At 42.0% G+C, this 144,179-nt stretch overlaps 4 protein-coding genes across 9 annotated transcripts in view; 2 read left to right on the forward strand and 2 right to left on the reverse strand.

Annotated features, from left to right (window-relative positions):
- Window positions 1-54,587: 54,587 nt before the first annotated feature.
- On the forward strand, window positions 54,588-90,051 carry LOC135541537 (beta-1 adrenergic receptor-like). Of its 5 annotated transcripts, none has more exons than XM_064967857.1 (2): window positions 54,588-56,559; window positions 89,310-90,051. In XM_064967857.1, exon 1 carries the CDS (start codon window positions 55,205-55,207, stop codon window positions 56,555-56,557), a length of 1,353 nt encoding a protein of 450 aa, XP_064823929.1. In that variant the 5' UTR covers window positions 54,588-55,204; the 3' UTR covers window positions 56,558-56,559; window positions 89,310-90,051. The 5 variants fall into 5 exon arrangements, with proteins under 5 accessions (XP_064823929.1, XP_064823941.1, XP_064823918.1 ...); XM_064967869.1 differs by lacking the exon at window positions 89,310-90,051 and adding an exon at window positions 74,482-74,498; XM_064967846.1 differs by lacking the exon at window positions 89,310-90,051 and adding an exon at window positions 71,320-74,073.
- On the forward strand, window positions 80,534-112,472 carry LOC135541571 (prolactin-releasing peptide receptor-like). Its single transcript, XM_064967879.1, has 4 exons — window positions 80,534-83,939; window positions 84,148-84,248; window positions 110,636-111,141; window positions 111,632-112,472. Exons 3-4 carry the CDS (start codon window positions 110,681-110,683, stop codon window positions 112,266-112,268), a joined length of 1,098 nt encoding a protein of 365 aa, XP_064823951.1. The 5' UTR covers window positions 80,534-83,939; window positions 84,148-84,248; window positions 110,636-110,680; the 3' UTR covers window positions 112,269-112,472.
- Window positions 112,473-119,449: 6,977 nt separating this feature from the next.
- Window positions 119,450-135,555, reverse strand: LOC135541578 (rab11 family-interacting protein 2-like). 2 transcript variants are annotated; one of them, XM_064967892.1, is made up of 5 exons: window positions 134,694-135,554; window positions 127,818-128,257; window positions 126,780-127,716; window positions 121,655-121,760; window positions 119,450-121,567 (listed from the first exon to the last, which is right to left on the reverse strand). In XM_064967892.1, exons 1-5 carry the CDS (start codon window positions 135,041-135,043, stop codon window positions 121,361-121,363), a joined length of 2,040 nt encoding a protein of 679 aa, XP_064823964.1. In that variant the 5' UTR covers window positions 135,044-135,554; the 3' UTR covers window positions 119,450-121,360. The 2 variants fall into 2 exon arrangements, with proteins under 2 accessions (XP_064823964.1, XP_064823957.1); XM_064967885.1 differs by lacking the exons at window positions 119,450-121,567; window positions 121,655-121,760 and adding an exon at window positions 123,974-125,190 and having other exon boundaries at window positions 134,694-135,555.
- Window positions 135,556-136,109: 554 nt separating this feature from the next.
- The window catches only part of LOC135541592 (adhesion G protein-coupled receptor A2-like), a 65,366-nt gene continuing 57,296 nt past the window's right edge, over window positions 136,110-144,179 (reverse strand). The window contains 8 exon segments of the mRNA XM_064967904.1: window positions 136,110-141,212; window positions 141,377-141,466; window positions 142,366-142,514; window positions 142,595-142,718; window positions 142,812-142,939; window positions 143,093-143,304; window positions 143,445-143,634; window positions 143,968-144,168. Of these exon segments, the coding sequence (XP_064823976.1) occupies window positions 139,793-141,212; window positions 141,377-141,466; window positions 142,366-142,514; window positions 142,595-142,718; window positions 142,812-142,939; window positions 143,093-143,304; window positions 143,445-143,634; window positions 143,968-144,168 (2,514 nt within the window). The 3' untranslated portion in view covers window positions 136,110-139,792.

Below are 144,179 nucleotides of genomic sequence, written 5' to 3' on the forward strand. Positions count from 1 at the left end.
CCTGCCCCCGACTCTTAATCGAAGCCACCGTGCGATCCATTCGGAATATGGAGCCTTCTGGTTGAATAGCAGAGTCGAATGTATTGTCCTTAAGCCATGTCTCAGTAAACACAAAGACACAGCATTCCCTGATGTCCCTCTGCGATTGAAGCCTTGCTCTGAGTTCAAAGTTTATCTGAGTTCACAAAGTTTACAATGGAAACTGATGCAACCCTGCTGGCTATGTGGTTAGCTACATGACCAGTGGTGCCAGTGAGGTCCATATGAGATTCAAGGCTCTAATAAGTGCCATCATGCAGAAATAGCAAAGAAAATAATGTTTGATGAGCTAGCTAAGTTAGCTAGCAAGGTATACCGGTTAACAAAGAGGATGCTAGCTAGCTTAATTAGAATGCATGGCAGAACCAGTTTTGTCAAAGATAGATGGTAGACCGTATTTGGTGTTGTGTCAACATTCAACCAGGATGATCTGTTGGCAAAAACACCGGCACATACACATATGTAGTGCTCATGCAATGCAATGATCTTTTATTATCTGTAGTTAGTAGTTAGTACACAGTCAGTACACAAACTCACATAGCTATGAGCGAGGATGTTGAAAACAGTAAATTAGCTAGCTATATGTGTTATCATCTCCATTAGCTATACATCTTGCATTTGCATAAAAAATGCATACGACAAAATACACTATATGTCCAAAGGTATGCGGACACCCTTTCAAATTAGTAGATTTGGCTATTTCAGACAGAAACATGTATAAAATCGAGCATACAGCCATGCAATCGCCATAGACAAACATTGGTAGCAAAATGACCTTACCCGAAATGCTCAGTGACTTTCAGCGTGGCACCGTCATAGGATGCCACCTTTCCAGTAAGTCAGTACTTCAAATTTCTGCCCAACATAGCTGCCCCGGTCAACTGTAAGGGCTGTTATTGTGAAGTGTAGGCCATACAAACTCACAGAACAGGACTTCAGAGTGCTAAAGTACGTAGCGAGCAAAACATTGTTTGCAACACTCAGTTGTAACTCTCCCTACCGAGTTCCAAACGTCCTCTAGAAGCAAAATCAGCACAAGGACTGTTCGCTGGGAGCTTCATGAAATGGGTTTCCATGGCCGAGCAGCCGCACACAAGCCTAAGATCACCATGCGCAATGTCAAGCGTCGGCTGGAGTGGTGTAAAGCTTGCCGCCATTGGACTCTGGAGCAGTGGAAAGGCATTCTCTGGAGTGATCAATCTTCACCATCTGGCAGTCTGATGGATGAATTTGGGTTTGGCAAATGCCAGGAGAACGCTACCTGCCCGAATGCATATTGCCAACTGTAAAGTTTGTTGGAGGAGGAATAATGATCTGGTTCTGTTTTTCATGGTTCGGGCTAGGCCCCTTAGTTCCAGTGAAGGGAAATCTTAACGCTACAGCATACAATGGCATTCTAGACGATTAATTGTAGGATCAATTGTAACGCCGACTACGAGCTAGGCCGAATTGCCAAACACCAGTGCCCTACCTCACTAATGCTCTTGTGGCCGAATGGAAGTAAGTCCCCACAGCAATGCTGTTCCAAAATCTAGTGGAAAGCCTTCCCAGAAGAGTCGACACTGTTATAGCAACAAAGTAGGGACCAACTCCATATTAATGCCCATGATTTTGGAATGAGATGTTCAACGAGCAAGTGTCCACATACTTTTGGTCATATAGTGTATCTCTCAATACATTGCGTATTAGTCCACAACATCTCTGACATTTGGCTCGTAGTTCTTGCACAGGAAAGAAGTGGAGACCGTTTTCAGGGACCTACCAAATCACAATAAACAGTGAACAGCGAGGGGATGGTTTGGGAGATGGTTTGGGAGAAACAACCATACGATCGACCACTAGGTGTCATTGAATACCCACAGATCAAATCAAATTGATTTCAACAGTACTCGATAGTCCACTAGTTTTCTACACTGGTGTAAAATGTCACTATTGCATATCATTTGTATATTAACATATCTGGGACATTTTGGAGAACACTTATGGATCTATTAGACACATACATGCATACATCTATCTATTTTCTCTGTCAACTGATTTGCATTTCTGGATTGAGGTGGGGTTAACTAAATGAGAAATGGCAATCCAGGGGAAATGGAAATACAACATACATTGTGATATCAAATACCTTCTTACATTTTAAGATGGGGGACGCAACCAAGCCCACGTGAAACCATTCATGAAAACAAATGATCTGAAGTACTTAGGCCCTTACCAGCTGACTATAAGAAACAACAATTATTATAGATACCCCAAAATAGATTGAATGGGCTTGTCATTCACACAGTGTTGATGAAATACCAAGTGCGTTTTTATCTAAATATGGGTTTACGAGGACATCTTGTGGTCATAGGGTTTTCCTCAGTCACTAGCTATCATAAAAGTGTATTTACTTTGCAACATGTATTTTCATTGAGTAGATCGAACAAATATGACTGTACTGTTTTTGTACCCCTCTACTAGCTAGCTACTGTAGATGGGTCAGTCCAGTCCCAGAGGCAGTCCGTTCTGCATGCCTTCGTGACTTCAATACAATGTGTCGTCATGCATTTATGCATGCAGACTGCTGATAACTGTCATAGCTACCTTGCTAGCTAATTTAGCTAGCTCATCAACCAGTATTTTATTTGCTATTTCTGTACGATGGCACTTATTAGAGCCTTAGAGCACCACTGGTCATCTAGCTAGCCGTTAGCCAGCAGGTTTATCGGTTTCCATTGGACTAGGAGAACATTTGACATGCTGTAATGGTGCGATGACATGCCCTCAGTTGATGAGATCATAAAAAATGTCCCTCTTAAGTACCCCTCAAAAACCCTAATTTAATTACAGCTAAGTGGTCAACACAGTTCCGTCTGTTATCTTAGCTAGCTAGCTAATGCCGATACACCATAGTCGTGGGTCTGCAAAATCAAGCAAATAGTATAGTACGGAACTCATGACAAAATCATGTTTTGACATTATAGTGGCTATTGAGGTTTTGCTTGTTTTGCTTGTACTTTGCGAATAGCATTTTTGGGATATTTAACTCTGCTGTAGTGAAGTCCCAATTTCCCTCAAGAATTTGCGCACTCACGGCTACGAAGCCTCAGAAATAAAAGATCCAGTCACGGATTAGGAGCCACTCCCATTTTTAAAATGTGAAATTAGATTACTATTGTTTGTGAACAGATTACTGGGTGGTTGTTGAGTTGTTTTGTAACAGTTGTTTGCTATCACGTTTTAAGGTATGACCCAGGTGCAGACAGTGTTGAAGAAACCAAAGTTGATTCTTTAAACAGGGACAGGCAAACAACAGGTCAAGGTAGGCAGGGGCCAATAATCCAGAGAGGGTGTAAGGCACCGGAACAGCAGGCGGGCTCAGGGTCAGGCAGAGGTCGGTAATCCAGGGCGGGCTCAGGGTCAGGGCCGGCAGAACGGTCAGAACCCAGAAACTAGAAAACAGGAGCAAGGAACAGGCCAGAGCAGGGAAACAAAACGCTGGTAGGTTCTACAAACAAAACGAACTGGCAACAGACAAACAGAGAACACAGGTATAAATACACAGAGGTAATGGGGAAGATTGGATACCACGAAATTGGGGAGAAACTGAACTGTGTTGTACACTTACATTAGGTTTTTTGAGGGGATTTTATCAACTTGGAGCAAATAATCCTCAGTAGTCAAAACAAGCTACTTCCTCAGTTTTCCTCTGTTCCTCCGTGTGCTAATCCCATGTTTGGACACTAGAATTTACACATTATTTCAGCTGTTTCCTTTACAGCAGAGTAGGCCTGTCTTCAGTTTTCTGCTGTGCCACCAGAGACTCTGGGTTCGAGCCCAGGCTCTGTCGCAGCTGGCCGCGACCGGGAGGTCCATGGCGCGACGCACAATTGGCCTAGCGTCGTCCGGGTTAGGGAGGGTTTAGCCGGTAGGGATATCCTTGTCTCATCACGCACTAGCGACTCCTGTGGCGGGCCGGGTTCAGTGCACGCTGACCAGGTCTCTAGGTGCACTGTGCTTCCTCCTCCATTGGTGCGGCTGGCTTCCGGGTTGGATGTGCGCTGTGTTAAAGAAGCAGTGCGGTTTAGTTGGGCTGTGTTTCGGAGGACGCATGGCTCTCGACCTTCGTCTCTTCCGAGCCGTACGGGAGTTGTAGCGATGAGACAAGATAGTAACTACTAACAATTGGATACCACGAAATTGGGGAGAAAAAGGGGGTAAAATTCAAAAAAGAAATAAAAAGAAAGACCATGATGTTTAAGTATTCTGTTCTGCATACTTTAAATAATCCTCAGTAGTCAACACAAGCTCATTCCTCAGTTTTCCTCTGTTCCTCCGAGTGCTAATCCCAAAGAAATTACATGTTAGGACATGTTTACACATTATTTCAGCTGTTTTCCTTTACAGCAGAGTAGGCCTGTCTTCAGTTTTCTGGCCTAATGTAAAGAAACAGCAAGGTGCATAAGGGAATACACTGCACTCAAAAATAGATGTACAGCTCTGTGCTTGCACAAATATTTATACTCTGAGTTGTGGTTTATATATTTGTGTAATAATTTTATATGTGAATGGAATATGTCAGTGCATGTTTATTGGTCCAAGCAATGGGATGTGCTCTCTGTCACAGGAGTCCAGTAAAAACTGGAGTCAAGTTGTTAGACCCACACAATGCTTCCTCAACTGGTGGGCTGCTTCTGACAGCATTGACTAGGAAAGTGACGGTGTAGATGGGCTCTGTGACAAAGCCAGCACAGGTGACGAGAACAGCGATTCTATCTATTGTAAGCACTTATAGCAGCCATTTCATTTAGATACTTCTTCCTGGTAGAATTGATTGGATATCCCTGATAACACTATTCAATTTCTTTATCAATGCTGATGCAATAACCTCTCATTTATAATATAGACAGATTATTTTGGTGCATTAATTCATTGTGGCTTACTTCAGAACAGTGTACCGTTGGTTCACACCATTACTGTATGTGTGCAGGCCAGGCCAGGGGTCTCCTCGACTCATTCTCTTATCAGCCCACAACAATCAGCACAAATCTGAAAGGGTGGACAGGAAGAGAGAGGGAAGAAGGGAAGAGTAAACTTCCTTTGGAATGTGCCTCTCCTCAAGCACAGGGTGGGGCGCTCTGAACAGACTGCCCACAGAAGGAGAGGCAACCGAGTGTAAAATAATGACCTCTTTTCCACAGGACTGTTGAGCTCATAATGTAACCTCATGTCTCCACCTGAGCCTTCAGAAACTTTGGATATAGACACCAGCATGTAGCCTTCAGTAAGACAGTGAGGTGAGGAGCTCTCAAATCGGCCTATACCAAGATGATCTGCATTCGATTGTCATCAGCCATGCACAGAGAACAAATAGAGCCAGTGCCCTGGTTTTCCATCTGCAGCCCAACCACAGGTTCTGTTAGTGATTAATATGTAGACCACCCCTGGCCCCCCAGCTCCACTCCACAATCACAGCTGCCTACCTAGCTGCTGATTAATATCAGCCCTGGCTCACATAACAAAGCCCTTTTTAGTCTTTGTTAGGTTGCAATCACATGCACAGATAACAAAGGCTTTCCACTCTGAGCCAACATCGTGAGGGTCAGATCTTGTCCCATTCGAGAGCAGCCTCATTAGAAAATGTCTATGTTTGGTGAAATCGCTACATAAATGGAAGCAAAGATTTTAGATGCGGTTTAAGGTACTGTAGATAGAATTAAACTTTGCAAGCACCAGACTGCAAGTTCCTAAAAATGCAAAAAAAAGCGGCACAATCGCTAACCGTAAAAATAAAACCTAATTAATTGCACATCACCCTAACCTTAAAGATATAAATGAATTTGCACATCATTCCGAACTGTTAAAAAACAAGTTAATTGCACATCATCCATATCTCTAACAAAATACAACCTGATCAACAGTAGCAGCAACACAAGGAGGCAAAGGGACAGTGGAGTGTTTTCACTTAGTTGACAACCTCATCCAAATGAATAACTTTGCATGCTTTTTAAAGCTGTTTCTATTATTCATTTGCTTGATCTCTGAAGGGAGGCTATTCCATAGACAAATGGATGTATAGAAACATGTGCTCCTCGCAGTACTGTTTACGCTTGAAATTTTACAGGACATCACTAACTCTGGTATGATAAGAAATTACATTATCATTATGGAGAAAATCAAGATTACAAAAGATTAGTCTCACAAACGTGTTTTGATTAATAGCAGTCACTTGAATTGATAAAGGAGTGAAATGATAGAAAGACTTACTATTAAAAATAAACTATTTTCAGAACTTAACCATATCATAGCCTTTCTAGTAAGCACATACACAGCTCACGTCCTATAAACAATTATAATCACTTAGCTGGATGGGGATTGATTTTTCTTGTTTGTCTATGTCTGTTTGAAGATGGATCAGAAGGAGATTTAGAGTAAACAGCAGAGGAAACTGAAGTTTAGGTGATAGCAGATTGTTTCAAAGATGACCTCGACAACAGAGCCCCTTTGGGATCATGGTCAAGGCTCAGAGTGTAATAGAGATTAATACAGATTATTAATGCCTTGCTTACACAATTATCAAATCAAATTTTATTTGTCACATGCGCCAAATACAACAACCTTACCATTAAATGTTTACCTGCCCTTAACCAACAATGCAGTTTTAAGAAAATAGAGTTATGAAAATATTTACTAAATAAACGAAAGTTTAAAAAAAACACAACACAATAAAATAAAATAACAATAATAGTGGGTACCCGTACCGAGTCAATGAGTGGCGGTACAGGTTAGCCGAGGTAATTTGTACATGTAGGTAAGGGTAAAGTGATTATGCATAGATAATAAACAGTGAGTAGCAGCAGTGTAAAAACAAAGGGGGGTGGGGGGGGTTGTGGTCAATGCAAATAGTCCGGGTGACCATTTGATAAATTGTTCAGCAGTCTTATGGCTTGGGAGTAGAAGCTGTTAAGGAGCCTATGGAGTCTATGACTTGGGTGACTGGAGTCTGACAATTTTTGGGGCCTTCCTCGGACACTGCCTAGTATATAGGTCCTGGATGTCAGGTGATGCAACTGGTCAGGATGCTCTCAATGGTGCAGCTGTAGAACTTTTTCAGGATCTGGGGTCCCATGCCAAATCTTGAGGGGAAAAGGTGTTGTCGTGCCCTCTTCACGACTTTCTGTAGCAATGGGTGTGTTTAGATCATGATAGTTTGTTGGTGATGTGGACACCTACTCCACTGCAGCCCCTCTGATGTGAATGGGGGTGTGTTCGGCCCTCCTTTTCCTGTAGTTCCCGATCTTCCCCCCAGTCTTGCTCACGTTGAGGGAGAGGTTGTTGTCCTGGCACCACACTGCCAGGTCTTTAACCTCTTCCCTATAGGCTGTCTCATCATTGTTGGTGATCAGGCCTACCACCGTTGTGTCATCAGCAAACTTAAAGATGGTGTTGGAGTCGTGCTTGGCCATGCAGTCGTGAGTGAACAGGGAGTACAGGACGGGACTAAGCACATACCCCTGAGGGGCCCCATTTCAGGATCAGCGAGGCAGATGTGTTGTTGCCTACTCTTACTATCTGGGGGCAGCCTGTCAGGAAGTCCAAGATCCAGTTACAGAGGGGAGGTGTTTAGTCCCAGGTTTCTTAGCTTAGTGATGAGCTTTGTGGGCACTATGGTGTTGAATGCTGAGCTGTCGTCAATGAACAGCATTCTTACATCAAATCAAATCCAATTTATTTATATAGCCCTTCTTACATCAGCTGATATCTCAAAGTGCTGTACAGAAACCCAGCCTAAAACCCCAAACAGCAAGCAATGCAGGTGTAGAAGCACAGTGGCTAGGAAAAACTCCCTAGAAAGGCCAAATAGGTGTTCCTTTTGACCAGGTGGGAAAGAGCAGTGTGTGGTGCGATTGAGATTGCATCATCTGGGCCTCCTGGGTGGCGCAGTGGTCTAAGGCATTGCAGTGCTAGCTGTGCCACCAGAGATTCTGGGTTCGAGTCCAGTCTCTGTTGCAGCCGGCCGTGACCGGGAGGCCCATGGGGCAGCGCACATTTGTTTCAGCGTCGTCCGGTTGTTTCAGCGTCGTCCGGTGAACATGGTACCTTCGGGCGTTTGGAAATTGCTCCCAAGGATGAGCCAGACTTGTGGAGGTCTACATTTTCTTTTCTGAGGTCTTGGCTGATTTCTTTTGATTTTACCATGATGTCAAGCAAAGAGGCACTGAGTTTGAAGGTAAGGCCTTGAAATACATCCACAGGTACACCTCCAATTGACTCAAATGATGGCAATTAGCCTATCAGAAGCTTCTAAAGCCATGACATAATTTTCTGGAATTTTTCAAGCTGTTTAAAGGCACAGCCAACATCATGTATGTAAACCTCTGATTCACTGGAATTGTGATTAAGTGAAATAATCTGTCTGTAAACAATTGTTAGAAGATTTACTTGTGTCATGCACAATGCAGATGTCCTAACAGACTTGCCAACACTATAGTTTGTTAACAAGACATTTCTGGAGTGGTTGAAACACTTTGGTTGGAGTCAATAAATCTTGTTTATGTAAATTTTCGACATCAACTGTACATAGACACACAGGCTTTACTCAGAGCCAGTGGCAGGTCATTAGTAAAGATTGAAAAAGTAAGTGCCCTAGACAGCTGCCCTGGGGAATGCCTGACTCGAGCTGGATTATGTTGGAGAGGCTTCCATTAAAGAACACACTCTTTGTTCTGTTTGACAGGTGACTCTCAATCAAAAAATATAGCAGAGAATGTAAAGTCATAACACATACGTTTTTCCAGCAACGTTTTTCCAGTACACCTGACTCAAAGTATGTCAATTAGCCTATTAGAAGCTTCTAAAGCCATGGCAAAATTTTCTGGAATTTTCCAAGCTGTTTAAAGGCACAGTCAACTTAGTGTATGTAAACTTCTGACCCACTGGAACTGTGATACAGTGAATTATAAGTTAAATAATCTGTCTGTAAACAATTGTTGAAAAATTGCCTGCATCATGCACAAAGTAGATTTCCTAACCGACTTGCCAAAACTATAGTTTGTTAACAAGAAGATTGTGGAGTGGTTGAAAAACGAGTATTAATGACTCCAACCTAAGCTTATGTACATTTCTGACTTCAACTGTATATAGCAATTTCGAAGTATTCAACATTTATTGTTTCAATTCAACCAAAGATTCAACTAAAAATAGACAATACACATAGGCCTAAGGTTTCAAGCTTTGGTTGATTTAAAATGTAATTTACAAGTTAATAATTAATATGTTGGATTCACATGTCAATCTCAACCAAAAATCTAAGTTAAAGAATAGGACTAAATCCAACATATCAATTATAATTTGTAGACTGGAATTAAAGACAGATTAAGTCAGTGGCACAGAGGGAACTATCCAAGCAGAAGATTAATCTCCTTTAAATTTTGATATTTGGTTGAGTTGACAACAAAACACAATTCAATATCACTTTTGCAATAGAGTAAATAGCCTGTTAACTTGTCGACAAGTTAACAAATTATATGTTGGATTCATATCTCCAACAAAACCAAAAAAAATGTAAATTCAATAAGAACGAGTGGCTCAGATTAAACTATCCAAGCAGTAGATACAGTGCCTTCAGAATTGTTCATAACCCTGGACTTATTATTACACATTTTGTTGTGTTACAGCCTGAATTCAAAAAGTATTAAATATATATTTTTTCTCACTCATCTACACACAATACACCATAATGAATTGAAAATATGTTTTAGATTTTTTTGCAAATGTCTTGAAAATGAAATACAGAAATATCTAATTTACATAAGTATTCACACTCCTGAGTCAATACTCGCTAGAATCACCGTTGGAAGTAATTACAACTGTGAGTCTTTTTGGGTAAGGAGCTTTGCATACATGGATTGTACAATATTTGCACATTATTCAAGCTCTGTCAAGTTGGTTGTTGATCATTGCTAGACCGCCATTTTCAAGTCTTATCATAGAATTTTAAGCCGATTTGTGTATACTTGGCCTTGTGTTTTTAGGTAATTGGCCTTCTGAAAGGTGAATTTGTCTCCCAGTGTCTGTTGGAAAGGAGAACCAGGTGAACCAGATTTTCCTCTAGGATATTGCCTGCGCTTATCCTATTGTGTTTATTTTATCCTGAAAAAAACTCTATTCCTTGCCGATGAGAAGTATACCCAGAACATAATGCAGCATCCACCATGCTTGAAAATATGAAGTGATGTGTTGTGTTGGATTTGCCACAAACATAACGCTTTTTGTATTCAGGACATAAAGTGAGTTTATCTGCCCAATTCTTTTTGCAGTTTTACTTTAGTATTTTACTGCAATCAGGATGCATGTTTTGGAATAATTGTATTCTGTTTTCACTCTGTCATTTGGGTAAGTATTGTGGAGTAACTATAATGTTGTTGATCCATCCTCAGTTTTCTCCCATCACAGCCATTAAACTCTGTAACTGTTTTAAAGTCACCATTGGCCTCATGGTGAAATCCCTGAGTGGTTTCCTTCCTCTCTGGCACCTGAGTTAGGAAGGATGCCTGTATCTTTGTAGTGACTGGGTGTATTGATACCAGGCTCAAAGGGATATTTAATGTCTTTTTTTTTTTTTTTTTTACACATCTACCAATAGGCACCCTTCTTTGTGAGGCAAACCTCCCTGGTCTTTGTGGTTGAATCTGTGTTCGAAATTCACCGCTCGTCTGAGTGACCTTACAGATAATTGAATGTGTGTGGTACAGAGATGAGATAGTAATTAAAAAAACATGTTAAATGTCTATATTTGATTGCATTGTCAACCAAATATTCCATATTACTTTTGTAATACAGTAAATGGCCAAAAGAGTAACACATCCATTGCCACATTTTTGAGGTTACTGTAACTATAACGTCCTCTTATGTAATCATAGAAAGCGTGCATGTTCAAGATAGCATTCAAAGGTTGCAGATATCAAATCAATCACTTCCCAACAATGCAGAATACATTTAAAAAAATAATAATAGAAAAGTCTGTGGAGATCTTCACAATTGCTAAAATAAAGAATCTCAAACCGCATTGATCACTTTCACTATGCATACAGTAGTGTACCTACTTTTTATGCAATATCAACTGCAATCAAGGTAATTTGGCTGTGCTCTTGATAACACAATACATTGTATAAACAAAATATGTGACATTGTATTCCCATTTGAACTGTGTTTTGCTTGTACATGTGAAGATGCTGGAGGAAACAGGTACAAAAGTATCTATATCTACAGTAAAACGAGTCCTATATCGACATAACCTGAAAGGCCACTCAGCAAGGAAGAAGCCACTGCTCCAAAACCACCATAAAAAAAGACAGACTGAGGTTTGCAAGTGCACATGGGGACTAAGATCGTACTTTTTGGAGAAATGTTCTCTGGTCTGATGAAACAACAATAGAACTGTTTGGCCATAATGACCATCGTTATGTTTGGAGGAAAAAGGGGGAGGCTTGAAAGCCGAAGAACACCATCCCAATCGTGAAGCACAGGGATGGCAGCATCATGTTGTGGGGGTGCTTTGCTGCAGGATGGACTGCTGCACTTCAAAAATTGATGGTGGCATGAGGATGGACATTTATGTGGATATATTGAAGCAACATCTCAAGACATCAGTCAGGAAGTTAAAGCTTGGTCGCAAATGGGTCTTCCAAATGGACAATGACCCCAAGCATATTTCCAAAGTTGTGTCAAAATGGCTTCAATCCTATACTTCGATCCTATACTTCAATCCTATAGAAAATGTGTGGGCAGAACTGAAAAAGCGTGTGCGAGGAAGGAGGCCTAAAAACCTGACTCAGTTACACTAGCTCTGTCAGGAGGAATGAGCCAATATTCACCCAACATATTGTGGGAAGCTTGTGGGAGGCTTCCCAAAACGTTTGACCCAAGTTAAATAATTTAAAGGCAATGCTACCAAATACTAATTGAGTGTATGTAAACTTCTGACCCACTGGGAATGTGATGAAAGAAATAAAAGCTGAAATAAATTATTCTCTCGACTATTATTCTGACATTACACATTCTTAAAATAAAGTTGTGATCTTAACTGACCTAAGACAGGGAATTTTTACTCGGATTAAATGTCAGGAATTGTGAAAAAACTGAGTTTAAATGTATTTGGCTAAGGTGTATGTAAACTTCCGACATCAACTGTAGCTTAAAATGTTGCTGATGGAGCTAGCAAATTTGATTATTTTCTATAGATCATTTTGTTTGTCAAGGAGGGCGGTCACGTGTATTTGCAATCAGATGACCACTGGTTCGAGCCCGGTATGGGACATGGACAAAAAGTTTACACTCTACTTAGAGTAAAGCTGCCTGTACCCCTGTGTGATTTATACAGATATCCCTGCTGCTTTCATTCCATCATTTGGCATGTCACCAAATATACATCAACCTCAGTGGACCCTAATACCACAGTATTGTGTGGAGCAGGAAAGACCCCGGATGGATCTTACTAGTGGCTCCCTCGGGGCTGGAGAGCAGCATAAACCGGGACATGATGAGCTGACATGACCACAACGGATGGCTTCATTAAGTACATGGTTACAAGCCTCTCCAAAGAAATCAACTAGAATAGGCTAGCAATAAAATACTGTGGAAACCAGCATTGTTGATATTCATCTGTGTAGTTTTATCAACAGTTATGTGATTTTATCCTAATCCCATGTGTCTAAGTAATGTTCAGAGTAGCAACAGATCCGGTTTACGAGCCCCTTGTGGGTTACATAAACATCTTTCCCCAGAATTAAATGAGTCACACCTGTGTCCCACAGCTAGAGTGGAATAGAATGTAGTCTATAGAGGCACAGGAAGTAACCTAATACTCAAGCAGGCTGTTAACCATGTGGATAAGTCCTTCATGAGAATCCTCACCTCTAGAGGTCACAGACGAAGCATAAACTTCTCTCATCACAAAAGAAGAGGCAAAGAGGTTCATGGAGGGCGTCCAACTGCACAGAGGCACCATGAATGCATGCAGGAACACACTGTATGCCTGGCTGAGGACATACGTTGACAAACACAAATGACCAGCTACTGCAAAATGAGCAGAGAAGTGTGAACTAAAGAAGCCATTAGAAGGGGTGTCATACATGTCGGCACTGCGGCTCCTACACTGTGAGCCCAGCAACTTAGAACTTCATTAATTGTACGCACAAAAATAACACAAAAGATACTGGCAGACAAAACAGAGCTCCGACTTCAAATAACAAGCTGTAGGAGGTTGTGCTTTCTCCCTCTGATTCTATTTCAGATTGACTGTGCCTTCTTTCTCCAGATCATTAGTCATATAGAACCTTTTCATTGCACATTGTGCACAATACATTTCAAGCTCAGTGCTTTTTTATGGCAGTATCTGTCAATCATGTGTGTGACCCCAAGATGGAAGAAGTGCTAAAATCTTCCTGTATTCCTATAAAGCTAAAACACTATTTTCTTTCTGTTCTTCCCATCTGTCTCGTATTGTCTGTCCCACACACCTTAGAAACAATTAAACTCGTTCAAGGGTATAATAAAAATGCTTCTTCACGTTCACACTATGTGCATTTGCCTAATAGCCTACTAATTAAAAACCTTTTTAGCACCATTCTTAACACTTAATATTGTGCACAAAACACATTCAGATTTTAATATTTTATTGACTGATTAAGTCTGTGTGTTCAGTGACGTGGTGAGATTAATTTCCCTCATGCCTATTTTATTTTAATTTGTTGCTTTCTGATCGAAATACAATTTGAAAAGGTAATATTGTTTTTGTTGCTCAGGGCCAGTATTACATTTGATGCATTAGAGGAGGGGTCTTTTTCCATTATGTTTTTTGTTTTCCTTGAACTGAGGAAGAGTTCAATACCAACATCAAGCTTTGAGTGTTTTTGACAATCTGAATACTTGCATACTGAATACTGTTCAGCATGTGTAGGAATCGTATCTTACACTATAATCATATTTTAGATTATAGTTTCTATCATTTGAAACCACTGATGGCTGAATTTACAGCCATTGGCCCTTGGCCTCAGGGAGGTCACCTAGGATACTAGGTTCTGCTTTATGATGATGCTTAACCTCTTGGAACTCACTCAGGGGCTGAGTTCAGATTTTAGGGTGCCAAGAATTTAGATCTTAATAATGTGCACGCTGTGTCAGTATTTGCAGTATACTTCAAGAGCAGGGCCAGATGTTGACCATCATTCCTATCCCAGTGCCTAATCCCATTAGACATTCCTGGACCAAATGGCAGCTGATTTATGATCTATTACATTGTTATGATTGTCTTTTAGGAACAGTCAGTCACCTACCAATTGTGTCCTGTAGACAGGAGTCGGGTCTACTGACCCTAGATCTGATCTCTAGACCATAGGATTCAGCTGAGCTGCCCAGAGATGAGTAATGAGCCTCAGATTCACTCCCTGGCAGTGTGTCCCAATCAGCAGAGCCAGCCTCTGAAATACTACTGGCTGACTATCTGACTCAAAGGCTAAACCTGGTCTGCACGAGCCCCAGACGGTAAAAGGATCATTTCTATGCTATATTGGCGATTTTACTCAGACCGTGTCTTGTATGTTTCCTTCCACACATAAAGCTGATCAAATTGTAAGGAAGTGGCCAGGCATGTCTAGAAATTTCTATGATAAAGCTCTGGGCCCAGACTAGTACAAATTATGTTAATCTAAGGTCTTGTGCTTTTGAGGAAAATTGGACCAGGTTTACAAATGGTTTACAATTGGACCAGGTTTATGTAGAGTCGTACAACAAACCAACCTGTAGATCATAATGCCTTGTCATTGTGTCAAAGTCTGACTGGGCAGTGTCAGCATAGAGAGGCGGCAGGGTAGCCTAGTGGTTAGAGCGTTGGACTAGTAACCGGAAGGTTGCAAGTTCAAACCCCCGAGCTGACGAGGTACAAATCTGTCATTCTGCCCCTGAACAGGCAGTTAACTCACTGTTCCTAGGCCGTCATTGAAAATAAGAATTTGTTCTTAACTGACTTGCCTGGTTAAATAAAGGTAAAATAAAAAATTTAAAAAAGAGAGTTACTACTAAAGTATTGGTTACTAAAGAGAAAGGAAACAAATTATTGTGTCCTAATGAGATTAATGTAGGGCATGAACTGGAGAAGTTATTATCTATCTCCACCATACTGGCTCTTATATGACACTAATTCCTAGGGATGATATATGGTTTTGTCAGCCAGCCTGTGTCTCCAAGCTTTGGTGGAGATATTTGCCAATGATCTCCTCTTCCTTTTCAGGGAAGATGGGTATGATTCAGGAGAGATATGGATTACAAGCATTGGCTCTGATCAATAGATAGAGGGAGAGGTGATTTTTCAGATACTTCTTACAGGTGGGAAAGGGATATGTGATTTTGTTAGTGTCTCTGTCAGTCAATGCAATGAAAGACTGAATCAAACAATCAACACATTTTGGCCGAATTGAGTTATTATTTGGGCGTTAATTAGTCAACAAGGTACTCTAAACTTAACTGCATGGAAGACATTTCCCTGTGCTTTTCTTTGGTTCTGGTGGATTATTAATCACAATTCTGCTCAGATGGGTGAGTGGTGATTGTTTGAAATTACCCTCCCAATTCATAGTGGGCAGTGGCAGGCTGGGAAAGGATTAAAGAGGTATGAGATTGGGCAGTGGGCCCAAGGTTATTGCCCCTGGCTCCCTATCACACAGCCCCGCAGTTGTCCAGACACCAAGGAAACTCCAGTGAAACATCTCTCCCTCTGCTTCACTCCATCCTCTAGTCTCGAATATCAATGGGAGACAAAGAGTCATAATTAGCATTTATGGATTTATAATCTTATAGACAGCTCTAGTCAAACTTTTTATGACTTTAACTTGACAAAGTTCATTAAAAGAGTATCTGATGCGTCTGGGTCAAAAGAACGGCAGCAACAGTCACTATTAAATGTACCTATCTAATCACAAAGCCTTCATGATGCTTTAACCAAAACAGAAAGTTTACATATTGCTCAGTCTACATTTAGCAATCCTGATGGCAACGGCATGAGTGTGATCACAGAGCATTTTTAAAATGCCTCAAATAAGCGACTGCCAGTACAGAACGTCTAAATGTCTAGTAATTACCATAATTAGAATGGGGAAGTGCTAGCCCCTGGGAGCGGAGAACAGAGAAGTACTAGGGCCAAGATAATGGCACAGAGCATTATGTAATCACATTATCTTTGCTGATAATGGCACAGAGCATTATGTAATCCCAGGGAGTTTTCCGCTTGGCCCACAAGTTTGTGCAACACTATAAAATGAAAATAAGAAAATATTGTATTGAGTATGTACTGTATATAGCTACAGCATGATGCACAGCAAGTAATATTGGTATGCAAAATGATACTTTCACTGACCAGTATAATTCGTCACAGACACGATTTTTATCAAATTTCTGCAGTTGTCTGATCAGAAGAAACAGTATGGTCACTTTGGTGGATTTGTTGTGAAGTGCTTGACAGTTGCCTGTTATTGCCAGATCAAACTGACATCAGATTGTGATATACTGTGTTACCTTTCACTTGACTTGCATTGAGTATTTGTGGTATTTGGTTAGGAAACAGTCATTACAGTACAATGAAGAGCTAATTTTATATCAATTTAAAAAAAAAAAAAAATATATATATATATATATATATATATATATATATAGACTTAGCACACAGAGAGTAACACCTGCCTGTTCAATTACACATTTGACATGAGGTAGCACCTGCTCATCCTCACAGCATGCAATTTGACCTGGGGAGGCACAGTGCCTTCGGAAAGTATTCATACCCCTTGATTTATTCCTCATTTTGTTGTGCTTCAGCCTGAATTCAAAATGGATTTTAAAATAATAATAATTTTCACCCATGAACACACAACACACACATATTGACAATGTGAAAACATGTTTTTAGAAATATGTGAATTTTGTTTTAAATGCAATACATAAATATCTAATTTACATAAGTATTCACACCACTGAGTCGATACTTTGTAGAAGCGCCTTTGGCAGCGCCTTTGGCCATTTTCAGGTCTTGACAAAAAAATCTGAATTTAATCAATTTTATATTCCGGCTGTAACATACAAAATGTGGGAAAAGTCACAGGGTTTGACAGTACTTTCTGAAGGCACTGTAGTTCTAGTTTCAAGCTGTATTGTCACGAGTACAGTGAAATCTCTTTCTTGCAAACTCTTTTCCAAACAATGCAGTAATCAATATCAATATATAGTGCTGTAAAATAAGGTAAAGTAGAACAATAACACACAAGAAATCTCTGATCCACACTGTTCCTCTGCTTGCAAGGTACTCATCTATTCCTTATTTGTGTGACTAGTGCAGAACTGCTCAGCGGCTGAGACCTCTCAAATTCTCCAACAACTGGCTCCAATTCCTTTAAGTTGGTTCAGTACTCAGTGTATTTGAATTGGATTCAACTGTGCCTTGTTCTGTGGCAGGAGCAGACCCATAGGGACACAGTGGGGGGACTAGATGCAGGGCCTGAGAAAAGAATGGAATGTCTGTCCCAATACGATTACACTAGTGATGTATACTGCACAGTTGAGCCCAAAATATATAAGCACAGGAATTATAAATAATTGTATAGGTTTAAGTCAAATATCTAATTTTTCAGTTTAGAAACCATAACTTGTATCTCTCAAGAGAATGGGGCCTTTTAACTTGAATCACACACTCATACAGACATCTCCTATTGGCTAGGACCAGGTTCCCACAGGCTGCCATTGGTCACGGCCGCACATGGCCGCAATCATGTTGACAAAATGAAACCCAGACCTCTCCAAGTTCACAATTGCCTCATGCATCCCCACCCCCACTTCCCATTGTCTCCTCTAATAAAAACAGCATGTGATATCTCTTGAATTGCTGATAATGCTAGAGGAATACTTGCAGTATTGTTTGTTCAGCCATTATGAACTGATACAGCCTGCCTGGGCTTGTATTCTTTTGTTTTTTGCTAGCTTTTGGGAATGCGTGGCAAATGTCAGAAATAGGCATAGACGTGATTTTCTTTATTGGCATTGCTGCCAAGGCGCTAGTAGATTCAGGCGCAGCTGGGAACTTTATTGACCGCTCCTTGGCACATAGATTAGGGATTCCTATTGTTCCTGTTGATGTTCACTTCCCTGTACATGCCTTAGATAGTCGTCCTTTGGGGTCGGGGCTAATTAGGGAGGTCAGAACAGAAATGTATGCCAGAGGGTTAAATAAGGAACATGATATGAGAATTGAAACCAGGTGTGTGTAATACAGACAAAACAAAACGAAAATGCAACATGGATTGGTGGTGACTAGAAAGCCGGTGACGTCGACCGCCGAACACCACCCGAACAAGGAGAGGGGCCGACTTCGGTGGAAGTCGTGACATTATGAATTGTCCATGTTTGTAAAGCGGTGCAGTAGCCTGTATTATTGCATCAAGACAGCCGTGCGTGGCTGCAAATACAATGTGTGTAATTCTACTATTAATTATTATCCATCGTGTGGTGTCAGCAAGCGAAGATAGTTGTGCCCCCGTAGTCATTTCTGATGCCCCCTTGCGGAGTTAATCCTGCCGCCGGGCCTGGATGCAGCTACTTGTCCATTTCCTGAATATAGAAATATTGTATTTGTGATCATTTAAAGTATTTCAAAGCCACTTAAGACCGTGTTTATCTTTGCACAACTACAATAACGGTTTGTTTGCGTCCTGTTCAAACGGCCGTTAAAATGATTTTTCTATACATTGAAAAATTAATCACCCAAAAAATAAAAGCTCTCTAAAAAGCAACCAGGTACAGTGCACAACATGACCAATGCTTAAATTGTGAGGTATGTGGAAGGGAGACGACCCCCAATATATGATTGGATCAACTGTCACAAACACACCTGTAGAACAATGTAAAACATGCTGGCGTCAGCAGACAGACAGAAAGTCAAGGTGAAGTCAGCAACAGCCTGACTCACAGTCCAGCCGTGGCCTGATGTCCTGATGGCTTAAATTCCTCACATGACTGATAGATAGACCTGGAGCTCCAGACATGCTGATGACCATCATACACGCTTCTCCAAGCCCAGAGCCAGTCCATTAATCATAGTCTCTAGAGAGCTCTTCCTGACAGACATTGGATTATACACCCACTACTGTTAGCACCCAGATAGTGGGAAACCACTGTAGTTCTTCTATGATTGAATGCTGGATAACATTAAACCCTATCTGCACCACCTCATGGCTGCAGCCCAAGCCTGGACCTGTTGTACCTGGCAGAGGAGAGGGGGCTGGGATTGGGCCATGCAGGATAAGGGAATGCTGGAAAAGGCCAAACACTAAGTTTCCAGGAGCCTCCGGGAGGCAGCAGAAGCAGGAAGTGTGATTATGTATTCAGATAAAAGAGAAATCCAATTAAGGGACAGTGAGAGGGGCATTGACAGAGACTGATAGCACAACCGGCCCAGCACTGAACCAAAATAGCAAAGAGCAACACGATCATTCGACAAGAGCCAAAAAGATAACATGACCTCCTGCCAAAAGGAACCCACACAATAAATGCTAAGCTGTGTTAAAAGACAACAAACCTGACTCTATGGTCATGACTTACCACCACATTCTCCCAGGCTCGACTGGAGACAAGGCCTGCAGGGGAAAAGTGATCAATTCAGAGACAATTACTTCACACATGATGGTACCCTGCGTGAGATGAGCTACGTTTCCTGTACAGTCCTCCCATGTCATTGCAGACATACAGTATGAATATGTCCCTTCATTAAGGGGGTGTATAATATAAGTCTAGCATTGGCACTGTGTTCTAGCCTGTAACTGAGACCCCACTTCAACAGATCTCATAACACTGAACTAAGATTTCAGTATGCATGGTTGTTGGCTAGATCTTTTTTCTAACGTATGTGGGAATGTTCTGTTCATGTTGAGGAATTCATAAGGTGAAGTGTCCCTCACTACTCTTAAGTTTAGGAAACTGTAAAAGAGTTACATTTACATAATTGTGTTATCGATGAAATGATAATTACATGCAGCTGCAGCGAGACAAAGGGATTTGGCATTTAAATCAAATCTCATTTTATTTGTCACATGCTTCATAAACAACAGGTGTAGACTAACATTGAAATGCTTAAGGGCCTTTTCCAACAATTCAGAGCGATTTAAAAAAAAAATATAATAACACAAGGACTAAATACACAATGAGTAACAATAACTTGGCTATATGCACGTTGTAGTCAATATGCGCTCAATGGTACAGCTGTAGAACATTTTGAGGATCTGACGGCCCATTCTAAATCTATTCAGCCTCCTGAGAGGGAAGAGACGTTGTCGTGCCTTCTTCACAACTGTGTTGGTGTGTGGACCATTTTAATTCCTTAGTGATGTGGACACCGAGGAACTTGCCGCTCTCAACCCGCTCCACTACAGCCCCTTTGATGTGGATGGGGCATGGTTGGCCCTCCGTTTCCTGTAGTCCATCATCACACTGCCAGGTCACTGACCTCCTCTCTATAGGCAATCTCATTGTTGTTGGTGATCAGGCCTACCACCGTCGTGTTGACAGCAAACTTAATGATGGCGTGGAGTCTTGCGCAGCCACGGAGTCATGAGTGAACAGGGAGTACAGGATATGACTAAGAACACACCCCTGATGGGCCCCTGTGTTGAGGGTCAGTGTGGCAGATGTGTTGTTGCCTACCATCACCACTTGGGGGCAGCTTGTCAGGAAGTCCAGGATCCAGTTGCAGAGGGAGGTGTTCAGTCCCAGTGTCCTGAGCTTAGTGATGAGCTTGGAGGGCACTATGGTGTTGAATGCTGAGCTGTAGTCAATGAACAGTATTCTCATATACTCCTGGGCTCTCGAGTGGCGCAGCGGTCTAAGGCACTGCATCTCAGTGTAAGAGGCGTTACTACAGTCCCTGGTTCGAATCCAGGCTGTATCACATCCGGCCTTGATTGGGAGTCCCATAAGGCGGCGCACAATTGGCCCAGCGTCGTCCGGGGTAGGCAGTCATTGTAAATAAGAATTTGTTCTTAACTGACTTGCCAGGTTAAATAAATAAAACATAATTTTAAAAAACGCTGAAATGCTTACTTATGGGCCCTCCCCAACAATGCAGAGAGAAAAATAGAGAAATAACATAGGAATAAATTCAAAATAAGTAACAAGACCCTTTACTCTGTACTTTGAAGCACCTTTGACAGCGATTACATCCCCGTGTCTTCTTGGGTATGATGCTACAAGCTTGGCACACCTGTATTCTCCCAATCTTCTCTGCAGTTCCTCTCAAGCTCAGGATGGATGGGGAGTGTCGCTGCACAGCTATTTTCCGGTCTCTCCAGAGATGTTCGATAGGATTCAAGTCCGGGCTCTGGCTGGGCCACTCAAGGACATTCAGACGACTTCTTTCCCGAAGCCACTCCGACTTTGCCTTGGCTGTGTGCTTAGGGTCATTGTCCTGTTGGAAGGTGAACCTTCGCCCCAGTCTGAGGTCCTGAGTGCTCTGAAGCAGGTTTTCATAAAGGATCTATGTACTTTGCTCCGTTCATCTTCCCCTCAATCCTGACTAGTCTCTCAGTCTCTGCCACTGAAAAACATCCCCACAGCATGATGCTGCCACCACAATGCTTCACCATAGGGATGTTGACCCTCATTTTGTCTGTCATAGTTGAAGTGTACCTATGATGAAAATTACAGGCCTCTCTCATATTTTTAAGTGGGAGAACTTGCACAATTGGTGGCTGACTAAATACTTTTTTGCCCCAATGTATATACTGTATATATATATATATATATATATATATATATATATATATATATATATATATATATATATATATATATATATATATATATATGATGCTGTCTATAGCATTTTAACATGGGTCAGACTGATAAAGAGCTGTGTGTAACAACATGTTAACCTGCAAGCACGGAAGAATCTGGCCTGGCCAGTTAATGCTTGAGTTGGACCGAGGAGACAGAGAGAGTAAAATGGAGACAGAGGAGGGTGTCATAAGGTTGGGTTGTCTGGGGGTGGGGAGTTTTCAGGCATGGCAGAGGAGAAAGAGACAGCCAGGTTTATAGCCTACTGTGTGTTGAGACAGGAGGGGGTGAGAGAGAGGGGAGCGAAAACATGAGATCTTGGCCTGTGATAGCATCTCTGCAGCCCGCTTCCCTTTGCTTTGGAACATTACTCACATTGCTAATGGTATATAAAGGCTGGCGGCGAGCTCAGACCTGTTCTTCTGACTTCTAAAATAGAACAGCTAGTCTCTGCGCCTGTGCTTGGCCCAGCCCTTATAGAGGCTAGTAAAGCAGAGCAGACAGCATGCCAGCCCAAAAATACAAACAGGACATCTCAGTGCAGCACAGGGGAAAGTTTCTCATTATCTGGAAACAACAACAGCACTAGAGAAACATGCCACTCCATTCATCAGTCATTACTACATACAGTACAGAGAGGTCCACTGAACCACAAAGAATAGAAAGTGACCATTTCTAAAAAGAAACCTTAATAAATAGAGAGTATTTCCTTCAGAATACAGAGTGACACAGAAGCAGTGAGCTGGTCCTCTATGCAGATCAAGTCCAAATTCCAGCCGGGAAAGAATGGGGTTGGAATCCCAAGGTTGAATTGCCAGTAATCACATTTCAGGATGAGTTGATTTGATTGATTCCCTGACATTGTTCTGTCATTCAGACCCTCATATGCAGATTGAGGAAACAATATGTAATTTGTTTAGCTAAACAATTTTCCTTCCTATCCAATTGGGGTGACGCAAGTGATGACATTGGAGTCCGGCACAAATTGGTGCACTGGGATTTGGAACTGGCTTCATGGAACAATCTAGGATTACCCAATGTTCATTAGGGGTAAGAACACCAATGGTTGCAGAGTAGTAATTCAATTATATGTCACTAAAACCTTTATCACTTTGTCTAATCAAGGTCTTATCAGCAGCAGACTAATGACAATGCAGACAGGTGGGCTTAATACAGGTCAGCTGGTAGCCTAGGGTATTGAATGAACCAGAGATGGAAATGTGAGTGCTCATAACATGTACCAAGATAAGGGTCTTACCATTATGTCCTCTCATTACCAAGTGAGAAGAAACATTCGTACACAGCTCCTTTTTGTAATGCTGTCGACCTACATTATCCTTAATCTTTGTCATACTAGCTGTGGCATACAATCAGACAGAGAGAGTGTCAGAAATCTTTAGCAGACTGTTTTTTTCTCATGGCTCCATCCTCTGTGGGCTTGATGCCCAATCAGTCCTTCTGTCTGTATGCTGCAGCCATTTCCCATTGCTGCACCGGTTGTGTGATGATAGATTACACAGAGGGTCACCAGGAAGCTGGTCCCTTTAAATGCATATCGTAATGATGCCAAATAGCACAGAAAAATTGAATGGGTTCATTGGAGCCAAGGGGAAGTTGTTCATTGAGATACGAGAGCAATTGCTTTTACTTTTGCCAGTCTGACAACTCCCGCTGTGTTCTTTACGCTTATCAGTCTGCAGTAGAAGTTTTACTGTAAAAAGGGTCTCCCGCTTTGACGCCACAAAAATAGAAGTGTGGTAAGAATTTGATAGTCTAAGTGATACAGTATGTTTATGATGTTGGCAATTTCCCATTCCTGTGATGTGGGCCTTGTCTTGTTTTGCCTGATATACAGTTATTGTTATTGTTTTTGTTGCATGCCATCAGAAAAATGTTTTGGTTCCACGGTTGGCCGTTGAAAATAGACACAACAGGCTGCTCAATACATCCACTCGATTAGATCTATTCAGGCAATCTGAAAGAGCTGGAATGACTCACCAGAGTTACCTGAAACTTTAGATTGAGTTTGGTGCTTTCCCATGTCCATCTCACTCACCTTGTTCTGGCCTGTTTACGCGCTACCAGGGAAGAGTGGTAGGAAATTCAACATGTGGAATTTAACTGTGGGGTTTCTGCTTCTGGCCAGTTGAGATTGGACATTTGCACAGTTTCCTTTCACACTTGACATATGGGCTTGAACAGCTCATTTAGGGTAATATATAACGCTGCATTCTGGTCAGGGCTTAAACTCACCTTCTTGGCCTCAGCCGGACATAAGAGTGCAACCATGCACGTGGGTCTGTATCTGTGTGTACATGTGTGAGTATGCATAGGTGTGTGTGCTAAAAGCCACATCTGCAGAATTGGTTTTGTAGTGAGGACTTATGCAGTGTGATTTCATGTGTGTGGAGGTGGACAAAGTGTGGGATACAAGCATAGAAAGTGAAAACCAATATTTGTCCACTGGCCACTTTTCCATCTTCAGTTACAGTTGCCTAGCCATGAATTGGAAAACTTGAGACGTGCATGGAGATGAGGAGGAAGAGGGAGTGAGGGAGCGATTGGGAGGTATGTCTCTGGGTCTAATCTCCAGGTTTAGTATGCCATTGTGTGAGTTTCCAAGCCAATACCTCCCACCCAGGAACAGAGGCACTGCAGATTAAATTAAAATGATTCTATTATGCTGCACTTTTGTTGTAGACCACTAACTACAATGAGGTGATGAGACCAGTGCACCAACCATTACAGTGTACTGAAGGAGCCCAGCTAGCACATTTGGTTCCTTAGAAGTTGTGGGAATGTATGTTTTTGGTTTCCCATTAGTTCTGAGAACGTTTTACTATGGTTCCCTGAAAGTTTTCCTGGGAAAATTCTAGGTTCTAGGTTATTTGAAGGTAATTAAATAATGTTCTGAGAACTTTTAATAACACTGCTGGGAGCTTAGGTTAACTGTTTTTTTAAACTCCAACCACAAATAGGACACATGGAAATTAATTTGCTTAGGCATTAATCACATGAAACTATTTTTGTGTGTGTGACACGTCATCAGTTAGATTCAAACCTATAATCTTCTGATTCTGTTCTCTATCCATCAAATTAGTCCAATGCGCCACCAGGATGGAGCTAGAATGCCATGTATTTTTTACTCATAAAAAGATGTTCATTTTAGTCTTTTCAAACAAACCCAATTTCAAAGGAAACAAGCACTCATTAAGATGTGTAGCCATTTACTCGGCGCGACCAACACACTTGAACACTCTTAACAAGATAGAGGATAGAAAGTGTTTTGTTGATACTGAGAACAGAATGTATATATTTTTAAATAACATTCATAGAATGTTCTTTGGACTTTACTAATGTTTTATTGTGTTTTTTATGGAAAGTTTTCTTAACGTTCTCAGAACAATTTGAGAACATGACTTTAAATAGAACTATTAAGAAACCTGTAGTAAACATTATGCTGAAGTACTGAAGTTCCCACTGAAGAACTTTGTTTCTTAACGTTCTCTGAACTATTTGAGAATATTACATTTTAATTAAATGTAACCATGTTTGAACTTTAAGGAAACGTTCTGTTAAAAGTAATGAAATACCAAGAAAATAATGTTTTTTTGTCATGTCCTTAAATGTCCTGAGAATGTTCCAAAGTCAAGCAACTGTCCTGCACCATTCCCAGAACATTGTGGGAAGGTTGTATGCAAAAAAAACAACATAGGACAACCACGATCTCACCAGGCTCTAAAAAACACAAGGTTCTCAGAACGTTACGTGTTAGCTGGGAGGATATTGTCTTGGGAGTTTGGCTGCAGGAGACTGGCATCATGATGGCTCAGGAGACAAACTGTTCTTGTTGTTCAAGGCAAATAAGTCAAAATCAGAACTAAAATACCTACCAGACAAACAGAAAAATAACTATGTGAAAAATTGAGGAGAGCTAATTGATCAAATATCAATATCACAACATCTAGCAATTGAATGTCAATCTTTTCATGTTTTAGGTTTGTATAGTTTTTGTGGACTGTAATATTATATACTTAAAGTTGAACTGACAGGGTTTTAACTACTTTGCGGATATAAAACAGACAATATCAGTCAAAATAGAAAATTCCCAGTTTATGCTTCAAAACCAACTTTATAAAGAGGTTTTAAAAATAGGTTATATTTTACTCAAATTTCCATGAAGTAACATTAAGACATTGTTGCCAGAATCAATGGATGCAGTTCAATGCATGATTAATATAATTCATCAATACATTTCTTGGTGGTCCCAAAACTATTGCTATCAGGTTGTATGTAAATCACAGCTGGCCTGGTACATTGTTTGCTGCCTCCACCCATTCCGGATGCATTGTTTCAGTTTCTATGACTCAATATTTTGAAAGAAACAGATGACTATAACTAAGGCTGGGAATGTCAATACAATCAAACTAGCAAGGGCAATGATCACAAGTCAGTCATAACGTGGCTAATAGGCTAGCCTACATGTGTCAAACACAAGGCCCGTGGGCTGAATAGGATACACAAGCGAGTATAAATGAGTCACCAGTTGAGTCAGCTACTTTATGACATTACAGCTTGATGCGTTCACATTGGTGAATTCAACTTCAATTGCGCTGCTTTCGTGTGTCCCGTTTACAGCACGCAGCGGAGGGAAAGTGTACTGACACAGTCCTAGATAGGCTACTAAAATGTTGCAGTCTGGCTTCGGTTTTTAAAGCTTGACAATGAATAACCAAAACAACTAAACCTGCAACAAAACACTGTGCAAAGGAGAAACATGTAGGCCTATTACAGCAGAGTGGCTACTAAACTACAATACATTTTGAGTGCACCATACAGCAATGCTGCATTCAACCGCAACGGTGATCCGTATAGTGCAAAAAAAAAACATGTTTTAAGTTTGTTACAACAAACCTATAGCTACGTTTTTGTTATTTGGAGTTATTAAATACTTTTTGATTAGGGTCACAGCATATTATGCACATCTGCAAGCATAGCAGCAAAGGCTGGACAAATATTATTTAGCTCTTTTTTTTGTTTTAATATGTTAAGAAGGTGAGTATGTTCAGGGACTTGCGTGTAGTGAAAGCATTCAGCAACAAAAGAAGGCAGATGTCTGGAAGTCTTCCAGCCCTTCTCCTCTCCCGTTATCTCTAAGCCCTCCTTGGATCACCATGAGTACCACCAGAGGCATTGTTGCTGTGAGAGGAGAGGCCTGACAGTGTCTCAGACAGCCTGATAATCCGAGTGCACACAGTGTGGAGAGATAAGGCCCCCTCCGAGCCCCTTCCTAGCCACATGGCCTCAAGTTCTATTACAGCAGAAACATACAGCATCAGTAAAGGACATTTTGAACAACAACCCAAGTGTTACCTGTAGTAATAATATGCAAACATTTGTAGCATTCTTATGAAGACAGCCTGTAAAAGGGTTTTCACTATAGTACATACAAAGGACACATATCAATCAAATGTATTTACAAAGCCCTTTTTTACATCGGCAGATGTCACAAAGTGCTTATACACTGTAAAAAATATTGTGCTAGTTCCACTTCAAAAAATTGAGGCAACTATTTGCTTCAGTTTTTGGGGTATTTCCAACATGATGTATTTTTACTTATAATATACTTGACATGTAGTGTTTCACAAACACTAATATATTAAGTCCAGCTTAAAAACATTTCTATACATGGCTTTATTTATTTCATCTCTTGACATTTTGATCCACTTTAGCAGGAATTGTTGAACACGGTGCTCATTTCACTAGCAAGAACTGGAGATAAAGCTGCAAGCATTGTAGCTTGATGTATTTGTCTCTGTCAAGAGTGCGCGCATGATCCTACTAATGGTGAAAATGGCTGGTCTCATTGAACGTCAATTTGCCTGACAGTTTTGCTATTTGTATTTATTATGGATCCCCATTAGCTGCTGCCGAGGCAGCAAAATTAAGGCAGTTATACATTTTTAAAACATTACAATACATTCATAATGGATTTCACAACATATTAAGTGCGTGCCCTCAGGCCACAACTCTACTACCACTTAATCTATAACACAACATCCATGTGTATAGTGCGTATGTTATCGTGTGTTTGTGTGCATGTGTCCATGTTTGTGTTGCTTCACAGTCCCCGCTGTTCCATAAGGTGTGTTTTTATCTGTTTTTTAAATCTTATTTTACTTGGTGTGGAATAGAGTTCCATGTAGTCATGGCACTATATGTAGTACTGTGCACTTCCCATAGTCTGTTCTGGACTTGGGGACTGTGAAGAGACCTCTGGTGGCATGTCTTGTGGGGTATGCGTGGGTGTCCCAGCTGTGTGCCGGTAGTTCAAACAGCCAGCTCGGTGTATTCAACATGTCAATACCGCCAGGAGAGATTGACATGCATATCATTAATGTTAGCTCTCTGTGTACATTCAAGGGCCAGCTGTGCTGCCCTGTTCTGACACACTGGCTTTACTCAGAGCCAGTGGCATGTTCTTTTATTCATTTATTTCACCTTTATTTAACCAGGTAGGCCAGTTGAGAACAAGTTCTCATTTACAACTGCGACCTGGCCAAAATAAAGCAAAGCAGTGCAACAAAAACAAGAACACACAGTTACACATGGGATGAACAAATGCACAGTCAATAACACAATAGAGAATCTGTATACAGTGTGTGCAAATGAAGTAAGGAGGAAAGGCAATAAATAGGCCAATAGTGGCGAAGTAATTACAATTTAGCAATTAACACTGGAGTGTGCAGATGATGATATGCAAGTAGAAATACTGGTGTGCAAAAGAGCTGAAAAACAAAAACAAATATGGGGATGAGGTGGTAGTTGGTTGGATGGGCTATGTACAGATGGGCTGTGTACAGCTACAGCGATCGGTAAACTGCTCTGACAGCTGATGATTAAAGTTAGTGAGGGAGATATAGGTCTCAAACTTCAGTGATTTTTGCGATTTGTTCCAGTCATTGGCAGCAGAGAACTGGAAGGAAAGTCGGTCAAAGGAGACGTTGGCTTTGGGGGTGACCAGTGAAATATACCTGCTGGAGCGCGTGCTACGGGTGGGTGTTGCGATGGTGAACAGTGAGCTGAGATAAGGCAGAGCTTTACCTAGCAAAGACTTATTTATGACCTGAAGCCAGTGGGTTTGGCGACGAATATGTAGCGAGGAACAGCCAACGAGAGCATACAAGTCGCAGTGGTGGGTAGTACATGGGGCTTTGGTGACAAAACGGATTGCACACTGCATCCAATTTGCTGATTAGAGTGTTGGGAGGTTATTTTGTAAATGACATCGCCAAAGTCAAGGATCGGTAGGATAGTCAGTTTTACGAGGGTATGTTTGGCAGAATGAGTGAAGGAGGTTTTGTTGCGAAATAGGAAGCCGATTCTAGATTTAATTTGGGATTGGAGATGTTTAATATGAGTCTGGAAGGAGAGTTTACAGTCTAACTAGACACCTAGGTATTTATAGTTGTCCACATATTCTAAGTCAGAACCAGAGTAGTGATGTTAGTCGGGCTGGCGGGTGCGGGCAGCAATCTGTTGAAGAGCATGCATTTCGTTTTACTAGCATTTAAGAGCAGTTGGAGGCCATGGAAGGAGTGTTGTATGGCACTGAAGCTCGTTTGGAGGTTTATTAACACAGTGTCCAAAGAAGGGCCAGATGTATACAGAATGGTGTTGTCAGCGTAGAGGTAGATCAAAGAATCCCCCACAGCAAGAGCAACATTGAGCGACATACATCATTGATATATACAGAAAAAAGAGTCGGCCCGAGAATTGGACCCTGTGGCACCCCCATAGAGACTGCCAGATGTCCGGACAACAGGCCCTCCGATTTGACACACTGAACTCTATCTGAGTCATTAGAGAAGCCAAGACTGTTGAGTCTGCCCATAAGAATACGGTGATTGACAGAGTCGAAAGCCTTGGCCAGGTCGATAAAGATGGCAGCACAGTACTGTCTTTTGTCGATGGCAGTTATGATATTGTTTAGGACCTTGAGCATGGCTGAGGTGCACCCGTGACCAGCTCGGAAACCAGATTGCATAGCGGAGAAGGTACAGTGGGATTCGTAATGGTCTGTGATTTGTTTGTTCACTTGGCTTTTGAAGACTTTAGAAAGGCAGGGCAGGATGAATATAGGTCTGTAACAGTCTGGGGGCATGTCTCCCCCTTTGAAGAGGGGGATGACCGCTGCCGCTTTCCATTCTTTGGGAATCTCAGACGATACGAAAGAGACGTTGAACAGACTAGTAATAGGGGTTGCAACAATGGCGGTGGATAATTTTAGGAAGAAAGGGTCCAGATTGTCTAGCCCAGTTGATTTGTAGAGATCCAGATTTTGCAGTTCAATCAGAACATCAGCTGTCTGGATTTGGGTGAAGGAGAAGCTGGGGCTTGGGCCAGGGGGGCTTGGGCCAGTTACTGTGGGGGTGCAGAGCTGTTGGTCGGGGTTGGGGTAGCCAGATGGAAAGCATGGCCAGCCGTAGAGAAATGCTTCTTGAAATTCTTGATTATTGTGGATTTATTGGCGGTGACAGTGTCTCCTAGCCTCAAGTGCAGTGGGCAGCTGGGAGGTGGTGCTATTTTTCTCCATGGACTTTACAGTGTCCCAAAACTTTTTGGAATTAGTGCTGCAGGATGCAAATGTCTGTTTGAAAAAGTTAGCCTTTGCTTTCCTAACTGACTGTGTATACTGGTTCCTGACTTCCCTGAAAAGTTGCAAATGGCGGGGACTATTCGAAGCTAGTGTAGTACGCCACAGGATGTTTTTGTGCTGGCCAAGGGCAGTCAAGTCTAGAGTGAACCAAGGGCTATATCTGTTCTTTGTTCTACATTTTTTGAAAGGGGCATGCTTATTTAAGATGGTGAGGAAAGCACTTTTAAAGAACAACCAGACATCCTCTACTGACGGGATGAGGTCATATCCTTCCAAGATACCCGAGCCAGGTCAATTAGAAAGGCCTGCTCGCAGAAGTGTTTTAGGGAGCATTTGACAGTGATGAGGGGTGGTCGTTTGACCGCGGAACCATAACGAACACAGGCAATGAGGCAGAGGGCAAGATGGTCAGGATGATATCTAAGAGTGTGCCCATGTTTACAGATTTGGGGTTGTTCCTGGTTGGTTCCTTGATAATTTGTGTGAGATTGAGGTTATCTCGTTTGGATTGTAGGACAGCCGGGGTGTTAAGAATATCCCAGTTTAGGTCACCTAACAATACGAACTCTGAAGATAGATGGAGGGCGATCAATTCACATATGGTGTCCAGGGCACAGCTGGGAGCTGACTTATTTCTGGAGAGATGGATTTTTAAAAGTAGAAGCTCATACTGTTTGGGCATAGACCTGAATACTATGACAGAACTCTGCAGGCTATATTTACAGTAGATTACAACTTCGCCCCCTTTAGCAGATCTATCTCGACGGAAAATGTTGTTGGTTTTGGGGATGGAAATTTCTGAATTTTTGGTGGCTTTTCTATGCCAGGATTCAGACATGGCTAGGACATCAGTGTTGGCAGAGTGTGCTAAAGCAGTGAATAAAGCAAACTTAGGGAGGTGGCTTCTGATGTTAACATGCATGAACCAAAGGCTTTTACGGTTTACGGTTCAATCTTGTAAATATTGAAAAAAGTAAGGGGCCTTAATTAACAGCTGCCCTGGGAAATTCCTGATTCTACTCTGATTTTTTAAAAGATGCTACCATTAAAGAACACCCTCTGTTCAGTTAGACAGTAAAGCCATATAACATATGTTTTTCCAGCAAAAGCCTATGATCTATAATGTCACACTGAAGTCTAACAAAACAGTCCCCACAATCTTTTTATCATCAATTTCTCTCAGCCAGTCATTTGTGTAAGTGCTGTGCTTGTTGAACGTCTTCCCTATAAGCATGCTGGAAGTCTGTTGTCATTTAGTTTACTGTAAAATAGCATTGTATCTGGTCAAACACAAATTTTCCCGGAAGTTTACTAAAGGGTTGGTAACAGGTTGATTGGTCAGCTATTTGAGCCAGTTAATGGGACTTTAGTATTCTTAGGTAGGGGATAACTTTTGCTTCCCTTCAGGCCTGAGCGCACACACTTTTTAGTTGGCTTAAATTGAAGATATGGCAAATAGGAGTGGCAATATCATCTGCTATTATCCTCAGTAATTTTCCATCCAAGTTGTCAGACCCCGGTGGCTGGTCATTGTTGGTAGACAATAATTCACCTCTTCACAGAATAAAAAATTACAATGCTTGTCTTTCCTAATTTGGTCAGGTATACTTGGATGTGTAGTATCAAGTTTGCCAATGAAAAATATTTAAAGTAACAGCGTGTTTTGTGATGAATGAGCCATCTGTTTCAATTAATGATGGAACTGAGTTTGCCTTTTCGCCCAAAAATTTAAGTTAAGGTGTTCCAAAGCGTTTTACTATTATTCTTTGGGTAATTTATCTTTGTTTCATAGTGTAGTCTCTACTTTAAATTCAGTTTATTGCAGTATGTTTGCTAATCGGTTGTACAGCCAGACCTATTTGCCATTCCTTTTGCCTCATCCCTCTCAACCATAACATTTTTCAATTCCTCATCAATCCATGGGGACTTAACAGTTGTTACAGTCATTTTCTTAACCTTTCTGGGAAGGGGGTTCCACTAGCGGAACGCCTTGCCTACAGCCAGTGAAATTGCAGGGCACCAAATTCAAACAACAGAAATCTCATTATTAAAATTCCTCAAACATACAAGTATTATACACCATTTCAAAGATAAACTTCTTGTCATGTGCTCCTTGTCAGTTACAACCATATCATCAACATTAAGGGACATGGGCAGCTGTGAGGAGGAGGGTTTATTCTCCAGGTCTTTAACCGCTTTCCAGAACTTCTTGGGGTTAGAGAGAACTGCTCCTTAAAGTAACTAACTTTGACGTTCCGGATAGCTTGAGTGCACTTATTTCTCATTTGCCTGAACGAGAACCACCTTGAGGTGGAGTAACTCTGCCAGATTACGGTCGAACCAGGGGCTGAACCTCTTTTTATTTCAAATTTTCTTTATGGGCATGTATTTATGGGCACAGCCATTATGAACACAGGCTGTAAAACAGTGATCACTAAGGTCATTACAGAAAACACCAGACTAATACCTATCAGGAATATTTATGAGGATAACATAATGATGTTTATGGTATTCTCTTTTGTATGCAGTCTGGTTTCCACTCAGGTTATGGATGTGTCACTGCAACCTTAAATTATGGCACTATTACCCTTGATTCTAAGAAATGTTGTGCTGCTATTTTTATTGACTTGAGGTAGTGACCTCATACAAGTACTTGGGAGTATGGTTTGATGGCACACTGTCCTTCTCTCAGCTTCAGACTAAGGTTAAACCAAGACTTGGTTTCCATTATCGTAATCGCTCCTCTTTCACCCCAGCTGCCAAACTAACCCTGATTCAGATGACCATCCTACCCATGCCAGATTATGGATATGTAATTTATAGATCTGCAGGTAAGGGTTCTCACGTGCCACTAGATGTTTTTACCATTCGGCCATCGGTTTTGTCAACAATGCTCCTAATAGGACACATCACTGCACTCTATACTCCTCTGTAAAATCTCTGTATACCCGTCGCAAGACCAGCTGGTTGATACTTATAAAACCCTCTTAGGTCTCACTCCTCTGTATCTTAGATACCTACTGCAGCCCTCATCCTCCACATACAACACCCGTTCTGCCAGTCACATTCTGTTAAGGTCCCCAAAGCACACACATCCCTGGTTCGCTCCAGCTAGCGGCTGGAATGAGCTGTAAAAAATCTCAAACTGGACAGTTTTATCTCCATCTCTTCATTCAAAGACTCAATCATGGACACTCTTATTGACAGTTGTGGCTGCTTCGCGTGATGTATTGTTGTCTCTACCTTCCTGCCCTTTGTGCTGTTGTCTGTGCCCAATAATGTTTGTACTATGTTTTGTGCTGCTACCATGTTGTGCTGCTGCCATGTTGTGTTGCTACAATCCTGTGTTGCTACCATGCTGTGTTGTTATCTGAGGTTATCTGCCATCCTTTCGTAGTGTTGTGGTCTCTCTCGCCGTGATGTGTGTTTTGTCTTATATTTTTAATCCCAGCCCCCGTCCCCCAGAGGCCTTTTGCCTCGCTAGCCTGGTAGCCCCAGGATGACAAAAAAATACATGTGTTTACTATATGACAGTGATGGACTGTTTCGTTAACATGAAATCGAGGAGGATGGCATTGGCGTTTCTCTACAAGTACAACATTTTCTACTTGCACGAACGCGCATGCAAACGCACACAGAAATCAGAACCATGGACAGCCACATTTTTTATTTTTTTATTTCACCTTTATTTAACCAGGTAGGCTAGTTGAGAACAAGTTCTCATTTGCAACTGCGACCTGGCCAAGATAAAGCATAGCAGTGTGAACAGACAACACAGAGTTACACATGGAGTAAACAATTAACAAGTCAATAACACAGTAGAAAAAAAGGGGAGTCTATATACATTGTGTGCAAAAGGCATGAGGTGGTAGGCGAATAATTACAATTTTGCAGATTAACACTGGGGTGATAAATGATCAGATGGTCATGTACAGGTAGAGACATTGGTGTGCAAAAGAGCAGAAAAGTAAATAAATAAAAACAGTATGGGGATGAGGTAGGTGAAAATGGGTGGGCTATTTACCAATAGACCATGTACAGCTGCAGCGATCGGTTAGCTGCTCAGATAGCAGATGTTTGAAGTTGGTGAGGGAGATAAAAGTCTCCAACTTCAGGGATTTTTGCAATTCGTTCCAGTCACAGGCAGCAGAGTATTGGAACGAAAGGCGGCCAAATGAGGTGTTGGCTTTAGGGATGATCAGTGAGATACACCTGCTGGAGCGCGTGCTACGGATGGGTGTTGCCATCGTGACCAGTGAACTGAGATAAGGCGGAGCTTTACCTAGCAGTGCTTTACCTAGCAGCCAGTGGGTCTGGCGACGAATATGTAGCGAGGGCCAGCCGACTAGAGCATACAAGTCGCAGTGGTGGGTGGTATAAGGTGCTTTAGTGACAAAACGGATGGCACTGTGATAAACTGCATCCAGTTTGCTGAGTAGAGTGTTGGAAGCAATTTTGTAGATGACATCGCTGAAGTCGAGGATCGGTAGGATAGTCAGTTTTACTAGGGTAAGTTTGGCGGCGTGAGTGAAGGAGGCTTTGTTGCGGAATAGAAAGCTGACTCTTGATTTGATTTTCGATTTGAGATGTTTGATATGAGTCTGGAAAGAGAGTTTACAGTCTAGCCAGACACCTAGGTACTTATAGATGTCCACATATTCAAGGTTGGAACCATCCAGGGTGGTGATGCTAGTCGGGCATGCGGGTGCAGGCAGCGATCGGTTGAAAAGCATGCATTTGGTTTTACTAGCGTTTAAGAGCAGTTGGAGGCCACGGAAGGAGTGTTGTATGGCATTGAAGCTCAATTGGAGGTTAGATAGCACAGTGTCCAAGGACGGGCCGGAGGTATATAGAATGGTGTCGTCTGCGTAGAGGTGGATCAGGAAATCGCCCGCAGTAAGAGCAACATCATTGATATATACAGAGAAAAGAGTCGGCCCGAGAATTGAACCCTGTGGCACCCCCATAGAGACTGCCAGAGGACCGGACAGCATGCCCTCCGATTTGACACACTGAACTCTGTCTGCAAAGTAATTGGTGAACCAGGCAAGGCAGTCATCCGAAAAACCGAGGCTACTGAGTCTGCCGATAAGAATATGGTGATTGACAGAGTCGAAAGCCTTGGCAAGGTCGATGAAGACGGCTGCACAGTACTGTCTTTTATCGATGGCGGTTATGATATCGCTTAGTACCTTGAGTGTGGCTGAGGTGCACCCGTGATCGGCTCGGAAACCAGATTGCACAGCGGAGAAGGTACGGTGGGATTCGAAATGGTCAGTGACCTGTTTGTTGACTTGGCTTTCGAAGACCTTAGATAGGCAGGGCAGGATGGATATAGGTCTGTAACAGTTTGGGTCCAGGGTGTCTCCCCCTTTGAAGAGGGGGATGACTGCGGCAGCTTTCCAATCCTTGGGGATCTCAGACGATTTGAAAGAGAGGTTGAACAGGCTGGTAATAGGGGTTGCGACAATGGCGGCGGATAGTTTCAGAAATAGAGGGTCCAGATTGTCAAGCCCAGCTGATTTGTACGGGTCCAGATTTTGCAGCTCTTTCAGAACATCTGCTATCTGGATTTGGGTAAAGGAGAGCCTGGAGAGGCATGGGCGAGGAGCGGGGGGGGGCGTTGAGAAATGCTTGTTGGAGTTTTCGATAATCATGGATTTATCGGTGGTGACCGTGTTACCTAGCCTCAGTGCAGTGGGCAGCTGTGGGAGGTGCTCTTGTTCTCCATGGACTTCACAGTGTCCCAGAACTTTTTGGAGTTGGAGCTACAGGATGCAAACTTCTGCCTGAAGAAGCTGGCCTTAGCTTTCCTGACTGACTGCGTGTATTGGTTCCTGACTTCCCTGAACAGTTGCATATCGCGGGGACTATTCGATGCTATTGCAGTCCGCCACAGGATGTTTTTGTGCTGGTCGAGGGCAGTCAGGTCTGGAGTGAACCAAGGGCTGTATCTGTTCTTAGTTCTGCATTTTTTGAACGGAGCATGCTTATCTAAAATGGTGAGGAAGTTACTTTTAAAGAATAACCAGGCATCCTCAACTGACGGGATGAGGTCAATGTCCTTCCAGGATACCCGGGCCAGGTCGATTAGAAAAGCCTGCTCACAAAAGTGTTTTAGGGAGTGTTTGACATTGATGAGGGGTGGTCGTTTGACTGCGGCTCCGTAGCGGATACAGGCAATGAGGCAGTGATTGCTGAGATCCTGGTTGAAGACAGCGGAGGTGTATCTGGAGGGCCAGTTGGTCAGGATGACATCTATGAGGGTGCCCTTGTTTACAGAGTTAGGGTTATACCTGGTGGGTTCCTTGATGATTTGTGTGAGATTGAGGGCATCTAGCTTAGATTGTAGGACTGCCGGGGTGTTAAAGCATATCCCAGTTTAGGTCACCTAACAGAACAAACTCTGAAGCTAGATGGGGGGCGATCAGTTCACAAATGGTGTCCAGGGCACAGCTGGGAGCTGAGGGGGGTCGGTAGCAGGCGGCAACAGTGAGAGACTTATTTCTGGAGAGAGTAATTTTCAAAATTAGTCGTTCGAACTGTTTGGGTATGGACCTGGAAAGTATGACATTACTTTGCAGGCTATCTCTGCAGTAGACTGCAACTCCTCCCCCTTTGGCAGTTCTATCTTGACGGAAGATGTTATAGTTGGGTATGGAAATCTCAGAATTTTTGGTGGCCTTCCTGAGCCAGGATTCAGACACGGCAAGGACATCAGGGTTAGCAGAGTGTGCTAAAGCAGTGAGTAAAACAAACTTAGGGAGGAGGCTTCTGATGTTGACATGCATGAAACCAAGGCTTTTTCGATCACAGAAGTCAACAAATGAGGGTGCCTGGGGACATGCAGGGCCTGGGTTTACCTCCACATCACCCGCGGCACAGAGAAGGACTAGTATGAGGGTGCGGCTAAAGGCTATCAAAACTGGTCGCCTAGAGCATTGGGGACAGAGAATAAGAGGAGCAGGTTTCTGGGCATGGTAGAATATATTCAGGGCATAATGCGCAGACAGGGGTATGGTGGGGTGCGGGTACAGCGGAGGTAAGCCCAGGCACTGGGTGATGATGAGAGAGGTTGTAACTCTGGACATGCTGGTTGTAATGGGTGAGGTCACCGCATGTGTGGGTGGTGGGACAAAGGAGGAATCAGGGGTATGAAGAGTGGAACTAGGGGCTCCATTGTGAACTAAAACAATGATAACTAACCTGAACAACAGTATACAAGGCATATTGACATTTGAGAGAGACATGCAGCGAGGCATACAGTAATCACAGGTGTTGAATTGGGAAAGCTAGCTAAAACAGTAGGTGAGACAACAACAGCTCATCAGCTAGCACAACAGCAGCAGGTAAAATGGCGTTGACTAGGCAACGGGGCCAACAGATAAAACATAAACAAGCAGAATGGAGTACCGTGATTAATGGATTAATGGACAGTCCAGCGTGCATCAGCTATGTAGCCAAGTGATCAGTGTCCAGGGGGCAGCGGTGGATGGGGCAGGGAAGCTGGACTGGCGAGTGTTATCCAGGTTAAAAAAATAAAAATAAATTATATCATCATATTTAGCTGGTTGATTGGACTAAATTGTTTTGTTATCTTTTAGTTGTCACTGTATTAGAATAAGCAGAGGTGGTTTGATGATGTTGAAATGTTGCTGGAATAGTAAAGGCAGCTCCTGTTTTCTTTGTGACTTGAGGTAACTCTCCGTGGTTCTAAATCAATAGTTATTTAGTGGGGGACACTGTTCAATGACAAGGCCAACCAGGCAGGATATAACCCCACCCACTTTGCCAAAACACAGCCTCCACACCACTAGATGGGTATATCAACAAACCACCAACTTACTACCGTATAGCCCACAAAGATGTCCTCAACCGCATGAGCCCGAGGGGGTGAAAAACAGGACAGGAAGATTACGTCAGTGACTCAACCCGCTCAAGTTGAGTATAGCTAAAAAAGCCTGGCACGACGTGACGCACTCCTCCTAGGGAAGAGCACTAGTAAGCCAGTGACTCAGGGTCAGAGGTCACGCCAGAGCCTTATCCAGTATCTCCATATCTGATACACATAACTACTACGCAACCCACAAACTATATACACCTCACACAAACACATCCACACACTACCTACACCCAGTCTCACAGAAACTATGTCGTAAACACACACTATTGACTGTCTGAACTAGTTTTTGTGAGAAGCCGCCCTGTGAATTTCCTATCCCTGGAGTGGTATGAGCCCACGGGGGCAGACAGAGACAGGGCATTCAGGAAGGCTCTGGCGTAGCGATGGAGAGGTAGATAAGACCTGGTGGGTGGAGGAGGCTGACTAAGGACAAGCATGCTCCACTGGCTGGACAGGGTTTATTGCCAGATTTGGGTTACAGGCGGTTAAGAATGGTGCCCAGATGAGGTACACAGTGGTTATACTACGCTAGTTACTTATCTCCACCACAATATCTATATCAATACATAGAGATCTGTGCTGTGGTTAATTAATTTTACCTGCTGTCAGGTTAACCTATGTAGAACTGTAATTCATATGACTATGTATATAGAACAAGTGTGAGTTATATGACTCTTACATAGAGTCCCTGTATCAACCACATATGATCTCTCCTTTCATATGACATTGCATTAGCAGGGTTAGGGTTAGCCCTGGCATCCCATCTGAGTTGGTTATTTGAAGTTACTCTGCATTGGCCTCTTTAAATACAATGATTATAAATAACTTGCTAGGTCACTTAATGGGGGAGGTGTGTTGCTATGCTGGGTAAAGAAACTATAATGCCCCACCTTGGTGATCCCCATGACATGCATGCAGGGTAGGGGAGTAACTGATTACATGTAATCGCTTATATGTACTCGAATTACCAAAAAACTGTAATCAATTACGTTACCAGCAAAAATATTGTAACCAGATTATAGATACTTTTGAAAGACTACATGATTACTTCTTGGATTACTTTTACATTTAGAAAGAAAAAATAAATACATTATGACATCTTTTTGTTTTCTCAATAACATTCAATTCAACGTTGAAAAAAGGTGCAGGTTTAAGTTTGTTCAACCTGAGAGAGTCTGACCATAAGTCAGAGACCACTATGATGACACACCAAATGTGTTTGATGGATCCTTTTTGTCTTCTTCTAATAACTCTTAAGGGGAAAGTAATCCAAAAGTAACTGAAAGTAATCTGATCTACACAATTACGGTTGTTGTTTACACAGTCCAAAAACAGTCCATTACACAGTAAATCACGATCTGGATCAGGTGGACATAATTTGAATGCCAACATGACAAGACAAAATTATAAAATACGATCTTACTATGTTAATATTTCACTAGGCAATTCAGAGAAAATAGATCATTTTGGTGCGCATAGAATGGAGTCTTGAGTGCATTTAGATGCGTGGTCAGCTGCAATGTTTTTTCACAATACAACACAAATCGTCTAATTCTATTCAGGACAACCCAGGGTATAACGCCATGTCATTTTGGAACTGTACATCAAACAGTGATTATAAACGTTGACACTGTATATTACATGTGTTTGATGATATGGAAATGTGATGTACACATTTGGACTCACTGGTGTTTGGCTTGCATGTATGACATCAAAGCGGTATATATTATAATCCTCAACGTCTCATCTTCCAAAATACATAGAGTCCTCGTAATTGACAGCATTTCCCTCACTCAGACAACAAAAAATGAAAAGTTTCCCAGTCAGCCGGCGGGATGGGGGCAGCTTCTTGTCATGCGTGGTACTCAAGTTCAGAACGGCTGTCAGTCAAAACCCATACAGCGCTGTAAAGAAGCGGCCCAGACATCATATATTAACATGTTACTGTACAGCTACTGTGTTCCAATTTAAGCTCTTATCAGTGTCCAAATTTGCCATTTTCAACCCAAATACGGGTACAAGTGTAAAGGGGTATGGGTTGCCCTATTGCCTGGGGCAACAGAACTAGGCAGCCGGGCCTGCTCTGTGGTTGTCCAATTGGACAGGGGATTAAAAAATACTGAAAACAACCAAACTACAAAGAATTCCAGTGCTGTGTCAAATGAGTGCTCGCCACACGTTTGTCGGCAGCCCTGACACACAGACATACACACAACCCTGGAGAGTATGGTCAATAAGGACCGAGGCCAGTTAAAAGGATCTTTGTAGGCTTGAATAAAGGGACTTTGTTGCTGTTGTATAAACATCTAGGGGCTTCCCACATATTACTTCAGCTGAAAGTGAAGGGGGGGGGTCATTGAAACAGGAGGGAGTGGGGGTGGATTTAAAGGTGTGGCCAGTCTTAATAGGAATCAGTGAATAATTGTGATTTCAGACTGTAATGTACTGTAGGCTTTGACTATATTGAGGACTGACATTGGACAGGAAAATACATTATGTCTAAGTCTCTCTCATTGCATTTTGTAGAGGGGCATGTCAACACATATTTCATTTTTAGAGAGCTAGAAATACATGAATTGGGTGTGATTCCCTGCTTAAGTCACTAAAACATTGAACTGGTCTAGAACCGAACCGCATGATAGAGTAAGATACACACCTGATAATGAACAACTGCAGTTGAACACAATATGACGGCTATCTGGAGATCTGGAACACTGGAGGAGGAAGAATGAAGTGTTTACAAGACAATTCCTAGAACTTTCCACTTATCTGGACATCTTGAACATGTCTGTTTGAACCTGTCTAAGATTCTTAAACTGACACTCCACTGCTCTGGCATATCTGCATATCTGATCACTTTGTGACTAAATACCTTATGGATTGATCATCTCAGTTCAATGGATTTACAGATGTGTTCTAAGAGGAAAACCATTTCAACTGCTACAGTATAGGGAAGTAGCTATTTGTGAACTAGGGCACTGTAGTGATGTTTTGAGCAAACTGGACAAAATCCATTCCACCCTTCTCATGCAAGAGCCAGAAAATCCTCAAGATCCCCCGAGTTTCCTTTCAGTGACCACTGTGTTAAACAATAAACCAAGTTGGATCTCATGTAGAAGAGAACACTGAGCTTTCTCTTCTGCAATACATTGGATTCTCAATACTGTAACCTTAACTGAACCCAACTAACCTCTTCATAGTCTTGATCACATCAACTGTCTGTTACACCAGTGAGTTGTGAAATACTGTTGAAAACAACACTGACATTGTACGTTAACTCCCATCATACGTTAACTCCCACATACAACACTGCCAGCATTACTTTAATGCCATTATTGTTGCCTATTTTAGGCTATTCCCCGCTCAATTAAAAATGTTTTTCTTCAGCTCAGCCCCTCCTGTTGACATTAGAATTCTCCTCACGTGTACATTGCAGTCATCTTGTGTCATGATAACTTCATTTTCCAAACTGACATTTTTACTTGCTTTATTAGGTTGTCATCTTCCCCTGATGCAAATGTATTGCTCCTGGATCTCACCTTGACTCAGATTGCTTGCCATAATTCAGCTTGATCATGGATGATAATAAGCAATTACAATGATGAACGTGTACTAAAGTCAGTGTGACTGCAGCTGGTCAGCAGGGTACTGACACTATCCCCACTGATCTATCCCAGAGGACACAATGATGAACTGAAGCACCTCTTTTTCTCTTGCTTCTCTGCTTCTCCAGAACAAACAAACCCTGGCCTCTTAGCCTGTCCTCTGTTCTATGACACATTCACGTGTTCAGCAGAAGTGCAGGGGGGACATGACTCTCTTAAAGTGCTGGTGCTATATCCCACCTTTGAGCCAGCTTTTCTACTGCCTTCAACCAGGCACTAAAATAGATAAGAACAAAAAAAAATATTTACTGTACAGGTGATTTACAATCAGGGGTGAAAGCAAGCCAGTACAGTCCGGTATGGAGTACTGGCAAAATAAATAGTGGGGGTACGCCTTACCGGTAAAACATGAGCCGGGTGGTACATGTACAATTGGCCCAGCGTTGTCCGGGTTAGGGGAGGGTTTGGCCAGGGTAGGCCGTCATTGTAAATAAGTATTTGTTCTTAACTGACTTGCCTAGTTAAATAAAGGTGAAATAAAAATTTCTCTAAATTGCAGTGTGGTTCGATGTGAACACTGACATTTTTTTATTAATTGTTTTTGTGAAGCTTGCATTCCTTTGCCACTCCCTGTTCCACGCAACAAGCTTCCATTCCCCTGTCACAAAGGGAATTATGGCTGATTTAAGAGGAAATCTCGTCAACCCTGTTACTTTATTTGTCACTTACTACAGTATTTAAAATATATACATATTAACCTCTTGAGATGGGAAAACATGTTTATGAAGTTGAGCATGTGCTCTTTTTGACAGAATATGAATTACAGTTGAAGTCGGATGTTTACATACACTTAGGTTGGAGTCATTAAAACTCGTTTTTCAACCACTCCACACATTTCTTGTAAACAAACTATAGTTTTGGCAAGTCAGTTAGGACATCTACTTTGTGCATGACACAAGTCATTTTTCCAACAATTGTTTTTTCCAACAAATTGTTTTCATACAACTATTTTTTTTTTACTTTTATTTAATTTTCTTTGAGATTGTTGTGGAGATTCTTACACAGGGCCACTCAAAGTCAATCTTAAATTAATCATTGTTTATTGTCAGCGCACTGGATATGTTCCAACAAACTTGATGCACCATAGTGAACGTCTGTCAGGAGCCCTCACGGGGCAGTCCACTTAGTTCTCATAAACATCATGGTGGGTTTGTGCCCATAGGCGACGTTGTTGTCGGTGATGTCTGGTGAGGACCTGCCTTACAACAGGCCTACAAGCCTTCAGGACAGCCTCTCTCAGCCTATTGCGGACAGTCTGAGCACCGATGGAGGGATTGTGCGTTCCTGGTGTATGTCGGGTAGTTGTTGTTGCCATCCTGTACCTGTCCCGCAGGTGTGATGTTCAGATGTACCGATCCTGTGCAGGTGTTGTTACATGTGGTCTGCCACTGCAAGGACATTCAGCTGTCCGTCGTGTCTCCCTGTAGCACTGTCTTAAGCGTCTCACAGTACGGACATTACAATGTATTGCCCTGGCCACATCTGCAGTCCTCATGCCTCCTTGCAGCATGCGTAAGGCACATTCACACAGATGAGCAGGGACCCTGGGCATCTTTCTTTTGGTGTTTTTCAAAGTCAGTAGAAAAGTCTCTTTAGTGTCCTAAGTTTTCATAACTGTGACCTTAATTGCCTACCGTCTGTAAGCTGTTAGTGTCTAAACAACCGTTCCACAGGCGCATGTTCATTATTGTTTATGGTTCATTGAACAAGCAGGGAAACAGTGTTTAAACCCTTTACAATGAAGATCTGTTAAGTTATTTGGATTTTTATGAATCATCTTTGAAAGACAGGGACCTGAAAAAGGAACATTTCTTTTTTTGCTGAGTTTACATTGCCGACAAGTCATATTTGCATGATTTAGCTTATTTAAAATTATTGAATCATTCACGTTTGCTTCATTCATGTGACCAACCTATACTGGATCATGCATGTGACAGACCAGTACCTCACAAGGCTTCTTCTCTCTAAACTGAGACCTTGAAACGGAGATATCTTTCATTCTCAAAACAAGGGTCTGGGCATACTGACAAATTGCAGATACTGATAGTGAGGGTTTGTTCAATCAGTCACTTGCATGAACACAGCAAACAGTTATTAGAAAAGCACTAACATAGAATGCCAGAATTGGTAAATAGAAAAGCACCAACACAACACTTATTATTACTGGGAATAATGAACTCTACGTTCAAGGGTAAGTTTACAGTATAACATTTTAATAACCACAGTTAACGGTAGTATCTTTGCAGTTTTATCGACTATAGCCTTTGAAGCTGTCCTTGAGTTAGTTTTGGGGTAAATGCTTGTATTGGATGGGTGAAATTAAAACATGTAGCACATACATATCAATAGATTATATCACAGTGCATTACAGGTCAATGTTGCATTGTTTGCCAAATAATACTGCCCACATTGGGTGTTTTTAATGACATGTGGCAATGAGTTTTCTTTTGAAACTAGAGTAGAAGCATTCTCTTATTTCCTCCTGATGATGACTGTGTTTACTGGCTCTATGTCTAATATGCACTGCCCATGGGCCTCTTTTGGACTTGGAAGCTGTGGAAGCCTGTCATACCTTGTTACTCCCAACAAAAATATAAGCTCAGCTCCCCACGTATTATAGATCTAATTACAAGGTAAGGGAGTCAAACTGTGGAGGAGGGCTTTCTAGAGTTGATTACAACTTGATTGACAGCAACTTCCCAGCTCATTAGCAGGTGGTTAGCCCTCCTCCACATACATACTGTGCAGAAGTATGCAGTCCATGCATGCACATATATACATGCATGCACAGAAACACACATGCACAGTCCAACACAAGCATACACTGTGGTCAACTGATGTTTTTCTTATTTGATTCTTCTTTAAAATAACAGGAACACCCTACTTCAACATGTAATTGGATCACTCTTTTGTTACTGAGAATTTTCCTGCACAGCAGGAAATACAAACTTGTAACACATTTGAGTTTATAATTTACACTTTGAAATTTTAGACCTGATTTGCTCTAACAAAACATTTATCGACCCCTACAAAATGTTCATGAATTATAATCTACGTAATAATTCACATTTCCTGTTGCAGTAGGATGATTTTCCTACTGTAGCAAACTGTCTCAACTAAGGTCCTACACCTGTATGATCCAGAGAGAAACTAGGGCTCTCGGATGGCGCTGCAGTATAAGGCACTGCATCTCAGTGCTAGAGGCGTCACTACAGACCCTGCTTGATTCCAGGCTGTATCACAACCGGCTGTGATTGGGAGTCCCATTGGGCGGCTCACAATTGGCCAAGCGTCGTCCGGGTTAGGGTTTGGCCAGGGTAGGCCGCCATTGTAAATAAGAATTTGTTCTTAACTGACTTACCTAGTTAAATAAAGAATAAATAAACATGAAAACATATGTATGCATTTTGGTGGTTATCAGAACTCCATGGTCCAATGAACCCAACAATAACCATACTGTTCAAATCTAAGTTACGTAAGTAGTCAGCATTTATGAAACATTTTCTTCCCAGAATCGTCAGGTTAAACGTCAGGTTAAACGGGACCATACAGACATATGTCACAGAGAATTATTGTTGTATCTCTGTTGGTGGTGCAAAGACCGTGTTATTATGCTCTGATCATGGCAGATAAATGGTGAGGCCTCCGATGTGGTAGTCAGATCAGGGTGGGAGGGTCAGACTGTTTTGCAGTAGCAGTTTCCTCTTTCCCCCCTGTTGTCTTGATTAGCTTCTCATGCTAATGGAGAATTTCCTGTTAAGAAAAAAACAATCAAACAAACTTGTAAACTTCAGATAAACAGCAAAGTCACGACATTCGAGAATTGCGGAAGGATTGTCCTGGATAAATCAAGCCTGTCTTTGAACCAATGGGAATCCCTATAGTCAAGCAGAGGTGGGAATTCCAGTCCTCGAGGGCCTGGTTGGTGTCACAGTTTTGCCCCAGCCCCAGCTAATACACCTGACTCCAATAATCACCTAATCATGATCTTCAGTTTAGAATGTAATTTGATTAATCAGCTGTGTTTGCTAGGGATGGAGAAAAAGTGTGACACCAATCAGGTCCTCGAGGACTGGACTTGCCCAACCCTGCTAGTGGGATTACATGAATCCCTACAATGGGATTACTTTTTAATTTACGATGAACTGATGGAATTTGATATAATAAATTGACCAATTTGTTCATACTGAATCCGTTATATGACGTGATTTCAATTTCATTTTTGTTTGACTGAGTTAAAGCCTAAAGCCTCCCTGTAGGCCTTTGGGGTGGTGTCTCCTTGAGAAATAAGCACAACTGGAAACATCAGTTTCATGTTTTAGGACACCTGCATTGCCTGATATACACCCCAGAATACCATAACTACATTTACATCAGATTTTACATGTATGACTTCTCCAGCTGTATGACGAAATATCCTTTTCAGTAAAAGACAACAACATGCTGACAAGCACATGTCTTGTTAATCCAGTTGCAACATAAGACTCACTCAAACTTGAGTCAAGCACATGGAAGCCTAGAAAATGTCATATTCATGAATTCATGAAAATCTCTTTTCTTCCCAGGTTTCTAATCTGCTTTACAATATTTTTTATCCATTGCCATTGGCCACTTTAGTAAGTCATCTAAGAACAGACACACACCAGTTGTGTGAGACCACTAACTAATTTGATCATGGTAAATGTTTCCATAGTAATGAAGAAAACATTCCCATGACGTGGGCAGGGTGTGTGATGAACAGGCTCTCTAACGCTCTGCGACAGTTCCCATGATTTACTGGCTGACACACTGTATTGAGCAGTTCCTGCAGAGCCTCTGAATTATGTAAACTGGGTTTCCTTCCTATGAAATATGGAGTTGCTGCTCTTAAACCTCTCAAAGGATGCAGTGTGTTCATCATAAAGGGTACAGTAAAAGTGAAATAATACTGAACAGATATGGATCTGTGTAGTGAGAGCACTTTGATTTCACCTTTATTTATAAAGGTAAGTCAATTTAAGAACAAATTATTATTTACAATGATGACCTGTAAAGCATCAATAAACAGCACATCAATTAACAACAATTACACTATACATACAGTGCCTTCAGGAAGTATTTACAACCTTTACCACATCTTGTTGTGTTACAGTTTGCATTTAAAATTGATTACATTTATGACTACCTCATCTCTCTACTCCACACCAGTGGCGACCCATCATTCAGGGCAATTTTTGCTGATTTGCATGTTATTTTGACATTAATACGTGTCACATATCAGTTTGCTAACAATGTAAAAATAAATCTACAAAATTCTTTGTAGAATAAAGCCGCATACAAACATGGCCTATTATTTGCTTTCTTGATTAAGGCAGCTCCAAAATGCAGGTGTTTCAGCCTAGCTCAGTGCTTTCTGTGGTGGTGGGGCAGCCAGCGAAAAATGTAGCGGTTGGTAATGTTCTCTAGTTGCGCCGTGATTGGCTCAGTGTTTTGTCACTCATGGGGATGCAACGTCACTGCCAAATCTAAGGGAAGAGCTCTAAAATTCAAGACCCTTGGGTGCTGCCATAGAGTTACATTAGAAGTGCCCATCCAAGAAGGCTCAAGGTCATTGGACACAGATAAAATTACATCTAATCACATTATATATACACTAGCTTTGATCAACATCATACTTTCTAAATCTTAGCAGCAGTCATCATCATGAATCAAGTCAACAATCTACTGGCAAATCCTTGTCATAAGAAGAGACATAATGAAGAGAAATTATAGATAAAACGTATCGTGCTCATTCGCCATAAACATTACACAACCAGTTGGAAATCGCAAATTCAACAATGAGTGGATTGGAACGAATCAATGGCTAACTGCAAGCATCACAAAGCAATCACTAGCTTGCTATTCAGTGGAGTGGGTGTGTGGTCCCAATTCTTGGTTTAAGAGTCTCTTTTCCAAGCTTAAAATGATAAACATTTGACATAGGCCATGCTGTCATTCCAGTATGATTTCTGCCGCGCTCAAAACAACTGTTAACTCCGAACTGGGAAATCTGACTTTAGTGAGTTCAAGACAACTGGGAACTTGGGAAAAAAAGATCTCAGACTGGGAAAATATGCTTTGAACGATCATCCAACTCGCAATTCTAAGTTGGGAACTCGGGCCTCTTTCTAGAGATACGACGTGAAGATCACTGACGTCATCATGATTCAAACTTGTTTTTATCCGAGCTCTCAGTTGTCTTGAAACCATCATAAATCCAGAGAATGTCAGACTTTGATGACCAAGTTGGATGACAAAATTTGCCCATGGAGGACTGTCGCGCCACCTTCCTGTTCAAGTGAGCACAGCACAGCTAGGTGAGTCCAAAAATGTCTTGTACGCTGCAGCTGCATAATGATGTAATATTCCAGGGATATGTACAGTATACTGTAGCTGTGAAAGTAAAATTAAGTGTATGTTGTGTAGTAAGCTGTTATTAGCCCATTTTCCTCACCCTAATAATTAGGTATATTTTCCCCTCTTAATTCCGCCAACTGTTCTGACTTGGTGGTGCACATTTAGCCTATAACCTGTTTTAGAGAAATGTCATCATCAAATATTGTAAGAGCTTTCACTGTCTGCTTATATGCTCCCTTTATTTATCCTACAGTTCTGACTTGGTGTACAGAGAGAATTCCTTAAGAATGGCCCATGTTCTGAATTCTGTCGCTGTACATTTCAAAAGTGCTTAACAAATAGTTATATTGACTACGCCCGTCCTAGCTCGCTCACAGATTGCCTCTTATGCGCTTGTCGTCCCCTTATACTATATTTTGTACATCTCAATTATCAGCTATGTTTTTTTAAAGGCAGTAAATGAGGCTGAATTAACTGTTTCACTTCCAGACAAGGCTCCTCTGATAGCCAGGTGTAGCAGGGGTAAGGTGTTGAGACTGCTGTACGCCCTAACAGTTTGTGGACACCGTTTGTCACCGTTATAGTGCAAAAATGTATTGTTTAGTGTTGTGTTGTGTAGTGTAGTGTCTTTGCTCGTATGCATCCCCAACATTTTTTTTGTTTGTTTGCCCCACCAAGATTTACATTCTAAAATCGTCACTGCTCCACCCATACAATTATCTGTAAGGTCCCTCAGTCGAGCAGTGAATTTCAAATACAGATTCAACCTCAAAGACCAGCGAGGTTTTTCAATGCCCCATGAGGCCAATAGTGACTTTAAAACAGTTACAGAGTTTAATGGCTATAATAGGAGAAAACTCCACAATACTAACCTAATTGACAGATTTAAAAGAAGGAAACCTGTACAGAATACAAATATTCCAAAACATGCAACCTGTTTGCAACAAGGCACTAAAGTAATGCAAAAATGTGGCAAAGCAATTAACGTTTTGTCCTGAACAAAGTGTTATGTCTGGAGCAAATCCAATACAAAACATTACCGAGTACCACTCTCCATATTTTCAAGCATAGTGGTCACTGCATCATGTTATGGGTATGCTTGCAATCGTTAAGGACAGAGGAGTTTTTCAGGATTAAAAATAAATGGAATGGAGCTAAGCACAGGCAAAATCCCAGAGGAAAACCTGGTTCCCGTCTGCTTTCCACTAGACACTGGGAGAAGAATTCACCTTTCAGCAGGACAATAACCTAAAACTCAAGGACAAATCTACACTGGAGTTGCGTACCAAGAAGACAGTGAATGTTCCTTGGTGGCCGAGTTACAGTTTTACTTAAATCTACTTGAAAATCTATGCAAGACCTGAAAATGGTTGTCTAGCAATGATCAACAACCAATTTGACAGAGCTTGAAGAATTTTGAAAAGCTCTTAGAGAAAAGCTCTTAGCTCTTAGATACTTACCCAGAAAGACTCACAGCTGTAATTGCTGCAAAAGCTGCTTCTACAAAGTATTGATTCAGGGGGGTGAATACTTAAGTAAATAAGATATTTCTGAATTTAATTTTCAATAAATTTGCCAACATTTCTAAAAACATGTTTTCCCTTTGTCAATATGGGGTATTGTGTGTAGATGGATGAGGGCAAAAAGTATTTGGTCCATTTTGAACTCAGGCTGTAACACAAAATGTGGAATAAGTCAAGGGATATGAATATTTTCTGAAGGCACTGTACAGTATATACACAAAAATTATACCATACATGAAAGCAAACACGAAAAGCAAAACACGATCATATGATCCCATGTGGTTCAGTTGGGAGATCGTGGCACTTGCAACACCAGGGTTGTGGTTTTGATACCCACAGTGGACCAGTACAAATTAAAATGTATGCCCTAGCTACTGTAAGTCACTCTGGATAAGATGACAGTAAAATAAAATATGAAACAAACACATTATTCAGTAAAAAAGGCTTGAACAATATGTTACTAGTTGGTTGGAAAGGTTATGTTTATGTGAAGGCCTTAATTCAGAATAATGACTCTGGAATTACCCAATTAAAAATAAGTCCACTGCAAAGAGGGGGGAGGTCAACACAATAAAACAGATACATTTAAGTAATTTATGTTCCGTTATTTATCTTTGGCTTAGGCTACATGCCACAAGTTGCCCAAGTGGCATTTGTTTGAAATGCATCACAGCCATGATAGGGGCATGCAGACTCCAGAAATGTAAACAGCCTGTCCAGTGTGGAAGAGTGAGAAAGCTGTACCCATATCAGGCCCATTCCTCAATCAACACCTCAGACTGTGCCAGTCACCATGCCCCACTGGACGAGCACCAGCTCTGGATTCATCCATGGCATATTCTCACGCAAAGACAAACGAGTGGCTGTCAAGCTGTCATCTCGGTGTCACTGAGTCTCTCCCCTGATGCCTTTGAAACCGGCCTCTCTGCCAAAACCAAGGTTAAGCACTGTGTTCAGTGCTCTGTCTCCTCTTGCCTTTGCACCTCGGCCCTCCCGACTACCCTGCTTCCTCTCTGAGCCGTACAGCACCACAGAGCCTTGGACAAAGAATTACATTAGAGGGAACAGGGGAAGAGGGACTCACTCCTGAGAGGGCACTGAGAGAGTTAGTGGTAATGCATCATGGTGTCAGGGAGCAGTACATGCTTTAACTACAATTCAATTACCGGTAAGCATCTCAAACAGTGGTCACCAACCGGTCGATCATGATCTCCAAGCCATTCCTAGTCGATCACCAAACATTTCTGTAAAAAACCCAATGATTAAGCCTTGCATTCCAATTTTTTTCATTTGTTTTTATTTGTTTTTAGCACCAGGAAGGCAAAGTGTTCCCATTTTTAACCATTTCCTGTGTCTGAAGCTAGAACGCTGACCTGGCGGGCCCAGAGAGCAAATCAAGTGCACCTATAGGTCTACCGGTGGCCAATCAAATGGCACAGATCACCGTGTCTGCACAGTTTCCTGGTGTCATAGACTGTAAAAAGAAACCTTGAACACACAGCAAAATTGATAATGTAAGATTTCAAAACTTTTAAAGTCATGACTAGAGAGAGACTCAACAAATACAGCAAAGAGTTGCTGTTTATGAGTAAGTTCATGTTTAAATTGTTATTCAGCACTGTCAACTCTTTGTTCAACAGTTTTATAAACCATAAAATGCACATTCGCTACTTCCACTCACGCTACAACCAGCACTGCAGCTGCAATGAATGTATAGAAAAGTGTTTCGATAAACTTATGTTGTCATTTTTGCAGCTTGTGTCTTTGTTAATATAAAGGAATGTTTCACTTTCTCTGGTTATAGGAGTAACAACATGAATTGGTGCATGAGTCAGAAATAATGCAGTGAACCTTAAGTGAAGTTTTGCCAATCAGCTGGAAGACATCGTCCCCTTTTCTTTTCGGAGGGCGGGAGAGAGGAGGGACGGTGAGTCGGGTGAGAGGCAGCCTCACCGCTGTTCCCTTCCTCCCCTCAGACTGATCAGATGCAGGCATCAATCCAGTAAAAAAAATCCTATTATTATGCTCACTCAGCTGTGCTTCACAAGTAATACAACAAATGATCTATTACCAGTGCCAAAATGTCTCTCCGTCAACCCTGTGTCACCTCTAGGAAGATTATAATCCATTTAACCCCCTTAATTTCTCCAAGTTTGAACTTCATTGTAAAATTCATTGTAAAATGTATTTATTTTGTTGCTCTGACAAAGTCATTCCTGAAGATTGTTTATTTCAAGAGATTCGTGATTCATTTACTTCTGACCCTCATTTTAAGGTCAACCCTGTTACGTGAACTGAATTTTCATTTTAATATGGTGAAATTATTCCTTTTTAAATATTTATTTCTAAATTAACATTGAACATTTACAGTCAAATCACAGTATAAAAGCATATGAGCTGGTTGTACTGTTTTTGGCCATTTTCTGGTGTTTTGTGGTGGAAAACTGAGCAGGTCGAGCATAATACCTTAACCCTGTTGCCCAGAGACAGGCTAAAAATGTTTTAACAATAAAAACAATTTTGCACTCCCTGTTGCACACAAAAAGCTTCCATTCCCCCTGTCACAAGGGGATTTATGGCTGATTTAAGCTTAAATGGTCATTGACCATTGACCCTATTACGGTCAATCCTGTTACTTTATTTGGCCCTTAATAAACACTTAATATATAAACATGTTTTTTATGAAGTTGAACCCGTGCTCTTCATGACAGAATGTTGAAATTAGGTCAAATCAAAAAGCCACACTTCTCAAAAGGCACCAAATTGGTGGAATGACCCTAATGGAACATTTACTTTAGAGAGAGCATTTATTACCCATAAACAAATGAGTACAAATGCAGACAGCCATACACTGTACAAATCTAATTCACCTTTTTTTTTCTTAAACTATGGTTAATAGAGGCAAATCAATAAACATACAGTACTGTTATACTGGAATGGACTAAAGGACCCAAAGAAGAGATGCCAGTCAATCTGATCTCTGGTTTGACACAGCTTCTATTTAAATGATCCCTGCAGCCAGTAAAGGAGTTACTGCATCAGCAACGGATCGATACTACAGCCATGTCCTTGACCAAGGTACCTAAACTAAGCTGCTGCGTCAATGAAGATCGTGATCTATGAAAGTCTTAGGTAAATAGTTCATGTTTCTTATCATTATTAATGACCATTTTAGCAGAGGAGTCCCTCATGTTCTGTTTTGTATTCCTCTGAACGTTTGAATAATTCAAACATAAATCAAAATGTTTATCCAAGATAAATAAGAGTCAGAAGCCGGTTTTCATTTCCTAGAAATACGTTTCTAATTAGCAATGGATTTATGTAAACATTATTATGTTTTGGAGTACAAAAAGGCAAGGCACAGTACTGTTCTCATCCCAATTGAATTAGAGAAACAGAAATGACATTATCATTGTGACAGATACACACTGAGTTCGTAAAAGGCATTTTGAAACTTCTGTTAGTGAACTGTCCATAGAAGGAACTACGATGACAACACCCCATAGCACCCCCACGGCTATCTGAGGTGGATGGCATGCCAGGCATTTGCTTGATTGTTCTTCCTCAATGTACTAGCTGGCGTGAGTCATGTCAAGATAACAATCTATTATTTTTAGTGCTGGTGTACTAAGTCAGAAGGAGGGCACTGGTTTCCTTTTCAGCTGGGGGTGTCCTGACTTGCGGTCTACACTTGTTCGAGAAACGTTACCACAAATTGTGTTAGTGTGTCAACAAATAACTGAAGCACATGCCCAGTCAAGAAACCTATCAATTTTCCTCATGGATTAGAATTGATGGTATAAATTTTCCAGCGAATGAGGAAGGACTGAAAGTGTGACAAACAATATGAACTTTTGTACGTTTTTTGGGTAATTCCAATACCATCTGTAACAATATATAGAACAACTCAAAAAGGTCTGTGCAGCATGCAAGTGACAGTGATTCATCGGTTACATAATTGAAAGGCCACAGAATTAAAGGGAGCTGTCTATCTTAATGGGGCCAGCAACGAACGAGCCTGTCAAGTCGTGGGCACTATCAGGTGATGTCAGCAAAGTCATGGGTTAACCTACAGTAAAATCACGTAACCTCCGGCAATGCTCCATCAAGACTAAAAAGAAACACCAGTAGCTGCAGCACTTGATCACACTGAAGAAAACCTTACCTCATACAAGAATTGGTCTACTAACTAATAGTTACCTGCTAGGCTTTGAAAGTGAGTATCTTAGAGTGTTTTCCAGGCATGAATCGCCTGTGATTGGTTTAATTCAAATTCTACCCACTGGGCACAGGCGTCAATTCAACATCTATTTCACATTGGTTCAACGTTATTTCATTGAAATGACGTGGAAACAATGTTGATTCAACCGGTGTGTTCCCAGTGGGGATTGAGTATGTGGTCGTGACTGTACAGTATGAGCAGATTGCTCCCTGACTAGCAGTGTCTCAGTACACACAGGCAGGCACGCTTCACAGCTCCTCCCTCAGCTAGGGTGTGATTAAAGCCAGTGCACACACAGAGAGAGAGAGAGAGAGAGAGAGAGAGCGAGAGAGAGAAGGGTGGAGAGATAGGGAGGGAGAAACACTCAAAGAAGGAGGGGCAGCTACTTGGTGGACTTTTGTGGTTCTTGCAGCAGCGTCACAGCTACTTACTCTCGACAGTGTGGCATCACTCTCATATTACACACAGCGAAAAGCTCTCCAGCCAAATACCACAGTATGTATGATTGGATTTATTTCACAGGTATAAGGCTTGGCCTTCTTTTTGAAATGTTTTTCTTTACTTCTTGAATTGGTTGTTTGTTTCACTATCCTCTCCATGGATGTATAAAACTAAGGCAAAATAAGCAAAAAGGATTGTAAAGTATTTTTTATTTTAATTTGTACATTTTGGATGCATTGCACTGACAAGACAACATGTTGTTGTCAGCGACATTAGAGGAACTTCTCACCTATCTTTTTTGTCTTTGGAGACAGACATCCATAAACCACTGGTAGTGTTTAGAGGATCTGGACACTGGCCAGTGATACATGAAAGCTGTTTTACGTTTGCTTTGAATGAATAGAAGCGAGAGGATGTGACATAGAGAGACCAAGTTCTTGTGAGTTTGACTTTAAAAATGCTAGTACAAAATTTATTTTTTTACCCGTAATACATGAAAAATATATTTTCACTTTGTGTATCTCTCTGCTTATGAAGATGGATTTCAACTTGAGTAGCACAGTGCTCTATGCGGTCAACAGCACTGTGACCCCCTTCCTCAACAATACAGGACCCTACCATCCTGCAGCGGGACCCTGGAGTTTATTGCTGCTGGTGATCATCATCATGACCATCGTGGTGGGCAACCTGCTGGTCATCATCGCTATAGCACGCACATCCCAGTTACAGACTATAACTAACATCTTCATCATGTCCCTGGCCTGTGCTGACCTCATCATGGGGGTCCTGGTGGTCCCTCTGGGGGCCACCATAGTGCTGACGGGGAACTGGCAGCTGAGTGACACCTCTTGTGAGCTTTGGACCTCCGTAGACATGCTCTGTGTCACGGCTAGCATTGAGACTCTTTGCGTGATTGCAGTGGACCGCTATATTGCTATTACAAGGCCCCTCAGGCACAAGGTTCTGCTTAATAAGTGGCGTGCCCGGTTAATAGTGTGTGTGGTTTGGATTGTGTCTGCTCTGATATCCTTTGTGCCCATCATGAACCAGTATTGGCGAGCAGAGGATGACCCGGAGGCCTTGCTGTGCTATCAGGACCCTGCCTGCTGTGACTTTTTGATCAACCGGACCTTTGCCATTATATCCTCTGTAGTGTCATTCTACATCCCTTTGCTCATAATGATATTTGTCTATGCCAAAGTTTTCCTTATAGCCACACGACAGGTACAGCTCATAGACAAGATCCGTCTGCGCTTCCAGAGTGAGTGCCCAGTCCCCCAGACGCAACAGCTGAGCCACCACAGTAACAACATCCTGCCCTTGGGCTATGGAGGCTCCTGCAGCAGAAGCAGCACCAGCTCAGCTCGCAAGAGGAGCTCCAGGCGAAGGCCTTCACGGCTAACGGTTATTAAGGAGCAGAAGGCCCTCAAGACATTGGGCATTATCATGGGCACCTTCACCCTCTGCTGGCTGCCTTTCTTTGTGGCTAACATAATCAACGTGTTTGACAGGAATGTGCCCCCTGGAGAGATCTTCCGCCTGCTCAACTGGCTGGGCTACATCAATTCCGGCCTCAACCCCATCATCTACTGCAGGAGCCCTGAGTTCCGCACTGCTTTCAAGAACCTACTGGGCTGTCCCTGGTTTTCCACCCCACGATTTAACATCTTCTACAAGGAGCTGCGGACTCGATGCCCCTGCTTCCTGGGTTTGGCTGAGGCAGGGGCGGCCTCTTTTCAGAAGCCCCCTGCTGCTGCCACGCCTGAGGGTGATGAGAGCATGGCCAGCAGTCAGAGCAGCTATAAGAGTTTGGAACCTTCCCCAGGACCCCCACACTCCAACGGCATCTCACAGTTCAGTGACTTCTCAGAACCAGAAAATTAATTGTAAGTTTCTTCTTGTTATGATTTCAAATTTTGCACACTACATTTTCTCATTCCATGCAGTAAAATACTATAAACAATGCATTTAAAAAAAAATTGCACAGATAACTGGGTCTTTCCACCAATTCAGTGGCTTTTGAGATACAGTGCCTTCAGAAAGTATTCACACCCTTTGACTAGTTTTTGTATCACTATACCTACACACAATACCCCATGATGTCAAAGAGGAATGACGTTTAGAAATGTTTACAAATTAATAAAAATGAAAAGCTTAAATGCCAATAAGTATTAAACCCCTTTGTTACGGCAAGCCTAAATAAGTTCAGGAGTAAATATTTGCTTAACAAGTAGCACATAATAAGTTGCATGGACTCACTCTGTGTGCAATAATAGTGTTTAACATGATTTTTTGAATGACTAACTCATCTCTGTACCACACACATACAATTATCTGTAAGGTCCCTTAGTCGAACAGTGAATTTCAAACACATATTCAACCACAAAGACCAGGCACGTTTTCCAATGCCTCACGAAGAAGGGCACTTACAGTATTGGTAGATGGATAAAAACAAAGAAAATAAGACATTGAATATCCCTTTGAGCCTGGTGAAGTTATTCATTAGACTTGGAAGGAAACTGCTCAGGAACTTCACCATGAGGCCAACGGTGACTTTAAAACAGTTACAGAGTTTAATGGCTGTGACGGGAGAAAACTGAGGATGGATCAACAACACTGTATTTAATCCACAATACTAACTTAATTGACTGAGTGAAAAGCAGGGGTGTAAAGTACTTAAGTAGAAATACTTAGTACAATTTAAGTAGTTTTTGGGGGGTTTTGTATTTTACTTTACTATTTATATTTTTGACAACTTTTACTTTTACTTCCCTACATTCCTATAAAAACATGTACTTCTTACTCCCTACATTTTCCTTGATGCCCAAAAGTACTCGTTCCATTTTAAATGATTAGCAGGACAGGAAAATGGTCCAATTCACACACTTATCAAGAGAATAAGTGGTCATCCCTACTGCCTCTGATCTGACACACTCACTAAACACAAATGCATCGTTTGTTAATGATGTCTGAGTGATGGAGTGTGCCCCTGGCTATCCGTACATTTTAAAAACAATTAAATGGTGCCGTCTGCTTTGCTTAATATAAGGAATTTGAAAAGATGTACACATTTTACTGTTGATACTTAAGTATACTTAGAACCAAATACTTTTAGACTTTTACTGAAATATTATTTTACTCTGTAACTTTCACTTTTACTTGAGCAACTTTCGATTAAGGTATCTATACTTTTACTCAAGTTTGACAATTGAGTACTTTTTCCACTATTGGTGAAAAGAAGGAAGCCTGTATAAAATACAAATATTCCAAAACATGCAACCTGTTTGCAATAAGGCACTAAAGTAACACTGCAAAAAAATGTGGCAAAGTAATTACTGTTTTGTCCTGAACACAAAGTGTTATGTTTGGTGCAAATCCAATACAACACATTACTGAGCGCCAATCTTCAAACAGCCCTCACACTAAATTCCAACCTCAGTGTGGAAATATAACAAATCTAGTTTTTGATTGTACTGGGTCTTTAAAGGGAACTTTAGTCAATATACAATTCAATATTGGTGCACAATGTCTGCTTAAAAGATCAAAGGGATGCAAAAGTCCCTCATTTTGTGGAACGACCCAACTCACATTTTCACGTTTCAGCATTTGCGCTATTAGATTTGGTCATGATAATCTTGAGAAGACACTATGGTCCATGTCTACATGTGCTTACGTCATGTAAGGTGCTCAGTGTGTTCAAAATGAAGTGCTTGTGCACATTTTAGCTCTGATGAAAGTTTTAGTCTATTGCCCACAGGACAGCTCAGGCACAGTTAAGACAGGCAGTATGTTTGGGAATCTGTGTAAATGTGTAATGTCTGTGGTAGTAGAAGAAAATATTGTATCAGTGGTCTGACATGTTAGCATTAAATTGTTTTCTGAAACTTTAGGGCTCCTCTTATCTTTAGCGGTCTACAGCTGTGAAGAATGATCTGAGAAGTCACAACAGATCTTTTGTTAAGTAGGACACTCTGAACTTCAAATATCCCTATTTCTCTCTTAATACCATCAAATACTGCCAGAGGAACCTTTTTAATGTTTAGAAATCCCAAAACTGTGAAAGACAAGCTTTTTGTTGTCATGCAAGGCGACTAATTCTCAACCCTCCCGTATCAAAATGAGAAAAAAAAGTTGAGTGACATAATATTATTTCAGTTAAGTATTAATGAGAAAACCACTTTAAAAGTGAATTAAAGATGACAGTTTTATGACAAAAAAAATGCAAGCATACTGTAAACCAACGCAAGCTCTGAACTGAAAAGTTTTGCTTGTAAAATAAAGACAGACCAAATAGTATGGGAAATGAAATGAAATCAACCAAAGTACAGGAATATAAATTATGTAGATGCTATACATTTTCAGTTTAGTCCTAATTGTCTTTTCAATGTAGGCCTATTGATATTTGATATTTTCCTGTAATATTGTTGCAATACACTACAATAAGTTAAATAAGCATTTTACAAGTGTTTACAAGTTTTGTGTTTGTGTTTGTGTGTGTGTGTGTGTGTACTGTCAATCATTCAATACATCTCTATTTAAGAATGAAAATACAAATGGAAGAATACAATCACATCAGGGGGGTGTTGAACTGCTGCAATCCAGAGGGCATGTTTAGGATCGTATCTGTAGTTTAGCGGTATACCTTTGGGAAACGGGAAATGTTTTGGTAATCAAACAATCTCTTGAATCTTTCCCTCACATGTTTCATGGAGCTCACTGGGCATGCATGTTGAATATCAGGGAGAATCCATATTTGGATATGTTCTGAATACATCAAGGTGCTGTGTCCGACTAAAATAGATTTGGCAGAACCAGGTACAATAAATAAATACACTCAATGCTTACATATTCAAAGATAAGCTGATGTGGGAATATAACATTGGAACATAATGTGAAATGTAATATGCGTATTTCCATTATCTTGATCCATAAATATCAAAGTAGTTTGTTTAAACACGGTAGATTAACTAGTTGCTGGTACCATATTATGTTACCTGTAATCCATCTTTGAATCCAGCTCATGTTAACCTTATACAAATTACTATCAGATGTCCACGGTTTTTCTCTAAGAAACAAATATCAAATCCACATCAGTAATATTGTGCTTCTGTAGCTGTATATGTAGCTGTATATGTAGCTGTATATGTAGCTGTATATGTAGTCGTATATGTAAATGTATACTGTATGTAACTGTATATGTAGCTGTATATGTAACTGTATATGTAACTGTATATGTAGCTGTATATGTAGTCGTATATGTAGTCATATATGTAGCCGTATATGTAACTGTATACTGTATGTAACTGTATATGTAGCTGTATATGTAACTGTATAATGTATGTAACTGTATATGTAGCTATGTGTAACTGTATACTGTATGCAACTGTATATGTAGCTGTATGTGTAACTGTATACTGTATGTAACTGTATATGTAGCTGTATATGTAACTGTATATGTAGCTGTATATGTAAGTGTATATGTAGCCGTGTTTATCCAATGACATTGAAGAGTATATCACCTCAGACATCGGCTTCATAAATAATTGCACCGACGACATAGTCCCCACAGTGACCGTACATATCCCAACCAGAAGCCATGTATTTCAGCCAACATCTGCATCAAGCTAAAGGCCAGAGCTGCCTCTTTTAAGAAGAGGGACACTAATCCGGACACATAAGAAATCCCGCTATGCCCTCAGACGAACCATCAAACAAGCAAAATCAATACAGGATTAACATTGAATCCTACTACACCGGCTCTGATACTCGTCGGATGTGGCAGGGCTCGAAAACTATTATGGAATACAAACTAAAACCCAGACGCGAGCTGCCTAGTGACACAAGCCTACCAGACGAGCTAAATGCCTTTTATGCTCGTTTCGAGGCAAGCAACACTGAAGCCTGCACAAGAGCATCAGCTGTTCTGGATGACTGTGTGATAACGCTCTCAGTAGCCGATGTGAGCAAGACCTTTAAACAGGTCAACATTCACAAAGCCACGGGGCCAGACGGATTACCAGGACGTGTACTGAAAGCATGTGCGGACCAACTGGCAAGTGTCTTCACTGACATTTTCAACCTCTCCCTGACCAAGTCTGTAATACCTACATGTTTCAAGCAGACCACCATAGTCCCTGTGCCCAAGTAAGCGAAGGTAACCTGCCTAAATGATTACCGCCCTGTAGCATGTCAGTAGCCATGAAGTGCTTTGAAAGGCTAGTCATGGCTCACATCAACAGCATCCTCCCGGATACCCTAGACCCACTCCAATTCGCATACCACCCCGACAGATCCACAGATGACACAATCTCAATCGCACTCCACACTGCCCTTTCCCACCTGGACAAAACACCTATGTGAGAATGCTGTTCATTGACTACAGCTCAGCGTTCAACACCATAATGCCCTCGAAGCTCATCACTAAGCTAAGGGCCCCGGGACTAAACACCTCCCTCTGCAACTGGATCCTGGACTTCCTGAATGGCCGCCCCCAGGTGGTAAGGGTAGCAACAACATGTCTGCCATGCTGATCCTAAACAATGGGGCCCCTCGGGGGGTTGTACTTAGTCCCTTCCTGTACTCCCTGTTCACCCACGACTGCGTGGCTAAAACATGACATTAAGTTTGCTGACGACAACAGTGGTAGGCCTGATCAGTGACAATGATGAGACAGCCTATAGGGAGGAGGTCAGAGAACTGGCAGTGTGGTGCCAGGACAACAACCTCTCCCTCAATGCAAAACAAAGGAGCTGATCGTGGACTACAGGAAAAGGAGGGCGAAACAGGCCCCCATTCTCATTGACGGGGCTGTAGTGGAGCGGGTCGAGAGTTTCAAGTTCCTTGGTGTCCACATCACCAACAAACTATCATGGTCCAAACACCAAGACAGTCCTGAAGAGGGCACAACAAAACCTATTCCCCCTCAGGAGACTGAAAAGATTTGGCATGGGTCCCCAGATCCTCAAAACGTTCTACAGCTGCACCATCAAGAGCATCCTAACCGGTTGCATCACCGCCTGGTATGGCAACTGCTAGGCATCTGACCGTAAGGCACTACAGAGGGTAGTGCGTATGACCTAGTGCATCACTGTGGTCAAACTTCCTGCCATCCAGGACCTATATAATAGGCGGTGTCAGAGGAATGCCCATAAAATTGTCAGAGACTCCAGTCACCCAAGTCACAGACTGTTTACTCTGCTACCACATGGCAAGTGGTACCAGAGTACCAAGTCTAGGACCAAAAGGTCCCTTAACAGCTTCTACCCCCAAGCCATAAGACTGCTGAACAATTAATCAAATGGCCACCGAACTATTTACATTGACACTGCTGCTACTCGCTAATTATTATCTATGTCACTTCACCACTACCTACATGTACAAATTACCTCAACTAACCTGTACCCCTGCACACTGACTCTGTACCGGTACCACCTGTATATAGCCTCGTTGTTGTTATTTTGTGTTACTTTTGATTACTCTTTACTTTATTTGGTAAATATTTTCTTCTTGAACTGCACTGTTGGTTAAGGGCTTGTAAGTAAGCATTTCATGATAAGGTCTACACTTGTTGGCGCATGTGACAAATAAGATTTGTATATGTAGCTGTACGCTACCATGCTCTTTAACACCAGATCTTACTGTGTTGTGGGACCTTAACTACCAGTTGATTATCAATTTAGAACCTGAAGGTTAATACAGCCAAGAAAACATGAATATAACATCTTTGATGAAAAAGGACTGCATTATAAAAATACACGACAGTAAAGTATGGCCAAACTTTACCAAATTAAAGTGTGAATGTCTCATGCAGAGCAACATGAGCTGATCAATGTTTAGCCTGTATAGAGAAGCTTCCCAATAGTTTAGAGGTTTTTATGTCTCTGCTGGGGCCCCTCTGCAGCCTGTCCAACACCACCCGCAGCTGATAAAGCTTTATCACTGGGCCACAAGACTTCCACTCACTGGGAGACGCTATTTACAAGACAAATAGGCGAAGGGAGCACACGGTTTGGTTACAGTTGGACTGCTAAACATGTCTTACCAAACCAAACCAATTTGCAGAGTCACTCCATACACTATACAGATGCTGGGATCAGGTTTCCTTTTTAATGACTACCAATTCCCTCTAACAACTTCAACCATATGTCACAACCTGGCTCTTAGATGGTGACAAGCAAGGGAGTCCACACATTGGCAATTGAATAACAAAAAACATTTATTAAATAACAAAGTATAAAACTACAAAGGAAAACTAACCTGTGAAGTGTGAAAGTAGGCATGTGAGGGATGTAATAGAGATGCATGGATGAAGGTAAAATGTGTGTAATCTTGAAGGGTGCACCTAATCCAAAATCATAATCAACCAGATCACAAAACAAAATGGTGCTTATGGAGGGAGGGAGGGAGAGAGAGAGATAGCCAAGACTGGGCACCAGGAACTTTTATCTCCTAGTTGATCCCAAACCCAGGTGCAACTTGTCACCTTAACGACCCAATCAGCTCCACCTGTCCCCAATCTGAAAATAAAAGCACAAACACAGAGAGTGAGGCAGGGAGAGTGAGGCACTCACGGCTGTCTGCATCAGTTGAAGGGTAGTGGGCTATGTTATCTTTACTGATCTCCAGCGAGGGTTTGGGGGCAGTTTGGACTCGTTATGAATGCACTTTCTTCTCACACATGCACTATTGGATCTAAAGATTACTTCAAAAGCTACAGAGCTGACGATTGTCTACTAATATGTATAGGCTGGTGACATGAAATTACAATTTTATTTATCCCAACAGTTCATTTGTATCGTCACATTTGTTTCTAGATACATGTTATTTAGCAGACGCTTTTTTTTATGCTGCTATCTCTGAGGTCTTTTACAGATAGAGCCAATCAATTGGGCAGGAACATGGGAGACATTTTAAGAGCATATAAAGTATTCCTTAAAAGTAGCAGAGCCTGTCCAGTTCAACCTGAGAAAGAAGGCTATAGCTCAGTGTAATACTACTCACACCGGCACTGCAATGCTTTGAGATAGATTTGATAATGTCAGGAAGATCAATGTGTCTCAGACAAACTGGGCCGTGGCTTTGACAGTATATCGAATGTGGATGATAAAGCGTGTGCACCATATTACCTCGGCAGGCAGGGCGGCTAGGCTAAGACACGGCATGAATCAGGGATCTGTGGTTAGGCTAGGACAGTGATTCCCAACCGGGGTACTAGAACCCCTGAGGGTACCTGTCCTATCCACAGGGGGTACTTGAGAAGACTCATGAGACCATAGGCCGACTGATAAAATGCACATGAGGGGTACTTCACTGTCTCATAATGGTTGAGAGGTCTTTGAAACGTCAGTGGGACAATACTAACAATTAATAACTATTCTTATTAGAGTGCATGACAAACAGCCCTAAATAGGGAATAGTCTGAGCTTTGTACAAATGACTGCTTATACATTGTTCTCGACAAAGTCGATGCCACATGGGCAATTCATGGTAATTATTTGTTCTCTCAAATGTGATACTGATAGTGCTGAGCATGGGGTAGAGAAAGATAAGCACCCAACACAGAGCAACAGATAGCAGTGCAGCGTTGTGTAGGTTAGCTGTCATCAACAGATGTTTTATTTACGTGACAGACCTCTAGGCACGCAATCGGCTGCCCATATAAGTAGGCACAGTGGCTTACTTTGAGTTTCTGTCACGTATGCACCATGTTGTCTGGGTGGATGTTTTCTACATTTTCCGTTAGGCTTACCCCATTTCATTAATTCCATTTACTGTATGAATAGGACATGTAGTATATGAATAGGACATGTATGGAATAGGACATGTGGAATAGGAATAGGACATGTAGTACAGGAATAGGACATGTAGTATAGGAATAGGAAATGTAGTATATTAATCGAACATGTATGGAATAGGACATGTGGAAATAGGAATAGGACATGTAGTATAGGAATAGGACATGTAAGATATATGAATAAGACATGTACGGTATAAGACATGTAGTGTATGAATAGTACATGTAGTATATGAATAGGACATGTAGTATAGGAATAGGACATGTACAGAATAGGAATAGGACATGTAGTATAGGAATAAGACATGTAATATAGGAATAGGACATGTAGTATAGGAATAAGACATGTAATATAGGAATAGGACATGTAGTATAGGAATATGACATGTAGTATAGGAATATGACATGTATTATAGGAATAGGACATGTACAGAATAGGAATAGGACATGTAGTATAGGAATAGGACATGTAATATAGGAATAGGACATGTAGTATAGGAATAGGACATTTGCGGAATAGGACATGGAAATTGTTAATTCCATACGGTAGTCTTTTAAATAGCACGCATAGCAGCAAAATAAACAAATGGGTTTATGTCCTCAGAATTTCTCATAACAAACAGTAATGTTTTTTGGAGATCTATAGAGTGACAGCTGCTACTGCATTAGTCCTCATGATGCGGCAGCACTACATACAGCCTCTTGTAATAGTTATCACACACTGATTCTCTTTCATAAGCAGTGGCCTGCAGTGGCCTGCTCAGTATGGGTCAGGGGGAAGGTGATAAGACTGTAATGAGAAAGGAAAACACTTAGTGATAGAACACACATTCCTATGTGTCAATCTTATCTTTAAGCACGGCAGTGGGGTATTTGTTTTCAGAAAAAAATAATGATTAATTTTGAGTCAACACTTCTCCCAACATACAGATTATTAAAAAGCAACATAGGCTGTGTTTACATAGGCAGCCCAATGCTGATCTTTTGCCCAATGATTGACAAAAGATGTGATCTGATTTGTCAAAAGACCAATTATTGGCAAAAGATGTGATCTGATTTGTCAAAAGACCAATTAGTGGCAAAAGATGTGATCTGATTTGTCAAAAGACCAATGATTGGCAAAAGATGTGATCTGATTTGTCAAAAGACCAATTAGAGGCAAAAGAACAGAATTGGGCTGCAGGTGTAAATGCAGCCATAGTTGTCAACTCCTGGAAGCTAAATGCCATGAAGAACTTTAGAATTCTAGAGCAGGGTTTGATTTTATTTATATTTGAGAAAAGGCTTAGGCCTAAAAAATAAAGATACGGCCTCTCGGGTGGTGCAGTGGTTAAGGGCCACCAGAGACTCTGGGTTCACGCCAAGGCTCTGACGTAACCGGCCGGGACGGGGAGGTCCGTGGGGTGACGCACAATTGGCACAGCGTCGGAGGGATTGGCCGGTAGGGATATCCTTGTCTCATCGCGCACCAGCGACTCATGTGGCGGGCTGGGCGCAGTGCGCGCTAACCAAGGTTGCCAGGTGCACGGTGTTTCTGGTGTTTCTGGCGGCTGGCTTCCGGGTTGGATGCGCGCTGTGTTAAGAAGAAGTGCGGCTTGGTTGGGTTGTGTATCGGAGGATGCATGACTTTCAACCTTCGTCTCTCCCGAGCCCGTACGAGAGTTGTAGCGATGAGACAAGATAGTAGCTACTAAACAATTGGATACCACGAAATTGGGGAGAAAAAAGGGGAGTAAAATTTAAAAAATAAAATAAAAATGTATTGTTGTATTGTTTGATTATACAAGGCCAACACAATCAATATTGCAAGTTTGATTTCTGGAGCACCATTTCATTGTTATCTTCAATTGAACCATTCAGCAAAGAGTGCATAGCTGTTTTGTTAACACTGGAGCCAAACTGAGATAGAATAGTTCAGTTCAGTCATGGGACAAAAGGAGGAAGACTGTATAATAGAAAGACGCCGTTATCACAAAAAATGTCATGTTTGATTATCATACTAATTAAGCATTAAAAATTCAGAGCCTCAATGTTAGAAGAGAGGTTGGTTTTATAATGGCTTTGCAATCATTAGCTAAGTGGCACGGACTTTTGTGTTTGCCCAGGCACTAAAAGGTTATGGCTTAAATTGCCATCTGACAGAGTCATACCAGGGCTTTAAAAAGGGGAACCTATTGCAGCTTTCTGTGGAAATACTTTGTGGGCTGTGTCTGGAACAGTAATGTCCATCTGATGGCTGATGGAGTAAACTCTCTTTCTGTATGCTACCAAGCAACTGAGACTGAGGCATAATCCAAACACCACGTCCCTCAAAAGAAACATGTAGTGTGTCAGGCATGGTTATCAAATCCCCCTCCCAAAATACAGCAGATGAAAGATTCCTAGAACTCACATCGCATGGATATCACATGAAATCCACAGAAATCCTAGGTTAAGAAGTTTCTGTGCAGCACCTATATTCAGTTCAGTAATTGCTTTTGTGAAATAGCACTCAGGAGGCATCACAACAAGTAATGAAGGCCAACATGTTGTGGCAGTGTGAACTCAACTCTCAAATGCTTATGTTCAAAGCAAATTGAATTGCTCAGACACATTACACTTTTCCCCCTCTGAACTTTCAGCTTCCATTTGTTTGGCATGGCAACTATATCAGGCAAGAAATAGCTTTTGGATAGAATCCACCAAGCGTAGAGGCGGTGGAAATATGTCCATCTGCAGGCCTGCCTAATATACTGAGTGACTCAGAGCACCTGCCAAAATTGGCTTATTACTCCAAGTGACTGAGTAAAACATTTATACACACTTTAGGTGCCACCAGAACTATTTTTAACAGACATTGGTGATGCCTGAGTCCTTTAATAGAACTGCATGCTGAGTGTGTAATGCCACACAGCTAAGTGTGAAATCTACATCCCTGCTCCTGTAGACTGGAATGCAGCGCTGTATTGATATGAATAAACAAATACATTGTACTCTGTTTTAGATCATTTGTCAGGTAAACAGCATTATCAACTGTAAAATGCCATTGTAAGTACAGTCAATGTTTAGATAGGCTAGTCATAACAGTTAATATATTAATTGATTTTTCTCATGACAGGATCAATGCTGCATTAAATACACTACACATACATTCCAGTTATACTATAGGTATGCAGGATGACGGGTATTGTATATCAAAAGTATGGTCAGGATTCCATACAAAGAACAACTGCAAAATGTTAATGTCGTTCTCAGAGAGGCCATTGCAAAATAACTCTTTATATGTGCAGACGACCATGACAGACCAAGCATTACCCTTTGTACATGTGACAACAATAACTGAGACCTGCACAATATCGATTAGGAGTCTTTTGTTGGATTAGGATGGGATCAAACCTCAGAGAACATAAAACGAGGAACAGGATAAGAGGAGCATGGTAATGTGAGTATCTGATCAAATCCTACATCTAAAGCATCAAGAAGAAAATGGTGGGAGTTGAGTAAGCAGTTCACTATGGGACAAATCCAAATGTTAAGCCAAAGTTTTACTTCGCTGTCTACAGCTGAGTAAAGTTTAAAGAAATTGGCAAGTAACTTAAATCAACTTTATCTCATCGATTGTTTCTTTCATACTTACTGTACCATTGATAGTAATGACTGGAGAGAAAGATCTACGCGTTCGAAGGTTCTTAATTTTAAGGAACCATATGTGCTCCAGGTGGTTCTTAAGAAACTGCAAACAACTTGATTGAAATATTTTAATGCCATCAATCATTGGAATCAACATATTTTTACAACATAATCCCTTTGGCCCCAAACCTCCCAAGGGCCATACCTCACTTTCTGACCACAAAGTAAAAAAGTACTGTAAAAGAAAGTACACTTTACCCTGTTGACAGGTACTGTAAAAGAAAGTACACTTTACCCTGTTGACAGGTACTGTAAAATAAAATACACTTTACCCTGTTGACAGGTACTGTAAAAGAAAGTACACTTTACCCTGTTGACAGATACTGTAAAAGAAAGTACACTTTACCCTGTTGACAGGTACTGTAAAAGAAAATACACTTTACCCTGTTGACAGGTACTGTAAAAGAAAATACACTTTACTCAAATGATGGATGTCTCTCTGCATGAGACTTTGGGATGGAGCGAAAGCTACATTTTGAACAAAGTTTTAAACTGCACAGGCATTTCTTTCCCTCAGAAGTCCACGTGAAAGTACAATACTTGCTGTATAAGGGATGAGGGTACTTCTCTAGATTTCTCCAACAAAGTAATGGTGGGCATTGTTTATATTTTCCTGTGTAGACATGTACTGTACAGTTGATAGGATCAGAATCTCTGGCATTTTGAAAAAAGTATTGGTTGAGCAGGGAGTATGTTTGTGGGAAAGAGAAACCTTAGAGGACACACTACCATGAAGTGATTATTGGGAATAGGAAGGACATTAATCAATCAGGATAGACACATTCAAAAGCTCAAAATCAAATAAGCAGTAAAATGAACTGTTATTGTTCCCCAGTCTGAAGTGAACCCAAATCACATAATGTTCAATATGGTAATGTGGGTTACACATTTCAACCTCCTTCCACCATGTTAGAGTCATCTCTCCCAATGTGCATTTGCCAAGTCAAACAAACACATCATCTCCTGATGAGACAGTTAGTTGGCCTTCTTGTCTAGATGCTTTAATAGTAAAGAACATGTGCTTGGGATTTCATGGGAAGATGAAATAAACAACAAGTCTGATATTGCAAAGTAAATTTAAATCACAAGTGACACAATCACATAAGACAATTGGATCGATTTCAGCGTTGGATCTCAATGTTATGATTTCCAATTCCATTATTTAAAAAATATATATATATATACATTTCCCAAAAAGTTATGTCATATCAATGTAAAAATGTTTTCATCTTCCCCAAGGCAGGGAAAACAAAACCAATTGTATTATTTTAGGGGGTCAGTGTAAATCAAATAAAACTTTGAAATGTAATTTATTTGTAATGTATTTTTGGAGGTATAGTCAATATTTCACCATTGCTTACAAGAACCACTTTCTGATGGTTCTGAATTGCTCTTTTTTATAACCATTACAGTAAATTGTGCTTAGTACAGTGAGGGGAAAAAGTATTTGATTCCATGCTGATTTTGTACGTTTGCCCACTGACATAGAAATGATCCGTCTATAATTTTAATGGTAGGTTTATTTGAACAGTGAGAGACAGAATAACAACAACAAAATCCAGAAAAACGCATGACAAAAATGTTATATATTGATTTACATTTTAATGAGGGAAATATGTATTTGACCCCCTCTCAATCAGAAAGATTTCTGGCTCCCAGGTGTCTTTTATACAGGTAACGAGCTGAGATTAGGAGCACACTCTTATAGGGAGTGATACCTATATAAAAGACACCTGTCCACAGAAGCAATCAATCAATCAGATTCCAAACTCTCCACCATGGCCAAGACCAAAGAGCTCTCCAAGGATGTCAGGGACAAGATTGTAGACCTACACAAGGCTGGAATGGGCTACATGACCATCGCCAAGCAGCTTGGTGAGAAGGTGACAACAGTTGGTGCGATTATTCGCAAATGGAAGAAACACAAAATAACTGTCAATCTCCCTCGGCCTGGGGCTCCATGCAAGGTCTCACCTCGAGGAGTTGCAATGATCATGAGAACGGTGAGGAATCAGCCCAGAACTACACGGGAGGATCTTGTCAATGATATCAAGGCAGCAGGGACCATAGTCACCAAGAAAACAATTGGTAACACACTACACCGTGAAGGACTGAAATCCTGGAGCGCCCGCAAAGTCCCCCTGCTCAAGAAAGCACATATACATGCCCATCTGAAGTTTGCCAATGAACATCTGAATGATTCAGAGGACAACTGGGTGAAAGTGTTGTGGTCAGATGAGACCAAAATGGAGCTCTTTGGCATTAACTCAACTCGCCGTGTTTGGAGGAGGAGGAATGCTGCCTATAACCCCAAGAATATCATCCCCACCGTCAAACATGGAGGTGGAAACATTATGCTTTGGGGGTGTTTTTCTGCTACGGGGACAGGACATCTTCACCACATCACAGGGACATTGGACGGGCCATGTACTGTTAAATCTTGGGTGAGAACCTCCTCTCAACCAGGGCATTGAAAATGGGTCGTGGATGGGTATTCCAGCATGACAATGACCCAAAACACACGGCCAAAGCAACAAATGAGTGGCTCAAGAAGAAGCACATTAAGTTCCTGGAGTGGCCTAGCCAGTCTCCAGACCTTAATCCCATAGAAAATCTGTGGAGGGAGCTGAAGGTTTGAGTTGCCAAACGTCAGCCTCGAAACCTTAATGACTTGGAGAAGATCTGCAAAGTGGGACAAAATCCCTCCTGAGATGTGAGCAAACCTGTTGGCCAACTACAATGTCTGACCTCTGTCATTGCCAACAAGGGTTTTGCCACCAAGTACTAAGTAATGTTTTGCAGAGGGGTCAAATACTTATTTCCCTCATTAAAATGCAACTCAATTTATAACATTTTTGACAAGTGTTTTTCTGGATTTTTGTTGTTGTTATTCTGTCTCTCACTGTTCAAATAAACCTACCATTCAAATTATAGACTGATCATTTCTTTGTCAGTGGGCAAATGTACAAAATCAGCATGGGATCAAATACTTTTTTCCCTCACTGTATATTTTGGCTAATAGGGCATCAACATTCCTCTAAATAAATTCTCATTAACCAAAATGACATTCTTAGTTCACAGTGAATTATAGGCTTTAACAAAGTCTGGAATATGACAGTGTCTCAGAATATGAAAATGACAGGAATATGAGCCCAAAAATTCTAATTTATCCTTATTCACTCAGTTTCACATTACAGGATGGGTGAAAGATTTGGAAGCAAATCTCAAGAAATTAAAAACATCAAAAGGCCAACCCCAGCAGTGACTTTCACAACTGACTGAGCAGAGACTGGAATGGCTAAGATGAGACTGCACAAAGAACAACCTAATAATGCAGATGCATTGGCCCTGGTGAATATGGGCAGGGAAGATTTACAAAACCCTGAGGAGGAGAACTGGACTGGGCAGTTTGGGTTGGCTGGCCTGGATGTTTGGGAGTGGCACCAGTTTAAAGGTCCAGATCACAAGACTTGAAGACTAACTGTCAACACAGCACCCTGAGGAAGACGGTTCACTGCAACCCAGCATTAAACCATCATCATGGACTGAGGTATCCTGGCCTTGTCTGCCACCAACACGCTCACAGCATACTGTGTACAATAGGATGGACTCTTTCTTTACAACCAGGAATGATTGCAGATGTGTAACAGTAATACACAGTAGATATTCATGCACAATGTGTGTGACCTCTGGTGTAAAGTGGGCAGTCAGAATAAATGGTGTACATTATCTAATGCAAAGTTATTTATTATATCCTCACTATCTGCACATGCAAAACGTGTCAACTTAACACAGGAATATCATGTTAAATGTCTTTACTCTCCAGTAATGTCCATAGTGTAGCAACACATTTTCTATTCAGTGTTCATGTCATTAACCTCTTCACTGCCAAATCAACCTAATTAACTGCACTTGAAATATAAGTGTTCTTATCAAGTGATCTGCCTAAATAACACGGGTAATAACCAGATCCATTAACATACAGTACCAGTCAAGAGTTTGGACACACCTACTAATTTAAAAGTTTTTCTTTATTTTACTAATGTGTATGTTCTAGAACAATAGTGAAGATATCATAACTATGAAATAACACATATGGAATCATGTAGTAACCATAAAAGTGTTAAACAAATCTAAATAAATTCATAGTAGCCACCCTTTGCATTGATGACAGCTTTACACACTTGGCATTCTCTCTACCAGCTTCACCTGGAATGCTTTTTTTTCAACAGTCTTGACGGAGTTCCCACATATGCTGAGTGCTTGTTGGCTGCTTTTCCTTCACTCTGCGGTCCAACTCATCCCAAACCATCTCAATAGGGTTGAGGTCGGGTGATTGTGGAGGCCAGGTCATCTGATGCAGCCCTCAATCACTCTCCTTCTTGGCCAAATAGCTCTTACATAGCCTGGAGATATGTTGGGTCATTGTTCTGTTGAAAAATAAATGATAGTCCCACTAACTGCAAGCCAGATGGGATGGTGTATCGCTGAAGAATGCTGTGGTAGCCATGATGGTTAAGTGTGTCATGAATTCTAAATAAATCACTGACAGCTTCACCAGCAAAGCACCCCCACACCATCACACCTCCTCCTCCATGCTTCACGGTGGGAACCACACATGTGGAGATCATCCGTTCACCTACTCTACATCTCAGAAAGACACGGTGGTTGGAACCAAAAATCTCAAATTTGGACCCAGACCAAATGACAGATTTCAACCTGTCTAATGTCCATTGCTCGTGTTTCTTGGCCCAAGCAAGTCTCGTCTTTTTATTGGTGTCCTTCAGTAGTGGTTTCTTTGCAGCAATTCGACCATTAAGGCCTGATTCACACAGTCTCCTCTGAACAGTTGATGTTGAGATGTGTCTGTTACTTGAACTCTGTGAAGTATTTATTTGGGCTGCAATTTCTCAGACTGCAGCAGAGGTAACTCTGGGTCTTCATTTCCTATGGCGGTCCTCATGAGAGCCAGTTTCATCATAGCACTTGATGGTTTTTGCGACTGCACTTGAAGAAACTTTCAAAGTCCTTGAAATGTTCGCATTGACTGACCTTCATGTCTTAAAGTAATGATGGAATGTCATTATTATTTGAGCTGTTCTTGCCATATTATGGACTTGGTCTTTTACCAAATAGGGCTATCTTCTGAATACCACCCCTATCTCGTCACAACACAACTGATTGGCTCAAACGCATTAAGGAAAGAAATTCCACAAATGTACTTTTAACAGGGCACACCTGTTAATTGAAATGCATTCCAGGTGACTACCTCATGAAGCTGGTTGAGAGAATGCCAACAGTGTGCAAAAGCTGTCATCAAGGGTGGCTGAATATATTTTGATTTGTTTAACCTTTTTTTGATTACTACATGATTCCATATGTGTTATTTTATAGTTTTGACATCTTCACTATTATTCTACAATGTAGAAAATAGTAAAAATAAAGAAAATCCCTTGTCCAAACTTTTGATTGGTACTGTCCCTATTTTATAAAAAGTGATATGTAACTCAAGATATTGTTTGCAATAAACAGTCATGAATATAAGTCAAGGACTTCCAATGTCAACCTATAAAAAGCTAAGACCATTTGGAGCATCAGCCACACAAAATGTACCATCAGGTGTACTGACATACAGCCAAATACATCCTCATTGTACTTCGTACACACAGCAGAAAAATCTGCATCTCTGACCTAAGTCACTGATGACAGACATTGCTTTGACCCATAAGATCTAGTAACCATCCCTTGCATCTCATGCAGCTCATAACTTATTTATTGTGTGATGACGAAGCAGTGAATGAGATTGATGTGATTCCAAAAAAGAACCTTGAATATTGTCATGAACTAAGTCATTATGAATTCTGACAATGTGTACCTCTACAAACCTTTCACTAAACATATGACTGTACAACTGAAATAAATGACAAGGTTTCCATGATCCTTCTCACTTTTGTCATTGTGTGTGAGAGGGACAGACTGAGAGACAGAGAAAAAGAGTGAGTGAGACAGACAGTGACAGAGATTTAGAGACATAACAGAGCGAGAGAGAATCAAAATGAGAGAGAGAGACAGACACAGACGGACGGACGGACGGACAGACGGAGGGAGGGAGGGCAGACAGACGGAGGGAGGGCAGACAGAGAAGATGGGCTGAGAGAGGGTCAAAGAAATAGTGAGTGAGAGACTGAGAGACAGAATCTTGACTATGAAGAGAGATACATGTAGATGTAGAGTCTCTCTCTCGCTCTAGGAGAATAAACCCTGGACTCTCTCTCACTATAGGAGAATAAACCCTGGACTCTCTCTCACTATAGAAGAATAAACCCTGGACTATCTCTTACTATAGGGGAATAAACCCTGGACTCTCTCTCACTGTAGGGGAATAAACCCTGGACTCTCTCTCACTATAGGGGAATAAACCCTGGACTCTCTCTCACTATAGGGGAATAAACCCTGGACTCTCTCTCACTATAGGGGAATAAACCCTGGACTCTCTCTCACTATAGGGGAATAAACCCTGGACTCTTTCTCACTATAGGGGAATAAACCCTGGACTCTCTCTCACTATAGGGGAATAAACCCTGGACTCTCTCTCACTATAGGGGAATAAACCCTGGACCGCATAATGTTCACAGTATCTGCGTGGGGTTGGAAACAGTCATGCTACAAAAACATCCTTATCTCCTCAACCTCAACTCCTTGGGATGGAAACAATTATCCGGCTGGAGTTCAACTCGATTCCTATCAGGTAATTCCTGTTAAAATTGTTTTTTTTTTAAAGTGGCAGGCTGGTAAAGTATTCATTAATCACAACACAACCCACTGTGGTTTATAACACTACTACTATACAGGCCATAGTATATCAAAGGTGGCCAAAGCCAAGCAAGGCGCTGTGGTGTAGACAACAGATTAACCCAATGACAAAGCTAGGATTGAGCCATTTGTTGTTTTTCAAAGTTAGGGTGTCTAGCCAATATGATTATAAACACCAATGAACAAGTACAAACAAAATACAGTTTGGTATGTTCTGCAAGGACAATTATGATGCTATGGTCACATAACCACTGATGAAATCAATTATCAGACACTTACCAGATAGTCATTCTGTACAGAAAGGGATACATTATATCTGATAACCCTAAAGGACTGGCAGCTTCTCTGCAACTATTAGCTTTCATAACACACAAACAAGAATGTATTCACACAGTGGAATACAGTCAAACAGTAGGTCAGGGGGGGTATTAAAGAGGCCATCTCATAATTACAGCAGTGATGCGTACTAGATGACCAACGAATTATGTTCTCTGATCAAAATTGGGTACAAATATGCAATGGGATCTTGTGACTCTTGGCATCAGAAGAAAATTAAATTAGGTCAATTGTTAAGAGAGAACAAACATGAGTTTCATCATTCACATTGCCCATCAATATCAAAAGTGTGCACATTTGTTATATTCAGTGAATAAGGGCTCTAACAAGAATCAGGGGCTCAAGTAAGTATACCTTCTATAAATGGAGAGCAACTATTAACCTAAACATGCAGTGCCACCTAGTGTAACAGCTGAGTCTGAACAATCTGCCTTAAATGTTGTAAGTGACCACCGATATAAGCTTTTTACTTGCTTTGTGGTGATGGGCACAATGTTCACACTTGTGCAGTGAGAAATGTGTGCGAAAAGAAAGGAATGGAATATTTTTAATAGATTTTCGCTAGAGTCCTTGCAAATGCTTTTGAGTAATTATAACACAGAAATGGATTAGCCCTCTTTGCTTATCTAGTCATTTTAAAGTTGGGTAGCCTAGGCTGGATGCAACTCTCTCTGGCCAAGGGCATGGTTAATGGAGTGGTTACAATGGGTAAATCAAACGTGTGCCTGAACATTCTCAGAAAAGCTCTGTGGTGAAGCCACTGGAGCAAACGAGATTGGTACAGGGACATATAACATTTTCAAATTTGATTGGATTCAGCATTTGAATTTTGAAATATTATACTAAATTTAACTACAGAGATGCTTTTTTCTTTCTGAGTGCTAATCGGGGACATTTCCGGGCACAGCTCTAACTGGGGACAGGCAACCAAAATCAGGGACTGTCCCTGTAAATCAATGGGAAAATTGGAACAAATGGTCACGGTTCCAGTCTGCTTATGGGGTGGCTCTCCCATAGGCACCAATGCATTAGCAGAGTCTGGACTGCTTAGTTCAATGGCTGTATATGAACCAAAAAAATGGAGTTAGTGAGATGTTGTTTCGCTTCCTCTTCCGTTTCAGGTTTTAAAAAAAACAAACATTTTTAAGCCTTGAGACAATTGAGATACGGATTGTGTCTGTGTTCCATTCCGAGGGTGAATGGGCAAGACAACATATTTAAGTGCCTTTGAACGCGGTGTGGTAGTAGGTGCCAGGAGCACCGGTTTGAGTGTGTCAAGAACTGCAACGCTGCTGGGTTTTTCAAACTCAAAAGTTTCCCATGTGTATCAAGAATGGTCCACCACCCAAAGGACACCCAGACATCTTGACATAACTGTGGGAAGCATTGGAGTCAACATAGGCCAGCATCCCTGTGGAACACTTTCGACACCTTGTAGAGTCCATGCTCTGACGAATTGAGGTTGGTCTGAGAGCAAAAGCAGGTGTGCAAATCAATATCAGGAATGTTTTCCTAATATTACACTCAGTGTATACAGGGCATTCAGAAAGTATTCAGAACCCTTGACGTTTCCCACATTTTGTTACATTACAGCCTTTTTCTAAAAATGATGGAATTGTTTTTTCCCCTCATCAATCTACACACAATACCCCATAATGACAAAGCAAAAACAGGTTTCTGCAAATGTATTACAAATATAAAACGTATATATCACATTTACATATGTTTTCAGATCCTATACTCAGTACTTTGTTGAAACACCTTTGACAGCGATTACAGCCTCGAGTCTTCTTGGGTATGTCGCTACAACACATTTGGGGAGAACGGGCTCGTTCTGATGACTGGAGCTGAGTAGGTGGAATGGTATCTAAAACATTTAAAAAAAAGGGTTTTCAGGTGTACTCCAATCAAGTTGTAGAAACAGCTCAATGATGATCGATGGAAACAGGATGCACATGAGCTCAAATTCGAGTCTCATAGCAAAGGGTTGGAATATTTATGTAAATAAGGTATTTCTGTTTTCTATTTTTCATGCATTTTCCAAAATGTTAAACCTGTTTTTGCTTTGTCATTATGGGGTATTGTGTGTAGACTGTAGAAATAATTTAATCAATTTTAGAATAAGGCTTTAACAAAATGTGGAAAAAGTCAAGGGGTCTGAATACATTCCGAATGCACTGTATCTCTCTATAATGTGTGGGAATACTTTGGAAAAGATTTCCCAAATTAAAATCACTTGGGCTGATTTGCTGGCGTTCTTACAATATTTTATGTCCCACAATTTTAAAAAACAACAAATATATACAGTATATCACAAAAGTGAGTACAACCCTCACATTTTTGTAAATATTTGAGTATATCTTTTCATGTGACAACACTGAAGAAATGATACTTTGCTACAATGTAAAGTAGTGAGTGTACAGCTTGTATAACAGTGTAAATTTGCTGTCCCCTCAAAATAACTCAACACACAGCCATTAATGTCTAAACCGCTGGCAACAAAAGTGAGTACACCCCTAAATGTGGGGCAGCAGGGTAGCCTAGTGGTTAGAGCGTTGGACTAGTAATCAAAAGGTTGCAAGTTCAAATCCCCAAGCTGACAAGGTACAAATCTGTCATTCTGCCCCTGAACAGGCAGTTAACCCACTGTTCCTAAGCCATCATTGAAAATAAGAATTTGTTCTTAACTGACTTGCCTAGTAAAATAAAGGTAAAAAAAAAATTAAAAGTGAACGCTGTCAAATAAGTGTTAAATACTGGAACATGGAAGATCCTGGATAAAAATGTGTTTTTAAAGCTTATTTTATAGCAAGTGACATATTCAACCCAACGTATCGTAAGTATTGTTCCTAGAGATTAGTGTTAGGGGTCATTCCACCAATTCTGTGCCTTTTGAGAAAAATAGTTTTCACCTAATTTTAACATTCTGTCATAAGGACCACATGTTCAACTTCATAAAACCACATGTTCCATCTCATGAGGTTAAACAGCAGTTGAAACAAGAACAAAGTCTTCCCTGCCACTGTTTTGCTAAAAAGCTTAGGGATGGGGATGGAGAAATGTAACCACTTGTTTTGATGCTAATCAGTGTTTGTTTATATTTACTTTGTTTACAAACATTGGAGTAAAACAAGCTTATATATTGGGTTCTGATGGGGTATGACAGTTCATGAAGCGTTTATACAGTATATCATTAATTTAGTCCAACAATGGATGTAGCGCTTGCAGATTGCCCCTTTAAAAAAAAATACTATTGTAAGTGCCCTTTACGTGCCAAATAAAGTAACAGGGTTGACAATTTCATGTTAAATCAGCCATAAATCTACTTGTGACAGGGGGATTGCAAGCTTGTTGTGTGCAACAGGGCATCGAAATGGAATGCAAGCTTGTGTGCAACAGGGCATCGAAATGGAATGCAAGCTTGTTGTGTTCAACAGGGCATCGAAATGGAATGCAAGCTTGTGTGCAACAGGGCATCGAAATGGAATGCAAGCTTGTTGTGTTCAACAGGGCATCGAAATGGAATGCAAGCTTGTTGTGTTCAACAGGGCATCGAAATGGAATGCAAGCTTGTGTGCAACAGGGCATCGAAATGGAATGCAAGCTTGTTGTGTGCAACAGGGCATCGAAATGGAATGCAAGCTTGTTGTGTTCAACAGGGCATCGAAATGGAATGCAAGCTTGTTGTGTTCAACAGGCATCGAAATGGAATGCAGGGCATCGAAATGGAATGCAAGCTTGTTGTGTTCAACAGGGCATCGAAATGGAATGCAAGCTTGTTGTGTGCAACAGGGCATCGAAATGGAATGCAAGCTTGTTGTGTGCAACAGGGCATCGAAATGGAATGCAAGCTTCACAAAAAAAAAGAAATGTAAAAAAATGATTCTCGCCTGTATGGGTAACAGGGTTGACGTTTTATGCTCGGCCCACTCAGTTTTCCATAACATAACACCAGAAGAATTGGCAAAAACAGTAGAACCAGCTCACCTGCTTGTACCATATGATTTCACTATTAGATTTCAATGTTTCTTTTGAAAAAAATATTTACAAGGAATACTTTCCCCATATTTAAACGAGAGCTCAGATCACATAACAAGGATGACATTACTTTATCAAAGCAACCAAATACCCAGGGCTGTACAATGATGGTGAAAAGTCACAGAGGGTGCACGGAGGGACACTTAAGCAAGTCGTTATTCATATTTACATTACGGGTGGGTTTAATCTTGAATGCTGATTGGTTAAAAGCACATTCCACCTGGTGCCTATTCCACAAGTTACTACCGGCTAAATCTACTCTGTTCCATCTGACTGTGCAATCCACTGTCTCATCCGCCCATCCAGGCAAATTATGAACTTGATCTCCACTATAAAAAACATTGAGACATTATCTCACGTTTCTTTTAAACTAACATTTAGTTTTCAACAGCGGAAATTTGTATATCCTTCCAGTCTGTCTCTCCAACATTTGCAACATTGTTTCAATATTTAAATTAAATCTCCAGCTGTCCCGTAGTAATGAACGTGTCGGGAATCTGGACGAGACAGACAGATAGGCAGGCAGCGTTTCTCAGCCAGTCGAAATCATGAATCAGCTGGCATCATTTTTATGGATATATACAAAGGCATGTCAATTGAGAAAAAGTAAAATTAATGAAGTGCAGCTAGTTTGAGGTCTTTACAGCTTCAGTGTTTGAAGTGATTGTGTTTGTTTGAGCTGTGTTGTTGGCTAGCTCCTCTGAACAACAGTGTCCTGACAAGAGAGCACATTTTCTATGCCAGGCGAAATCGCGCCTTATTAGCATGGATGTATCCAAATTAAATGTCACTAGAAAACAGCTTAAACAAATGTAAATGCAGCTACTGTTGTTATTGTTTTTTACATTTGGCGTGACTATAAGTTTGCCATAGTTGGCTCGCTAGCAAGCAAGGAATAAGAATTTAGCCAGCCAGTATGGCAGTGGAATATTTAGAACGAACGGCTGGGTCACGTCGATAGATACAGAACAAAAAAACTGAACGACTGGATCGCATCTCTGGCAACCAAACCAATAGAACGAATGACAAGCCAGCTTAGGTGGCAACCTTAGATTTGTGTTGGGACTATATCTTGTGGAAGGATGAAATAGTATGAATAAATTAATCTAAATAATGTTTTTAATTAAAATATGTCCATCATTATTTGATTATGTTGGTAACCCGTTGTATAAAAGTGATAATGCCCTTGAAGCTGGTGTTTGGAGGATATATTGGCACAATACCTGTGCCAATATATCCTCCAAACACCAGCTTCAAGGGCATTATCACTTTTTAAAAAATCTGATTGATTGAATTCTCCCTGTGGTATATTTTAAAGGGCACTTAATTTAATATAACAAGCTTTTAAAATACAATATTGGCAATTTCTATTTAATGCAAAAGGAACTCTTTTCATTACACTTTTTTGGTGAAACCAAATAGTTTAGGTTAGGTTGATCAAGGACACCACGCTACTGTTCTTAAAAGTCCAAATTGTTAATATAAATATTATTGATATAAATGCCTAGTTGCGGATGAAGCCACCTAAAGTGGGAACCCTCTCCATTGAGTTACCATGGGTAGGTAGGATACATACATATTATGAATAGTCCTTAAAAAATATGTCATTTAGTAGGCCTATTTATTATATAGCCTTAAAGTAAAAATTACACACTTGTATTACAGTAAAGTAAATGCCACGTTTACCTGTTCTGGCGCACTTCCTGGAAAATTGCAGCTCTGTGTGGATGCATCCCACTAAGCAAGGACCGACGCCGACGTCTTTTTTAGGGCCAGTCTTGATTTCAAACCAATCATAGGCGTCTATGTTTGGTTCAGATTTTGGTCTTATTTGGGAACTACCCAGCATGCTTTACAAGTGTTTGTTTAACATTTACATTTTGGTCACTTTTATCCAGAGCGACACACAGTCAGTGCTAAGATAGATAATCAACATATCACAGCCATGGCAAGATTTTTTTATTTATTTAACCTTTATTTAACTAGGCAAGTCAGTTAAGAACAAATTCTTATTTACAATGATGGCCTACCAAAAGGCAAAAGGCCTCATGCAGGGACAGGAGCTGGGATTAAAAAGATATAATTTTATAAAAAATATAAATATTGGACAAAACACACATCATGACAAGAGAGACAAGAGACAAGAGAGACAACACAACACTATATAAAGAGCGACCAAAGACAACAACATAGCAAGACAGTAACACATGACAACACAGCATGGTAGCAACACAACATGACAACAACATGGAAGCAACACAACATGGTAGCAGCACAAAACATGGTACAAACATTTTTGGGCACAGACAACAGCACAAAGGGCAAGAAGGTAGAGACAACAATGCATCACGCAGGGCAGGCACAAATGTCAGTAATAGTGTCCATGATTGAGTCTTTGAATGAAGTGATTGAGATAAACTGTCCAGTTTGAGTGTTTGTTGCAGCTTGTTCCAGTCACTAGCTGCAGCAAACTGAAAAGACAAGAAACCTATGGATGTGTGTGCCTTGGGGACCTTTAACAGAATGTGACTGGCAGAACAGGTGTTGTACTGTATGTAGAGGATGAGGGCTTCTTAGATATCATGTTTGACTGCTTTGAAATTCATGCTGTTTTAAAGATTGTAAAATAAATGTATTATAGCTCCAATCTTCAGTTGGCTCCCATTTCCTATATTAAATGGATTTACAAATTATTATTATTATATAATGCTTACTTCATTGAGTAATTTTGCCATTATTTGGAAATTAATGACCAAAAAAGACATCTTGTCAATGTCTGTAAATTGTGTCTTTTCAACTTTAATTCAGAACTGAAAAGGAACCTGATTTAATCCGGTAAATATACATTTTCAACATCAGGAAAATACTTATTTTAAACATCAGGAAAATACTTATTTTAAACATCAGGAAAATACATATGTTCACCTTTCATTCAGAACATTTAATGAATGTCTGGAAAATACAAATCTAAAATTCACATTTTCAATGTCATTTTGCTTACTGGGTGTAGCTTCTGTGCAGAGGTCATGATGACTTGAAATCATTGCCTGAAGTAGAAAGAAGCAAGTCTGAAGAAAGCATTCATCACAGACGTTGCCAAGATACAGAGTAACTAAATTGCATGTTGTGCAGCTAAGCAACAACCGTAAACTAAGGCTTGGGAGCATGCTGTGTGCTGAGTCACAAAAAGCAAACCTGTAATAGTGATTGTGGCGTGGTAGACTACCACTGGAAATGTTCAAGTGCAGGGAATTACTTTTCTCTCCGTATTCGTTGACACTCCTACTGCTGCACCGAATCCTGACGTTAAGAAAAATACTTATCTCAGCAAGGTGTATTTAGTGGGAAGCGATGAGTCAGCTTGAGCTGCGTGTGAACAGGTGGCTGACTTCAATGCATCTCAGACATTAGTGTTTGTTGTCACTGTCTGGGCCAGCCAGCACAGTAGCCCCCTTAGAAAGTCGTTGCGTTGACTAAGAACCACGAACTGAGTTTGCCAATGATTAATTTTCAACTATACTAAATGCCAGAATATCACTAGTAGTGATGAAATAATATTCGTTTTATTATTTAGTTTCCATGTGAAATTACTATTTTACAGCTTAATCTCGATGAGGTTGAGGAAGGTCAGACCTCAGTCAGTGCTCCCACTCATTGGGAAAATAAAGCAACAGATCAGTACAGACTCCTCTCTCTGTCCAGATTATCTATCATCCTGTGGCCTTCCAGAATTCACCAGGAGAGCAACAGAATTGGCTTCGGCAGGGACTGCCATGCCATTGTTGAGAACTGGGTAATGTTGACTGCCTACTGTATATCTTCCATGGATCAACTTTACCTCACGTGATCCTCACAGTTTGCTCATACTGTAGATGGCTTGCTGATTTATAGCCGAAAAACAAATGAAACAAGCACTGCACCCAGACACCAGTCACAAACAGCCACCTGGACACACAGATAGGCCTATCACAAGCTCAACGGCAGCATACTCTGCAATTTGGCCACCCCTTCCCTAGCCACACACTACTTTTTATATAACCAATCAACATGAGCTTGTAAGTGGCATCGGATAATGAATGATGACTGTGACTGAATTGATTGTACCGACCTCCCCTGTGCTCATAATATTGTAAGTGTTGTGTGTGCAGACTGGGCTGTACTGGGGGCTGTTCATCTGGGGGCTGAGCTCTTGAAGCACTGGTACAATGTGAGCGGTGTCTGGTGTGTGCCAGTCTACCTTTCCTCCCCCTGTGATGGTAAGTAGGGTCTTAGCAAACTAATATCACAAAAGAAACATGCGCATAGTAAAAAGCACAATCAAAAGGGTAGAGGAATAGTATTGGTATTGCTGACAGTATTGGTGCTGAAACTGTATAGTGATCCTGTTCCTTTTTGCAGACTCCTTGGCTGGTATCTGTGAGGCAGCAGGGATCCAGGATGTCTGTTGGTACCTGTATTGGGATATGGAGCAGAGGGGTGTGGGTGTGCAGACAATGATGGCGGATCTGGAGATGGCTCCAGAGCAGAGTGTCATTGTTCTGTCTGCTTCTTCTCACTGCCCTACTGGTTCAGACCTCTCCCAGAAGCACTGGAGACTTAGTCCTCACAGAGTTTATGGTGGGTACTGCTCCATGACCCAAATGTTTTTACAGTCTTTAGTAATGATGGCTGTTATCAATGTTTTTAAAATTTTCTTTGGAGATTGTCGTTCTTGTAGTCCTGTTCAGTCTCTTCGTGCTCTCTCTCTCTTCTTCTCTCTGAATCTTTCTCTCTTCTACACTCCCAGAGGAGTAGGTTTTTCACTGTCTTCCTTCTGCCTGCACAGGGCCCATGCCACGGGGTCTTTGAATAAGACTCCTGGCCAATGTGTCAGTGTGCCTCTGGGGATGGAGCTTCTGTCCTTCTCCTACAGCTTTGGGCTTTACGGTGAGTCACGTCAATGGTTCACTTGCCACTCAGTGTATCTTTCATCGAATGTGATGATTGCAAGATCCCAGGTCATACAGTAGACTGACAGTTAATCTCTGTAGGGAAATGCATTGTCTTATATAGTAGGCATCCTCAATTTGTCCTTACTGCAGTCGAGAGGGTTGGGCACCTCTTATGTGCCCTAAAGCAGAGCTCCAAACTGCTAGCCATTCAGTCCCAGGCCTAATCATTCAGGCAAATCCCTGTCCTAGGCAGTAGGGAGTGAAGAGCATGGCGGAGAGAGGCATGCTGGTCAGAGAGAGATTGAGAGAGAAGCTCAGGCTTCTGGGATTTCCTGGCAGCTGGGATCACCTGATCCAGCATGGTGGACTGTACTGCTGCACTTGGCTGAATGGTGAGCAAACCATTCAAGCTCAAAATTTGTCATCTTTTGACCAATTCAAACAGAACAATGTAGCTACTCCATTTAGGCATTGCAACTTCCGGTCTACATTGATCGTGGAATTGGTCAAAAGTCTAAGAGCATTTGAAAACATCAAGACAGGTTGCTTTTATTTCTTTGCTTTTAAAGAACCAGCATTCTCTAACTAGCCTTTGCTGTCATCACTTTTCTCACACAATTTCCATGTCTAGTTTGTCCACTTTATTCTCAAATATATTCATTATACCATTATCAATGATGCTGTACAGTTTTCTTGAACTGAATTTAACCACTTTTAGCCGAGCTGAGTTGGAGCAGTCATGCTTTGTAAAAGAGTCTGATAAATGACATAATATACAGTATTATGTCCATGTCCACAATACTCAATATAATAATTGCCAGTTCTTTTGTACTAATACACTACCTGGTACCAGTAAATGATGTAAAATAAAATAAGTGCTATGTTCCATGTTGAAAATGTATTTTCTTTGATCTTCAATTATGACCTCTTCCCCTGTCTCCTTTAGTCCAGCAAGTGGAATTAATGGAAAATAGGAGACATATCTACATGCTTCCCAATGGCTATCTGAATGTGAGTGCTATCAACAGCCATAACCTAGACTACGTAGCTGAGTCCATCCGACTTGCATTGACCTCTGTCTTCTGAAGTCAGCGGCCTCATTACATTATAGTGACAACCTCTATAAAACTCTTATTCAGCTTGACTAAATCCTGTGAAGGAAGCATCTTTATGTCACATAGAGTACCAAACGAATGAGGGCTGAACGCATAAGGAAAATGGCTTTTAGTTATCATTTGAAACTAAGTGTAATGTCAAGCTTTCAAATAGAGATAGGGAATATGAATTATTATCTGCATAGCTGGAGAAATACAGTGGGCATGTAGTTGTGGTATGATGGTCCAGTAAGGAGCACTCTTTCCTCTGGTCCCAACCTGGTCTCAGAGCATTTTGTATTATTCTGTATGTAAATCTGAGACACCCCATTTAGTATGATATGTTACATTTCTTATGAAATGTATTAATTTGTGGATGTCCATCACCCATTTCATATGACATGTTATGAATTACAGTTCTTATTATATCTTACGAATTTGTAAAACGTATGATACGGTACGTGACCGACCGGCTATATTCGGTCTTATGTAGCAAAAAGTTTTTTATATTAGATAAAAGTAGAGACTCAGAGCTAGAAAACGGTATATCATACCTGACTGTTGTGGAACAATGGAAAAGTAATTATCCTCTGACATTTGATACAATTATTACCTCACTTTAGAGAAAATGGCCCTGGGAATGTTTTGGTACACCTACTGGAGAGCTCTTCTTTGTCAACAACCGTTCAGCATCATTCACACCCTCTAAAGCCTTATCCCCACCCATCTCTTTAAGGATTTACATGTGAGGACATGTACTAAACAACCAAAGATTTAAAGAATAAAGGCTGGTTTATACAACGTGTGTATTAATATAATTAATCTGGAGTGCCAGAGTGTGCTCAGAGTGCGCTCTGGGCATTAGTAAACTCAGACCATTGTCAGATTGTCCATTGGAAAATTCAGAGCATTTCACTCTCAGAGCGTTCACTGGACGCTCTGGCCGAGGAGTAGGGTTGATACGAGCGTTCTGACCTAACAACAGCAGTCAAACATCCAAGCTAACTGGCTAACGTCGGCTAGCTTGCTAGCTACTTCCAGACACAAATGAGAGACACATCACTCTGATCATTTTACTCGCCCTAGCAGAGCTGGTTAGGCTGTTTTTACATTATCCTGAGCGTTGGTGACTGCTACTGTGTTTCTGGCAACAATTTAGTTAAATTTTTTTGCCAACGTTTTCGGACACCGTCCATATTCACCGGGTGTTGAGTGTTCATAAATTCCTCAGTTATTCTGTGCTCTGGCACACTCAGACTAGAGTGCTCTGAAATCGGAGTGTTTACTAGCTACGCCTATCGGCAGTTGTCGCAATGACATCATGAACATTCTATTGAAATGGTTACTTGCATAGTGGAGTCTTTTGTTTAGACATGTAGCTAGCTAGTTAAACAATGAACCACAACCCCAACTCATAACGTTACTACCCTGCATGAATCTGCAGGTAGTTAACCAATCAGGTATAATTAGGCTATAACGAGCAATGCAAATGGCTCTGACATATGAATAATATAACTACATAGATTATACACGTAATGTTAGCTAGTGAATCAGCCGGCTGATATTAGCTAGCTAGCTAACAGTACACTTTAACTTGAAATGAAAACAGCTTTCTGACAAAATTAGAAAGGTCTAATATGAAAAATGTAGCCAGTTAGGCTATCCTACATGGATGGACATTTCGCCCTCTCTGTCACGGATGCCGTGGTTGCCCTTAGTTTGAAGATGTAATCCGGAGACAGGTATTTTATACAACAGACTTCAGTGTGTTCTCTTTTTGACTCCATCTGCATAATTTGCAAACTAACGCAATAATTGTCTCCATCTCCTTAGCTATCGTACTCTAATTCCATGGTGCATTCCAAAGATTTCAAAACTCGGTCGTCCAGAAAGTGGAGAGCAACACTTATGCAGTTCCACTACATGATATCTTTCAAAAAAGCTGTGTTCGAAAGGATTACCTACACATACTGACCAGCTTATGTTATAGACAGAAGCATGCTACATGGCAGACCAATCAGAACTCATCTCTCGGCATGTCCAGCCCACTCATTATCTCAGCCAATCACGGCTAAACCAACTACCCAGCTAGCAATGAGGAAGCGGCACAGAAGCGGCCCACTTCCGGAGGGTCGGAACTGATTGAATCGTCCCGGAATCGGGTGTCGGACTCGACCCGGAATCAAAATGATTGACTGCCCAGAATTGGCCCAAGTACATCGGGCCCTTTCCATCAACCATAATTCAGCCCACTTTGCTGACATCTTACCAGAATCCCCCCAGGAGCGGCCTGAAACAAATTTAAATAAATGTATACAAAATTACCCGATTTAGTCATTTTAAATATTACTGTTATACATTGTATACAGTGGGGAGAACAAGTATTTGATACACTGCTGATTTTGCAAGTTTTCCTACTTACAAAGCATGTAGAGGTCTGTAATTTTTTATCATAGGTACACTTCAACTGTGAGAGACGGAATCTAAAACAAAAATCCAGAAAATCACATTGTATGATTTTATTGCATGACATAAGTATTTGATATCAGAAAAGCAGAACTTAATATTTGGTACAGAAACCTTTGTTTGCTATTACAGAGATCATACGTTTCCTGTAGTTCTTGACCAGGTTTGCACACACTGCAGCAGGGATTTTGGCCCACTCCTCCATACAGACCTTCTCCAGATCCTTCAGGTTTCGGGGCTGTCGCTGGGCAATACGGACTTTCAGCTCCCTCCAAAGATGTTCTATTGGGTTCAGGCCTGGAGACTGGCTAGGCCACTCCAGGACCTTGAGATGCTTCTTACGGAGCCACTCCTTAGTTGCCCTGGCTGTGTGTTTAGGGTCGTTGTCATGCTGGAAGACCCAACCACAGCCCATCTTCAATGCTCGTACTGAGGGAAGGAGCTTTTTGGCCAAGACCTCACGATACATGGCCCCATCCATCCTCCCCTCAATACGGTGCAGTCGTCCTGTCCCCTTTGCAGAAAAGCATCCCCAAAGAATGCTGTTTCCACCTCCATGCTTCACGGTTGGGATGGTGTTCTTGGGGTTGTACTCATCCTTCTTCTTCCTCCAAACACGGCGAGTGGAGTTTAGACTACCTGTGAAGTAGTGACGCGCGACATACACCTAGTTTCCTGAAACGAGTCATATATGTTATGAATTCTGGCTAGGTGGCTAACATTAGCTAGGCTAGGAGTTAGGTTAAAGGTTTAAGGTTTTGTTGTTAGGGGAAGGGTTAGCTAAAAGGGTTAAGACAGATGGTTACTTAAGGCAGAAACAAAAGTAGGGTGGGTGGGCGTATAAAGCAATTGCCTAGCAAGTCAAAGGTTGTGAGTTTAAATCTCAACATGGACAACTTTAGCATATTAGCAACTTTTCAACAACTTGTAACTACCTAGCATGCTACGTTGTAACTACCTAGCATGTTAGCGAACCCTTCCCTTAATCTTAACCTTAATAACCATACCAAACGTAACATAAAACTAATTTGATTGTCCCGGATTTACATTTACTATGTTACGTCTAGGCTGCTGGTCCAAGTTGATCCTAATACCCTAGTATGGTAAGATGGTTATCTTGTGTAGTCAAGGCAAGCATTCATATTTTGGATGAGATGTTAAACAGAGGTCCTGACTTACAGATACACCTATTATGACACAAACTATATGGAGGGAGTAGACGGATTGTCCTGGCCAAATTCCCAGTCGGACTCTAGCCTATTGGTCTGCCATTTAATACTTGTGGAAGTCTTCATCCTCATCACTGCAATAACTGTTGTTTGTGCTAAACACTCATTTTGTGCAAAATCTACCCATGGGTTCTGAAATGGAGACTAATATGCAAATGTTTTGATATGCAAATGTATCATTCATTGATATCCATATTCTGAACGCACTAGCTAGCCATTTCACATTGGTTGCACTCACCCCCCTTTTGACCTCCTCCTTTTCCACAGCAAACAGTGATCCGGGTCATGACACCAATGCTTCCGTCCCTCTCCTCACCCCTACCTGGGCTCGAACCAGGGACCCTCTGCACACATCAATAGTCACCCATGAAGCATCGTTACCCATCGCTCCACAAAAGCCGCAGCCCTTGCAGAGCAAGGGGAACAACTACTTCACAGGAAGGCCATAAAGATCATCAAGGACAACAACCACCCGAGCCACTGCCTGTTCACCCCGCTATCATCCAGAAGGCGAAGTCAGTACCGGTGCATCAAAGCTGGGACCGAGAGACTGAAAAACAGCTTCTATCTCAAGGCCATCAGACTGTTAAACAGCAACCACTAACATTGAGTGGCTGCTGCCAACACACGGACTCAACTCCAGCCACTTTAATAATGGTAATTGATGGGAATTGATGTAAAATATATCACTAGTCACTTTAAACAATGCTACTTAATATAATGTTTACATACCCTACGTTATTTATCTCATATGTATACGTATATACTGTACTCTATATCATCTACTGCATCTTTATGTAATTCATGTATCACTAGCCACTTTAAACTATGCCACTTTGTTTACATACTCATCTCATATGTACAGTGCCTTGCGAAAGTATTCGGCCCCCTTGAACTTTGCGACCTTTTGCCACATTTCAGGCTTCAAACATAAAAATATAAAATGTTGATTCTTGTTGATTCTTCACAAAAAAATACAGTTTTATATCTTTATGTTTGAAGCCTGAAATGTGGCTAAAGGTCGCAAAGTTCAAGGGGGCCGAATACTTTCGCAAGGCACTGTATATACTGTACTCGATACCATCTACTGCATCTTGCCTATGCCGCTCTGTACCATCACTCATTCATATATCTTTATGTACACATTCTTTATCCCTTTACACTTGTGTGTATAAGGTAGTAGTTTTGGAATTGTTAGCTAGAATACTCGTTGATTATTATTGCATTGTCGGAACTAGAAGCACAAGCATTTCGCTACACTCGCATTAACATCTGCTAACCATGTGTATGTGACAAATAAAATGTTATTTCATTTGATTTGATTCAAGTCTCAGACTATTGTGGGAAGCTTGTGAAAGGCTACCCACAACGTTTGACCTAAGGCAATGCTACCAAATACTAATTGAGTGTATGTAAACTTCTGACCCACTGGGAATGTGATGAAAGAAATAAAAGCTGAAATAAATGATTCTCTCTACTATTATTCTGATATTTCACATTCTTAAAATAAAATAAATTACCTAAAACAGGAATTTTTACATGGATTAAATGTCAGGAATTGTGAAAACTGAGTATAACTGTATTTGGCTAAGGTGTATGTAAACTTCCAACGTCAACTGTATATCAGGCCGAGAGCCTAATGCTTCTTAGGTAGTTCCTCATTAGTTTTAGTTTAGAAAACGATCTCTCCACAGAAGAGACAGATACAGGGATGGAAAAAACAGCTTGATTGCCATAGCAACATCAGGGAAAATTTGGCAGACTGGAGTGGTGCTTCAAATACGCTAGTTCTACAACACCTTTAATTGAGCCTCTCATTCTCTTTAATTGCAGGCCTCAACACGTTATGGAAAGAGAATAACTTTATTGGAAACTCTAGGGACATGTCGTCTGGATTCTGGTCATCTTTAGCGGACAATAATTCTTGAGGGCTTGAACAAGTGGTTTGTGATTTCGTTAATACTGCAATATCAACAGACTCTTATCTTTGGTACAGTATATCCTGAAAGATGTCATTCAAAACTAAGTTTAAATTGTGTGCAGTGCTATTGACATATAATGCACAACGTCTCAGGAACGACTGTCTGGGTGAAATACTCGGTGTAGAAAACAGCCGGGCCCGCAACCTGGGCCTAAAGGCCTTGGTGAAAACATTTGCACACAAGAAAGGAGGACTTCAGGAGACGAGTCTCTCAAGTTGGATTTAATTTAAATTTAGCCTTGAGTATTGCAGCCCATTTGTGTAGACTATTAAACAGACAAAACCCGAGCTCAACAAAAAATATTGGCTGAATTTATCCTCAAGCCGACTACTTTTTTCCTCATTGTTAGGCTATTTGATTTGTCATTTTTATAAAAAAGTTTCTAAATAGCAGATAAATACGGTATATAGCTATTGATAGTAAACTGCAAAATGAAAGCTAGTTTTCTATCCAAGCTGGGAGAGGCGCAAAAACGTCTCATAGATTTAGTCTAAATCGTGCACCTTGTGCTTTCAGGGGAATCTCAAGACACAATTGATTAGTACAAAACAACACATTTGGCTATTCAGTCCTTTGGGTGGTGGACTATTCTGGATACACAGGGGAAGCTGTTGAGTGTGAAAAACACAGCAGTATTGCAGTTCTTGACCCACTTAAACTGGTGAGCCTGGCACCTACTACCATACCCTGTCCAAAGGCTAAGGATCCACCCCTTTTTTCTATTTTTGCCTAAAATGACATACCCAAATCTAATTGCCTGTAGCTCAGGTCCTGAAGCAAGGATATGCATATTCTTGATACCATTTAAAGGAACATTTTGAAGTTTGTGGAAATGTTAAATTAATGTAGGAGAATATAACACATTAGATCTGGTAAAAGATAATGCAAAGAAAAAAAAACATGATTTATTTTATATTGTTTTGTACCATCATCTTTGAAATGCAAGAAAGGGGCCATAATGTATTATTCCAGCCCAGGCGCAGTTTAGATTTTGGCTACTAGATGGCAGGAGTGTATGTGCAAAGTTTTAGACTGATCCAATGAACCATTGCCCAAATGTGCCTAATTGGTTTATTAATACATTTTCAAGTTCATAACTGTGCGCTCTCCTTTAAACAATAGTATGGTATTCTTTCACTGCAATAGCTACTATAAATTGGACAGTGCAATCAGATTAACAATAATTTAAGCTTTCTGCCAATATCAGATATGTCTATTTTAGCTCAACCGTCCCATGGGGGACCCACCTATCCTGTAGAGGTTTTAAATATTTTGTCTTGCCCATTCACCCTCTGAATTGCATGAATACACAAACCATGTCTCAATTGTCTCAATGCTTAAAAATCCTTCTTTAACCTGTCTCCACCCATACATCAAAACTGATTGAAATTAATTTAACAAGTGACATCAATAAGGGTTTCACCTGGATTCAGTCTATGTCATGGAAAGAGCAAGTGTTTAAAAAATAATTGTATACTCAGTGTATTTTATTATGTATTCAATTAAATTAATATTAAACTATCCTTCTTGTGAAAGATTGTTGAAGGCTTTTCATGATAATATATATTTATGTTCTCACAAAAGTAGGCTCTCTAGAGCTCATTCTGTTTGATCATGTCCTCTCACCGAGGCCTAATGTCTATGCTTTACTGTTGCTTAATAATGAACCTGACATGTCTGTGCTTTCATCCATTTTTGTCTAAATTCAGTTTGACAATGTGAGCAGGAAGGACACTATGTCACTTCCAAAAAAATCCAACCAAGACGGCACACACCTACGCCTCACATAACATAGTTTCAGCCCAGTGTAGGTAAGTCCAGCCCCCACTCCTACACCCTGCCAATTTATGTGGAATGGTAGCATAAACTGGGTACAAATGTATATTAGCTAAAGACCCCACAGTATGTTCATAATGCATACATTACACCTCTAAAAACATTTGGGGTGGCAGGTAGCCTAGTGTTTAGACCCCACAGTATGTTGAATTGGGCCAGTAACTGGAAGGTTGCTGGATCAAATCCTGGTAAAGGTAAAAATCTGTTGTTCTGCTCCTGAACAAGGCAGTTAACCCACTGTTCCCCAGTAGGCTGTCATTGTAAATAAGAATTTGTTCTTAACTGACTTGCCTAGTTAAATAAAGGTTAAATATGTTTTTGATTTCATAAATGTGACATAGCCACATCATTATGAATGTATGAATAAGACAATAATCACAGATGTCAGAGCTTAACCTATAATACATAGACAGCTGATGTCATAATAGACAGCTGACAGATAGACAGCTGATGTCATAATCATACACAATCCCTAACATCACAGAGAAGACAGTCTAATTGAACGGTATTGTGCTTGGTCATGTAATTTGTATACCTGCAAACATCAGCCTGTGCCTCTAGACACTGGGACTTACCAAACACAATCTATCATATGTTAAATCAAAAGGAAAAAAACAACCCGAGGAAAACAATAGGAGCTGATAAGCTCCAGGCAAGCACCCATCAATCTTTTACTGAAACACGCAAAGATGCTCTCCAGCCATGGCAGCCTCTCTGCTGCCATTAATATCACCCACGTATATAAAACCAAGATATATGTCCACAACAAAAGACTGTGTACATAGCAGATCACAGCTCCCAGTTACAAGAAAACAAGGTTTACTGAGTAAATGACCTCCACAGGAACATGGTCATACCTGTCAGTGCTTCCTGACACTGACAGTACTCATGTACAAGCAGATCTATTTAAGGGGCAGTGCAGTTAAAAACATGCTTATCCAGATTTTTAAATCATATTTCCAAACTATGTGGGAGAAATATCATTCTAAATTGTGAAAATTATGATAATGCCCTTTTTGAAAAGAAAATGCTGGAATTTCAGCCTGTTCAGGTGGGACTTTTGGTCCATATCATGACATCGCAATATGATCTGATTATAAAAGACTGTTCATCTGAGTAAGGGGGTGGGCTCTAGACCATCCTATCAACCAATTAGGGCTGTATATGTAATTATCTTCAAATTTGTTTCCTAGCGCCCACACAATCAGACAGCATTTCAAGGGCAACAGGAGGCTCAGGGAAATAAATTATATAAAATGTATTTTGGAGTTATTTTCATTTAATAAATATACACAGGGATTTATTAGACATACATTGATGATGTAAACATTTTATAATAGCAAAGACTGAATGGGGGCTTTAAAAGAGCCTTATATATTTAATTTACATTGAGTCTACAAAACATTAAGAACACCAGCACTTTACATGACATAGCTTTCACCTGGTCAGTCTATGATCCCTTATTGATGTCACTTGTTAAATCCACTTCAATCAGTGTAGATGAAGGGGAGGAGACAGGTTAAAGAAGGATTTTTAAGCCTTGAAACAATTGAGACATGGATTATGTATGTGTGTATGTGAATTGGAAAATATTTTTGTGCCTTTGAACGGGGTATGATAGTAGGTGCCAGACTCACCAGTTTGTGTCAAGAACTGCACCTCTGCTGGGTTTTTCACGCTCAACAGTTTCCCATGTGTATCAAGAATGGTCCACCACCCAAAGGACTGAAAAGCCAACTTGACACAACTATGGGAAGCATTGGATTCAACACGGGCCAGCATCCCTGCAAGGTGTGTTTGACACCTTGCAGAGTTCATGCCCTGACAAAATGAGGCCTTTCTGAGGGCAAAAGGGGGTGCAACTCAATATTAGGAAGGTGTTCCTAATGTTTAAACACTCAGTGTATGTTACCCATTAGTGGGAGGATAAACCCACTAGTACACAACCAGAGAGTGCATGTACTACAATGTAATTACTAGGCATTACACAGGATTTAGCTAGCTAACCCTTTGACGCATACGAGCACATGGTTGTGATCATTCTACAGTGGTCCCTGCAGCATACGCTCAAACTGGTTTGATTAGAACACTTCATTAGAACGTCTAGTTAAAATAGACACATCAAATCAAAAATCAAATCAAATTTTATTTGTCACACACACATGGTTAGCAGATGTTAATGTGAGTGTAGCGAAATGCTTGTGCTTCTAGTTCCGACAATGCAGTAATAACCAACGAGTAATCTAACCTAACAATTCCACAACTACTACCTTATACACACAAGTGTAAAGGGATAAAGATATGTACATAAAGATATATGAATGAGTGATGGTACAGAGTGGCATAGGCAAGATGCAGTAGATGGTATAGAGCACATTATATACATATGAGATGTGTAATGTAGGGTATATAAAGTGGCATAGTTTAAAGTGGCTAGTGGTACATGTATTACATAAAGATGGCAAGATGCAGTAGATGATATAGAGTACAGTATATACATATACATATGAGATGAGTAATGTAGGGTATGTAAACATTATATTAAGTGGCATTGTTTAAAGTGGCTAGTGATACATTTTTACATCCATTTCCATTATTAAAATGGTTGGAGTTGAGTCAGTATGTTGGCAGCAGCCACTCAATGTTAGTGGTGGCTGTTTAACAGTCTGATGGCCTTGAGATAGAAACTGTTTTTCAGTCTCTCGGTCCCTGCTTTGATGCACCTGTACTGACCTCGCCTTCTGGATGATAGCGGGGTGAACAGGCAGTGGCTCAGGTGGTTGTTGTCCTTGATGATCTTAATGGCCTTCCTGTGACATCGGGTGCTTAAGGTATCCTGGAGGGCAGGTAGTTTGCCCCGGGTGATGCGTTGTGCAGACCTCACTACACTCTGGAGAGCCTTACGGTTGTAGGCGGAGCAGTTGCCGTACCAGGCGGTGATACAGCCTGACAGGATGCTCTCGATTGAGCATCTGTAGAAGTTTGTGAGTGCTTTTGGTGACAAGACGAATTTCTTCAGCCTCCTGAGGTTGAAGAGGCGCTGCTGTGCCTTCTTCATGATGCTGTCTGTGTGGGTGGACCAATTCAGTTTGTCCGTGATGTGTACTTAAAACTTACTACCCTCTCCACTACTGTCCCGTCGATGTGGATAGGGGAGTGCTCCCTCTGCTGTTTCCTGAAGTCCACAATCATCTCCTTAGTGAGGTTATTTTCCTGACACCACACTCTGAGGGCCCTCACCTCCTCCCTGTAGGCCGTCTCGTCATTGTTGGTAATCAAGCCTACCACTGTAGTGTCGTCCGCAAACTTGATGATTGAGTTGGAGGCATGCATGGCCATGCAGCGTGGGTGAACAGGGAGTACAGGAGAGGGCTCAGAACACACCCTTGTGGTGCCCAGTGTTGAGGATCAGCGGGGTGGAGATGTTGTTACCTACCCTCACCACCTGGGGGTGGCCCGTCAGGAAGTCCAGTACCCAGTTGCACAGGGCGGGAACGAGACCCAGGGTCTCGAGCTTGATGATGAGTTTGGAGGGTACTGTGGTGTTAAATGTGAGCTGTAGTCGATGAACAGCATTCTCACATAGGTATTCCTCTTGCCCAGATGGGTTAGGGCAGTGTGCAGTGTGGTTGCGATTGTGTCGTCTGTGGACCTATTGGGGCGGTAAGCAAATTGGAGTGGGTCTAGGGTGTCAGGTAGGGTGGAGGTGATATGGTCCTTGACTAGTCTCTCAAAGCAATTCATAATGACGGAAGTAAGTGTTATGGGGCGGTAGTCGTTTAGCTCAGTTACCTTAGCTTTCTTGGGAACAGGAACAATGGTGGCCCTCTTGAAGCATGTGGGAACAGCAGACTGGGATAATGATTGATTGAATATGTCCGTAAACACACCAGCCAGCTGGTCTGCGCATGCTCTGAGGACGTGGCTGGGGATGCCGTCTGGGCCTGCAGCCTTGCGAGGGTTAACACGTTTAAATGTTTTACTCACCTCGGCTGCAGTGAAGGAGAGGCCGCATGTTTTGGTTGCAGGCCGTGTCAGTGGCACTGTATTGTCCTCAAAGCGGGCAAAAAAGTTAGTCTGCCTGGGAGCAAGACATCCTGGTCCGTGACGGGGCTGGTTTTCTTTTTGTAATCCGTGATTGACTGTAGACCCTGACACATACCTCTTGTGTCTGAGCCGTTGAATTGCAACTCTGCTTTGTCTCTATACTGACACTTAGCTTGTTTGATTGTCTTGCGGAGGGAATAGCTATACTGTTTGTATTCGGTCATGTTTCCGGTCACTAGTGGTTCGCGCTTTCAGTTTCGCGCGAATGCTGCCATCAATACACAGTTTCTGGTTTAGGAATGTTTTAATAGTTGCTGTGGGTATAGCATCGCTGATGCACTTTCTAATGAACTCGCTCACCGAATCAGCGTATTTGTCAATGTTGTTTTTGGACGCAATGCGGAACATCTCCCAATCCACGTGATCGAAGCAGTCTTGAAGCGTGGAATCAGATTAGTCGGACCAGCATTGAACAGACCTGAGCGCGGGAGCTTCTTGTTTTAGTTTCTGTCTGTAGGCTGGAAGCAACAAAATGGAGTCGTGGTCAGCTTTTCCGAAAGGGCGGGGGAGGGCCTTATATGTGTTGCGGAAGTTAGAATAACAATGATCCAAGGTTTTACCAGCCCTGGTAGCACAATCAATATGCTGATGGAATTTAGGGAGTCTTGTTTTCAGATTAGCCTTGTTAAAATCCCCAGCTGTAATGAATGCAGCCTCAGGATATGTGGTTTCCAGTTTACATAGAGTCAAATAAAGTTTGTTCAGGGCCATCGATGTGTCTGCTTGGGGGGGATATATACAGCTGTGATTATAATCGAAGAGAATTCCCTTGGTAGATAATGCGGTCGACATTTGATTGTGAGGAATTCTAAGTCAGGTGAACAGAAGGACTTGAGTTCCTGTATGTTGTTATTATCACACCACATCTCGTTAATCATAAGGTATACCCCCCCGCCCCTCTTCTTACCAGAAAGATGCTTGTTTCTGTCGGCGCGATCCGTGAAGAAACCAGCTGGCTGCACCGACTCCGTTAGCATCTCTCGAGTGAGCCCTGTTTCCGTGAAGCAAAGAACGTTACAGTCTCTGATGTTTCTCTGGAATGCTACCCTTGCTCAGATTTCATCAACCTTGTTGTCAAGAGACTGGACATTGGCGAGTAGTATGCTAGGGAGTGGTGCGCGATGTGCCCATCTCCGGAGCTTGACCAGAAGACCGCTTCGTTTGCCTCTTTTACAACGTCGTTGTTTTGGGTCGCCAGCTGGGATCCGAACCATTGTCCTGGGTGGAAGGCAAAACACAGGATCCGCTTCGGAAGAGTCATATTCCTGGTCGTAATGATGGTGAGTTGACGTTGCTCTTATATTCAGTAGTTCCTCCCGACTGTATGTCATGAAACCTAAGTTTATCTGAGGTACCAATTTTAGAAATAACACGTAAAAAAACAACATACTGCATTGTTTCCTAGGAACACGGAGCGAGGCGGTCATCTCTGTCGGCGCCGGAAGTGCTTAACAGACTACAATATCAGCATAATTTAAAGAACATACTTATTTACAGTGACGTCCTACCAGAAGTCAAAAGGCCTCTCGCAGGGGGCTGGGATTAAAAATGTAAAAATTAAATCAAAATATAGGACAAAACACACAACACGACAATAGAGACACCACAACACTACGTAAAGAGAGACACAAGACAACAACATAGCATGCCAACAACACATGAAAACACAGCATGGTAGCAACATGACAACAACATGGTAGCAATACAACATGGCAGCAGCACAACATGTTAGCAGCACAACATAGTAGCAGCACAAAACATGGTACAAACATTATTGGGCACACACAACAGCATAAAGGGCAAGAAGGTAGAGACAACAATACATCAGGTGAAGCAGCCACAACTGTCAGTAAGAGGGTCCATGATTTAGGTTTTGAATGTAGAGATGGAGATAAAACGGTCCAGTTTGAGTGATTTTTGCAGCTCGTTCCAATCGCTAGCTGCAGCAAATTGAAAAGAGGAGTAACCCAGTGATGTGTGTGCTTTGGGGACCTTTAACAGAATGTGACAGGTGTTGTATGTAGAGGATGAGGGCTGCAGTAGGTATCACAGATAGGGAGAGTGAGGCCAAAGAGGGTTTTATAAATACGCATCAACCAGTGGGTCTTGCGACGGGTATACAGAGATGACCAGTTTACAGAGGAGTATAGAGTGCAGTGATGTGTTCTATAAGGAGCATTGGTGGCAAATCTCATGGCCGAATGGTAAAGAACATCTAGCCGCTCAAGAGCACCCTTACCTGCCGATCTACAAACTACGTAGCCGTAATCTAGCATGGGTAAGATGGTCATCTAAATCAGGGTAAGTTTAGCAGCTGTGGTGAAAGAGGAGTGATTATGATAGAGGAAACCAAGTCTAGATTTAACCTTAGCCTGCAGCTTTACTTTGTGCAGAGAGAAAGACAGTGTACCATATAGCCATATTCCCAAGTACTTGTATGATGTGACTACCGCATTTAACACAAAATCCAGGGAGTGGCCAGCTGAGTATAAGATTGTATCATCTGCATATAAATGGGTGAGCTACTGCTTGAGCTATGCTTAATTTTGCTTGAGCTATGCTCAATGTAAATTGAGAAGAGTGTGTGGTCTAGGATCAAGTCTTGGGGTACTCCCTTGGTGAGAGGCAATGGCTGACAGCAGATGTTCTGACTTTATACACCGCACTCTTTGAGAGAGGTAGTTAGCAAACCAGGCCAAAGACCCCTTAGATACACCTTCGCCGGCCCACAAGAATGGAATGGTCTACCGTATCAAAAGCTTTGGCCAAGTCATTAAAAATAGCAGCACAACATTGCTTAGAATCAAGGGCATAGGTTCAAATAATTTTGGACCATGTCCATAACCTGAGTAGAAACCAGATTGCATACCAGAGAGAATACTATAGACATCAAGGTAGCCAGTCAGTTGATTATTGACAAGTTTTTCCAACACTTTTGATAAACAGGGCAAAATAGAAATTGGCCTATAACAGTTAGGATCAGCTTGATATCCCCCTTTCAATACAGGATGCACTTTGGCTGCCTTCCAAACAATGGGAACCTCCCCAAAGAGGAGGTTAAAAAGGTCAGAGGTAGACTTGGCGATGGTAGGGGCAGCAACCTTAAAGAGGAAAAGGTCTAAACCATCTGAATCAGATGTTTTTTGGGGGTCAGGTTTGAGGTGCCCCTTTCGCACATCGGACTCAGTGACCGCCTGCAGGGAGAAACTTTGTAGCGGGGCAGGGGGGAAAAAAGGGAGGAGCATCGGGGATAGTCGCATTAGAAGGGGTGGGAGATGAAGAATTGTTGAATGGGAAAGGAGGCATGGCAGAGCCAAATAGGAATCCTGACTTGATATGGTGATTAAAGAGCTCAGCCATGTGCTCCTTGTCAGTAACAACCAGATCATCAACATTAAGGGACATGGGCAGCTGTGAGGAAAAGGCTTTATTCTCCAGGGGCCTCATTTATAAAGATGTTCTTAGATTTATACTTGAACTTAGTCGTAAGATCATTTCCGACAGTGTGCTTAAGTTCAATTCATAAAAAATGCTGAGCATAAAAAAATCTTGCTTACGCAGGTTCTAAGAAGCCCATTTGTGACTTACACACCTGTGATCTATATATCTCAAATCAACTGCACCTGAACGTGCCTTTACAATCAGCAATTTCCCCTTGTAGAATGCTAGCACAAATGAGGGTTTAGTCAGGAAAAGCCATGGATCAAAAGAGAAAAGTAAACTTTTTGGAAGACGAGATCACAGCGATGGTAGAGGAGATTGAAGACAGGCAAAACGTTTATTCGGTGGACTAAATAGTGGGTTGACCAGCAAAGCCAAAAAGGTAGCTTGGGAGTGTGTCACTTCTGCATTGAATAAGGTGGGGCAGCAAGACAGAACTGTGGCTGATGTGAAAAATAAATGGTATGACCTTAAACTGCAAGGGAAAAAAATAGTTGTGTATATAACCGCCGCATTAAGGCGACAGGAGGGGGACCTGGAACGCCAGAGCTCTCCCAAATGGACCAGCGCATCGGGGCAATCATTGTGGAAAGCGCAATTTAAATTCTTTTGGTTTATCCCAACTTTTACATCGTTTAGCAGTGACATCGCAAACTGAAGTCGGCAACGAAACCCCCACGACCACATCACTGGATCACGGCAAGTAATTAATGTGAAATGTGAAACTTGGTTGTCAATCATTTTAATATACAATATACAAGACATGCACTGATTTATTTTATTATTTTATTCACATGGAAATGGGTGAAGTTGCGTTGCAGCCTGTGTGCCGGGTGAGGGTGCTCCCTCCACCAAGGGAGGTTTGCAGCCCGTGTGCCGGGTGAGGGTGCTCCGTCCACCAAAGGAGGTTTGCAGCCCGTGTGCCGGGTGAGGGTGCTCCCTCCACCAAGGGAGGTTTGCAGCCCGTGTGCCGGGTGAGGGTGCTCCCTCCACCAAGGGAGGTTTGCAGCCCGTGTGCCGGGTGAGGGTGCTCCCTCCACCAAGGGAGGTTTGCAGCCCGTGTGCCGGGTGAGGGTGCTCCCTCCACCAAGGGAAGGCCGGGTGAGGGTGCTCCTCCACCAAGGGAGGTTTGCAGCCCGTGTGCCGGGTGAGGGTGCTCCCTCCACCAAGGGAGGTTTGCAGCCCGTGTGCCGGGTGAGGGTGCTCCCTCCACCAAGGGAGGTTTGCAGCCCGTGTGCCGGGTGAGGGTGCTCCCTCCACCAAGGGAGGTTTGCAGCCCGTGTGCCGGGTGAGGGTGCTCCCTCCACCAAGGGAGGTTTGCAGCCCGTGTGCCGGGTGAGGGTGCTCCTCCACCAAGGAGGTTTGCAGCCCGTGTGCCGGGTGAGGGTGCTCCGTCCACCAAAGGAGGTTTGCAGCCCGTGTGCCGGGTGAGGGTGCTCCCTCCACCAAGGAGGTTTGCAGCCCGTGTGCCGGGTGAGGGTGCTCCCTCCACCAAGGGAGGTTTGCAGCCCGTGTGCCGGGTGAGGGTGCTCCCTCCACCAAGGGAGGTTTGCAGCCCCCGGGTGAGGGTGTGCCGAGGTTTGCAGCCCGTGTGCCGGGTGAGGGTGCTCCCTCCACCAAGGGAGGTTTGCAGCCCGTGTGCCGGGTGAGGGTGCTCCCTCCACCAAGGGAGGTTTGCAGCCCGTGTGCCGGGTGAGTGCTCCCTCCACCAAGGAGGTTTGCAGCCCGTGTGCCGGGTGAGGGTGCTCCCTCCACCAAGGGAGGTTTGCAGCCCGTGTGCCGGGTGAGGGTGCTCCGTCCACCAAGGGAGGTTTGCAGCCCGTGTGCCGGGTGAGGGTGCTCCGTCCACCAAGGGAGGTTTGCAGCCCGTGTGCCGGGTGGGGGTGCCCCCTCCACCAAGGGAGGTTTACAGCCCGTGTGCCCTCCACCCAGGGATAAAGTGTGTGAGGCTCCCAAATCAGCAGGTGCCAGGAGTGAGGGGGAATGTTTGGCCACCGGTGTCGAGGGTCCGTCTGTGTCCGTGTGCCGGGATGAATTCCCCAGCGTCGCAGACCCGCAGGTGCCAGGAGTGAGGGGGAATGCTTTGCCACCGGTTTCGAGGGTCCATCCATGTCTGCATCCACGTCTACAGTTCGCGTGTTGACTGCCTCAGTCCTGCAAACCCAGAACAAGTTGAACACATTGGTTGGGCAGATTGTGACTGAACTTGGAAGAATACGAAGGCTTTTGAATAATTTCCATAATGCAATTGTTGAACGTTTTCCACAACATGAATAAAAAAAAAACTCTTTGTATATTGTCTGGCATTCTGATTCTACCACCAATCTCTGTATGAGCTGCCGCCTCCTCACTGCATCAGGCGGGGCAGGTGCTCAATTGGGTGGTAGTTTAGAAGGCTCTTGGGGGTCCATTCTAATGCCATGCCTCGGGGCTATGTTGTGGAGCACACCACATGCCAGTATTATGTCTCTCACCTTTGATTGGGGAGGAAAACCATTCGTTCTTAAAACCGACCAACATATAATACTTAGGTGTTCTTGTCAAACAAACTTGCACTACTAATGGGCACTACAGTTACTGAGATGTCCCCTGGAAATCTGTTTGCATTCTGTTACAATGCTAGTGGAAATGATAGGAATCAGCTGATTCCATTCGTTTACACAAGCGTTGCTTCAAAATGCACAAGCTTCAAGGTGACATCTCAGTAGCCGCAGAGCCAAATTAAAAACTTTATTTCAGCTATTTGGCCAGAACCTTTGGGTGTGTAATTTCAATAAAATGTTAAATATAAAATGTTTTGCTTTAAGTTGACCCATTTTTAAAAAAAATTAAAGTTTCGCATTTTTATTAAATGGAGTTACATTTTCTGGCTTGTGGAGGAGTTTTCCACCTGATGCATCAAGGCAAAGCCACCTGCCCTTCAGCAGTCCGATGGTGCGCCCCACAACCGACCTTGTTCTGCCATGTGGCAAGTTGTAGCGCATTTCCTCTGCGGTTCGGGGATCGGCAAAGGGAGTGAGAAGCCACGTTTTCAGTGGATAGACCTGTCACCTAATAGGGTAAAACCGTTGTTACATTATTTTGCACGGTTAATAGGCTATTATACACTAAAAAGAAAAGAACTCACTGAGAAGCCACCCGCCTCCACTCTCACCAGCTTCTAGATGCAGGCCTACTCTGCTGTGGCGCAGAATGAATTAGTCGTGCGTAGACCCTGGCCACTTAGAGCATACATTGAGAAGTTGCATACAGGCATCGCAGATGATCTGAACATTCAATTAATGGAAATTCTTCCTGTTAACATATTCATGCTCATCTGTAGATGGTGCACGTAAGGCAATATGCGTGCAGTCAACTACACCTATGACCCTTGGGAAATTAAATGAGCGCACAAACTCGGCTTTGAGGCGCGCCTGTTTGTCGGCTGTAAATGGGAAACTAATGTATCTCCTGGACAATACGTGTAGTATCGCCTCGATCATGTGTTGCAGGATGCGGTTGAATGATGGCTGTGATATAGAACATTTCATCCTGTTGTTAATTCAAACACATTGCCTCTGGCAATTAATTCCTCGCACCTTTAATTGATAATTCCTAACAAATTGTTCATAAAGCTAATGCACAGTTCACCACAGGCTTGGACGCATATGCGCCCCAAACTGCAATACCCCTACACAACCAGCAGGAAAATCACTTACGGCAAGTCGAGACTTTGCGTAGAGACAAGATCATTTCCACATCAAAGTGAGGTTTTTATAAATAACTACTTATGCATGGTTTTCTGCATAAGTCATACTTAATTAAGATCAACATATATCGTAAGTCCGTTTTATAAATGAGGCCACAGGGTTGAACCGTTTTCAAGAACTTATTGGGGTTAGACCAAGAGAGAGAACTGCTCCTGTTGAAACTCTAGGGGCGCAATTTCATTTTTGGATGAAAAACGTTCCCGTTTTAAACAAGATATTTTGTCACAAAAAGATGCTCGACTATGCATATAATTGGTAGCTTTGGAAAGAAAACACTCTGACGTTTCCAGAACTGCAAAGATATTTTCTGTGCGTGCCCTAGAACGTGAGCTTCAGGCAAAACCAAGATGAGACGGCATCCAGGAAATGAGCAGGATTTTTGAAGCTCTGTTTTCCATTGTCTCCTTATATGGCTGTGAATGCGAGAGGAGTAAGTCTGCCCTTTCTGTCGTTTCCCCAAGGTGTCTGCAGCATTGTGACGTATTTGTAGGCATATCATTGGAAGATTGACCATAAGAGACCAAATTTACCAGGTGTCCGCCCGGTGTCCTGCGCCGAAATTGGTGCGCAAAAGTCAGCTGCAAGTATTTTTCCATGGAATTTAGAGACGAATGCAGGCTTCCACGAACGATATATCAATGAAGAGATATGTGAAAAAACACCTTGAGGATTGATTCCAAACAACGTTTGCCATGTTTCGGTCGATATTATGGAGTTAATTTGGAAAAGGTTTGACGTTGTAGGTGACTGAATTTTCGGTTCGTTTCGGTAGCCAAATGTGATGTACAAAACGGAGCGATTTCTCCTACACACAGACGCTTTCAGGAAAAACTGCGCATTTGGTATGTAACTGAGTCTCCTCATTGAAAACATCCGAAGCTCTTCAAAGGTAAATGATTTTATTTATTTGGTTATCTGGTTTTTGTGAAAATGTTGCGTGCTAAATGCTACTCAAAATGCTAAGCTAGCTTAGCATACTCTTACACAAATTAGTCAATTGCTATGGTTCAAAAGCATATTTTGAAAATCTGAGATGACAGTGTTGTTAAGAAAAGGCTAAGCTTGAGAGCAGGCGCATTATTTTTCATTTTATTTGAGCCTGATTTTCAGATCCGGGAATCGTTAACTTTGACCTTCCGGATAGCCTGAGTGCTTAATGAGCCTGCAGGCTTTGCCAAATGTAATTCTTGAGGTGGAGTAACTCTGCCAGATTACGGTCGAACCAGGGGCTGAACCTCTTTTTAATTCAAATTTTCTTTATGGGCACGTATTTGTTAGTAATACTTCTGACAATATCAAAAAAGAAGGTCCAAGAGTTTTCGACAGAGGGGATCAAGCTGATTCTATACCAATTTACAGAGGCCAGATCATGAAGGAAGGCTTGCTCATTAAAGGTTTTTAGCAAGCATCTATGACAAGTCAGGACAGGTCATTTCACTGAGCAGCCATTATGAACACAGGCTGTAAAGCAGTGATCACTAAGGTTATTACAGAAAACACCAGACTGATACCTATCAGGATTATTTGTAAGGATAACATCCAGGACATGACTTTAATGAATCAAATACCAGTTCCCATTTGAAAATAACATCTATTTATAATCATTAGGTTTGCTTGGTGAAGCTGTAACAAAATAATTAATTATATGGAGAGCGAAACAACTGAACCCAGTACAAGTACATTACTTTACTATCCATCCCTTCCGGTCTGTAAAATTGTAAGAGAGCAGACAGAACAGGACCAACAAAATAATTTTTGCTGTTGTAGTTGAGCTTACAGCTCCCAACAATCACAGTGAGTCATGAATATGCAATTGCAGCTGTCAAAACTGCCACCGGCTACATTGTGCATACTGTAGCATTGCTTAGACACCTGCCTATTGCCTACAGACTGCCTTCACACCACTCCAATTTAACACCACACTGTCACTATGGCTCACTTCCCAGGTGGCTGACACAGCCAGGAGCAGTGTTTTGTACGAGTAGGTGAGGGAGGTTAACATCTATTGATCTCACTACTATGTGTTCTATGATGAACAGCCCCATGCTTTAATGAATGCAACTGTCAGAGCGAATGAAACACCTGGTCGCCCCTGGCCTGGCACGTAGCCCTGGTCTTCTTAAATCACAGTCAATGATTTAGAATGAATAGGCATTCAATGAATAGCCAATTATTTAGAATCGATAGTCATTCCCTCCAACATGGACAGCCATTGATTAAAACCTAGAGATACTGGAAGACGAAGGCTTTTCTCTACATTCATTGGCCATGAAAACAGTGATCATGTAATCAACCCATGTCACGTCCTGACCTTAGTTCCTTGTTTCCTGACCTTAGTTCCTTGTTTTTGTTTATATTTTAGGTTGGTCAGGGCGTGAGTTGGGGTGGGCATTCTATGTGTTGTTCTAGTTTTGGTTTTCTATGTGTTTGGCCTGGTATGGTTCTCAATCAGAGGCAGCTGTCAATCGTTGTCTCTGATTGAGAACCATACTAAGGCAGCCTGTTTTCCCACTTGAGTGGTGGGTGACTGTTTTCTGTGTCTGTGTTTCCTCCATACAGAACTGTTTCGTTTTTTTTCGTTTCTGTCTTTCACTTTGTAATTTTGTGTTCAGTGACATTTCATAAAAAAACAACGAACACTTACCACGCAGCACATTGGTCCTATCTGTCATACTCCTCGTCAGAGGAAGATGAATTTCGTTACAACCCAGTCTAATCGACAAATAAATAAGGATGCTTGAGGAGATCCATTTGAATAGTTACTGTTGCGTATCCACTACGTGATACCGCTATAAATTCAATTTTAAACCCCATGCTTAACCCTTACCTTAACCCCCCCGTTCTGCCGTTCCAATATCCACTTCCAAATATAAAACAATTTAATCTAAGGTGATGTAGACATGCATAGATTGATATGAGTAACTGTATGAATCCATCATGATGCGCTTTTTGATAAACCATCACAAATAGCCAACTGTTACATTCAAATAGGCTACTGTATAGGATGCGACAGACCCTCTGTCCAGTACCTGTTGCATACAAGCAGGTGGTCATCAGAGACAGCTGTGCACACTGCAGGCAGCCCACTGAGGATTTGGTGCACAATTTCACAAATTGCTCTACTGTAATGAAGGCTATGCTGTAAAACAGCTGAGAGCGTTCAAGGGTTATTTATTTCACTCTGCTCCTCTCTCTGGAGTGGGAAACGTTGATGCGCTCAGTTTGGTGATTCTCCAATGTGGATAAGTTGACAGTCACAGTTAGATTCACTGCCAGTCTCCGCTGATATTGGAGGAGTTGAAACGTGGACCACTGCTCTTCTTGCCGCATAGGTAAGGTTTAAAATGTGAATTTTCATGTTTTCTAGGATTAATAGGCTATAGGAAATCATTTTACAATAGTTTTTCTTAAAATATGAAATCAGTAACGTCACTTTTCCTATAGCCTCTGTCATTTGCATTCTACAATCATTTCAATCAGAGCCAGTTTTGTGCCACTGCCAACTTAGAATACATTTTATTTCCTGGGAATATTTATAGGATTCATTTGGGTAGAACATTTTACAATGTTTTCCAAATAAGGGAATATTGTCAGAATCTATATAACCTAAGCTTTAGTATGCTATATGTTTACTAAATAAGATGTATTTGGATGTGGTTATAAGGTAAAATGACAAATGCTTTTATAGTAGAACTTATATGGTCTTTAATAACCAGAGATTCTACCTAGACAGGGTGTCTAACAGGCTGACATCCATCAGCACTTACCAAGATAAAGACCTATATTAGCTGCCATTCAAATGCATTCTCAGAAAGAGGTGAACAACACCTTAGGGAAATGTTTGCGTGCCTGGGGGCATCCCCTGGCATTATTAGACAAAAATGTTCCAAGCTAATGTGTTGCAGCACTTTGCAGAGAGTGAAACCCATGTGCACAATGTGCCTCTATTATACTGAGTCCTGTGCTTTTCATCTATTGAGATCCTATTGAATCAGATATTCCCTTTGTTAATATGTTCTGTCCTTGGTTGAGTATGAGGCCAGTGGAACAGATATAGATTGTTTAGTGTTCCAGCCCTGTCTGTCTCCCAGTAGGAGAGTGGGTGAATGTTTAGACAACCTGTCCCACTGGGCAAAACTGGTTGAATCAATGTTGTTTCCACGTAATGTCAAACAGAAAATGTGGAAAACTGATTGGATTTGCAACAACAAAAAAAGCGTTTCACTTTTTTTTTCGCCCAACATTTTAAAACTAAATCTAATGACACAGTGACATTGTTGTTGAATTCACCTTAGTTGAGAACGCAACCAAATGTAAATCAAAACTAGATGTTGAAACTGACATCTGTGCCCAGTGGGGCGGGTTCTCTGACTAAACACTCACAGCTCTGTTCCACCTATTTTCCTGACCAGCGGGAGTCATGAGTACATTTTATTTTGTTGGTGCACAGCCATCGCTTTGCAACCTGAAGAGGACCTCAAAAGTCCATTACCCTATTTTGCTTCATAATGTGGCTGAATTCAAAATAGAGAAAGACACATACTACCCACTGGGCACAGATGTAAATTCAACGTTCAAATTTCACAATGGTTCAACGTCATTTCATTGAAATGATGTGGAAACAACATTGATTCAACCAGTGTGTGCCCAGTAATTGTAAGTGCTAAAATTGGATCCATCTGTCCATCAACTGCACTGTGTGCTTCCTGTTTAAGCATGACTAATCCATGTCTCAAAAGCGTTTGAGAGACAGTCAAGATTGTAGATGTGATTGGGTAAAACCATTTTGGCTCTAATGGTTTGCCCTCCCTACCCGGCACAGTGTCTCTCATGAACATGGTTCAACTTCTCAACTCATACCATCTGTGTACCTGTTCTCAACATGAGTTTCTGTTGAACCACTGCTAACACAGTAAGATGCTGAATGTATGCAGTCATCTATAGAGGCATACCCTATTGATCCTGTGGCTCCTTTAGCAAAAAAATGCTGAAATGAGGTCACAACAACAAATCAACAAGCAAAGTATGATTACACATTTAGAGGCTTGTTGAACGAAAGAGCATATTTGTGTCATTCATGTGTCACTGTCTGAGTGCTGCTCATTTGCAGCACAATTCATAGTATAAAGTGAATAGATTTCTGAATGATTCACTATAATTTCACTGATTAAAGACATTGCCCCAGCTAGCACAACATGCTCTGAGAACCATGTTTCGTAGAGGTTGGTGAAAGCGTGGTTGTCGTGTGGGAATGTTGTATGCAAAATATCCATAACTTTCTGGGAATGATGCAGGACAGTTACTTGGCTTTGGAGCATTCTCAGTAGAAGGAACTTGACAAAGAAATGGTATTTTCTTGATATTTCATTACTTTAACAGGACTTTTCCTGAAAGCTCAATTTAACTTTTGGTAATGTTCTAGGAATGTTCTCCAACTGGTTTCACATTAGGAACGTTCTCAAATAGTTCAGGGAACGCTAAAAAACAATGTTCTTCTGTGGACATTTCACTACTTCAGCGTTTTCTACAGGTTTCCACATGGTTCTATTTAAAGTCATGTTCTCAAACTGTTCCGAGAACGTTAAGAGAACTTTCCATAAAAACCACAAGAGAACTTTGTTACTAATCAGAGAATGTTCTAAGAATGTTATTTAAAAACATGTACATTCCGAACTCAGCAGCAACAACTCTTTCTACCCTCTCTTGTTAAGTGTGTTCAGGTGCGTTGGCCTCACCCACTAATTGGCCACACCTGATCTTAATGAGTGCTTGTTTCCTTTGAAATGGGATCTGTTTTAATAGATTAAATTAGCACAGTGGACAAATGGACAAAGAACACAAGATTATATGTTTGAATCTCACTGTTGCCATGGCACAATAAAAAATAAATTTGTTTGCATGATTAATACCTAAGGAAATAAATGTGTCCTATCTGTGCTTGGAGTGAAAAAAATGTTAACCCAAAATACGGTGTTATTGAAAGTCTTGAAACATTCACTAAAAGTATGAAAGACATTTTCACTTCTGTTCTCAGAACATTAAAAAAGACATCCAGTTTTACAGGTCATGAAACATGGTTTCGTTCCCACAACCAATGTGGATCCAAAAATATGTTCCCAGATCTTCCAAGGAACCAAATGTGCTAGCTGCTTGATGTGCTGTGTAAATATATTTTATGCATGTTTTATTCACTCTAGGCGCCAAAGAGAATTATTCGATTCCAACCCAACTGTTCCAACCCAACGGTTATTCAGTGGATGCTAGTATCATCCAGAACAATCAGTCCAATCAAGGGATACAGGTAGCACAGACCTCTCAGAGATATGTTCACTGTCACCACAGTGCTATAATAGAAACAGGCTTTTAGGTTGTTATTTAGTTTGGATATGAAGAATTTCAATAGACTTGACACATCAGAATCCATTGAGCCCAACAACAAGTGGACTGATAAGTTTTCCTATTTCTATCTTCTCTCTAGGCACCTCTGGCCCTTTCTACAGTGTGACGTGCTTGACCTACTAAGATGGAGGGCAGTGGGTGGGCTGTAGATCTGGCCTCTCCTGAGCCGTGTGTGGCTGGCATGGAGGGGAACACCAGCAGTCAGGTTTTTGAGGTGGCGCTGCAAAACTCCTCCTCGTCTAAACGCAGCCCTCAGTTTGTGGGGGTGGAGCTGCCGCAGTCCTTCAAGCTGCTCATCATCCCCTGCTATGCCCTGGTGGTGCTGATCGGGGTATTTGGCAACTACCTGTTGCTCTACGTCATCTGCCGCACCCGCAAGATGCACAATGTCACCAACTTCTTCATAGGGAACCTGGCCTTCTCCGACATGCTGATGTGTGCCACATGTGTCCCCTTCACCTTGGCCTATGCCTTCAACCCCCGCGGCTGGGTGTTTGGGAGGTTCATGTGCTACCTGGTTTACCTCATCCAGCCAGTAACGGTCTATGTGTCTGTTTTTACTCTCACTGCTATTGGTGTTGACAGGTAAGCCTTGGTCGTGGTGGCTTTAACTAAGTCAGACTAGACAAAATGTTATGATTTTGGGTAGAATGAACACTGCTATTACATTTCTATGTTATTATTATTACATCATTTAATTTCCGCCACAGGTTTGATCATTTATCCTCTATTGACATTTCCTCCATGGTGTTTCAATATTTGCGGCTGTAACAGAATGATGATTAGGTATACATTCAAGGTCTGTAACATAAAATACTCTTAACAGCTCTATTCAGCACCATAATATGACTCTTCTATAAACTCAAGTCAGTTGAAGATGATTTAATTTCCACTTCACGTCAATAACAATAAATCCAATAATCTACAGCAACAGTACAAGCATGTGATATCAGCGCGACACAGTGCAACAGTGCAATTACTGTCAGATCAAAAAGCAAAAAACATACAAAATCACACTTTTTTTCATGCTTGTAAATGAGCTGTTAAGTAGATCTCTTTTCCCGCCTGGTCCTAGGTACTATGCCACAGTGCACCCACTGAAGAAGCGGATCTCAGTGCTGGCGTGTACCTACCTCTTATCTGGGATCTGGCTGCTCTCCTGTGGGCTTGTGGCCCCGGCTGTAGCCCACACTTACCATGTGGAGTTCAAGAATGAGGGCTTCACCATCTGTGAGGAGTTCTGGATGGGCAAAGAGAAAGAGAGGTTGGCCTACGCCTACAGCACACTCTTCATGACCTACGTCCTGCCTCTCTCTGCCCTCTGCATCTCTTACCTCTGTATCTCTGTCAAGCTGCGTAATTGTGTGGCGCCTGGCCACCGCACCAAGAGCCAGGCCGAGGCCCAGCGAACCCGCAAGCGTAAGACCTTCCGTCTGGTCACCTTGGTGGTGGCGGCCTTCGGCGTGTGTTGGATGCCCATCAGTGTATTCAACGTGCTGCGGGACATTGACATTGACCTGATTGACAAGCGCTTCTTCCTGCTCATCCAACTGCTGTGCCACCTGTGTGCTATGAGCTCCTCCTGCTGTAACCCTTTCCTGTACGCCTGGCTACATGACCGCTTTCGCGCCGAACTGCGCAAGATGTTCACCTGCCACCGCCGCATCGGCATCCCTGCCAACAACTGTGCCACAAACAGCGTGGTGCTGTGAACCACTTCATCCCACGATGCCACCTTACACTGGATGTGTTCAGAGAATGTCCTGAGGTATTTGGTCCTGGAACTAGCTGGATGATTTTCTGTCAGGTTTTTGCATAAGATAAGAATGTCAAATGAATTTAATTTACAATTAACCTTAAAAATATTTTGTGAATAATAGATTGTTGTGCATATTATGTACATTTCTACATGAAGTGGTTTTTCATTACAATAAACTGTGCCACAAACAAGACTGCTGCAAAAATGCATACTGCATTAGAAGTTTTCAGACATGTTAAAATATCAGAAATTGGTTGAGCAAGATATGGACATCTTCTGTATGTACAGTGGGGCAAAAAAGTATTTAGTCAGCCACAATTGTGCAAGTTCTCCCACTTAAAAAGATGAGAGGCCTGTAATTTTCATCATAGGTACACTTCAACTATGACAGACAAAATGAGGGGGAAAAAAACAAGAAAATCACATTAAAAATCCTACAATGAATTTATTTGCAAATTATGGTGGAAATAAGTATTTGGTCAATAACAAAGGTTTATCTCAATACTTTGTTATATACCCTTTGTTGGCAATGACAGAGGTCAAACATTTTCTGTAAGTCTTCACACGGTTTTCACACTGTTGCTGGTATTTTGGCGCAGATCTCCTCTAGAGCAGTGATGTTTTGGGTCTGTTGCTGGACAACACAGATTGTCAACTCCCTCCCAAGATTCTCTATGGGGTTGAGATCTGGAGACTGGCTAGGCCACTCCAGGACCTTGAAATGCTTCTTACGGAGCCACTCCTTCATTGCCCGGGCGGTGTGTTTGGGATCATTGTCATGCTGAAAGACCCAGCCACGTTTCATCTTCAATGCCCTTGCTGATGGAAGGAGGTTTTCACTCAAAATCTCACGATACATGGCCCCATTCATTCTTTCCTTTACATGGATCAGTTGTCCTGGTCCCTTTGCAGAAAAACAGCCCCAAAGCATGATGTTTCCACCCCCCCATGCTTCACAGTAGGTATGGTGTTCTTTGGATGCAACTCAGCATTCTTTGTCCTCCAAACACGACTTTTTACCAAAAAGTTATATTTTGGTTTCATCTGACCATATGACATTCTCCCAATCTTCTTCTGGATCACCCAAATGCTCTCTAGCAAACTTCATACGGGCCTTTGGTCTCGCTACAGGTCATTCACTAGGTCCCCCCGTGTGGTTCTGGGATTTTTGCTCACCATTCTTGTGATCATTTTGACCCCACAGGCTGAGATCTTGCATGGAGCCCCAGATCGAGGGAGATTATCAGTGGTCTTGTATGTCTTCCATGTCCTAATAATTGCTCCCACAGTTGATTTCTTCAAACCAAGCTGCTTACCTATTGCAGATTCAGTCTTCCCAGCCTGGTGCAGGTCTACAATGTTGTTTCTGGTGTCCTTTGACAGCTCTTTGGTCTTGGCCATAGTGGAGTGTGACTGTTTGAGGTTGTGGACAGGTGTCTTTTATACTGATAACAAGTTCAAACAGGTGCCATTAATACAGGTAACGAGTGGAGGACAGAGGAGCCTCTTAAAGAAGTTGCTACAGGTCTGTGAGAGCCAGAAATCTTGCATGTTTGTAGGTGACCAAATACTTATTTTCCACCATAATTTCCCAATAAATTCATTAAAAATCCTACAATGTGATTTTTCTGGATTTTTTTTGTTTTTTTTTGTTCTCATTTTGTCTGTCATAGTTGAAGTGTACCTATGATGAAAACTACAGGCCTCATCTTAAGTGGGAGAACTTGCACAATTGGTGGCTGACTAAATACTTTTTTGCCCCACTGTATATGCTGTTTTAAATAAGAATGTTCTTTATTGTTCATGTTATTCCCATGATACAAACACAGTGATGGTTTAATAATATGTTCCTTCCGAATTCTACAACCTCAAGGCTGTGACTGACAGTCCTGGCCTGGTGACAAAGATGATAGCTTTCATCTCTCAACCACTAACACAAAATGAAACACATTATTTGGTCATTTTGAGAAAGATTGTAATTTATTCCATTTAACCTGGTTTCCATGTTTGATCAATTGCATGGTTACAACACTCCTCAGTATAGTAGTTTTCATTTCTGGGTTAATGTGACCACATTGATGTTGCATCATGCATGTTACATCTTTGAAAATGTAATTTGAAGTATGGATTCTTTATTTCCCATATTGATGTGATTTTTGTTGTTGTATTTAAATATATAAAGAAACGACTAGGTTAGGATTCATCACCCAAATCAAGTTATTAAAATGCAGATGATTGTCTGGTAAAGCAAGTCTGAAGTTGGTATGAAAGGGCAGTCAAACATAATTTATATATTATGACATTAATTACATTTTTTGGTTCATCAAACTGTTTCAATAATAAATGGGCGTTTGAGTTGACTCCTGAAGAACATTTGAAAAAGAGAGGATTGAAGAGGAGAATAATTCTTGCCATGATCACATACACATTCAAGACTCCTGTTTTTCTCTCAGGTTGGTTATGGCGTTTTCAATGGTGTACACTGTATATGCAAAAGTAAGTGGATACCCCTACAAATTAGTGGATTCAGCTATTTTGACCACACCCGTTGCTGTAAGGTATATAAAATCGAGCACACAGCCATGCAATCTCCATAGACAAACATTGGCAGTAGAATGGCCAGTAATGAAGAGCTCAGTGACTTTCAACCACCTTTCCAACAACTCAGTTTGTAAAATGTCTGCCCTGTTAGAGCTGCCCCGGTCAACTGTAAGTGATGTTATTGTGAAGTGGAAACGTCTAGGAGCAACAACAGCTTAGCTGCGAAGTGGTAGGCCACACAAGCTCACAGAATGAGACGGCCGAGTGCTGAAATGCATAAAAATCATCTGTCCTAGGTTGCAACACTCACGACCGAGTTCCAAACTGCAGCTTGATTCAACGTCAGCACAAAAAACTGTTCGTCAGGAGCTTCATGAAATGTGTTTCCATGGCCGAGCAGCAGCACACAGCCTAAGATCACCATGAGCAATGACAAGCGTCAGTTGGAGTGGTGCAAAGTTTGCCTCTATTGTACTCTGGAGCAGTGGAAACACATTCTCTGGAGTGATGAATCACGCTTTACCATCTGGCAATCCGATGGACAAATCTGGGTTAGACAGAACACTATTCTAACTTCCGCAACGCATATAAGGCCCTACCCCGCCCTCCTTTCGGAAAAGCTGACCACGACTCCATTTTGTTGATCCCTACCTACAGACAGAAATTTAAACAAGAAGCTCCCACGCTGAGGTCTGTCCAACGCTGGTCCGACCAATCTGATTCCACACTCCAAGACTGCTTCCATCACGTGGACTGGGATATGTTTCGTATTGCGTCAGACAACAACATTGACGAATATGCTGATTCGGTGTGCGAGTTCATTAGAACGTGTGTTGAAGATGTCGTTCCAATAGCAACGATTACAACATTCCCAAACCAGAAACCATGGATTGATGGCAGCATTCGGGTGAAACTGAAAGCGCGAACCACTGCTTTTAATCAGGGCAAGGTGACCGGAAACATGACCGAATACAAACAGTGTAGCTATTCCCTCCGCAAGGCAATCAAACAAGCTAAGCGTCAGTATAGAGACAAAGTAGAATCTCAATTCAACGGCTCAGACACAAGAGGTATGTGGCAGGGTCTACAGTCAATCACGGATTACAAAAAGAAAACCAGCCCCGTCACGGACCAGGATGTCTTGCTCCCAGGCAGACTAACTTTTTTGCCCGCTTTGAGGACAATACAGTGCCACTGACACGGCCTGCAACCAAAACATGCGGCCTCTCCTTCACTGCAGCCGAGGTGAGTAAAACATTTAAACGTGTTAACCCTCGCAAGGCTGCAGGCCCAGACGGCATCCCCAGCCGCACCCTCAGAGCATGCGCAGACCAGCTGGCTGGTGTGTTTACGGACATATTCAATCAATCCCTATCCCAGTCTGCTGTTCCCACATGCTTCAAGAGGGCCACCATTGTTCCTGTTCCCAAGAAAGCTACGGTAACTGAGCTAAACGACTACCGCCCCATAGCACTCACTTCCGTCATCATGAAGTGTTTTGAGAGACTAGTCAAGGAGCATATCACCTCCACCCTACCTGACACCCTAGACCCACTCCAATTTGCTTACCGCCCAAAAAGGTCCACAGACGATGCAATCTCAACCACACTGCACACTGCCCTCACCCATCTGGACAAGAGGAATACCTATGTGAGAATGCTGTTCATCGACTACAGCTCGCATTTAACACCAGAGTACCCTCCAAGCTCGTCATCAAGCTCGAGACCCTGGGTCTCGACCCCGCCCTGTGCAACTGGGTACTGGACTTCCTGACGGGCCGCCCCCAGGTGGTGAGGGTAGGCAACAACATCTCCACCCCGCTGATCCTCAACACTGGGGCCCCACAAGGGTGCGTTCTGAGCCCTCTCCTGTACTCCCTGTTCACCCACGCTGCGTGGCCACGCACGCCTCCAACTCAATCATCAAGTTTGCGGACGACACAACAGTGGTAGGCTTGATTACCAACAATGACGAGACGGCCTACAGGGAGGAGGTGAGGGCCCTCGGAGTGTGGTGTCAGGAAAATAACCTCACACTCAACGTCAACAAAACTAAGGAGATGATTGTGGACTTCAGGAAACAGCAGAGGGAACACCCCCCTATCCACATCGATGGAACAGTAGTGGAGAGGGTAGTAAGTTTTAAGTTCCTCGGCATACACATCACAGACAAACTGAATTGGTCCACCCACACAGACAGCATCGTGAATAAGGCGCAGCAGCGCCTCTTCAACCTCAGGAGGCTGAAGAAATTTGTCTTGTCACCAAAAGCACTCACAAACTTCTACAGATGCACAATCGAGAGCATCCTGGCGGGCTGTATCACCGCCTGGTACGGTAACTGCTCCGCCCACAACCGTAAGGTTCTCCAGAGGGTAGTGAGGTCTGCACAACGCATCACCGGGGGCAAACTACCTGCCCTCCAGGACACCTACACCACCCGATGTTACAGGAAGGTCATAAAGATCATCAAGGACAACAACCACCCGAGCCACAGCCTGTTCACCCCGCTATCATCCAGAAGGCGAGGTCAGTACAGGTGCATCAAAGCTGGGACAGAGAGACTGAAAAACAGCTTCTATCTCAAGGCCATCAGACTGTTAAACAGCCACCACTAACATTGAGTGGCTGCTACCAACACACTGACTCAACTCCAGCCACTTTAATAATGGGAAATGATGTAAAATATATCACTAGCCACTTTAAACAATGCTACCTAATATAATGTTTACATACCCTACATTATTCATCTCATATATATACGTATATACTGTACTCTATATCATCTACTGCATCTTTATGTAATTCATGTATCACTAGCCACTTTAACTATGCCACTTTGTTTACATACTCATCTCATATGTATATACTGTACTCGATACCATCTACTGTATTTTGCCTATGCCGCTCTGTACCATCACTCATTCATATATCTTTATGTACATATTCTTTATCCCCCTACACTTGTGTGTATAAGACAGTAGTTTTGGAATTGTTAGTTAGATTACTTGTTGGTTATTACTGCATTGTCGGAACTAGAAGCACAAGCATTTCGCTACACTCGCATTAACATCTGCTAACCATGTGTATGTGACAAATACAATTTGATTTGATGCCAGAAGAGCGCTACCTGCCCCAATGTTTAGCGCCAACTGTAAAGTTTGGTGGAGGAGGAATAATGGTCTGTGGCTGTTGTTCATGGTTCGGGCTAGGCTCCTCAGTTCCAGTGAAGGGAAATCTTAATGCTACAGTATACAATAATATTCTAGACAATTATGTGCTTCCAACTTTGTGGCAACAGTTCTGTGAAGGCCTTTCCTGTTTCAGCATGACAATGTCACCATGCACAAAGGGAAGTCCATACAGAAATGGTTAGTCGAGATTGGTGTGGAAGAACTTGACTGGCCTGCACAGAGCCCTGACGTCAACTCCATCGAACACTTTTGGGATGAATTGGAAAGCCGACTGCGAGCCAGGCCTAACCCCCGAACATCAGTGCCCAACCTCACTAATGCAATTGTGGCTGAATGAAAGCAAGTCCCCACAGCAATGTTCCAACATCTAGTGGAAAGCCTTCCCAGAAGAGTGGAGGCTGTTACAGCATCAAAGGAGGGACCAGCTCCATATTAAGGCCCTTGATTTTGGAATGAAACATTTAATGCAGTGTCCACATACTTTTGAAGGTAAATGTTTTGTCAGTGTCTGCAGTCTGGTTTGTACAATTTCAACATTTAATGAGAAAGCTTGCACTGCATGTATTTGTTTGGACCATTGCTCCCGAGATGGTGAGGGACTCTCTATTCACAGGTTTGTGGTTATTTATTGTGAATTCTTGTCTGTGGGTCAGAGACCTCATTACCATGATTTCCCACCTATTTGTTTTTTTAACGTGTCTGAAAGTACACTACAATATGAATATACTCGAGAGCAGGGCAACATCCCGCGTGCGCCACATCTTTCGATGGGCACAAGTGCTGTTCATGACACACAATTCACACCCCCCTTGTTTGGCGGATTAAACATTTTGCAGGTTTAAAGCTTATTTCCTGTAGTTCTACACATTTTGTCATGGGGTGCAGAGAAAATGTTGCCGTTTTAAAGCAAATGTAATTTCAATTCTATACATTTTGCCATGTATAATGTGTCTTCATGTGATAGGAGTGACTCAAACATGAAATCTATTGGTTAAGAAACCTAGTAAAAATGTTTTACCTGACACGGGCTAGTTCTAAATAGCACTAAGGTATGCAATGACTGACATGACAAAAGATGCACTACCCAATTTCAAAATTCGATGATTACAACTTTCAAGAGTAAATTGAAAGCCGGACTGAGTTCCTTAAATTATATATTTTAACACGCACCCCGTCCTCCCCACAGTTTGAGAACCACTGCTCTAAAGGTAAGGCAAGACAATGTTATCATAGATTAAGTTACCCAATTCTTCAGAATGTGTATTCAACATATTATATTTTTACTAATAACCTGTGAGAAATGTAAAGGTAGTGATGCATTTATTGAACAGACCCCAAACATATATTCCTTGCACATGCACAAGTCATTTCTCAGCTGTCTTAACATACATGACAAAACATTAAGATTTCTTATACTTTATTTCATTTGGAACGATCAGTGTATACAATACTCTGAATTTAAAAGCAGTATAAACAAAAAAAGCTCTTAAGGAATCCAGACTTACAGTAATCACAAAAAGTAAATTCTTAGGTGTAAAACCCTTGAAGGCACAATCATAGACGTGAATATTTCACAAGATTTCTTATTGCTATGACATTACACGAAGGCATAGTTGCAGAAGATGCATTGAGTAGATTACATTGAGACTTACCATTTGTAAGGCTATTGTCAGTGTCAAAACCTACCGCTTAATAAGCACTTCAAAGTGCCAAAGGCATTACATCTAACAGGGACAAGGTTCATTTTGAAACATTCATAATGCTTAAATTGAAATTTCAACTTCATATTCCTCATCTCCAGCAGCTCCCCAACATCAACATGTGAAAATGGCACATTTCTATGTTTAGTAGTAAAGATGGAGGAAGATGGTTTCCAATGACATCATTGTGCACCAATTATTTGGCATTGCCTACTAATTGTTTGATGTAATGGGAAACACTTAGCTCTCATTTTTACTACAAAACATAGGAAACACGGTTTTCACATACTGTTTGTTGATGCTGGGGTTGTGCTGGAAATGAATATGAAGTTGTAAATTTTCTCAATTTCCATATAAAATGTAATTATATTGGAAGCTCTTACTCAAAGTTAAACTCTTAGTTACTCTTGCATAAATATTTGACATGGTGTGTGCACTTATATTTGCATAAATATTTAAACAATAGAAAGAAAAGACTGCACAGTGGGTACATCAGTGATTCAACAGCAGTAGATAAAAATAAATACATTTAAAAAAGTGAATATCAGGTCTCTCCTTGCTCATGAAGATGATCAGTTCTTTCCACCTTGAGGGATTTGAACCAGTGACCTTTCGGTTGCTGGCCAAATTTAACCACATTTATCCATGACTTCAAAATGTAACAAGGGGACGGTAGGATAAACAACTAAAGTAATTAGGTAACTAATGCAAGAAACTGAAGTAAGGAATGTTGACTGATGAGGGTTTCCAATCAAACCACGAGAATCCAATCACAGGTTCAATAATGCGTCAACGAGCTAACTACACGAAGACCATTGTTTATCCGACATGTTCCTACCACACAACATGGACTTTCTGATTAAGGTTGATGAACTTGTACCGAGCCCCACAATAATTATTATCCATTTTATTTGGTATTAGATCAACTCCTGTGATTACACCAAGTAGTATAGCAGCACCAAGGCAAGTCATGATAATGTAAAGAAAGGAATGACAAACATAACCCTAGAAAACAATGAAAGAAGATCAAGTTAAGAATGCAACAAAATAAAACCCTAGCATCTTATTATTGAAGCGCTGTGTTAAGGCTTTGGGATGAGCAGATATCAAAGTATAACTAGCTAATTAAAGTCCACTGAATTGTAGGCACCATGGAGTCACTGTGCAAAGGCCTGGACAGATACATTTCATCAGTGACATGGACATCAACATACCGAGGGCATCCAGTTCTATTCTGCCTGAAGAGGAGACCGATTTAAAAAGTTGATTAAAAAAGTACCAACCCAATGACAAGAAATGTGCGCATACGGTAAATTAGTATAAAATGAATTCCAGTAGCGTAGTGTTACAACAAGAGCAAAAGCTGGTCAAATAATAGTAGCCTGGAATGATTCATTAATTAGTTCTAGAAAAAAGCATTCCAGCATGCATCCCGGATTCTGAAAGAAACCTGGAAGTTGAATCTCAGCCTGACTCCTCATGGAGACAAAAGTGCATATGAGCAAAGTGACAGTGACAGCAATATAAAACCACACAAACTAAACGGAACATTGGAGTAGAAGCCTAAATCTTTCCCTCCATCCTACAGTTCCCTGGCCCACTCCTCACATCTTACAGGGCCTGCTTGGGAGAGTTGAGGCCTTGCAGGATGCTGGGCTTCTCCTCGATGACACGCACCAGCAGGTTGTCTATGTACTCCTCCAACTCAACGATCTTGAAGTCCTTCTTGGCGAGCTCCGTCTGCTGCTTCACCACCAGGGTAATCAGCTCCTCCTGGGTCAGCTGGCTGTATGGCCCACTCTCCACCTTACCTGGTGCCTGAGGATGATGGAGCAAACAGAGTCACAGATATTAGCATTCTATCACTGCTTTCAAAAGGTAAATAGACATATGAACATGTAGTACCTTCATATTTTCCAGTGAGCGGTCATAGGTCTTCATCTCTCTCACCACTGGGGTGTTGATGAGAGCATGGCTCTCCATGGAGCTCATGGGCTTCACTGGGTGAGGCCTGGAAAGACAAGATTAAAGAAAACACTAAGAGGGTGGAGCATAACAATTGTTCACGGAAGTCAAGAGATTAGTTGGAAATGGAATGAACAGAGGTCTATTTCAGTTAGACTCCAGTTACAGAAACCAGGGAAAATGACAAACAAAAACTGTACCAATGTGCCATCATGAATCAGAATAGGTGCACTGACAACCAAGACTTTTCCCAAGAAAAAAAAGAAAAAAAAAGAGAACTCAATAGCATATCCCATGCTCACACCAAAACCAAAAATACGGACACACTTCCCTTTGATCCAACGTACCCAACTATCCAGCAATTTGTTGGACATTTGACACTTAAAATCTCTCCAAATACACAATTGTTAGACTAGACATGAGGCGTATTGCCCATTACACAGACATAGGTTGATTGATTGAACAGAAGAAAATCCCCCATGCCGTGAAATGCATACAATCATTGAAGGGCTAAGGGCTGGTTATGACCTCAGAGGGGTTTAGGCTCACCTGAGTGGTGTTAAGTCTGGCCGATCTCCATTGCTACTCAGAACAGTGAGTGGCTGCGCCTCAGAAGTTGAGACCCAGGCCCGTAGCAGGGTCTTACCCTCAGCCCCTGCCTGGGGTTTGGGCTCACCTACTGACTGGGGAGGCTCAGGAGAAGTCAGGTCAGAAGACATGCGGGAGAAGGTAAAAGGGTCTGCTGTCCACTTCTCTTTCCTGGCATGGGTTTCTACCTTTTCTCTACTATAGAGATTTCTCTGTCTAGTATTTTTGGCTTGCAGCTCAAGTTTGACAGATCCTGTAGTGGCTAACCTGATTGTCTCACTTTCTCTTGGTGAAGGGTCTTGTTTAACCAGCTCACCTTTTCCCATGGCTCCTTTATTGCTCAAATTAGCTGGAGGCTGAGGTGCTGCTCGTTTATTTTTCCTTTGAGAAAATAACCTTTGAAAAGCAGGACTGGGCCCTTCTGGCTTTTCTTCCTCTGGATGTTTTTCTGAGTCACTGTCATTACAACTGGAGAACAGATCGGTTGGGTTGTTTGGCACAAAAAGCTTAACCAAATCGTCAGTTGTCAGTCTCTGTTCAAGCTTGTCGCCTTTCTGTGGTCCTACAGAGAACAAGTCATCGCCACTGTGGCTCTGCTCTGGTTGGGCCCATGGGTCTTTAGGCAGGATCTCAGCAATGGGGAAAGGGTCATCAAATGTCTCTTTCATAATGAGTTCCAGTTGTTTTTTGTGAATGTCGCTTTCTACAGAGTCAGTAGCTTTAGCCATCGTTGGACTACTTTCCATGATGTCCGGGGTTGAGACTGCCCTCATCTCGGATCTGTTCTCCTGCTGTACAGTGGTATGCTCTGCTGATGTTAGCCCAGGATCTGCTTGCTCTTTGCTGACTAAACTTTGTCTGGGTTTGGCTGAGGGGATCTCTTTGGGAGTGTTTGGCAGTCCTTTAGGTTCATCTGTAGAACTAGGTCTATTAGGCTTTTCTAGTCGGAGAACAGATTTGCCATCATTGGCTGACGAAACAGATGTGTTAAGCACCTTCCTTGCATCTTCCCGAGGTTTCACTGAGGGTACATCTCTGCTCTGAGTCATAGGATTTGTAGAGGCTAAGACGAAGGTGTTGTGTCTTTCAACAGATGGATTATTCTGTGCAGTGCTCTGGCTTTGCTTTTTGTTTGAGTCGGCCTCTAGTCTACGGGGTTTGGGAGGGGGGACAAGCGCTGGTGAACTGTTGGGCCCCACTCTCCTCCAAGATGAAGATTGAACTTCCTGAACTTGTGTCCGTTGCTGGTTTAGGCGTTCTGCTGCCCTCTCCTGCAAGTAGGAATATTTGTCAGTAAGTGGAGATGCTGGGGGGTCAAAGTCTGCGCGTTCCTTTTTCCTTTGTGAAAATCCCCTTTGAGAAGTAGGACTGGGCTCTTCTGGTTTTTCCTCTGGATGCTTTTCTGAGTCACTGTCATTACAGCTGGAGGACGGATCTGTTGAATTGTTTGGCGTAAAATGTTTATCCAAGTCATCAATTTTCATTCCCAGTTCTTCAAGCTTGTCCCCTTTATGTGGTCCTTCAGAGAACAGGTCATCTCCACTGTGGCTCTGCTCTGGTTGAGCCCATGGGTATTTAGGCAGGACCTCCGCAATGGGAAAAGGGTCAGATTCAGAAAATGTCTCTTTCATAAAGCGTTCCAGTTGTTTTTTGTTATTGTCGCTTTCTACAGAGTCAGGTGAGAGTTGCTTTTCACTGTTAGCAGTTACCTCAGTGTTCTTTGCCATGACTGGACTACTCACTCTCATGTCTATGGAGGCTGCCCTCATTTCTGATCTGTTCTCCTGCTGTACATTGGTAGTAGACTCTGCTGCTTTTGGCTCAGGATCCACTTGTCTCACTGGCTCTTTGCTGGTTAACATTTGTCTGGGTTTGGTTGCGGGGATCTCTTTGAGAGCGTTTGGCAGTCCTTTACGTTCATCTGTACAACTTGACACCAAAACTTCTGTTAATGTAAGTCTAGTAGGCTTTTCTATTGGGAGAACAGAATGGCCTTCACTGGCTAAAGCAACTGATGTTTTAGGCACCTTCCTTGCATCTTCCCAAGGTTTCACGGAGGGTACGTTGCTGCTTTGAGCCATAGGAATGGTAGAGCCCAAGACTTTGGAGACGAAGGCGTTGTGTCTTTCAACAGATTGATTAGCCTGTGCAGTGTTCTGGCCTTGCTTTTTGTTTGAGTCCATCACTAGTCTAGGGGGGCTGCAGCTCCAGGTTTGGGAGGGGGGATGAGCGCTGGCGAACTGTTGGGCCCCACTCTCCAAGATGAAGATTGAACTTGTGTCTGTTGCTGGTTAAGGCGTTCTGCTGCCCTCTCCTTCAAGTACAAATATTTGTCATTGTGTGGAGGTGCTGGGGAGTCCAGGCCTGGGCCATCAACGCTCATCTCTTCTCCAATGAGCTGAGATGTGTATTCCTGCTGTCTCTGATTCACTTCTGCAATGATATGGTCCCATTGAGTCTGTCCTTGTACTCCATGCCTCTTCTGTGGGAACAGGCGATCATAGTCAGGAAGAGGTAGAGGAGGTCTTTTGGCCTCAACCTCCTTAATTGACACAAGAGAGCCACAATTAGCAGACACACTTCTGGAGCCTGCATTGGGATTTCCATGCAGTTCAATTGGGCTGGGGGGCAGAGGAGCTTGCCGCTTCCTCTCAGATCCGATAGGGGAAGATCCTATGGCAGTCAGGTTCTCAGTGCTGCTGCAGGGGGACTCAGAGGTGCTCCTCCGTGTCTTAGGTGGAGCCAGGGAGGAGTGAAGGTTGGAGAACATATCAGGAGACTCAGAAGGGACGCTAGAGAGAGGGGATTCGGTGCAGGACAGGGAGGGAGATTGTTGCCTATGGGAGTCTGAGTTGGGGGTTTCAGGCTGCTTCAGAGACTCCACCAATCTGCCAAGGAGTGAAAACAATGCTTGGAGGTCAGTGTCTGACCGTCACAATATACCAGAGTTATGAGCATGCCCAGCACAGCTGAAATAGTCAACACAACTCTCATGAGTTAGCCTAATCTTTGTGTGGTGTTTCATTCCATCAAGATCTTATCTTCACATATGATGATGCACCCCAAATGCTTCCAAGAAAAGAATGTCAGAAAAATGTGTGCTCTTTCCAGGCTGTCTGTTCTTTTCTATTCTTTGTTCTTCATTTGGAGCCCTAATGATGATAATTGTGTATACCCAGAGCCTTATCTGTCTGCTATTTCAAATGTTCGTCTTCATTTGTTTCAAAATTAAAGAACAATCCAGTTATGACAAAAATATCCTATCCTGTCTGAAACTGCGAAAATTAACAGGGACCATCACACCTGGTAAGGTCTTGATGGAATTCAACATAATTTGGAAAGCCCACAATTGCCTTTCTTTTAAAAACACTTAAAAAGGTAGTTATAAAAAAATATTACATTTACTTTAGGATGGACCATTTAATAATTCTTGTAAAAAGCTCAAAAACATAGGCTAGTAAACAAATCCAGATTTAGAATGTCTGAATTTCAAATAAGAGTAGGCTATATTGAAACTAAGTCTTTTCTCCTTTAAAGGAATTGGGCTATATTGAGTGGACAACTCACCATTAGGAAAGAATGGTTCAAATAAATCCAGAAAACAGAAATAGATGAGTGGAAAAACAAAGCCTTGTTTCCCCCAGCAGACATTTTCAGTATAGTTAGTCACCCTGTGCGAGCGCACGTCATCACTTCCAACCTGTTCTGCACCATACCATCTCGTTTCAGACACACACACACAGGTTCCACACTACAGACCAATCAGCACACCGGCCAAACAGGTTCATCACGCGCCAAATGGAATTCCTTTCAGGCTTTTAAGAGCCTTAAGACAATCAAGAGGAACAAAGAGATGAAACTAATTGCAGCCAGCATAGATTGGAGACATGGTCTGGTGTACAGATTAGTTCATCCTGATCCAAACCACCATTTGATCACTAAAGTCACCAGACAACCAATTGCAACAGAATAATAAAGTACTAACTTCAGTTGTATATCATATCAAGCGAGGAAAACAGCACCACAGCTGTTCAATCTGGACAATATACAGTAATTTCCATGAAAAAAAAATATTTTAAAAGAGTTATAAGAATGCAGTAGTTCAGTAGTGACAGTTTGGAAAATGGGTGATAAAGGCTACCAAGGCAGTCATTGTGATCATTTGCATGTGCTGGCTCTGAGGTCAAAAATTCCACCACTGTAGTTTTCATGTTATTTTGAAATATTTAGAGACAGAAAAAGGTTATTGGTTAGTGTTACGAGATCTGTAGTGAAATACATTGTGTATATAGTAGCTCCACTTACCATTGTGTTCCATCAGAACATCAGGTAGGCCTACATTACATTAGTCCTAACTTGAGATCTGCACTATTAAAATCATGCATTGGTAGTAGTTTTGAGCAATGTTTGGACATACTTATTCAGATCTCAAGTTAGAAAAGAGCTGTAAGTGCTTGAGAAACAGACTGACACCTACCTGGGCTTGACTGCAGACACCTTGGCAGTGCGGTTGGAGTTGAAGACTGCAGCGCTCGGGGTGTTGGTTCCGCAAACACCCTTCTGGTGGTCCACCGGGCTCTCCTCAAATGGGATTGGAGGGTCTGAGCTGAGGAGAATATTCTTGAATGGGTTGGCAGCATGGCGAGGGGCAGGAACAGGGACCTCCAAATCTCTGGTGCTGTGACTGGGAGATGGGTTGGGCCTCACCTCATTGGCGACACTCTGCTGCAGCTCTTCCTTCTTCCTGATCATACCAAACAGAGAGGACAGCCTCTCAGTCACAGAGGCCTCCTCCTGTTGTTTCTGCTCCTCTGCCTTCTTGGCCTCCTCCTGCTGCCTCTGCTCCTCCCCCAGCCTCTGAAGCTCACCCGCCTTCAGCCGCCTTCTTTCTTCCGCTAGCCGCTTCCGGTCCTCTTCCTCTTCCTGTTGCTTCTTCCTCCTTGCCTCATCCTCCTGGAACCTTCTCTCCTGCTCCTCCTGTTTCTTGCGTTCCTCCTCCTGCAGTACCTTGAGCTGCACTCTTTGTTTCTCCTCATTATGTCTCTTCTCCTCAGCCTGCCTCTTCTCTCCCTCTTCCTGAAGGCGCCTTTGCTCCAGCAGAGCCCTATCCCTATCCGCAGACTCCTTTCTGTAGGTGTTGACAGGGGCGCCCTTGAAGGAGTCCACGGCGGCGTCAGATGGTTGCCTGTGGCTTCGTACATCCTCCACTGAGCCCTGACCAGAGCTGTTAAGGCTGAGGGTGGACCCAGACATGGGTTCTACCTCCTCTGCATACACATGATTGCCGTTGATGCACGTGCTGTTCGGGTCTTCTTTCTGCTTGGATCTGCCCAGAAGAGAAAAAGGTCCTGTAGACACTTTGCTGTCATTGCTGCCTGTGCGCTTGTGGCCCAGGAACGTGAACTTCTTTTTAACTGTAGATGGAAAGAGGTTACTGAATATGCCAATTATCATTACTCAAATATGAAAAGGTCAGCAGATAGTCAAAATGTTTAACTGAATAGAAGGAGCTCACCATCAGGAGAATCCACATTGAGGCCAGAAGAGCGACTGCCACCGAGGGATGCGTTCTTCTCAGGAAGAGTGCCCAGTGTGGACATGGACTGGGAGACGTTGCGCTGCAGGTTGGATTTAGGGGCAAAGAGGGACTTGAGCTTGGATTTTTTCTTGGCCCCAGGGGACACTGGGCACACTGAGAGAGAGTCAGCCTCTCCCTCGCTGTCAGTGACTACCTGGCTGAAAGAGGGCACTATTGCAGAGGCCGAGTCAGAGAAGCTGTCCTTTTTTTTCCCACGCACTTTGTCCTTGAGCTTTCCGATGCGGGAGCGTGGTTTGTCTTGCATGGAAAGGTCAAACATGCTGGCTGTTAAGTTGTTTCTCATGAACTGGATGTCCATCATCACTTCCCCTCTGACCTTGTCCTCCTTCCCATTCTTATCCAGCAGTTTGTACCAACTGAAAATGAGACAGAGAAAGAACAAGATTAGATCCTCCTGTTCAATTAAAACTACTGAAGGTCAAATATGACCAGAATTGTTTATTACGCAACCAGTGACATTTGAATTAGCCTAGCCCCTAGGTAAAACCTTTTCAACATCATCACAATTTGCCAGGAAATCAGATTTACAGAAATTGTGGTCAAACATGCGGAACTATAAAAAAGGACAGACCTATGACATTTCTAACAGTTTGAGGTCAGGACCTAGAATAGATCCAGCTCCTCTAGTGTTGACGTAAATAGGCTGTAAACGAATTGCAGTTCAAATAAGTGTCCTTTGCTTTGTGTATACATCTCTTAAGTGAAGACCAGACACATACATGCCATTGACTGGCATGCACCCTGTTCCAGCAACCACTGGGTCAAACAGATAAAGCAGACAATTACTCCTTTGTTCTGCCTCTGCCCCCATCTCCTCCCTGTTGGGCACATTGTTTATGCCTACTCAGAACAAGGGAAAGGCAGAAGTGTTTGAGAGCCTTTACCATAACCATGACAAAACAAGCAATTAGTATGCCCTGTCACACTGAGTCTCTGTGATTGCAGAGACTGCATTGAACAAAAGTACTGCTAGATTTGTTGGTAAATTAGTAGACAGGTAACAAAGTATAGCTTCACAGACTGTCCCCCAGGTGAGTTCTCACCTTTCCAAGACCAGAGAAACACATCCAATGCATCCTGGAGCAAGTTTAGTGCAAGTCTCTTGCAATAGGCTTTTATTTGTTTTGCATATTCAGTGACTTGCAGTATGCCCTCGTCTTTTTGCATATTTAATTAAGTTATCATATAAATGGAAGTAAACATTTTTTGGACTGGCTTATAAAAAGGCAGCCAAGAGGCTAAAACTCCCTGGTTAAATCCAGTGTCCTCACTGAACCAGGTTAAGGTCAGCTGAGACCAGGAAAGCATTCACAGGGTCAGAGTTGTGATAGGGTAGCCTAGTGGTTAGAGCATTGGACTAGTATCCAAAAGGTTGCAAGTTCAAATCTCCGAGCTGACAAGGTACAAAATCTGTTGTTCTGCCCCTGAACAGGCACTTAACCCACTGTTCCTAGGCCGTAATTGAAAATAAGAATTTGTTCTTAACTGACTTGCCTAGTAAAATAAAAGGTAAAATAAAATAAAAAATAAGTTGGGGCTCTAGTGAGCAGTACACGCATTCTTCCCTGATGACATCATCCATCCATAAGCAGGAAAAGGTTCAAGGAAAACAAAAGACAGCAGCTGGTCACATTTTACTCATGGTAGATCATTAGCCTATGTGCCTACATTTAGGATGCATTCAGCTGAAGTTCTGTACTCTGCTGGGCAGTGATCAAATCAATTGTCACAAGCACCGAATACAACAGTTTTAGACCTTTGCATGAAATGCTTACTTACAAGCCCTTAACCAACAATGCAGTTCAAGAAATCAAGTTAAGAAAATATTTACTAGATAAACTAAAGTAAAAAGAAAAACCTAATCAAAAAGAAAATAAATGTATTTAACTAAGAAAATCCCATTGAGAACCAAAGTCTTTTTCAAGGGAGACCTGGCCAAGGCAGCAGCAACAATCAATGCAATAGATACAACATAATCCAGCCTAAAATAATAATTTACACTCCTCTGTAACAGACTCCCATCAATATTTTAAATTAATTCTGTGGCACTAACATATCTAGATGAAGCATGTATCATAGATTATTCCATGCGTCTGGTGCACAAGAAGAGAAGGCAGTCTTGCCTAATACTGTGAATGTATAACTAGGCTATATACAGAGGGTACCGAGTCAATGTGCGGGGGGTACAGGTTAGTTGGTAATTTGTAGTGACCATGCACAGCTAAACAAAGAGTAGCTGTTATTTAAAAAGCAGACATTCTATGTGGTTCATGTAAAAGTTAAGTGCAACATTACCCTGTTACTGGTGTACTAAAACAAACATGACCAGACATGATCCTGCAGGAAAAGTCAGGAAACATGCATGGGAGAAAACCTAGCACACCTTCCATAAAGCTCAGCAGAGCACTACAGGACTCATAAACTGTAGGCTAATAAAAGCTGTGCTAAAACTTCTCCAAGCATTACTAATCTTCTTCCCAAAATGGGCCATGCCAAGTAAAACAGCAACTACCAACTTCTGTTTATGTAGTACTAGTTGGGCTGAACACATCAGTGAAGGGATGTTATGAGTTTAAAAGGAACAACGAGTTGATAAGATACATGTGATAGCGTTTACAGAGAAATAGAAAACCCTGGCCCTAATAGAGGAGTGGTGGTCTGTCCTGTTGGACCGGTTCTCTTTGAGAAAGTGGTAGAGGCACAGACTTCTCTGAAGTATAATGATTAACATGTCACATCAATCTAATGATTAGGGTTGGGCAGTATCCAGATTGACACAGTCATACTGTCTTTCTCTTATCCTGTGATTTACGGTATTACCGGGTGAGTACACAAGGGGGCGCCAAAGAACTCAAAAATGCCCATTGAGCATCTATTACCAGAATAGTAATAAAATTAGCACAAGTAAATCGCACATTTCCAATAAGGCTGGTAGCTAAATATGCTAACAAATGCAAACAAAAATAGCAAAGACATGCAATCCAGCTCATCAAGTTATACACATTCAGTACCAGTCAAGAGTTGACACAGGCTTTGTCTTTAACAAAACTACGAACTAACACATGTGGAATCATGTAAACAAAAGAAACAAAAACAAAAAGTGTTGTATAAATTAATAGATTTTATATTTGAGATTCTTCAAAGTAGCCACTCTTTGCATTGATGACAGTTTGAAAACTCTTGGCATTCTCAACCAGCTTCACCTGGAATGCTTTTCCAACAGTCTTGAAGGAGTTCCCACATATGCTGAGCACTTGTTAGTTGCGTTTCCTTCACTCTGCGGTCCAACTGATCCCAAACCATCTCAATTGGGTTGAAGTCAGGTGATTATGGAGGCCAGGTCATCTGATGCAGCACTCCATCACTCTCCTTCTTGGTCAAATAGCCCTTACACAGCCTGGAGGTGTGATTGATCATTGTCCTGTTGAAAAACAATTGATAGTCCCACTAAGCGCAAACCAGATGGGATGACGCATCGCTGCAGAATGCTGTGAAGCATTTATTTGGGCTGCAATTTCTGAGGCTGGTAACTCTAATGAACTTATCCTCTGCAGCAGAGGTAACTCTGGGTCGTCCTTATGAGAGCCAGTTTCATCATAGCGCTTGATGGTTTTTACGACTGCACCTGAAGAAACTTCCAAAGTTCTTGACATTTTCCAGATTTAGTTTAAGACATGGTCAGTCATTATGTAGTGTCGTTTATCTTTGCTAATTGGAGCGGTTCTTGCCATAATATGGACTTGGTCTTTAACCAAATAGGGCTATTTTCTGTATACCACCCATACCTTGGTCACAACTGATTGGCTCAAAACACATTAAGGAAAGACATTCAACAAATGAACTTTGAACAAACCATTTAATTGAAATGCATTCCAGGTGACTTCCTCATGAAGCTGGTTGAGAGAATGGCAAGAGTGTGCAAAGCTGCCATCAAGGCACTTACTACATGATTCCATGTTATTTCGTAGTTCAGTCTTCACTATTATTCTACAATGTAGAAAACAGTAAAAAATAAAAACCCTTGAATGAGTAGGTATGTCCAAACTTTTGACTGGTACTGTACATACACACGAGCTACCGAATATCATTGTTGGTGAGTTACAAGCGAATGTGAACGAGAGACGTTGTGCAAATAAACAAAGCTGATAGATGCTAGTCTGAAGAAAGAACAGTATTGGCTCTGGAGCAGCATGTTTATACCCTGTGTGGAGTCTGGAGTCACTAGGGCAATGGGCCTGCCTGCTCTGAGTAGAGGGGGGAGGAACAAACAAGCCAATGGAGAGTCACCTTAACTAATCCACTTAGATTAGTAACAAGTTAAACTTAAGGGTTGCATTAAATGCTGAATTCTGCATCCCCCCCAAAAAATGCATAAGAAATATATATCTTGCTGCGTTTTGCAAACGCAGACCTAAAAATACTTGTGTGGCATGTCTGCTCATCAGACTAATATTCTCAGGTGAGAATTCACAGGCATTCTATCAGCAGACAGCGCTCTGACTGATTTGTAACTACTTTTCTGGGTGTAGCCGCATACTTCTCTCTGGTAAAATGTGAGAAAAACTAAGCAAGACATTAGGAAATGTAGCTGGCTACATTCTTTCTATGATAAACATTAGAAATGTGATGGCCATGCATAGTTTTTGCCAAAAGACCTTTCTGTTTCTTTGTAAACTCATTTACTTGTGAGGCTGCCAGCCAAATGGCATTGCTCTTTGTCGTCATCTGATTAAAATAAAGCCATTTTCTGCCAAATGTGTTACACCAATGTATTTTCTGTGAAGGAAAACTTGACTTTGAATATAAAAAGCGACCCCCGTCTACACAGCTGGATTCACCTGGTCCCGTTTTCTCCTGATGTGTCATTTACAAACATGTGACTGGCTCAAATGTTCTAGGGAACTGTGGTAAGCTTCAAAATGTTAAATAATGTGACAGGTCAAATGAAGACGTATTTTTAACATATTGCACAAGTTAACTGCAGGGATTTACTTAAAAAGTAACTACAAATATGAAAATGTATTGAAAAACTGCAAATAAAGTGTCAATGGTATTGACAGTTTTGAAAAACATCCCATGGCTATTTCCAAATACCTCAGTATACTTCCCAAGACTACTAATGACTAACATGACAGACTAAACAGTATGGATTTGTTTATTGACAGAAGATCGGTTGTGCCTTTGAAAGAAATACAGAAAATATATAAAAAGAAAAGAGTAAACCTCTTGCGTCATGCACACAATTACATAGGCCCATTTCATGATGAATTTGGTGTTGATAAATAGCCTAATTATATTTTAGACATCTCATGAACATGAAACAGGCCTACAGCTAAGCCAATTTCCAATGTGGATAAGGACACACCAAACATAGGCCAATACCGTTGTCAGTAGTGCCTCCACATTTTTGTATATCCAAGTTGGAACTTGCTCTTTCAACTAATAGGCCTAAGAACAGTGATGGCGCATGTTCAGAGCCATACCCAGAACATGATCAGTAACATGGTGTGTTATTTGGTGTCAGATCATTTAACTTTGTCTCATGCTGAGAAAATATTCTACTACATTGTGAGAGAGGACAAAGAGCTCCCATGCAGGAGATCCTAGTGCCTTACTTCAACATTAAACCCTGACCTATCAGCATTTTTTTTTTAAACCTTTATTTAACTAGCCAAGTCAGTCAAGAACAAATTCTTATTTTCAATGATGGCCTAGGAACAGTGGGTTAACTGCCTGTTCAGGGGCAGAACGACAGATTTCGTAACTTGTCAGCGCGGGGATTTGAACTTGCAACCTTCCGGTTACTAGTCCAACGCTCTACCCTGCCGCCCCAGCATTACACTAAAGTAGGTCAGTAATATAACACCATGCACTGCTAGGGGAAACAAACAGCAACATCCAATACCCTTTCTGTGTTGGAGAGAAGGAGCAAGAAAAGGCAAGTGAGAAGGAAAGTAAAGACTAGTAGAGAGAACTTTGTTATCAAAAGATATACAAACCGATTCAGTAAAATCTAGATAAGGCTCCAGATATGAGTGTATAATAAGCATGTGAATTAGGTAATGGAAGTACTGTACAAATGCTGCTCGTGTGGCAGCCTAAACAGAGAACATTTTACACAGGAAGATACAACCATATGACTAGTAGTCACTCACTGCCCTCAACAACAGCAATTGACAAATAGCCTACAATTCAAAAGCCAGCCAGCAGTCTTAAATATTAAAACCAGTGTTCTTCAGTCTAGAAAACAGTGGCTGTTAAATTAACACTATTACATAAGGCAAGGGTGTGTACATTGTTCTTGAATTATTCATGGTTTACCATGTTTTGTTATGAAGCTCGTTACACCCATTATGATGGGCCTATCCCATCATTGTTGTGAATGTCATCCATGGATCCCAGCTCAACAACATGTCAGTGTGATGGTGTGATTAACCCTCTGCTTTAAATAACCTTGTAGGAACATGGGGAATGTCAGGAATGTAGACACTGGTCAATATTCCTCTTAATGAGATATGGCCAGACCATAAGCATTACCTGAGCCAGCTGTGAATGCCAGAGATACAGTAGGCTTCACAGTTAATAACACTAATGAGCTGGAATTTCCCAACTACTTCCACTCTTTTCAGAGGGAATTCCTCAAACAGCTAGGTTAATAATTAGGCTGGGTTCAGATATCAACTCAAGTAGGCTATTCACTGTCTTGACTCAACATAATCAGATTGCTTTCCCACCAGCTCCATGACTCCACACACAGATCCTTTTGCTTCAAACAACATGAGAGTTACTTACTCGGTCTTTTTGCGGGCGCTGTTATCGTGTAGATCAAGTAGGTTGATCACAGCTCGTCCCAGGAGCTTGTCCAGTCCCACCAGAGCTCTGTGCATTACTATGATGTATAGTGTGCAGCGTTCAGCATTGCCATGGTGGAACAGTGGCAGGTCAAACGTTGCCTCTTCCTTCCATACCGGTGCGACACATTTTTCGGCAACCGAGGTAGAAAACTTGTCTTTGGCCACCTGCATGATGGCATAGGCATCGTTGGTTCCATTCTTTCCTTTGATCCTCAAATTCCTGGCTTGGAACACGGTCACCTGTACGCTTGTGGGATACCACTGCTGACTTTGGTCAGCCAAAGACATTTTCAAAGCTTTAAGCTTTTACAAAAATACTAGTTTTGCAGGTTTTAAGATATCACAACGACTTTGTTCTCACTTCAAGAGACTGACTCGCCAAACGGTAGCTCGTCGTCCTCTATAATGTCGACTCGAGCTGATTATGTCGTAACACTTGACACGCCTCCCCAGTTCACTGTACAACACCGTCCACGTACGTAGGCCAAACGGTGACTATGCCAAGGATAGTCTGAATAATGTAGCCGACCTTATATAGCTATCAGGGTCAATTAATGCAACGCATATGTGTTTGTCCTTACTAACCTAACGTTACTGGGTATCTAGCTACTATAACTAGATAAAGATTAAATATCACCAATAACTTGCTAACGTACCCCCCAAAATAAACTCAGACAATCTAATTATACTCTGCTATGTCATAGAAAGGTAAACTAGTAATACAACGGCTATCCACTGACTGCAATACTTGCTTTTCACAGCATCTCTCTTCTTGTTTTGACTTGTTTCATTGTTGAACAATAAACTTCCTCATCAACCATTCTTACCGCCCATACTCTCCAACAACCTATCTGATTGGTAAGGATTTGCGTCAATAAATGAAAGACCTACCGTGATTGGACAGTTGTGCTGGTGCCATTGTAACGTGAATTACGCAGTCTTTTATTCGACACTAGGCACAGGTCTAGGATCAGTTTACAATCCCTGAATCCCCAGGACGATGATGACCTTCCTACACCCTCAGCCTCACTGAATTTCTGTCGTTTGCTCTGTTTCTTGGTAAACTAAACGGAACAAATTGTCATAAAAAAAAAAATTGTGACAAACGTTTCAGCTTTGTTGAACAGACAGGGTAAAGAAGTCACAAATTATACCAGAACGATATTAACGGAGGCCTCAGAGACAGCTGATACTCAGACAGTCTGCAGACAGCTGATACTCAAGACAGTCTGCAGACAGCAATAACTGAGTTTGTCTCAGACTTCTTCATTCGCATTCATCTCATGCTCATATCAGAGAAGCATAATTGCACCATCAGTATGAGAACAATGACAAGATACGAAGTTGTATTTTTTTATTATTTTGCATCAGTTTTTTCTATAAGGCACAGTCTGAATTTCTTGAACAATATATTATTGAATTAAAAACAGTTATTTGTCACAATCATTTCATTCTGATGTCACTGTGACAAATTAAAATATAAATATACATACACCATTTTGAAATCTCCCTTTTTCAATTTGAGATGAAAGTGGACACAAAACTTGGAAATCATTTAGGGACCTATCACCAATGTGATGAATGTTAGTAAATGGATGAAATGTAAATCTGGGTAACCATGAGTGAAAAGATGACACATTTTATCATTGTGTTCTTGCACATTTTGACATTTAATACCTAATGTAAATAAGTTGAATAAGAAGTTGTTGTTTCTTCCAGTGACAACGTGTTGTAGAAGGTAAACTCATGAATATCAGACACAGGTTATATAAACATGTTGTGACCAGCCACTATCGCAGGTTTAGCAGTTTGACATCCCCTCAACAATTAAATACAATACATGTATTCACGCATGTGATACCACTGCTTTGTACTTATCACAAATCTGAGCTTTGTGAGATTGAGTTATTAACATGAACTCAAAGGGAGATTTCAGGACCTCAAATAAGGATACAATCTATGAAATGCATCCAATTTGCTAAACACTGATATTGAGGTAAGCTCTGCTATTCTACAAAATTCTTTGGCATAATAGATTCCCTGAACACATTGGAGTTGTTTAGAGGAGCTTATCTAAGATGCAGTGAGTTGTTGCATTCTTACACACCCTGAAAGAATACTCAAGATCAAAATAGCATAATATGGTTTTACACAATATTGGATGATAAAGTGTGTGAAGAAACATGAGGCAATTATGTAGATAACATGAATCAGTTCTGTCATAATCTATTTTGCCTTTACTCTGAGCTTTGTACATTAACAGAAAAAAATAGTGTAGAAGTAGTTGATTTTTACTTTAACAAGCTTCTCAGCCATTAGTTTATGAGGTAAATGTGTGTGTGTGTGTGTGTATGTGTGGGGTGCGTGGGGGGGGGGGGTGTCAGTAAGCACTTACTGTATCTTGATTAATGTGTTAGAAATCAGAGCCATTTACCACATAATTTAACAAGCGTTAACATAGTCTCCTGATGCAGATGACAAACTGAACGTGGTTTTACTGATGTATCCCTTTGACTTGTCAGCGCAAGAACAATGATGTTTGAAATCCTGGAGGGGGCAGTGTTTAGATAAGTGTAAATCCAGAGATTTGAAACTCCGAGGGTGTGAGAGCACAGGGGTGCGTTTAGTTCGATTGAACATTTGGTACACTGTGGAACCACTTGTACTGATTGACACATTTCCCCAAATTGTTCTTCAACGTTCTTGAACAGACTTTGAGGTACGTTTTCTCCGTTTGGTGGGTGTGGCTTGAAGCAGTGAGTGACATATTTAAAGGGTAGAGGCCATGCTGACAGCGTTCCACAGCCCACAACCCAATCCCTCCCTGTTTTTGAACTGGTCATTCAGAACAGCACTGTTTCCGTTTAATTGAATGTTACAGTACATTTGTATCCCAAACTGAACATAGGCCAGTAAGGGAAAACGGAAAAAGGAAGAAGGATGTGGCAGTTCATATGAAAAATAACCAGGAACATTTCCGAGTACATGCCAGGGTCAAAGAAACGTCACTCTTAGTTCATTTTATCCAAACACTGATACTTGTCCAACCTGGTCATGAAGGGGAGAAGTTCCCTCTCAGTGCTGATGCGTATTTGAATCCGAGTTTTAGTAAAAACATATTATTTTACAAACTGCATTCTCTCATCCTAGATTAAGGATCTCACACACAAACACATTCACGGAAGCACACACACACACACACACACACACACACACACACACACACACACACACACACACACACGCACAAGTCAACATAATAAGAGCAAAAGGATTCTTCACAGAGGCAATGCACAGCCGTACTGTAGAAATGGACAATCTCAGATTCCATTTCATGCTATAGTTGATATGCACAGAAAAGAATACAACTGCAAATTGCCCCTTTAAGGTATCCAACATCAACATCTTATGTCAATTTTAGACTTAGCTTGTAAAACTTCCTGTGAATAAATGAGTATTTTAGGTACACAAAAGACAGGCCTTGAATTCCTGGCAAACCCAACAAACAGTTCATAAGTGACAGAGATGAAAGTACACATCCCATACCATCACTGTGATGGAAGCAAAAGTAAGAAGCAACACAACCCCATGATCTATCTCCTTTACACATTTAAAATAAAAACCTCATCATGAGCTGAATCCCAATTTGAGATCCACAAGTGATACTTGAAGTTCTTTGCAATTATTTAAATGAAATGTACAAAAGTCTCACCCAGCGCTCTGAGAACGGAAATTATAGGTGATCTGGAGGTTTTTGGATTACGTTAACTGAATGTTTCAATAAGACTTTTAGCAACACAACTAGCTTATTTTGAGTCAACTTTATTGAACTCCAAGCACAGATAGGACACATGGAAATTCATTTCCTTAGGAATTAATCATGCAAAAACATTTATTTTTTATTGTGATGCATCAGTGAGATTCAAACCTATAATCTTACGTTCTCTATTCATGGAATTAGTCCACTGCGCCACCCGGATGGAGCAAGCATGCCATGTTTTTTTACGAGTACAAAGCTTTTAATTTTAGTCTATTCAAACGGACCCCATTTGACAGGGAAAGAAGCACTCGGGTATGGCCCATTAGTGGGCAAGGCCAACACACCTGAACACACAAGATACAAGATAAAGGATAGAAAGAGTTTCATTGATGCGGATGAATGGAAATACATGTTTTTCAATAACATTCTTAAAACTTCTTCTGAACGTTACTAAAGTTTTCTTGTGTTTTTTTATGGAAAGTTAACTTAATATTCTCAGAACAATTTGAGAACATTACTTTAATTAGAACCTTGAAGAAGCCTGTAGAAAACGTTATTCTATGGTAATGACATTCCCAGAGAAGAACGTTGTTTCTTAACGTTCTTGGAACAATTTGAGAACATGACCTTAAATATAACCATGACACTATTTTGATTTTCTATCTTTATCTTTAACTCTGTATTGTTGGAAAAGGACCTGTAAGTAAGCATTTCATTGTTAGTCTACACCTGTTGTTTACGAAGCATGTGAAAATTACATTTAGATTTAATTATGTTTTATTCGAAACCTGAAGGAAACATTATGCTCAAGTACTGAAATTCCCACAGAAGAACATTGTTTCTTAAAGTTTCTGAACTATTTGAGAACATTTCAAATGTCAAACCAGTTGGAGAATGTTTCTAGAACATTACCAACATTTTTATTAAATGTAACCATGTTTGAAAGTTCTCTTAAAGTAATGAAATACAAAGAAAATAACCTTTTTTTGGTCAAGCTCCTTGAATGTGCTGAGAATGTTCCAAAGACAAGCAACTATCCTGCACCATTTGCAGAAAGTTGTGGGAAGGTTTTATACAAATAACCATAGGACAACCATGCTCTCACCAAGCTCTATAAGAAACATATAGTTCTCAGAACGTTATATGCTAGCTGGGGATTTACACACATGGATCTCAGATCAGGATTTGTCTCTATAGGTGTAGGACACTACAACAACAGCAGTCATATCAAATATTGCCAGGGTCCACTGTGGACATTTGCTGGGAGAGAGTGAGTGTCACACTGTAGTTTCACTCTTCCACATACTTTTCATGCCCACAGAGCTCTGGGAATGGTCTGTACAACTTGTGTCCAATTCCAGCTCTATCACAGAGCTCTTGATGATGCCGTTAGGGGCAGCCCCTGGCACAGTGGTAGTGATACTGTTCAGAGGGTAGGAGCAGCGCTTAGCTTCCCGCTCTGCAGCCACTGCCAGTTTCAGATTGTCTCGGCTGGCGCTGCACCTATTACCTTGCATGGCCACCCTGCTGGCCACAGAGGGGAGCAGAGGGAAGGGCTTACGGCTGCCACTGCTGCCCCCGTCACTACCCTCTGAGGGACTGGTGGTCACTGTCCCCCCCACTCTCCTACCATTACCGTTGGTTAGTGGGCTGGCTGGGCTTTCAGAGTGGCTGTGATGGAGACTGCCATTCTCACTAGTGGCCTGTTTGTGGGCTGGATGGGCAGTGTTGTGCTGCTCTATACCTGTAGGTCCCAGTGCTCCCATACTGCCCCCTCCCCCACCAGTCCTCATGGCTTTGAGACGGTAGTGACCTCTGCCTTCACCTCGGTGGTGATACTGACTGCTCCCTTGTTTAGTTCTGCCACTGACCTTCCTCCTCTGAGGCTGGACAGGGGCTACAGAGCCTAGTGTGGGCAGCAGGTTGTTAGCTTGCTTGTTGTTATTGTCTGTACTGGTGCTGGTGTTGATGCCTGCTGGGGCACGAGTGGCATTGTTGGTATTTTCTTGTGCCACCTGCAGCAGGTTGGTAAGTTTACAGGGCCCAGGGCCCACACTGCTGATCCCACTGGGGGTGGAGGAGGACCTGGCTGATGAGGTGTTGTGGGGATCCCCTGGAGGATGGCAGCCAATGAAGATCTGGGATCCCTGTTCAGAGGTGGTCTGCACCCCACTCACAGTGGTGCAGGTGTGCGTATAGACTGGTATGGGCTGGGAGAGCCGATTTCCTAGACAACACCTTAGCCAGGAGGCCTGCACGTCCAGGCGTCGGAAGCAGTGGTGGACCACCAGGAACACCCCCAACACGGTGGTAGCTACTCCATAGAGACAGCTGAACAATAGGCTGCTGCGCCCTGTCAGCCACATGGCCATGGCTCCACAGCTCCACAGGGCCAGGAACAGGAAGTGGGTGGCTACCAGCACCAGGAACTGAACATTCAGGGTGTACTGGTCCTCTGGGGTCAACGCAGCATGTATGGTCCCCACCACAGAGTCTGTGGACAGGAGGCTGGTGCTGCCACCCAGGGCTGGCTGGCTCTCAGCCACAGGGGAGGACAGGGAGAATCTTGGGCACTCTTTGGACACTCGGTGCCTCAGGCGAAACACAGTGCACAGGAAATAGATCCAGGTCACCAATACCGCCAAGCCTGCGGGGACAAAGAAGGCCCCCAAACTGGGCCGCCACACCAACCAGCAGCTGGAATATGCAATAAAAAAGTCAGTAAGGTCATAGCAAAACAAGGACACCTCTATGTATTCAAAATCTCATAAAAATGTCAACTTTTTCTCTTGAATAAGCACTAAACCAAAATATACTGTGTGAAGGGCCAATGGGTCAATAGTAAAATGTGAAGCACTCACTAAGGGTTGTTGTCCCCATAGTTGTTGACGTTGACAGCTGCTGTGATGCCACATACGATGAGAGGAACACCACCAGCTATCAGATAGAACCTGTATTCAGGAAAAACACAAATTAGATGCATCAAATCAATTTGTATGAAAAAGGAAGTAACAGTGAATAACAGTGAACTTACAGTATTTAGGAGTGAAGTATCATGTGAGAGATACAAGTCTATAATATTGGAAACAACAACCAAAACCCAAGAACTGTATGACAAATAGTTTCTGTGTATTCCATATGATATTTAGGGTCTTTGCTCCTTTGTTTTTTCTTTCAGCAAACATACACTTCACACAGCTGTAGTGATCCCTAGTCTAGATGTCTGTGATCTCCTGAGCTGAACTGAGCTGTTAGTTGGGCAGCTAGCTGATACAGTGTAACAGTGGGCAGTAGGCTGCAGCAGGGTTGTGATTCATCAAAGGGCCAGGTGTCATTGGAGGGCTGACCACATGCGGCGGTGGTCGACAAAGGGGTTTGGGAAAGCCAGAGAGGTCAGCAGTACAGTGCATGATCCCAGCCAGGGAGCACTAGGGCAGAACGGAACATGGGGAGGAGGGGAGTGGCGCAGTAATGAGGGGACAGTACGCCCCCTCCATCACCCTGGCCAGATTTACAATATTCTCCTCAAAATCTGTTATCCCTCGCTCGTATATTCCTCCCCTCCTCCACTCTGGGCTCAGCTCTCTGCATCTGTCACTACCGATCTTCTGTGCCTTGGCAGTATTCTACTGTTTTTCCCTCCAAGGTTTTCTAAAACAGAAGAGCCTTGCTTCTAAACACAATGGTGGTCTTTGATATGACACAGTTTGGGTGTCTGTTCACATGAATACAGTCATTTAAAATAGCACCCCACGATGAGCTCCCAATTCAACCACTGACCTGTTTGACAATGACTCACAACCTTCTCATATAAAAGTCGACTCTGTCTCGCCCTGATGACATCACTGACCTGAGCATAGGCCGCTGAGTAGGGGGAACAGTAGACTCTCCCTCTGGTTGCCGTGGTATCCTCCAGACAGACTCTTTGTAGAGGACTCTGGCGCTGACACCGATCCACAGCAGAGTAGACAAGGAGGAGTAGTGTAGAGCGATGCCCACCTGACACAAATCACACCGGGTCAGCCGTCACACACCACACGTAGAGAGCATAAACTGGGTCTGAGAGGAGAGGTACTTACTGCCTGGCACACCATTGGGTAGCTGGTCAGGGTGATGCCGCCTGTGTACACAGCTGTGGTCATAGCGATGTGGAAGCAGGTATTGAGTAAGGTGTGCCAGCTCTTTCTGGATATATTTATAGAACTACAGGAGGAAAACAAAGATGAACATTAGCAGTGAAAAAAAGACAGTGGGTTAAGTCAGATAATAAAGCATGCACGCGCAAACACACAGTACCTGTGGTGTAGTATGTGTGTGATGATGATGGTGAAGAGGCAGAGGAGGAGGATTGCAGTACAGGTGTAAACCACAGGGTGGAGCACCCTCACTGACATGGGTGGGGAGTGGGGGAAGTCAGGAACCTCCTAGGAAAAAAATATATATGAATGCAACAGCCACACTGTGGGGCTTGGTATAAAATCCTGAGATCGTGAGAAGAGAACATTCTTCCAGTACAGTACTCATTACATTACATCCACCATGTATATCTGAGAGTGAGTGATCCCAGGATACCCTACCTGCAACACAGCGTAGTTGCTGAGCACAGAGCAGCGCAGGGTGGAGGTGGCAGAGTCAGTGTGGGCTAGTTGGCAGCCCTCCTGGCTCCACCCCCCCTGCTTCTGCAGCAGTGCCTGTAAGCTCCAGTGGGCCGCCACCGGCTCGCTGCCTGGGGTCAAGTGACGCAGGGACACCAGGATAGCCTCCGAGTGGTTCCACAGACTGCACCCATCTGCCAAACAAAGGAGGAGATAACCATCACCAACTATTTTTTTATTTTAAAAAAATTGACATGTTTTGACCTGTCTCTGTGAATGAGATGAATTGTGTAATAATAGTATAATAACTGCTCCAAACAGCCAGTTCCCTCACCCAAGCCTACGTAGACCACTGGGCTGTTGATACTGTGTCTGCGGACGTGCTCTCCAGGACCGTTGGAGTTCCCAGAGAAAGGGAAGAACCTCCCTGTACGGAACGCCACAAACTGGAGCTTACAGTCTGACGGGGCGTCCGGGGGGAACAGAGAGGCGGGAAGAACCACAGAGGCCAGGGCTACAGCATTCTAGAGGGAGGGAGGGAGGGAGATCCTTTACTTTCCTACTTTCAAATATATTTGGCCATATTATCTCAATGGAATAGGCAACAGAAAGTTCAAACACTAAATTACAAAGTCTAAAACCTTAGGATTTTCTCCCTCTTTCATGTCAGCTGTTGTAAATGACTGCGCTCAATGCGGTTCCATTCCATCTCCAGTAGGTCACGAACTGAGGTGTGTTCCCTCTAATGACAACCGTATGCACTGTCTGCCATTGTACCACAGACACACAACCACAGTCCTGTTAGTGGGTGAGGTTAGGTTCAGGTCTGGGTGAGGGAGACGGAGACATTTGCTCACCTTCATGGGGAAGTTGTTTAGGGAGGTGTTGTGGGTGCCAGTGGTGCAGCGGAAGCGGAGCTGCTGTTCGTGGGTGGGCTCTGCCCCCTCCATGCCCAGATTGCCTAACAACGTCTCCCTGCGTTGGTAGGCTGTGCAGCTCATTCCAGTGAAGTGGGCCGGACGGATAAGGTGGGCCTCCATCACAATGTTCCTGGAGATCTTTGTGGGAA

The sequence above is a fragment of the Oncorhynchus masou genome, chromosome 1, assembly GCF_036934945.1.
Source record: "Oncorhynchus masou masou isolate Uvic2021 chromosome 1, UVic_Omas_1.1, whole genome shotgun sequence".
Lineage (NCBI taxonomy): Eukaryota > Metazoa > Chordata > Actinopteri > Salmoniformes > Salmonidae > Oncorhynchus > Oncorhynchus masou.

Excerpts from the sequence above, each read along its gene's own strand:
- LOC135541537 (XM_064967857.1), top strand. The coding sequence starts at position 55,205 with ATGAAGATGGATTTCAACTTGAGTAGCACAGTGCTCTATGCGGTCAAC.
- LOC135541571 (XM_064967879.1), top strand. The coding sequence starts at position 110,681 with ATGGAGGGCAGTGGGTGGGCTGTAGATCTGGCCTCTCCTGAGCCGTGT. Across the intron at positions 111,142-111,631 it reads ACTGCTATTGGTGTTGACAG|GTACTATGCCACAGTGCACC; the intron begins GTAAGCCTTGGT and ends GCCTGGTCCTAG.
- LOC135541578 (XM_064967885.1), bottom strand. The coding sequence starts at position 135,043 with ATGTCTTTGGCTGACCAAAGTCAGCAGTGGTATCCCACAAGCGTACAG. Across the intron at positions 127,717-127,817 it reads CAATGTGGATTCTCCTGATG|TTAAAAAGAAGTTCACGTTC; the intron begins GTGAGCTCCTTC and ends TTCCATCTACAG. Across the intron at positions 125,191-126,779 it reads GTGTCTGCAGTCAAGCCCAG|ATTGGTGGAGTCTCTGAAGC; the intron begins GTAGGTGTCAGT and ends ACTCCTTGGCAG.